We start from the raw sequence: 144,179 nt of genomic DNA on the forward strand, positions 1-144,179 counted from the left end.
GTCTTTGCTTCTATTAATGTGTTGTATGACATTTACTGATTTGCATATGTTGAACCACCCTCACATTCCTGGGATTTAGCCAAGTTGGTCATGGTGAATGATCTTTTTGATGTATTGTTGAATTTGGTTTGCCATTATTTTATTGACTATTTTTGCATTGATGTTCATTAAGGATATTGGCCTGTAGTTCTTTTTGGAGGTGTCTTTGTCTGGCTTTGGGATGAGAGTAATGTTGGCTTCATAAAATGAGTTACACAGTTTTCTTTCCCTTTCTATTTCATGGAACAGTTTAAGGAAAGTTGGTATTAGTTGTTCTTTAAATGTCTGATAGAATTTAGCAGAGATTCCATCAGGTCCCGGACTTTTCTTTTTTGGGAGATTCTTTATTGCTGCTTCAATTTCACTTTGTGTTACAGATCTATTCAGGTGATTAATGTCCTCTTGTTTCAGTTTTGGATGATCATAAGAATCTAGAAATCTGTACAGTTCTTCAAGATTTTCAAATTTTTTAGATTATAGGTTTGCAAAGTAGTCTCTGATGATTTCCTGGATTTCCATGGTGTTTGTTGTTACCTCCCCTTTTGCATTCCTGATTTTACTGATTTGGGTTTTTTCTCTCCTCTTTTTAGTCAGGTGTGCCAGAGGTCTATTGATCTTGTTTATTTTTTCAAAGAACCAGCTTTTTGTTTCATTAATTCTTTGTATTTTTTGTTTGTTTGTTTCTACTTCATTGATTTCAGATTTTATTTTTATTATTTCTCTCCTTCTGTTTGTTCTGGTATTTACTTGTTCTTGTTTTTCTAGGAGTTTGAGACGTAGCATTAGGTCATTGATTTGAAATCTTACTCTCTTTTTAATATATGCACTCATGGCTATAAACTTTCCTCTCAGGACTATCTTTTCTGTATCCCATAGGTTCTGGTAGGTAGTGTATTCATTTTCATTAACTTCCAGGAAACTTTTAATTTCCACTTTAATTTCATCAATGACCCATTGATCATTGAGAAATGTGTTGTTCACTTTCCAACTGTCTCCATGTTTTTTGCTATTATTTTTGTTGTTGAATTCTAGTTTTAATGCATTGTGATCAGACAGAATGCATGGTATTATTTCTATTTTCTTATATTTGCTGAGGCTTGTTTTGTGCCCTACGTTATGATCAATTTTGGAGAAGGTTCCATAGCCTGCTGAGAAGAATGTATATGGTGTATAAGTTGGATGAAATGTTCTGTAGACATCAGCTAGGTCCATTTACTCTATGGTATGATTTAGATCTAGGATTTCTTTATTGATTTTTTGTTTGGATGACCTATCTGTTGATGATAGGGGGGTATTAAAGTGTGCCAGTACTACTGTGTTGGAGTTTATATATGTTTTTAGGTCCTTCAGAGTATGTTTGATGAAATTGGGTGCATATAGGTTGATAATTGTTATTTCCTTTTGGTGTATTTACCCTTTTATTAGTATGGAATGTCCTTCTTTATCAAGGTTGATCAATGTAGGTTTGAAGTCTACTTTGTCTGAGATAAGTATTGCTGCTCCTGCCTGTTTTCAGGGATCATTGGGTTGGTAAATCTTTCAGCCTTTCACCCTAGGCCTATGCTTGTTTCTATCAATGAGATGGGCCTCCTGTAAGCAATAAATTGTTGCATCTTCGTTTTTAATCCAGTTTACCAAACAGAGTCTTTTGATTGAGGAATTAAGTCCATTGACATTCAGTGTTAGTATTGCTAGGTATGTAGTGATTACTGTCATTTAGTTGTCTTAGTTGTTTAAGGGTTTGATTTGTGCATCTAAATTGATATTACTCTCTACTTTCTTGCTTTTTCTTCTCCTGCGGTTTGGTACTGCCTGTCCTTTCATGGTTTTTGGCTTTCACTCTCTATGTTTAGAATTCCTTGAAGAATCTTTTGTAGTGTTGGCTTTGTTGTCATATATTGTTTTAGTTTTTGCTTATCTTGGAAGACTTTTATTGCTTCATCTATATTGAATGACAGTTTTGATGGGTAGAATATCCTAGAGTTGAAGTTATTTTCGTTCAGAGCCTGGATAACCTCAGTTCATGCTCTTCTTGCTTTTAATATTTCCATTGAGAAATCTGCTGTGATTTTTATGGGTTTACCTTTGTATGTTATTTATTTTTTCTCTTTTATAAACTTCAATATTCTTTTTCTATTCCTTGTTCCTGTTATTTTAATGATAATATGTTGTGGTGTAGTTTTATTTTGGTCAAGTCTGTTTGGTGTACTGGAGGCTTCCTGTACCTTAATGGGCATAGTTTTCTCTTCATTTGGGAATTTTTCTGTTTATTGTTTTGTTCACATATGATGCATTCCTTTTGCTTGCACCTCTTCACCTTCTTTAATGCCCATGATTCTCAGGTTTGGTTTTTTGATGGAGTTAGTGAATTCTTCCATATTCCTTTCATAGGTCCTGAGTTGTTTGACTCATAGCTGTTTAGTTTTCCTTTAATTTCCATTTCTTCTTCAAGTTCTGAGATTCTGTCTTCTGCTTGTTGTAGTCTGCTGGAATGGACTTCCATTGTGTTTTTTGTTTGTTTCTTTCTTTCTTTTTTCTGAGTTTTTCCATATCATGGGTCACTTCAATTGTCAATTTTTGTCCCTACTTCATCAATCTCTCCATTTAAGGTGTTTTCTGTTTCACTTTGGTGTTAATTTAGGGCTCCTATGAGTTCATTTATGTGTTTTTGTGTCTTCTCATATTCTTTACTTTTGTTGTCTTGGAATTTGTTGAGAGCCTCTTGTACCTTTTGTTTGACCATGTCTAGTAACATCTCCATGAAATTCTCAGTGTTTACTTGCAGGATTTCTTCTTTCAAGTGTTCTTGTGGGTTTCACTGGGTTCCTTAGCACAGCTTATCTTTGTTTTGTTGGAGTCTGGAACTGGGTATCTATTTTCTTCATTTTCCTCTGAATCCTGTATTAAATTATTTTTGGGAGGAGAATGGTTTCCATCTCTTTTTCATCTTCCCACCACTCCACTTGGTGCTGTCTCTGTCCCTGGTCTGTTTGTAATTTAGTGTTAACTATCTTACAATAGTAAAACTAACAAAACAAAGAAATCAAGAAGAGAAAACAAAGAAATCAACAAGGAGATGTGGTGAAAAAAGCAATCAGGGAAAAAAACAAACAAACACATAAAAATTTTTCCAGGATCAGGAACAATAGAATTTCAGTCTTAGTTGTTTTGATGTTACTCCTTCAGCAACCAGCCCTGGTGTTTGGGAGACTTGACAGTTTTTTTTTCCCATCTTTCAGTGGCAGCTGTTTTGTCCACTCCTCCCTCAGTGAGGTGTGCCTTGTCCTCAGGTTCCAGAGATCAGCTCTGTGGTCCACCATCAGTGCTGCATTGGAGGTGGGTTTTTTCTGTTTTTGTTTACTGGGGGCTTGTTTCTTTGCTTCACCCCCTTTCTCATGGGCAAGGTCAGAGATCTGTTAGCTGGCTCCCACCTGCCAATGTGTTATGCTGGTTTGCTGATTGTTTATCAATTTGGCAATGTTGTTTGACTTTGGATGTTGCTCACTGGCAACAGTATTTCTTCTTTCAGGGTGTTCTTATGGGCTTCCTTGTGTTGTATGGTATAGTTTATCTTTGTTTTGTTGGAGTCTGTCTCTGGGTAAATGTTTTCTTCATTTCTTTCTGGTTCCTGTACTTATTTGTTATTGGCGGGGGGGGGGGGATTGTTTCCATCCTTTTTCCATCTTCCCATCATTCCACTTGGTGCTGTTACTGTACTTGTATTGTGTGTGATTTAGTATTATCTAACTTGTAATACTAAAAATAATGATATCTAAAATGGAAGGGTAAGAAGAGAAAGAAAGCAAAGAAAGAATAAAAAAAAAAGAAAAAAATAGAGAGCCAAAGAAACAAACAAGGTGAGATAGTGTACTAATCCACAGAACTGCCCTTCCCCCACTCTCTGGTGGAGCTTCCCGCATGTCAGCCACTGTTGCAAGTCTTATCCACCCAAATCTCTCTGGGGGGAACTGCCAATCCCACCTTCTCCATCAGGCTTCTTTATTTAAAGTTTGTGCTGCTGCTTTCCCCTCCCCCTTTCTCCAGAGCTCAAGGCTCCCCACCCTCTTTGCTATGTGTCCTTTTCACTTCCTTGTTTTTTATTTAGTTTTTTTTTTCCCAGGGCGGGGGTCAGACTGTCCAGGGGGATATGCTGGTTTATCCCAGGGGTGCCTGTGGGGATACTGAGTGCCACTTATTTGCTCACTTGTTGGTCTGTGTCTCCCAAGCAGGTTAGGAGCCAGCATCTGGCAGGAGACCTCCTGGTTTCTCCATATATCATAAAGTAGGGAATCTATGTGTGGGCTGGGGGTTTGGGGTGTCAGAGTTTTGCCTCTTCCTGGTGGTTTTTCTTGCCAGGCATGTCTCCAGACTCTCAGTAAGAGTTTTGCTTTACAGATTTCATGCTATCTGCTTCCTCCCTCTAGTCACCATCTTGAACCTCTCTATTTTAAGTTTTCAATCAAAATGACCTTTCTAAGTTTTAGTTTTACCATTCACTTATGAAGTAGTTGTCTGGGCATACCCAGATAACATTTGTTCTCTATGTCAGGATAAACTAGAAGGAAGTTTTAATCAAAAGGACAGGGAGAAAGAAGAAGCAAGATGTGTACAAGTACAGAAATTATAGGGTAGCTCGGAGAGAGGAAGCAGGAGTAGTTCAATACATATTATTCATATATGAATGAGGGCATATTAGAATGAAAGTATAGCTTGAGCAAACACTCCATTACATAGGTTTTTGGTAAGTATTGTCTTAGTCTGTTTGGACTGACTTAACAAACTGCAAGGTGATGGTCAGCTCATCAACAATAATTATTTCTTCCCCTCAGTTATAGAGACAAGAACATCCAAGGTCAAGGCTCCAGTTGAGTTTGTGTTTACTGAAGGTTCTCCTGTGGCAGGATGACCTAGCTTGATTTCTGCAATCTCTTTTATAACAGCACTAACTCCAATCATGCAGTTATGCATAATCCCAATTATGCAGTTACTTGAGTGTTCTTTGAGTAATGTCTGAGAATTAGTTGAGGTTGACAGAACCCACTCAACTGAGAATTCTCAGCCATTGTTAATTCTTTGGATAAATCCTCTTGAAAAAATTTGTAATAGATCAATATTTTTTTTTTTTTAATTTGGGTTGCTCTATTTGCAGTTACCTATAACAGTGGATTTTTGGTTTGTACATAGTTTGCATACACTTTAAAATTTAAAATATTACTTTTTTATTTATCAAACATTAAAAAAGGCAAGGTCATAAACTCATCCTAATTCAAATGCAAACACTTCTATCTCTTTTATGTGACTTCTATTAAAATATATTAATACTTTAGAATATAAAATGCATGCATCATTAACCAGATGAAGAATAATGATAAAATAGGAATATTTATTTATTTTAATGCCTTTCATTAATATGTGCATGTATAAAGTAACTGTTCATATCCGTGAAGAAAGATGAAGCATATTCTAGTTAATATGCTGTCTTTAAAGATGAAAATATGTTTTTAAAGATTCAATAAATGATTTGTTCTTTCTGAGGTTATATTTCTTTCTTTTGAAGGGTTTTACTAATTTCCATAACATATTTTCATGTGTCCATTCTTGAACCTTTAAAAATGATGAAAATATACAACTCTTTCTCAGCTATAAAAGTATGCTTCTTTGTTCTGGGATGTTGTGCTGGAAATTGTATCCTGCAGAGTACATCTCTCCTCTCACAGGGTTTGATGACAGGTACTGCACAGGGAGAATTAGTTGGAAATTAAATATAACAGTAGGCAAAAGGATTTATCTTTGTCTTCATGCACTCTTTCTATCAGTTGTGTTCTAACAATATCTTTCATTTTAACAGCAACCAAACAGCATTTGGTTTTATTACCGTGTATTTTATGTGTTCAAGAATAACTTAAGCCAGGTGTGGTGAATTGTGTCTGTATTCCTAGCTATTTGAGAGGCTGAAATGGGGAGGATCCTGGTTCCTGGCCAACTTGGACTCTCAATAGTAAAAGCTGGGCATGATGTCATGCACGTATCATCTCAGCTACATGGGAGGCATAACTGAGAGGATCACAATTAGGGCAAAAAAGTAAGACCCTACCTCAAAAATGACCAAATAAAAAGGGCTGAAAAAAAATCTAATCCTGTCTTCTGCAACATAGTGACAGTAGCCAGGCACAACCATCTCTTTAAAATAATAGTGTGAATCTATGGGCTCCTTTGACAATTTTAGGTTCTGATATATTCAAATTCTTTGTCTATGTTAACCTAGACCTTGTAACTGTTGACACTTTATTTATTTGGTGTATTTCTGACTTCAATTTCCCTTTTCCTTTTCAAACATACAAAACTCTATGTGGCAATCTCTTCTGTTAAATTAACTCATAGTTTTTGTTTTCTTTGAAAACATGCACATGTCATTCATTTCACTGAGTAATATAAAAGTAGTTCCCTAAATGCTTATGACATTCTCCATAAGACTTCAAGCAATGACAGTAACTTTTCTAATGTTAAATGTTAATGTACAAAGCCTGACTTCTGCATTGGACTACATGTTATAAACTATTAAGTAATATTATAAACTTTAGATAACATGCAATAGCTAGCCAAGGTAGACACTGAAAGGAGAGAAAAAGGTACAATAAGTAGCTACTCTCAGGCTGAGGTGACAATATGTGTCAGACATCTTACTCACTCACCAGAATAAATGAACCCAAGTCTAATGTTTGTTGACATCAAATTTAGCAGTGTAAGGTCACCTGTGTAGCTCTTGTCCTACCCCACATCAGAGGACATTATGCTGCAGTGACGTGTACAACAACAACATAAATGGATTTCTTTCTTTTTTTTGGGAAGTATTGGGGTTTGAACTCAAGGCCTCATGCTCGCTAGGCAGTCACTGTACCACTTGAGACATTCTACCAGTACATCCCCATGGAATGGAAGCTCATTTTTCCTCCCAGTGTTACCTGTAGAAACTTCTCCTTCAGATATCACCAGAGAGGATTCATGAGTCCTAAGAGTATAAGAAAAGCCAAGCAGACTAAACTAACAACTATAGTCAACATTAATATAAGACCTGAGAGCTAAACCTAAGGTAACTGCCTGTCAAATAAAATATATAAATAGGACTCAGATTTTCCTACTAAAATAATAGGCAAAATTTTGAATGTATAATAATCACCTATCATGCCAGAAAAGAAAAAAAACACAATGAGATTTCAAAATGAAAATTAGCTGATATACAACTAATTTCAATTCCACTGAAATGGAAGTGGGTGATGGAATTATCTGACAAGGAAATAAATAAAAATAAACCAAAATAAATTTAAATTTCTTTTTATTGTTAGTATATAAAATTGTGGAAAGGAGTCACTTTGAATTCACCCCTCTTTTGCTCTTTATTGCCCCCCATTTTAATCCAATTTAAGTGAGTTTCATTATTTTATTTTCATATACGCATATTTAGTACTTTGAACAACATCACCCCTTCTTACCCTCTTTCACTCTCCCCCTTTCACTGATTGCCACTGCTCCATAGTCCCCAGTTTACATTCATATCATGCTTTTTAATTCAGATCTAGACTGCATATGAGAGAGAACATGCAATATTTATCTTTTTGGCTTATTTCACTTAATTTGATGATCTCCACTTCCATCCATTTTCAACTTAAGCAAAAGAAAAGAAGTCAAACACCCAGAAATAATTGTGAGTTAAAGCCAAATTATACCAAGAATATTCTCTAATAATTTCTTTATTTTAATCCTTTAAATTACAAATTTATTTGTATTTTTTCTTTTATTATACAACCACACCTTACCATCATCACTATTTTTGTGCAGTATTTTTTTATTGCTAGAGTTCTTTGTCTGTGATGTTATTTCCCTGTCAAGAGGATCCCCATCTCTGCCTCAGTGGGAAAAGAGCTGTGTTTTATTCTGTATTCTGTATTCTGTTTCTTTATTCTGTACTCTGTGTTTCATTCTGTATCTTTACTCTAACAAAATCAGTTTCATGTTTACTATTTCTAAGATGGAGTTTTGTGTGTAATTTAAACACAGTTTTCTAAAACTTGGCACCTCTCAAATTATCTGTAGTGAAGAATATTTTTTATCATTCTGTCCCAATCTAAAAGTCAATGTAACAAAAATGAATTACTATTAAAGTGAAGAAACAGAAAAAGAGAAAAAAATGCAAAGTCAAACTTTTAATTATTAGATTTACTAGACATGAAATTAATCTTCCTAATGGCTTTAACATATTCTAAATACTTAGTTTCAATTTCTGTACTTGACTTTTACTGGCAGATATCATTCTTAGAAACTGCAGAAAGAACTGAACCACACCACAGATCTTAGAGCACTAGCACATCATTCTATTGACAATAAACTCAAAGGGGAATGAAATCATTGTCTAGCCAGCTTCCATAAATTGCCCTTTTAAAACTTTTAGTTATCTAAATGCCATAAATATACATGTTTACAATTTCTAAACTTGAAAATAAATGTCCTACAGGTGATTTTCTGCATGAGAGTCAAGAAAAAGAGCACAGTTTTGCATTGAGGAAATCCCAAACATGAAGAGAACTTCGTGGCAACTGCTATTTACATGGATGATAGTATTTGATGTCCTCAATGCAAAGGAACCATGCAGAAACTTTAAAGTGACAGAGGCCAATAGGAGAAGGTGATCAGGAACTAGAGAAAAGATCAGTTCCAGAAGAATCAACTTGGGATGTAACACATATGTACATGGAAGCAATGTTAGGAATCCCCCTGTATAGCTATCTTTATCTCAACTAGCAAAAACACTTTGTCCTTCTTATTATTCTTTATACTCTCTCTTCAACAAAATTAGAGAAAAGGGCAGAACAGTTTCTGCCTTGAAGTGAGGCGGTAGGAGGTGGGGGTGGGGAGAAATGACCCAAACATTGTATGCACATATGATTAAATAAGAAAAAAAAAAGGAAAGACATTCTTCATATCTATTATGTCCAAGGGACTGAATTATTTAAAAAGAGATAATAAAAATCTGAAGGACGTGTGTACTTGACTGCAAGAAATTCACGTTAGTGGAAAAAATGAGAGGAATTTGAGAAGAATTAGAAAAGTATATAATTAGTTGTATAATACATTAACATTGAAAAATATAATATTTATATATACAATATTGTGAAACCCAGATATGACAAAAGATGAGTTCTTAGTTTGATATCAGAATAGATAGGGTGACCATAGTGAATTACAAATAAAATAATATTAAGCAAAAAGTTCAGTTCTGCCTGAGAAACAGAAAAAAATGTAGGTACAGAAAATCTGAAGTAAAAAGTGGGGTTTCATCATTACGTTTGACATATTGGAAAAACTACATGCTGTATTTTCATAGGTCATAATGTACCACAGGTATCATATTGTTCATAAGTCATCTAATGATGACAAATTGGTCAGGTCGTAAAATAGATGCATTAGAGTAAACATGAGGTTGCTTATTCAGCTGGCATTATCATTCAAGGCTCTACCTCTCCTTTTAAAAACCCAGAGATAGAGACCATTTATCCTGGATTGATGAGCTACCATCAGCTAATCATTAAATTCTTCATTAATTGGCTCATTTAAAATGCTTTAAAATATGTACATTGGCGGTGATAAGATTCATATATGTTTTACTCTTGTAAAATCTCATCATTTTCAATTAAAAATGAGAACTGTTGACAGAATTTCTAAAACACTGATTAGAAGTTCAAACATTTTTGCTGTTGTGGTTTTAATTTGTACTTAGCCATCTTCAGATATATTAGAAAAACTTACAAATTAGAGTTTCAGGATATCTAAAAGTCCTCATTAGTTGCTTTAATATTTAATAAGCTACTTACTATTCAAATATAAATTTAGAATCTCAAATTTCACACATATTCAACAACATTTTCATGATTCAGCTTGTTTCTGTATTGTAAATTTAAATTTTAGCACTTGTTAATGAAAACTAATTGTTGCAACTATTAACATAAGTTCATTTTTAAATGGGATTTTTGGTCTAATAAAGACAGGGACTAGTGAGTTTCCCAAAGTGAAAACTTTAATTACAGCAATACTTATTGAATTTAAAATGTAAGGAAAAAGAAGACAAACAGGGAAACCTTAAAGTTTTAAATTAAGCAACAACATAAATGGGAGATACTGAAAACACATAATGGTATAATAATTACCTGAAGGAAAATGAAATTGTAGGTAAATAAAACAAGGCTGGTGGGAAACAAATTTATGGTTCTTGGGTAATGTCTAGGAAGAAAGATTGAAATACATTATGATATTTGTTAAATCAATGTTATTGAAGGAGTGGAAGAGAAACAGAAACAGTGAGAGAACGAAGGATGAATGAAAAGTAAGTGAATACACTCATTTATTAGGAAAAAGTTTTGAATCAGAAACATTGAGACTACGATTGTAACTCTGTGAAGAGGTCATCTGGGAAGATGATGAGGAAGAATTAATGGAGAACAACCTGGAAAACAGTGAAAGGTAAGAACTATGCCTGAGGATGAATAGTCACAAAGGAAGGAGCATCAATCCAAACAGATTTTTCGTAGTCTTTGAAGGTCAAGAAAAGAAAAGATTTCCAAAATCACATAAGTTTAAGATGCCAAAGAAAGTCATTGATATAGATTGTTATGAGACATAAAAGTCAGCCTTGATTTGCAGGTGCAAATAATATGAATTTCTTTTAAGGCATTAGCAAGAAGATAAAGGTAAAAACATGCTAAATAACTGCCAATAGAATTGAGGCATCACTTTTCCATTCCTTTCTCTATTTGTCTTCCTGTTCAAATCTGACATACACAATCACTCTAACTACAATGGAGTTAGTAACTTAAAAAATTTGTGTTAATTGTTTGTAGATTGAAACAAGCAGAAATTGTCTTCAAACTACATAGGACCAATATTCATGACCTCTTAAGCAGGTAAGAGTCCTGACAGACTAGATAGGTTACATAATTTTAAGTTTGCAAATTATCATCTAAAGTACAAACACACAATTGTGTTCACACATGTTGACTCACACACTGAACACAGGAAAGCAATAGCTAATAACAATTATGGTCTTTGACTATTTCTAGGGTTTCAGATTGAAGAATTGCCAGAAAGACTTGAATGAAATATTTGAAACCCCCAAAACAAGTAGAGAAAAGCTTACTAGTTAAATAACCTGATGAGATAATAGCAAACAGTGTTTTCAAGGTCTCAACACACTTTAATAAATAATTTATCATTTTTTAGCCTAAATCATCTCATGTATAAGTTAGGGACAATAATATATGACATGTATGTCTCTTCAAAATATACATCTTATAATAATATTAATAAGTTCAGCAAGTTTGAGAACTCATTTAAAAATATTTTATTAGCATATAACAAAATACAATGAGTGTATCCACCTTGCTTTACCCTCTCTATTCCCCCCTCTCTCCCTCCTAGTGGTACCCTCTTCTTTACAGGACCTGTTTTACATTCCTGTTTTGCCATGGTATTTTACCTGTGAGTGACTTTATTATTCTTTAATTAGTCTAACCCCATCTGTTACTTTTCCTTACCTTTTTCCCACTACTACGTATTGCTCAACAGCTTTCAGTGCATTTCATTGTGTCTTCTTCCTATGCAGATACGATGTGTTTTACCATTATTCAATCTCTATAATTCTATTTTCCTCTTCTTCCTCCTCCTAGTCTCCTCAAGTAGTCCTACTATTGGAAACATATTGTATGTATGTATATATGATCATGCTTCTATTCATGTATATGTTTATATTTTGGATCTATCTTCCACATCTGAGAGAAAACATGCAACCTTTGTCTTTCTTAACCTGACGTACTTCATTTAATATGATCTCCATATCCATTGATTTACCTGCAAATGACAAAATTTAACTTTTTTCTTTGGCTAAATAATATACCATTGTATATATAAATAACATATTTCCTTAATCCATTCATCAATTGTAGTACATATGAGCTATTTGCAAAGCTTGGCTATTGTGGATAGTGCTGCAATAAACAGGGTTGTGCAAATGTGTTTATTGTATCTTAAGTCACATTCCTTCAGCTATATGCCTCGGAGTGCTGTCCCTGGATAATATGGTAGTTCTGTTTTTAGTTTTTTGAGGAAGCTCCATACTGCTTTCCATAGTAGTTATGCTAATTTACATTTCCATCAACAGTGTATGAGGGTTCTTTTCCCCCCATGTCCTTGTTAACATTTATTTGTTTTCTTGATGATAGCCATTCTGATTGGAGTGAGGTGAAATCTTAATGTGGCTTGATTTGCATTTCCTTTATGGCCAGGGATGTTGAACATGTCTACATATATTTATTAGCCATTTGAACTTCTTCATTTGAAATAATTTCTTTTCCTTTTACTTGCCCATTTCTTCATTGAGCAATTTATTCTTTGGGAGTGTAGTTTTCTGAGCTCCTTGTAAATTCCGGTTATTAATCCCTTGTCACATGTATAGCTAACAAAGTTTTTTCTCCTGTTCTGAGGGCCATCTCTTCAGTTAGGTCACTGTTTCCATTTCTGTGCAGAAGGTCTTTAGCTTCATGTAGTCGACAAGTCCTTTCTATCAATAGCTGAACCATGTGAGTTCTATTCAGATAGTTATTGCCTATGCCTATATTTTTCAGTGTTTACCCTATTATTATCTGTGGTGCTTTCAAAGTTTTAGGACTTCCATTAAGATATTTTGTTTACTTTTAGTTGATATTAGTATAGAATGAAAAACATGGATCTAGTTTGTCTTCTAAATGCAAATATCCACTTTTCCCAACATCATTTATTGAGTAGGCTGACTTCTCTCTAAATTATGTTTTAGGCTTCTTTGTCAAAAATCAGAAAGCAATAGCTGTGTGAATTTATGTGTGGGTCTTCTACACTGTTCCACTGGTCTTCATTTCTATTTTTGTGTCAGTACCATACTGTTTTTATTGCTGTGGCTCTGTAGTATACTTTTAGGTCAGATATTGTGATACTTACAGTGTTGCTCTTTTTGCTCAATATTGCCTTGACCATTTGAGCTCTTTTGTGTTTCCATATTAATTTTAGGCTTAATTTTTCTATCTCTGTGAGGAATATCATTTTAATTTTGATGGGTATTGCAATGAACATATTGCTTTTGAGAGTATAGTCATTTTCATAATACTAATTTTGCCAGTTTATGGTCATGAGAGATTGTTCCATATTTTAAAGTCTTTTCTTCAATTTGTTTCTTCATTGGCTTATAGTTTTTATTGAAGATGTCTTTCACTTCCTTTGTTAAGTTTTTTCCTAGGTATTTTACTTTTGTTTGAGACTATTGTGAAAAAAGATGTTTTCTAAAATTGTTTCTTAGTCTGCTCATTGTTAGTATATAGAAAAGCAAATCAGGCTATAACACATATATACATGGAAATGCCACAAGGAAATTCCCTGTGTAGGTATCTTAAACAAGCAAAAATGTCACTTCTTTTTCCTTTCTTTTGCAAAATTGGAAAATAGTTGGGTGGAATAGGCCCTAACCGGGGTGTTGAAACCAGCTGGGGGAGAAGAAGGTGGGGAAAGGGTTTAAGAGGGTGACTATGGTGAAAATACTGTAAACACATGAATATAAATGGAAAAAAGATATCTGCTGAAATTATTTCTCAAATAGGGGGAGGAGTGGATAAAGGAGACTAGTGGAGGGACTTAATTCAAACATGATATATTGTAAGAACCTTTGTAAGTGCCACAATGTTCCCCTACACAACAAAACAATTAAAAAAAAGAAAATCTACTGATTTGTGTATATTGATTTTGCATTCTACAACTTTGCTGAAAGTGTTTATGATGTCTAAGAGTTTGGGGGGAATTTTTAGATTCTTTTAGGTGTAATATCAAATAATCTGCAAATATGGATAATTTGACTTCCTCTTTCCCTATTTGAATGTTTTTCTCCTGTCTTATTGCTCTGGTTTGAAATTACAAAACTGTATTAAATAAGACTGGGAAGAGTGGACACCCATATCTTATTCTGGACTTTAGAGGAAATGGTTTCAGATTTTCCCTAAGAACTTTTATCAAGAATGGATATTGAATTTAGTCAAAGGCTTTTCCTGCATCTATTGAGATGATGTTGTAATTTTTGTCCTTGCTTCTATTTATACACTATATTACTTTTATTGATTTGCATGTATTGAATCATCCCTGCAATTCTATAAGGATGCTGGCTTGATTGTGGTAAATGACCTTTATGAAGTGTTGTTGAATTCTGTGTGCCAGTATTTTATTGAGAATTTTTGTATCTATGTTCATTAATGAGATTGGCGTGTAATTCTTTTTTGTTATTTTCCCATACAGTTTTGAGATGAGTGTAAAACTTCCGTCTTAGAATAAGTTTAGTAGTGTTCTTCCCCTGGCTATTTCATGGAAGAGTTTAAGGAGAATTGGTGTTCATTTCTTTCAAAGGTGTTGTAGAATTCAGCAATGAATCCATATTGGGTCCTGGGGTCTTTTTTTGCAGTGGTGAAGACTCTTACTGCTTTGATTTCATTGCTCATCATAGATCTATCTAGGTGATTTATACTGTCTTGGTTCAATTTTGGTTAATCAAATGTATCTAGAAATTTTTTCCATTTCTTCTAAATTTTCCAGTTTATTTGAAAACATTTTTATTTGAACATTGTTCCCTATGTTCTTCTGAATCTCATTGGTATTTGTTGTGATATCTTCCCTTAGATCTTTAATTTTATTAATTTGGATCTTTTCTCTTCCTTGCTGGAAGATTGTCAAAGAGTTAATCGACCTGATTTATTTTCTCAAAGAACCAAATTTTTGTTTCATCAATCCTCAGCATTATGTCATTTATTTGAGATTTCTCTATGTTTTTAATGTAAGCAGTCACAGTTATAAACGTTCTTTTTTTTTCCAGTCTCAATATTTTTTTTTGATTTATCTATTTTTTTTCTTTTATTATTCATATGTGCATACAAGGCTTGGGTCATTTCTCCCCCCTGCCCCCACCCCCTCCCTTACCACCCACTCTGCCCCCTCCCTCTCCCCCCGCCCCCTCCCTCTCCCCCCACCCCCTCAATAGCCAGCAGAAACTATTTTGCCCTTATTTCTAATTTTGTTGTAGAGAGAGTATAAGCAATAATAGGAAGGAACAAAGGTTTTTGCTGGTTGAGATAAGGATAGCTATACAGGGCATTGACTCACATTGATTTCCTGTGCGTGTGTGTTGCCTTCTTGGTTAATTCTTTTCGATCTCACCTTTTCTCTAGCTCCTGGTCCCCTTTTCCTATTGGGCTCAGTTGCTTTTAAGGTATCTGCTTTAGTTTCTCTGCATTAAGGGCAACAAATGTTAGCTAGTTTTGTAGGTGTCTTACCTATCCTCATATCTCCCTTGTGTGCTCTCGCTTTTATCATGTGCTCAAAGTCCAATACCCTGTTGTGTTTGCCCTTGATCTAATGTCCACATATGAGGGAGAACATATGATTTTTGGTCTTTTGGGCCAGGCTAACCTCACTCAGAATGATGTTCTCCAATTCCATCCATTTACCAGCGAATGATAACATTTCGTTCTTCTTCATGGCTTCATAAAATTCAATTGTGTATAGATACTACATTTTCTTAATCCATTCATCAGTGGTGGGGCATCTTGGCTGTTTCCGTAACTTGGCTGTTGTGAATAGTGCCACAATGAACATGGGTGTTCAGGTGCCTCTGGAGTAACCTGTGTCACAGTCTTTTGGGTATATCCCCAAGAGTGCTATTGCTGGATCAAATGGTAGATCAATGTCTAGATTTTTAAGTAGCCTCCAAATTTTTTCCCAGAGTGGTTGTACTAGTTTACATTCCCACCAACAGTGTAAGAGGGTTCCTTTTTCCCCACATCCTCGCCAACACCTGTTGTTGGTGATGTTGCTGATGATGGCTATTCTAACAGGGGTGAGGTGGAATCTTAGTGTGGTTTTAATTTGCATTTCCTTTATTGCTAGAGATGGTGAGCATTTTTTCATTTGTTTTTTGGCCATTTGAATTACTTCTTTTGAGAAAGTTCTGTTTAGTTCACTTGGCCATTTCTTTATTGGTTCATTAGTTTTGGGAGAATTTAGTTTTTTAAGTTCCCTATATATTCTGGTTATCAGTCCTTTGTCTGATGTATAGCTGGCAAATATTTTCTCCCAGTCTGTGGGTGTTCTCTTCAGTTTAGAGACCATTTCTTTTGATGAACAGAAGCTTTTTAGTTTTATGAGGTTCCTTTTATCTATGCTATCTCTTAGCTGCTGTGCTGCTGGGGTTTCATTGAGAAAGTTCTTACCTATACCTATTAACTCCAGAGTATTTCCTACTCTTTCCTGTATGAACTTTAGAGTTTGTGGTCTGATATTAAGATCCTTGATCCATTTTGAGTTAATCTTGGTATAGGGTGATATACATGGATCTAGTTTCAGTTTTTTGCAGACTGCTAACCAGTTTTCCCAGCAGTTTTTGTTGAAGAGGCTGCTATTTCTCCATCATACATTTTTAGCTCCTTTGTCAAAGACAAGTTGGTTATAGTTTTGTGGCTTCGTATCTGGGTCCTCTATTCTGTTCTACTAGTCTTCATGTCTGTTTTTGTGCTGGTACCATGCTGTTTTTATCATTATTGCTTTGTAATATAGTTTGAAGTCAGGTATTGTGATATCTCCTGCATTGTTCTTTTGACTGAGTATTGCCTTGGTTATTCGTGGCTTCCTGTGTTTCCATATAAATTTCATGGTAGATTTTTCAATCTCTTTAATGAATGTCATTGGAATTTTGATGGGAATTGCATTAAACATGTAGATTACTTTTGGGAGTATCAACATTTTTACTATGTTGATTCTACCAATCCATGAGCATGGGTCTTGAGTTGTTCAATTAATAGTTCTTTGGTTTTTCCTTTAATTACCATTTTATCTTCAAGTTCTGAGATTCTGTCTTCTGTTTGTTCTATTCTGCTGGATTGGCTTTCCGTTTTGTTTGGCAGTTCTGTTTCATTCTTTTTTCTGAGGTTTTCCATATCCTGGCTAGTTTCCTCTTTAATGTTGTCTATTTTTGTCCTGAGTTCATTTATCTGTTTATTGATCGTGTTCTCTCTTTCACTTTGGTGTTTATACAGTGCTTCTATGGTTTCCTTTATTTCTTCTTTTGCTTTTTAAAATTCTCTATTTTTGTTGTCTTGGAATTTCTTGAGTGTCTCCTGTACAGTTTGGTTGACCCTATCCAGTATCATCTCTATAAAATTCTCGTTGAGTACCTGTAGTATGTCTTCTTTTAAATTATTGTTGTGGGCTTCATTGGGTCCTTTGGCATAGTTTATCTTCATTTTGTTGGAGTCTGGATCTGAGTACTTGTTTTCTTCATTCCCCTCTGGTTCCTGTGCTAATTTTTTGCTGTGGGGAAACTGGTTTCCCTGTTTTTTCTGTCTTCCCGTCATTGTCTTTGGTGTTGTTACTGTCCCTGAACTGTGTGCAGTTAAGTATTTTCTAGCTTGTAATAATAACAATGGTAATATTTAGAATGGAAGGGTGAGCTGAGATGGAAAGCAAGAAGTTAAAGAAATGGGAAAAACAAATACATAGACTGGAGGGAGAAAACAGAACAAGGTATCAGACAAGAAGATTTCAAAGGTATAAACAGGGAGCTTTAGTGTACTAATTGACAGTAAGCTGAACAGACATTAGTGAGACAGAGAGAGGATTGAAAATCAAAAATAAAAAACATAAAGGTAAGAATAAAAATAAAAAATAAGTAAATGAAGGAAAATTCTATTTATAAAAATGTATTAAAATAAAATGAAAAAATAGAAAATTTTAAAAAACCAAAAAACCTCCAAGTTCAAATGCAGTGAAGTCTCAGTGTCCAATCCTGGAGATGGTGCCTCAGATGTTGTTCTGTAGTTGTCTCATCAAAGGGGATGCATAGAGAATAACAAAACTACCCACACACACACACAAAAAAAACCCCACCAAGTGTCCCAAGGTCAAATGCAATACAGTTTCAGTAAGCTTTTCAGCTTGCAGGTGTAATTCGGTTGTTCTCTCATCAAAGGTAAGGAGACAAAGAAAGAAAAAAAAAAGAGTCTGGAGATAGTTCTGAGAATGGTATCTGCAACTGTGGCTTGCCTGCCTGCTGCTGTCACCCTGCTGTTGCTGGAGGCGTTATTTATGCAGATCTCTGGGGTGAGCTTAGCATTCACCTGGCTCTGCAGGCTTTGTTTGCTCAGATTTCTCCTGTGCGTGAGCCTCTGCTACAAGCTTTCCCCTTTCCAAGCACTGGGAAAAGTGACACTGCACCCGTGTTCTCAGTCCTGTGTGTTTATTTACAGTTCATGTGGGAGGTGGGTCTTCCCCCCACTCCTGTGCAGTTTTCCTCCCACCTCCTCTTTCACAAGCTTTCCTGCTCCTGATTACTGGGCAGTGCTGCTGCTCCTGCCAGCCACCATGTTTGTTTACAGCTAACATGGGAAGTGGGTCTTCCCTCCTCTCCTGTGGAGTTTTCCAACCTCCACCACTCTCACAAGCTTTCCTGTTCCTTGTTGCTGGGCTTGTGCCCCCACTCCTGCCAGAGACTCTCTGGCCTGCCTGGCTTGTTTATTTACAGTCCCAGGAAGGATTCCCTTCCCCCAATCTTCAGCACTCAGTGCGCCCCACCCTCTTTCCTGCTTGCCTTATTTGTTCTTATTGCTTATTATTCAGTTTCTCTTTTTTTTCCCTGGGTGGAGGTCAGACTGTCCAGGGGGCTATGCTGCTCTGGCCCAGGCTTGTCTGTGGGAGTACTGTGGTACCTCAAAGCTCACCTGGTCTGTGTCTTCCCAAGCCATCTGGTCGCCGGTGACTGGCAGCCCAGGGGCCCTCCTGGTTTCTCCTTTTAATGTGAAGTGGAGATTCTCTGTGCCAGTTGGAGGTGTGGAGGGGTCAAAGTTATGCCTCTTCTCAGTGATTATGCCTGAAAAATGTGTGTCCAATGTCTCTCCAAGATTTCACTGTAGGAGGCTCGCTTTCTGCTTCCTCCCTCTAGCCGCCATCTTGGAATCCCCCTATAAATGTTCTTCTTAATGCCTTTGCTGTATCCCATAGGTTCTGGTAGGTTGTGTTTTCATTTTCATTCAATTTCAGGACTTTCTTTATTTCCTCCCTTACTTCTTCAGTGACCCACTGGTCATTCAACAATGGGTTGTTAGTATCCATGTGTTTTTCTGTACTTTTTTTTTTTTTATGTTTTTGAGCTCTAGTTTTATCCTGTTGTTGTCTGACAGGATAAATGGGGTCATTTCAGTTTTTAAATATTTGTTAAGAATTGCTTTTTGTCCTAAAATATGCTCAATTTTGGATAGAATTTCATGGGCTTCTGAGAAAAATATGTACTGTGCTTCTCCTGGGTGAAATACTCTGTAGATGTCTATTAAGTTCATTCGTTCTGTGGTATCATTTACTTTTGAGGTTTCTTTGTTGATTTTTTTTTTCTGGATGACCTATTGGTGCAGTAGAGTACTGAAGTCTTCCAGAGAGGTCATTTTAAAGGTTTTCTTTGATAAAATTTTGGTTTCATTTACAGACTTTGCCAATTAAAGAAGTCATCAAAAACCGAAACATAAAAAAGTACAGGTATGTTTAGAAGATAATTTAGTTTTAGCTTTATAACTTTAGTCGGAGCATGCTATATTAAAATGGTGTGATTTCAGATAAATCTAAAACAATATGCATAACAAATAAATAAATACTTTCTTAGGGAAGAATGATTTTAAAAAAGAATAAAGATTAACATATTATTCATAATCACCAAAGAGGAGAATGTCTACATATATGTAACTTTTTCCATCTTTTTATTTATCTATCTGTCTAACTCTCTCTCTCTCTCTCTAGAGCTATCTCTATCTATCTATCTATGTATTATCTTCAAGTAAAAATCCTTGAATACATTAGTGAAAAACTTGATATGTGATGCTAAAAATCATTAGAAATAATAGATCCAGAAATTATGCAAATGCATTAGTATTACATTGTTACTGTAGCACATATCATGAATTATATAGTAATGTGTAAGTGGGAAGAAAGTGAAATTTTTTTCATCATAATAGAACATGTAATCAGCATGTTTTATGGGAAATTGAGATTGCAGGGAGTGATTTTTGTATCCTGGGAATACTCATCAAGTCCTTAATGAATACTATCAAGTTCTAAGGTAATGTGACTGAAATAGCTATCCCTTTCTAGGAAAGAAGCAGATATGTCAGATCAGAGACACCTGTTTATATCATGAATACCTTATTCAGCAAGCCCAGTAACAAGGACAGTCAGTTCAACTTTTACTAAATTTTCATAATCAGAACATAGTATTGTTTTAATGAAGAACAAAACAAAAAAAGCCAACACATCCTAAAGATGTCATGAAATATAGCACAAAAAGTAATGATTTTGAGAATAATATATTTGTCTTATACTCTAATTCAAATTAAGAATAAACACTAGCGATCAAAGGAAAGATGCTTTAGGTTCTCAGCAGAAAAAAGTTTAGAGACAAATGATGATATTTTATAAATATTATCTTAATGTAAATATGTTAAATATTGGAACTTGACTATATAAAATTTCTTAATAAAATTTAAAATATCTTTCTTTGAGTTTTGACATGAAAGGACCCTAGGTTGCTAAGATCAGAGATATTTTTCTCAGAATAATTTAATACATATCCATATGTCAAACAATATATCTACATATAACAAATATTCTATATAGCTGCCTATATAGAATAGACTACAATTTAACTTGAAACTATTAGACATGGAATGGCACCTATAGCAAGTTTGTCATTAAAGTCATTTAGTTAGTTTCTATTTAACATTTCCTCTCCTTTCTGTTGTGATTTCATCTTTGAGAATTAATAAATCTGCCTTAATAGCTGCTAAAACATACATCGGACATAGACAGCTTTTTCAGTGAAAAATAAGAAATATGAAAAATACATTTATTGAGAGTAGTGCAAGTGCTTTTATTCCCATTCTTATAAGTTTGTGACCATGCTTTTTTGTTAAGATGAATTGAAAATATTGAAATTCAAAATTTTCAATTTAGCCAATGGAATAAGTGGGGTAGATAAGATTTAATTAACATCATTGTGCTCACAACTTATAGTCTCTTGTTTTCATTATTAAAATATACTAATGTGGAGATATGGTACTATTAATATCTGTAAGTACTTTGATACTGGAAATCAGTCATTTAATAATCCCTGGAACTCTGGTATTTAAATTTCAGATCTATTCTCTCAATTCATTTTCATTTGTTAGGTTAGTTTTTTTGTAAGTGATAATTATTAAAGAAATTGAAGATTTTTATGTAAACTAACAGAAGTTTTGAATTACTTCTTTAGAGTAACTCCAAATTTTAGCATTTAGACTAAAGTTGCAGATGGTACAGAAAAGGAATATTTAATGGAATACTTGACAGCATGTTTAAATGTCAGCTGATGTTTCCTATGTATCTTGGTCTTTAAAACACACAAACACTACTTTGTAATTAGTACAGATGCTATTTTATTTACAGGAAACCCAAACGTGATCCCTCCAGGTATACTTTCTTTATAGACTTTTATGGTGCTTTTGATCAATTATAAAATGAAAATTCTACTTATCTTCTTGCTCTTTATCTCTTTAAAATCTTTTAGTACAAAGATGGCATGCTGCAAGTCTGCTTATCCTAATTTCAAATCATTTGACACATAAGAGTCATAGAAATATTCATTGAGCAGTTGAATAAATACATTTTTAATTTCAACTTTTAGGGTTTGCTTATAAGCAACATACCTAATTTGTTGTAAATGATACAGAAAAGAATATCTAATGGAATATTAGACAGAATGAACAACCATTAAACAACACAGAGCTGCAGATTTAAAGCTTAGATTTGAGGAAAACATGCAAAAATGCCAAAAGCATGTCTTAACACTGCCACTGCTGCCATGCAACAGTTACGTGACGGTCTTCATGTACTGGAACTACAATCACCACTAATACGTTTAGCCTTGTAGGAACTGCCAGTCTCTAACATGTCAGACTCATACCAACCTTTGCCATGCTCTGCCCCAGTGAAAGCTATCTCTACAGTTTTCTGTCTAATATATTTCAAGTAAAAGTCTCACTCAGAAGTTGCTCATGCGCCTGAAATCCAGCTGCAAGGTAGCCTGGACATTTGAGGTCCTTAAGTTAGAAGGCAGAACTGATCGTGTACACTTTATCCACTAAGTGGTTAAACAGACTTTCTGTGTCCAAGACTTTCAGCAGGCTCTGGAGGTAGAGAGCCTTCACACTCAGAAAGCTCAGGTTCCATTCAGTTCAACAATTACAGTAATTTTATGTTACTTACATGCTGCTGAAGTTCTTGAATATCTCTGTGATGGAGAATTGGCACATTTGGATATCCATAATATCCAAATGTGCCAATAATTTTTAAAATTTTGATTAACTTAAGGAGATAAATGTAAGGAGGAAGCTGTCTATAAAGTTAAAGGTCTTTTTTGTCCTATGATAGAAATTTTAAAAGGTGAAAATAAAAACTAGGGATGACTGACAATGAAATTTTATGACTGGAATGAAGTTATGGGTATGAAAAGAAAGTCAAAGGAAAGTTATTTAAAATGAGTTCAAGTATAATTCTCGATCTTAATAAGGACATAAAAATGCTATAAAGTCAAAGAGTAAGGTGAAAATATTCACAGTGTCTTTCTAAATATAACTCAAAAGGCAACCATAAAATATGTACTTCCGTGCGTTTTATTTCCATTTTCAGTTCATATGTAAGCGTATTATACATGTTATGCTCCTGAATATCTATAGCAGTGTTCCTGGGTTCACTAAGGTAAGAATTTCACAGATTATGTTAGAATTGAATATTTTTCACATATTTTCTGGTGTCTTTTTCCTAGAAATAAAGAATACGACTATAAGAAAGGACATGTGTCTGTTTATTTCTGAAGTCTCACAATAATTCATCTTCTCGCACATTCATTCTGTCTCTAGGATCTTTTCAATGTTTGGCAAAGTCTCTCTCTCTTTCTTCATATGCTATATGTGTTCATATTTCTATGTATGAATATATATATATATATAAATTTTCCATTCATTTTGCCCTATATAATTTTCCTCTACTTGGAGATCATTAGATTATGTAATTTGTCTGCTTAAATTCTTTTAGATGCCTCAGGAGATAAACTTGTTTTATATTGGTATATGAGATCTCTAACTCTCCCTCACTATACTGTGCTTCCTCACCTACTCCAGGCATATTAATGTTTATTCAGCAACTCAGGTGTCTAAACCTCCTTCCCTACAAGAGCGTTTGCTCATGCACCTCAGTTTGCTGCTGTGCTTGTTTCTCCACCCCGCCTATGGTCTTTGTTTTTTTTTTTTTTTTTTGTCTGTGTGTGTTTGTTGTTGTTGTTTCTTTCCATCTTTGTTGATGTTCCTGCATGGTCTGACATACATTCCACTTTGGAATTCTAACATTCTAGCCCAGCCTACCAGCAGTTGTGAAGAAACTAAAAATCAGTTATCTGATTATAATTTGATTCAATTCATGTCAATTCACTGGCTTTGTCAATAAATTAACATGGAGCTACCACACATCAGATACATTTATGGTGCATAGGGATTGTGTGCACTATCTTATTTACTTTGGTATCTCATCTTATTCTAAGAGAAGAAGTGCTTTTTGTACACTACTGAATCAACAGTCCCACTCCTTTGTTTCCTCCCAGAATTATTGGTTCTTTTCCACCATATCATTTATCACTATACTTACTTGATAATCATCTTTTTCTTCCCACTAGCTTCTATGATCCATTTAGGCAAGGAACATTTGAGTTTGTCTTGTGTTCTATTATATTTGATGCATCACATGATACCTGGCAAGTAGCAGGTGCTTAGAAGTATCAATTAAATAAATGGATGAAATAATTATGTTGTTTTAAAAAGTGAAAAGTGAAAAAAGCCCTTTTTTATTAAGAAGAAGTCAATACTAGAAGGAAACAAAAAAGAGAGAAAGAAAATAATTCAACTAAAAATTTCAAAAACTTTTAATCTAAAAGAGTATGTAGGTATTTCTGCTGAAATAGTTTGTGTTTTCCAATGGAAAAATACATAGACTCTGACAACCTCTTTCAGGAATTTAGGAAGCTAATTATTATTTTACTGTTGCAGTCAGTATAAAATGGGGTGGAAGGTAAATAAGCTCCAAGGCAAAATTTTTTATAGAATTTCTATTTGTTAGGAAAAGATTAATGATATTGAGTGGGGGACATAATTTCTCTGTACCCCAGTAACTTTCTATCCTACTATACATACATACATGGAAATGTCATAATGAAACTCCCTGTATAGCTATTTTAAACAAGCAAAAATATCTTTCTTCAATCACAAAAGACAGAAAGGTAAAACAGTTGGTACCAGTAAGGATATAAGGAAAAGGCGAGGGAGGGTGAATATGGTGGACATACTATGTACACACACATGAAAATGGAAAAAATGAGATCTGTTCAAACTATTCTAAGAAGGGGAGGAGGTAGTCATAAAGGAGAATGATAGAGGCAAGAAATTAACTAAGATTAACTGCAAATGTCACAACATACCTTTAGTACAACAATAATCTAATAAAAAATTTTAAATAAAAATTTGAGAAAATAAAATGGGGAAAATAATTCATGCTCTGCGTCTCTCACTGCATATGACATCATTTATGCTACCTTTCATTTTATATCTTTAATGTATTTTTACATTTTATTTTATAGGTATTTTATAATTATGTTGGTGTGAATATGGCTACATGCTGACTTTTTAAAAGTAACATAATTTGTATAAAATATAGTTAAATAATAATTGTTCTGAAATTAATGTTTATAAAAAATAACTATTTGTAAAAGAATGATTTTATAGTCCCAGAAACTACAAAATAATGGAATCTTATAGATCTTTAAATACTTATTACCAAAAACCTACAGAAAAATAAACAAATTTATTGACTTTGTTATTCAGATAGCTGCTGAGAGTTTTGCCTGTATTCCATTTGGTGTGCTTTATTTCACAGTCTGTTTCTGTTTTTCATTTCTACAAGTTGTGTGTGCACTTGGTCATTAAACCATTTCATGTTTTGATGTCCTGCTTTCATTTTTCCAGAGAGAGTTTATCTTTGAGACCAGTCATTTGTGCTATATAACCCCTGGGAAGTACATAATTAAGTGAAACAAAAATATTTGAGTAGCAAATGTCATTGAATCTCTCAGGTTGTTCCAAGCATGTGCAATTAGGTAAAACACAAGAGGTCATCATTGCATTTTTTTTGATGAGTTCAGGAAAGAAGAAAAATCTGAAATTGTGTCTATGTGTATCTAATCTGAGAAATTTAACTGAATTTAGAATTTAATAATATCTATGAGTACCTATCATGTACTAATTATTAAACATTCTTAGAATGCAAAGATGAGCAAATCATATGACTATCCCTGTGTAATATATGATGTACATATGAAGACACTTCATATGTACACATTTTTTGTCACAATCTGATCTCTTGATTCTTTATAATAATCACCTGTTAAGATTTTCTTACAAAATTCTAGTATTTCTCTAGTTTGTGTCACCAAATTTTCTCTAATTCTTCCAAAATCTGATTTAAAAGATTTCTGAATCACACAATCAGGTATGATGGCTATTGAATCAGTGATTCTGTAACTCCAAGAAGACCATTACCTCATAGAACAGTTGCTGTTAACTTCTATATGCATAAGAATCACAGAGTCTTAAAGCACAAATCACTTGGGTATAGTTCAAATGTTTCTAAACAAGATCATCTGTGTTGGTTCATAATCTAAAGGCAATGCATATCCTATGCAAGGAAGGAAAAGCCCTTAGTAACACCATGGAACTTTAGTAACCTCTGGTGGTTATATCCAAGCTTTGTTTTGCTTGCTGAAGAGATATTTTGGCTTTGTTATTGAATTATTTAATAATTTTAATTTTTAGTAATTTTCTGTGGAGTCCTGTAGGACCACTCAGTTTTCCAATTGACCTCATGTAATTTCTATAATCATATGTTATTAGACAAAAAATTAAATTATGCTAAAATTTGATGTGTTTAAATTATAAGCTTTCTATAACTACACTGGTTCTTTGGCTGAGAAATCTGGCAAAAGTTTTACTATGATTAGCTGGAGTCAAACTTGATGAAAGTCTTGAATCGGCTTCTGTCAGGGTAGCCCATTCTTATGTTTAGAAGTTAGTGAGAGGCCATTCTTCTTTCCCATTGGACTTTTCCATCTGTCTCTATGTGTTCTCACAGAATGGCAACTGTCATCTCATGGACCAAGTGTTTCAAAGTTATATGACAGAAACTGCAATGTTCTGTGCTATTCTCAGAAACAAGTCTTAGTTCTCATGCAGGGTTACTTCTACTGCATTCTACTGGTCATATGACTTATCCTTATTTCATGTGGCAGTACATGAAAATTGGAATTATCACTGAGCACATCATGGATACTGACTACCAAAATATCACAGATTCAGATTGTATTAAGCACAGACTGAATTTCATGGCTGCCCAAAATTTGTATGTTGAAATCCTAACCCAAAAGATAGTTGTATTAGAATGTGAGATCTTTGACAAATTATTAGGTCATAGGGTGGCATTCTCATGAATAGAATTAGCTATATAAATTAGTCCAAGGGGGCTACATGACCATCATGTGAAATTGCACTGAGAAAGTATCCATCTCTCAAGGAATTAGGTTGTCACTAGACATATAATCAGATAGAGCCTTGAGGCCTTAAGGGACACCCCTTAATCCTATTGTTTAAAAGCTACCAAGTTTAGGATATTATTTTTATAGCAGATCAACCAAACTGGGATTATTTCAGACAAGAATTCACAAATTTCTTCGAGGAACTGTGTTTCTTTTTTATGATAAAATGGTATTAGCAACTAAGATTCAGATGGTAGAATATACTATTGGGAATAACTGCTTTGGGGCTGCCTCAAAATTAAGAGTTAGAGAAATATCTATTCTGAATACAATTTAAAGACATTAATCCACATTGATATCTAAGATACAGTTTTATTTTCTTTTTTATTACAATGGGAGGATGATAGAGTATTTTTAACTTTTTTATTTAAACTAATATTTTATGTAAATAAAAGTTACAAAATAGGTGCAGACATTTTTATGTGACTTTTACTCAGCTGATCTTAGCATCAACATTTTGCATAGCCATAGCTCAGTTTATCTAATTTAGGAAATTAAAAGTAGCTCAATATAATTTTCTTTTAAACATTCATCTTAAAAGAATTAAAAAACATGGAAACTAGCAAGAACAGAAAAAAGTCACACATATTTCTTTACCTGTATTTAACACTAATATTTAGCTTATTAACTTTATCTTGTGGCTTTATTTTTGTTTGTCTAGATATGCCCATAAATTATTAAGTTATCCATATGTGAATGAAGAAATACATTGTGTGTACATGCTTGTTTGTATCTATGTATCTACCTACACACATGTATGTAGTTAATGTTTTCCAAAACCATTTGATATGTATTTTTCATTTTCCTTTTTAAGTTTTTTTCTTTCCTCTTTATCTCTTTACTACTAATAAAAAACAAAAAGCCTCTTAAGCAACATTAATTCTTTATATATTATAACAGGGTACAAAAGGGTTTAATAACTGTAAAACTCCAAAGGAGAATGAGAACCAAATGCAAGTGAGAGAGTCTGTGGGTGTCTTCAGTCTCCAGGTTTAGATGCCTGCATGAGGTAATACCATTGGAGGACTTCTCTTCTCCTTGCCCTCTCAAGACTTCTGTCTCTCTAGCTTTCATGGGAAAATAGAGAAATATCTTTTCACAAGTGTCTAAGTGAGGATTATTTTTCCAAGTCATTAAAATGTCTCTTGATATTCTGAATACAACCATCAGAAAATTATTCGTGGTTCTGATTATTTATTAATCTAAAAAATCAAAGTTGCTTTCATAGACGCAATTAAAAGAAAAAATTGTAAGACATTGGACCCAAGTATGAGTTTGCTATGATGAGTGGTAATTTCTTCTTCCATTGGAAACTTCTCTAGTGTGTCCTCCCTGTATTCATTAGTGGGATTTGAAGTCAGAGTTTCATTTTTGCTAATGCGTTTTTGCCTGGAGCTGACCTCAAACCATGATCCTCCTACCTATTGCCTCTGATATAGCTGGCTTACAGACATAAACCACTACATCCTGCCTATTGATTGAGGTGGGTCTCACTAACATTTTGCAGTTGGCTTTGAACCACATTTCTCCTACTCTCTGACTACTCCAATTATATGAGATTATATGAATGAACTACCATACTCAGTCAATTTTCTTGCTTTAAATGGTTTCCTATTAGTCAAATTAGTGGCATCTTCTCAAAGATACAAATTTTCTAGGAATGAAATCCTGTTTTGGGAAGAGAAAACTGATATTTAACTTCTCCTTCACTAAGTACACCTATAAATTTAGAAATTACACAGAAATGAAATAAAAATATGGTCCATAAATGAATGACAATGCTGAAATTTTAAGAACATCTATTTTCACATGTCAGAGATTCAGATCTAGGTTCTCAGAGATGCTTATTTTAGTTTCATTCACTGTCACCAGAATGTGATAATTAAGAGAAAGATGATTAAGGCATATTTGCTTATTTCATGAAATTATCTAACAAGTTCTAAAGTCGATGAGTATGGCAATTGTAAAGCTAATGTTAACTGTGCTAAGGAATACTAAATAAATAAGACATGAGAAAAGTATAAGCTGCCCCAGGTCAGGAAGCACCAATGACAAATACTTAAGTGAAGTATGTGACTCTTGTACTAAAGATTAAACAGAGTTAGGTTAAACAAAACGTCAGAATTGGGGCAAGTATAAGACAACAGGAAGAGCAAGTCTGGACACATTGAGGAGATAGCAAGTAATTTAGTGGTGTTGAAGCATCAAATATAAGAGAGCAAGTGATCAAAAAGGAGAGGGGGAAACTCCATGCTGTAGGTAAGATGAAGGGTTTCATGATGTGAATCTCTGTATGATAATACTTAAGAATATAGAGGCTAGAAGGCAGGCAGCCAGAGAAAGATTTAAAGCAAAGACAATGTATGATTAAGTTTAATTTTCATGTAGGTTTTTCTGGTGGTCATTATACAAATAAATCTGAGTCAAGGAACTAGTGGAAGATTTTTCTAATATACCATGACAGAAATGAATGAGACTTAGCAGAGACAGAGAGAATGAACTCATAGCACAAGACAGTTTAATATTTGCCATATGTAATTTCTAGGGAACTTAAGGAGTTCTGTCATTTAATGAGACATTGGGAATGAGAGTAAACAACTGGGATCAGACTGATAGTCAAAGTATAAGATTTTATATATCTATTTAATGGTTAAAAATCTTGTATATTTAAATCAGGGAACATAAATTGACCAGTTTTCCTTACTTACGTATATTCCCTGCATTGCTTGATTTAAATAGTATATCCTTTCCCAACTCAGTTACCTATATTTCCCACTCTGAAATAAGTATTAAAATGGAATTAAATTTTGACAGGGTTATGTTCCTTTCCACATAGACTGGGCACACAGGTTAATGCTCTGTTTTAAATTTGACATTATTTGACTGTGAAAAGGCTATGTTTTTCCTTTATAACCTTACTCATCATTTAAATGTAGTGACTTGACAGTTTCTGGAAGCAGAGAGAAATCCCAAGACTTCCTTGTTTAACTAAGGAGTGATTTTTTTCCTCTGGAAACTGACCATACATGTTTGTAATATAATATTGAGCTAAAACTCAGGCCTTAAACATTGCCAATGTCTATTATAAAGAGCACAATATTCACTCTATTATGCAGTTGCTGATTTCTTCCTTGGGTTGCTGTCAATAAACTTAGTTTTAGATAAGCTACTTCCATATTAAAATCTGACAAGCCTTCAAAAGAAAAAAATACATACTTCTTCAGATTGCATGTATTTCATGATCAATTTTAACAATGACTTAAACAAAAATGCATTCAAGTGATTTCAAGGAGTGGCATGAAAAGTATAGCAATACTAGAAGTTCTTGCAAACAGCATAGAATGCCAGTGAATCTAGTTAAAGACTGTTTTTTATATTTCATGATTTTTTTTAAAGTTTATAATTAGGAGTCCTCAGAGACATGACATGCCCAAAGAAACATACACTCACAAAAATTATCAAACTGTCCTCTAGGATGCTAATTTTTATGTGTACCTCAGATGAAGAGAACTGAGTACTCAATTTTAAAAAAGAAAACTATATCATATTAAAGTTACATTTGATAGTTGCTATAAATGCAGATCCCTCCCTCTACTTGGGGAAATACACAACTTCAGCACAGATCATTTCTTTACAAAATAGTTATAAACTTTATTTGAACAGAAGGACTATGAAATCTGTGTTAAACATCTGAAGACAGGCTGACACCGATCAAAAGATTTCTATCTGCACAGACAGACAGTGCTGGTGAGAAACTTGGATCTATAAAGGTGCAGTAAAATACTGAAATGGCAACCTTCTGCATTGTGCTTTGCTTGTTCTTTTTCTTCACTCATCCTTAATACTGTACATGTGTTAACGATTTAAGAAAGTGGTTGAAATTATTTAAGAACAATGTAGTCAGTATTGGAACTTGAAACACATATATCCAAACTAAGACTGAAAATGTTCTATTTTGCCCAAATACCATAAATAAGAAAAGAACAGTAACACTGAAAGGGGAACAAAATAATATGTGTATATCCACTTGTGGCATGTTAGTTATATCCATATATGGCATCAAATTCGATTCTCCATTTAAAACAAAAATGTTCAAATTTCACAGCATTACCTTCAAAATATTGGCACTAAAAGTCTCCCTGACCTCCACTGTGTATAAATTATTCATAACATTGATCAGGTGGTAGTTTCTTCACAAATTAAAATGATATTTTAATGTTTTATCTTTTTAACATATCTATATCAAAAATAAATGCAAACCAATGAGCTGTAAATTCATTGGGGAACATTAATCATGCAACCCTGCCATATTGAATACTGTACTGAAGAATCTTTTAGATAGGTAAATAAAAACTCTACAGGATTTTCTGATTTAGAAAAAGCAAAAAACAAGTAATGTCTATAAAAATGGATAAAGAAAACCCACACAGCCTATAAAATAAGAATGCATACTTCAAAAGTTACTGGGACCTGCTGCAATGTGCCCACCAACTATAAATATATTTCCAATCTAATATTTATTTTAGCATTCATTATACAGATTTAATTCAATTTTTTTCTCCCAAATAATAGCCCACACTGCCCCTAGTTTCACTGCGTAGTTTTATTTTAACAGATGTTTTGATATTATCAAGTTTCTCAATAGTAAGTTAAATTTAAAAGGAAATATTTATCCTATTAGACAATAGGTTGAACTTTTGTTTTTAAAATCTTGCATACATCTCTGTTAATTCTAAGGAAAGGCAAAATATAATACTCTGACATGAGTTAAAGGTAACTTAAAAAGCAGCAGTTGCAAGAGGACATTCTAATATTGTTTTCTTCCTGAATGTAGAAGATAAAAACTCCTTTAGAAAAGATTTTCTCGATTTTCCCTTTCAAACAATAGCATTGAAGTGGAAGATCAAGATGGTGGATAGCCGGAGGACCCTGGGACCTTGTGAGCTCCAGAAGCACACTTCAGACTCATGGTAGGAAGGATTGAGTAATCCAAGTTTTTTGACACCTAAGATATTGCCAAATACATGAGGTACACAAAAAATACAATGGTTGACCCATAAATTAGCTTTTCATAGCACATAGCACCAGAAGCTCCAGCATGGTGAACCAGCAGTTGTCAGCCCATCCGCTAGAAAGCTTTTTTTTTTTCTTATTTTTTAATTAGTAATTTTTTTGTCGTCTTTTCTCCTCTTTCGCAAAATTGCACAGAATGAGATCTGCAAGCATCTGGGAAGTCCCGGATACACCATAATTGCTGGATGTGGAACCTGCTTGCCCTGCCTGCCTCTGCCATCCCAGAGCCGAGTGAGATTGCAACCCCACTAGGTGAGCACGACATGTCATCTGCTCTGGAGGGATCAACACCGTCCAGCACTGCTGTTGGGAGGATTATACCACCTCCCAGATGAAATTGGTGACAAATAGGCAGAAGGACAATTTCAAGTCCTCCTGGTGGGGTGGGGCAGAACACTGACCTGATCCAGCCTTTGTAGGGACAGGGCTGTCCAGTCTCTGTCTGGTGAAAACAAAATATTCCACCACCCTTGTGGAGAAACTGGTAGTGAGCTGAAACTAACAGACTTCCAAGAGAAAACCAGTAGACAAAAAGCTCATAGCTCCCAGGCTTGCCTTGTGGGCAGTATGGGCTGGCAACTGCTTACATACCAGCTTCTAGTTGGACTACCTTTAAGATTTCACCTACACAATGGCCCATCCCACCATGAAGAGCCTGGGCTCAAACACCCTGAGCAATGCTCCACCACCCAAAGCTGTCAGATAGGGAAGGACAACGTCCATTGCCACACAGCCCAGCATACCAACCTTAAGAAGGGCTAAAACACAGAAAACTCCTGATAAAAGTGTCATCAGCTGGATTATAACACAGAGGAAAGAACCCAGAACATTTATTGAACTGAGAGGAACCCATCCCTCTCCATAACATGGAAGAAGTTTGGACGGTAAATTCTATTTAGTATTTTTTCAATTTATTTTTATTTAATATTTTTGTTGTTACCTATCTTCCTCTTCCATTCTGTCCAACTGTCAGTTTGCTTTGCCCTCTCTATTAATACCACTTCCCTTTATCTCTCCCATTTCATTTTTCTCTTTTCCTTTCTTCTCCATACTTTCCTCTCCTTGCCCTCTCTATCCCTTCATTGTCCCTCTCTTCCACACTCACCACTCACTGAATAGTCTATTACACCAACTTGATATGTTGCCCCCATCCTTCCTATACCTCTGTAATCCCTGACAATAAAGTCCTCTCCCACAGTGACTGGACTACACCTTTACAAACATTAGAGTCATATTATCCTGTATGCCCCACACCTCATAGCTCATCTCCCCCTTGACCCATCACCCTCCCTGGCCCTTTTCTAGTGCTATCTTTTTAATTACCCAGCTATCTATCTCTATGCAAACAACTATTATCTCCTCCAATACCCACAGTTTAAAGTTAACACCCCTAAAGAATTTTTTTAATCATTGTGCTGAGCAGGGTACATTGTGGCATTTACAAATGTTCTTACAACATATCAAATATATCTACTTGATTCCACCCCCTTCATCATGCTCCATCATTGAAGAAATAAGGAAGCAAGTCAAAAAGGTCCTGGAATTTAATGAAAATGAAAACAACCTATGGGACTCTTAGGTTTTCCCATCCTAAGGGGAAAGTTTATAGCCATGAGTGCTTATAGTAAAAGCACAGAAAGATCTCAAATAAATGACCTAATGCTACATTTCAAACTGCTAGAAAAACAAGAACAAGCTAAACCCAAAACTAGCAGAAAGAGAGAAATAATAAAAATAAAGTCTAAAATCAAGAAAATAGAGACCAAACGAACCATACAAAGAATAAACACAACAAAAACCTGTTTTTTTTTTTTAAAGCCACAAACAATATTGACAAACACCTGGCAAATCTGAATTAAATGAGGAAAAAGATCCAAGTTAACAAAATGTGAAATAAAAAAATGGAAGATAACAACAAACACCAAGGAAACGCTGTGAATCATTAGGGGCTACTTTGAAAACCTATTTTCAAATAAATTGGAAAGTCTAGAAGAAATGGATAAATTTCTTGATGCATATGACCATTCAAAATTGAGCCAAGAGGATATTAATCACCTAAGCAGATCTATAACAAGTAATGAAATTAAAGTAGCAAAAAAAGTCTCTTAAAAAAGAAAAGTTCAGCACCTGAAAGTTTCACTGCTGAATTCTACCAGATCTTTAAAGAACTAATATCAACACTCATCAAACATTTCCATTAAATAGGAAGGGAAACAATGCTTCCAAACTCATGCTATAAACACAATATTACACTCTTCCCAAAACTGGACAAGGACACAACAAAAAAAGAAAATTACATGCTTATCTCTTTAATGATTCAATGCTAAGATCCTCAATAAAATATTGGCAAACCAAGTTCAGCAGCATAGCAAAAAGATCATATACCATGATCAAGTCAGCTTCAACACAGGGATGGTTCAACATATGCAAATCATGAATGTAATACAGAATATTAACAGAAGCAAAGACAAAAAACACTTTATATGCAGAAAAAGGTTTTGAGAAAAGTCAACATCCTTTCATGATAAAAGCTCTGATGAAACTAGGAGTAGAAACAATGTAAATCAATATAATATATGACAAGCCTATAGTCAACATCATACTAAATGGGGAAACACTGAAACCATTTCCTTTAAAGTCAGGAACAATACAAGAGTGTCCATTGTCTCCATTCTTATTCAACATAGTCTTGAAATTTCTGGCCAGAGCCATAAGACAGGAAGAAGAAATAAAAGCAATACAAATTGAAAAGGAAGTAGTAAAACTATTCCTATTTGCAGATAACAGGATCTTACTCCTAAAATACCTGAGAAACTCCAACAAAAGACTCCTAGACACCATGAATAGTGTTAGAAAAGTTAATTTTTAAAAATTAATAGCCTTTCTATATGCCAGTAATAAACAGACTGAGAAAGAATATAGGAAAATAATTCCATTTACATTAGCCTCAAACAAATACCTAAGAATAATCTAAACAAAGGATATGAAATACCTCTACAAGGAAAACTAAACCATTGAAGAAAGAAACCATTGAGGAAAGAAATGACTAATCAGTGTAGTCATTTATGACTATAGAAAATGGAAAGATCTCCCATGTTCATGGATTATTATAATCAATATTGTGAAAATTACTCTCTTGCCAAAAGCAACCTACATGTTCAATGCAATTCTCATCAAAATTCCAATGACAATCATCACAGAGATTGAAAAAATAAGCCCTAAAGTTCATTTGGAAACACAAAAGACTGTGCATACCCAAGGCAATACTGAGAAAAAAGAGCAATGTTGGAGGTATCACAATATATTACAGAGACATAGCAAAACTAAAAACAGATATGAAGACTGGTGGAACAGCATTGAAGACCTAGATATGAATCCATGCAGCTATGCCCATCTGACTTTTGACAAAGGCACCAAAAACATAAGAAGGAGAAAAGACAGCAACAAATGGTGCTGGGAAAACTCGATATCTGCCTACAGAAAACTAAACAAGATGCATATCTTTCACCCTGTATAAGTATCAACTCAAGGTGGTTTAAGGACCTTAATATAAGCCCTGACATTTTGAAGCTAGTACAGGCAAGGGCAGGGAATATACTGGAAGCCACAGGCATAGGCAATGACTTCCTCAATAGAACTCAACTGCTTCAGCAACTAAGAGACAGGACTGGCAAATGAGATCACATGAAATTAAAAAGCTTCTGTCCAACAAAAGAAATGGTTTCTAAATTGAAGAGCCCACCCACAGAATTGGAGAGAATCTTTGTCTGCTATACATCTGACAATGGATTGATAACCAGAATATACAGGGAGCTCAAAATCTAAACTCCCAAAAATAAAAGATTCAATGATGAAATGGGCAAATGAACTGAACAGAGGAAGAAGTCCAAATGGTTAAAAAAAAATGAAAGAAATTCTCAATATCCCTGATCATAAAGGAAATTGCAAATCAAAACCTTGTTAAGATTCTTCCTTACTCCTGCTAGAATGGCTACCACCAAGAACATAAACAGCAAAAAATGTAGGAGATGATATGGGGAAAAAGAAATCCTCATAGACTGCTGGTGGGAAAGTAAATAAGTACAACCCCTGTGGAAAAGAGTATGGAGGCTCCTCAAAAAGCTAAAACCTAGGTCTGCCATATGATCCAGCAATCCCACTCCTAGGGATATACCCGAAGGAATGTATGTCAGTTTACAACAAAAGCACCTGCACACTCATGTTTATTGCACCATTATTCACAATAACATCTATGGAAGTAGCCAAGATGTCCCACTATTGAAGAATTGATTAAAAAAATGTGGCATTTTTATACAATGGAATTTTATTCAGCTGCAAAGAAGAATGAAATCTTTTTGTGAAGTTAGCTGGGTTCAGAAGACCAAAAACCACATGTTCTCTCTCATATGTGGAATACAGACCTAGTACAAGTATAGCAATATTATGAAAACCAGGTCATGCTAAGGGGAGATCACATATGAAATTCAGAGAATAAAAGAAGGAAGTTATGAAGGTGAATACTGTTCATGTACTCTCTATAAAAGAATGAGTATAGAATTTTTAAACCTGTTGAAACCACCATAAGAAGGGGACTAAGATAGAAAGAAAGAAAAGAGGAGATGAACAAATTTGGGTTATAACATATATTCATGAAAATGTTACAAGGAAACTCCCTGTGTAGTTATCTTAAATAAGCAAAAATGTCATTTTTTTCATTTACAAAATAAAGAACAGGAGGGCAGAACAGTTTCTGCCTGGGGGGAGATGGCACCAGTGAGAGCAGGGAGAAGGTGGGGAAAGGGTGTGGGAGTATGAATATTGTACAAATACTGTGTACACATGTATGCAATAGAAAAATAACTGTTAAGACTGTTCCAGGAATGAGGGGAGGAGAGAGAATGGTAGAGGAGGTGAATTCAAATATGATATGTTTGAAACATTGTAATAACTTTTGTAAATGCACAATCCCCCACTCTGTTCAACAATAAAAAAATAGAAAAAGAAAAGATGTTCTCTTATGCAGGAGAAATGAACTTTCATTGATGGGAAGTGAGAGTTGAGAGAATTCTGTAAAATAGATCTTTTAAAAGAATCCTTACCTTTTTTCACATTCCCTATATGGTATGGTTACTTTTCTACAATTGCCTTTGTTCAACCTAATACAATATATGCAGGTTGTTTCACTTCATTGGATCCTCACTTGTGAGGCCTTTTGTGTCCTGTAAATCTTGTATTCATTTTGTGTATTGCTATTGTTAATGTTTATGTCAATTTAATTCTTTGGCTCAGCTGGGACCTTAAGAGGAGAAAGATAATTTTGAATCTCCTATAATTTGTTTACCAAGTGAGCATAACATGAATGAATAGTTAAAAATGCTTTATATCAATAAATATTCTCAAAAGACTTTTCCCATTCTAGTTCCCCTTTTCCCTAAATGATCTTCTCTTCCTATTCTAAATGATTTGTAAACACAATACCAAGTAAAATTGAAACTTGAAAATTTCTAGTAAATATATTTAAACATGTAGCCATGAGAGATGACTTTTTATCAAAAAAAATTATTAATTTTTTTTTCAAAAAGAAAGAACTAAGGTCTCCCACCTTCTGGACTATATAACTTAATCAAGTCATGTAAAATACCTCATTCATTCTTTTTTTATTATTATTCATTTATTCACATGTGCATATATTGTTTGGACCATTTCATTCATTCTTCACAATAACTTTCTAATGTCAGCTTTACTCCCTCAAGTTTTAAGAAGAGGAAACTAGAATATGGGGAGTCTGAAGGATGTATTGAATAATGTTCACACAGCTGAGGTGCTGTGTGACAGAACCTGCATGTGTTCACTATACTGTACTGTCTTCTCTTTCCTAAGATGTGAAGAAATTTCTAAGCTTTCCAGGAAGGAAGATTGAAACCACAGTGCTAAATCTGTTTTATTATCATCACTTTTGGTAGGAGACAGAATCTAGTGGAAGTTCCTGTTATACTCCCACTACACTCATGCATATACAAATTGAGATACAGTTAATGTATAACAGAGGTGGCCTAGATTACTGAATTACAATAAGGATAAATCACCCTGGACAACTACCAACTAACTTTAAAGTCTGAATTAATGAGAATTTTTGCTGGCTTAAACTTCAGGGTACATTTCTAACACTGCGGTTTAGTCTTTCCAAAATAAGATATACAATGGGAAAAATGAACACTTTTTAATTTTATACAAGGTTACAAATGGGTGTATAATTTGTAAAAGGACAGAGTATAGAGTGAGATATTTTAAATGGGTTTATTCTTTCCTTCTGGGTCAAAGATATTGACATTAAAATTAGCATTAAATGGACATTGAATATGATTGCTTCAGAAGTCTTTTAGAGTTTTAGTCATCTGAGAAGAAAATAGCATAGCATCTTTAGGATTAAAGATTTAAAAAGGAGCATGATAAATTTACACTTCAATACCTCATTTAACTTTTTTAAAACTTTGCCTCTGCAGACATTTTGAATATACCTTTCTAAAAGGTATTTCTAAAAGGTACATTCAAAGGTGTATATTTGTAAAAGGTCTAATTTGGGGAGATTTCCAAGTAGCAAAATATGCCCACTTGAAATTTTTTCTCTTTCTGCCTAAATGCATATATATGTATGAATATGTTTGCCTACACATGCAAGCACACAAAAAGACACAATCACACATGTACAAATCTGTCCATTGGAATTAATTATGGAAGATTTTCTAGAACTAGATTTTCAATAGTAGGAAAAACTCTCAATATTGGTATTTCTGGAGAAGAGTACCTGACATGGACTGAAGCCAGGATTGACTAACGCAGAGGTAGACATGTGCCATCTCCTCACCCTGAAGAGTTCATCACAATGAAGACTCAGCCTAGTTTTTATATTTTGTTTATTAGCTTTTGGCCTATTTGATTTTGGATGGGGTTTGAACTTATCACCTTATGCTTGCTAGGCAGGTGTTCTACCACTTGAATTACTCTGTCAACCTTTTTTTGTGTTGGGTGTTTTTGATATAGGGTCTCATTTTTTGCTAGGGCTGGCCTCAAACCACAGTCCTGATCTTCATCTTCTGAGTAGCTGGGATTGCAAATGTAAGCCAGTTCCTGATCAGCCTATATTTTAGCATAACTTACCACTTCCCACAGTGACACAATCAGAAATTTGCTTTTAACACTTTATGAAAGACTTTGTACAATCTCCACAACATTGTTTTTTTGTCCCAACTGCCGTCTATTCATTAACTATCATGAAGACCCAGGAATCTTGCCATCAACATATGTCAAAAGCGAAAATAAGGAAAAGAGAAAAATAAAAAAATGTTGACTGGAATGATCACTGACTTTCATTCTTCATGTTACTATGCAGTCCCACCACTGACTCACACATTACACTTCACTGATGACAGTAACCTATGTGGTATATGTTTCCCAGTCCACATGAATAAGTAAAATATTGATTTCTCATGTAGAAGTTTTATACTTTAAGACAATCCAGACATTGCCTATTGTCAGAATAACTCTCTTCTTTCTTAAGTTAGACATTTTGCAATAGCCTCTTTGTTTTTAAAAATAATTCTTAATTTATTCTCAAATTCCCCATGAAATAAAAGCATTTATCTTTATATCCAATACTTTCTTTGTAATTTGATTTCTATCTTTGAATTACCTAAATAAGATTCAGAGTAAATTTTAAAAAACCTGCAAGTAAATGAAATAATTAATTTTAATATAACATTTCCAATTAATTCAAAATGAATGAATTTTGTTGCCATAATAATAAGAGTGAGATGAGGGGTAAATGAAACTAAAACAAAACTAAAATCTTTGCAATAAGAAAATTTAGCCATAGTCTATTTAAGAAACACTGGAATTGAAAAGCATGGCTCTAAAACAGACAGGAGCAGTCATAGGGAGAAAAAAATCCCTACACTATTTTGTGCCAAAATATGCAATAACATTTACAAAACATGGCATTTTATTCAACTTTTTATTGATTATACATAAAAATGGGCTAAAAAACAATACAATAAGCAAGATATAGTGATAAGTAATGTCTTTTCCAGCTCTAGTATATCCTGCCAAATTCAGTATCTTAGCTCATGTTACAGTATTTTTAAGATAGCCTTATAATGTGAGTTAAAGGATTATAACATTTTATATTAATTGAAAGACATTAACACAAACAGCATCATGTTGCATTCCTTAGAAATTCAAACAGTGAGGACAGCAATTAGCTCGAAAAAATGTAAAATATAGAGAATAATTATTGCAGGTTTTTGATAAGCATTTTCTGTCCAATGTACATTCCTAGGTTTCATGCTTTCCTGCTTTACACTTTTCCTATTTATGGTATAAATATAAAGTATCTTACTGTGAAAATTGCTGTTCTTATTTTCCCTAGCTTACATTAAGTCATGTTTCTTGGGAAACAGTTTTTAGGCAGAGTGGACTGATGGATATTTAATCAAGAATGCGCTGGAGAATAAGACATGTAGAAAGCATGATATAAGTAGGAGGTGGGAGAAGTTGCACTGCAACTTCTTGTTATAGAAATTCCAACTTATCCCATGGAGCTCAAATAGCACATGAGATTTGTCTCAAATTGAGAGAAGTTCATGAAGTATGTGTACACTGTAATTTAGAAGTTATTGGATGCCAAGATAGGTACATAAATAGATTGACAGTTAGGTAGGGAAGTAGGTAGGAAGGAAGGTAGGTAAGTAGGTAGGTAGACTGATGGATAGGTTGATTTCTAGATCAATAAATATGTAGAAAAATTTTGCAAATAATGTTAAATTGTGTTTACAATGTAAAGTATTTATCAAGCTGCATTATTTTCTGTAAAGATAATCACTTTTCCTGGACCATTTGTTGAAATGACTATCAACTATAATTGAACTGCCCAAAATTAATTGAGTGTATTTGTGTGGGCGTATTTACAGACTTTAGATTTTAACCTTAAGAGGTGGTCTTTCCAAATTTCAGATGGCTACTTTATAACAATGAGTTAGAATTATGTACATGTTAAGAAAGAAAAAGTGTTTGAACATATAATTGATATCAGGAGAAACTGAAGTATATTTATATTACACAGATTTTGAATAAGAGAATTTAATTTAAAATCTGCCTTGCTATGTACATGAAATATTGTAGGTTTTTAGTTTACTTGAGCCTTGATTTCTACAGTTATAAAATGAACTTGATAAATGCTGAGTTTCTAAGGCTGTATTAAGTTATCTAATTTATATAAATTCTAGGTATTTCACAGGGTTTCTAATTTGATGTAATCCTTCTGCTTATACACTGAGCAATTAGAATGCTATTTAAAGAGTGATTGCCTATGCCTTTATTTTCAGATTCTTTCCTATGATTTTCTACTTTGGATTCAAAATTTCAGGTCTAACATTTAGATATTTGATCATTTTGAATATTTTATAGAGTAATAAATAGGGATCTAGTTTCAGTTTTCTACATGAGGATATCCACTTTTCCCATTTTTTTAAGAGTCTATCTCTTGTCCAACATATGGTTTTGGCTTCTTTGTCAAAAAATCAGATGGTGGTAGCTAGCTGTGTGTGTTTATTTCTAGATTTTCAAGGTTATTCTCTTGGTCTATGTGCCTGTTTTTGTGCAAGTATCACACTGTTTTTGTTAAACTTTATTGCATAATTTGAAGTTGGAAATTGTGATACCTCCAGCATTGCACTTTTTGTCCAGGACTGCTTTGTCTACTCAGTGTCTTCTATGCTTCCATAAGAATTTTTGGATTGATTTTTTTATGAAAAGAAATGGCATTGGGAAGGGGATTGCATTGATGAGTAGAGTAGATTGCTTTCAGTAGTCTAGCCATTTTCATAATATTCATTCTGCCAAACTATGAACATGGAAGGACAATTACATCTTCTAATGTCTTCTTTAGTTTCCTTCTTTGAGGCATTATATTTTTCCTTGTGGAGGTATTTCATGTCCTTAGTTAAATTTATTCCTAAGTACTTTTTGAGGTCATTGTGAAAGGCAGAGTTTTTCTGATTTTCTTTCTCTGCTTGTTTATGTTGCCAGGTACGAAAGCGACTGATATTTTGTGTTGATTTTGTACCCCTCTATTTTGCCAAAAATGTTTATCAGATCAAAAATTTTTTGCTCAAGTCTTCAGGATCTTTTAAGTATTATCCATCTGTAAATATGGATAATTTGAATTCTTCCTTTTCTCTCTGTATCCATCTTACTTCTTTCTCTTGCATTATTGCTCTGGCTAGGAATTCCAGCACTACACTGGATAAAATTGAAGAGCATGGATATCCTTGCCTCATTTCTGATTTTAGAGAAAATGGTTTCAGTTTTTCTCCATTGAGTACAATACTGGCTACATGTTTGTCATATATAGCATTTATTATACTCAGATATATTCCTTCTGTTCCTATTTTCTTAGGATTTTTATCATAAATGGTTATTAAACCTTGTCAAAGGCTTTTCTGTATCTTTTGGAATGATCATGTGATATTTGTCTTTTATTCTCTTAATGTGTTGTTACATTTATTGATTTAATATATTTTGAGAATTCCATGTATCACTGGAATAAAAACAAAGTAATCATTTTTGTGATCTTTTTAATGCTGTTGGATTCAGTTTCTAAATCTTTTATTGAGAATTATTATATCAATATCAATGTTCACTGAGGTAATTGTCTATAATTTCTTTTCTTGTTCTGCCCTTGTCTAGTATCATTGTAACAATGGCTTAATAGAATAAGCTTGTTAGAGTTCCTTCCTTTCATATTCTATAAAATAAGTTGAGGAACACTGGTGTTAATTCTTTAAAAATCTCATTAAATTAATCAGTGAATCCACCCTGGTCTGGTCCCTTATTTGTTGGGAGACTATTACAGCTTCAATCTCATTGCTTGCTGTGAATTTGTTTAAGTGGTTGATATCTTCTTGGGTAAATTTAGGCAGATCATATAAGTATAGAAATGTATACATTTCCTCTAAATTTCCCAGTTTAGTATAAGTTTTCAAAATATTCCTTAATGAGCCTCTGAATTTTATTGGTACTTATTGTAATATCTCCTTTTTACATTTCTAATTTTATTAATTTGGGTCTTCTCCCTCCTTTTTTGGTTAGTATGGTAACCAAAAGAATATTTTTATCTTTTCAAAGAACCAACTTTATGTTTCAATGATTCTTTGTACTTTTATTAGTGTACATTGGATTGATTTCTGCCACTGACTTGATTATTTCTTTCCACCTACTAATTTGAGATTTGACTTGTTCTTGCTCTGCTAAGAGCATGAGATGCATCATTAAGCTATTTATTTGAGATCTTTCTGATATTTCAATGTAAGCACTCATAGATATAGACTTTAAAAAAAAATTGCAGTCTTTCTCTTCTCTTCTCTACAAATAAAATCTTTTTGACCTCTGCAAAAAAAAAAAAAGAAAGAAAGAAAATGTCACAACAAAACCCCCTGTACAACTATTATATACTAATGAAAATGTTAAAAATAAATAAAATAAAAAGGAAAAAAATTGTTGCCTTGGCTGTGTCCTAAAAGTTCTGGGAAGTTGTACTTTCATTTTCATTTAATTCTAGGTCTTTTAAAAATTTTTCTCTCTTCTTTCTTCCATGACCTACTGATCATTCATCAGTGTATTATTCAGTTTCTATGTTTTTGAATATTTTCTATGATTTTTTTTCTTGTTGATTTCTAGTTTTATTCAGTTTTGGTTTAATAAAACACCGGAGGCTTTTCCTATTTTCTTACATTCATTAAGACTTGCTTTATGTCTGAAAATACCATGGGCTCCTGAGTAAAATATATATTCTGCAGCTGTTCAGTGAAATATTCTGTAGTTGTCTGTTAAGTCCATTTGATCTATAGTATTATATTTAGTTCTGGAGTTTTCTTGTTGAGTTTTTTGTCTGGTTAACTTGCCTATTTGTGAGATTGGGGCATCAAAATCTCCTATTATTATTGTATTGGGTTTTTTTCATGCTTTTATGTCCAGTTGCACTTATTGTAGGAAAGCACATGCACCAATGTTCATTGCATAAATATTTAAAATTGTTATCTCTGTTAATGAATTGTTCCACTATCAACATGGACTGACCCTTTTGTCTCTTCTGACTAATTTTGTTTTAAAATTTGCTTTGTATGATATAAATATGGCTGCTTCTGTTTGCTTTTATGTTCCATTTATTGAAAAATATTTTTTCATTCTTTCACTTTAAACTTGTGTTTGTCTTTGACAGGGAAGTGTGTTTCTTGTAGAAAACAAGTGGTTGGGTATTGTTTTTTAATCCATCCCATCACTCTGTGTGTTTTGATGACAGAATTGAGCACATTGCCATGTAGGGTTATTATTGAAAGGCATGGAGTAATTCCTGTCATTTGTTGGTTTTGATTCATCTAAACAGACTTACTCTTACCCATAGTGTCCTGGTTTCATTTTCCTTCCTCTTCTGTGTATAAGATCCCTTTATAACCTTCTGCAGGGCAGGCTAATGGCCATGAATTACTTTAGTTTTTGTTTATCATGGAAAGTTAAAACTTGTCTTTTCTGTTTTTCAGTTGAGTGAGAGACTCAAGATACTTTAAAAATAATTTGACTGAATATGTTTTTTGATTTGTACAGCTTTATCCTAGTTTCTGCCCTTTTCCTGTTATTCAGAACATGGTTGGAATTTGTCTATATTAAGTGTGTCAGTCAACTTTTTAACACTGTAACAAAATTCCTGAGTAAATCAACTCAAAAGAGGAAAAATTTATTTTGAGTCGTGGCTTCAGAGGTATTATTCCGCAGTTGGTGCACTCCACTGTTTTTAGGCCTATGGCATGTAGGCATAGCTGAGCAAAGGTACTCCCTTCATGACAGCCAGGAAGAAGAGAGAAAAAGAGAAGAAGAGAGAGATTGAAGAGAGAGTGAGATTGGAGAGAGAGAGAGAGAGATTGAAGGAAACAGTTGGGGATATCCCCATGTATGTGGTTTTCTTATGGAGAAAAATAGCAATATCAATAATTCTTCTTTTCCTTTTACACTTATATTTCATCACTTGAGGTAATTAATTTTTTTACTACCTGCATGCATTCCTTTGTATTCTTCACAACTGTCTCTTGATATAACACAAGTCTATAGGATAGGGTAAATAAATGTCTCAGGTTGGGGTCAGTTCCACTGCATATATCTATGGACAAAAATGTATATCATGCAGGGTATAAAAAACATTAACTGTTCAGACAATCATTTACAGGCCCAGTTTTATCACTCTGCAATGTTAAATCCCTATAAGTCATTAGCTATTTGAAAGAAATCCAGAGGTTAGCCTAAGATCATATCTTTATTAAAAATACCTGGTTTATGTACCTGTGTACAAAATATTTAGTTGCTAACCCTAACAAGTTTTGAATCAAACAGACCTAAATTTAAGAATCAAATCTTTTCATTCTACTGAGATGTAGAATGAAATGTAACTTCATTTATAAAATAAAGATAATGGACTGACAAATGAAGTAATGAGTGAAGGAATAAATAAATAAATAAAAATAGAAGCTTACATTTATGATCTCTAACCATGATGGATGTGATTGATTATTAGAAAAAATACATGAAGAATCATTGCAGATTTTATGGTACTCTATACATGTTTTATGGTACTTTACTAATTATTATCTTGAGACTTAAATCATGACAAAGAAAATAAAACAGAATCAGAATCCACATTGTTCTTTCCCTCAAAACTTACTGAATCTTAGTTATTAAAATGTTGTCTAGGGATGAATAGAGTAAGGAACTTTAATCAGTTAATTAGAAGTGCAGAGTATGAAGGTCCAGACCATAGCAACTGATAAGAAATTTATAATTTAATGAAATAGTCAAGTACTTTTTGTGTATCTTCAGTTGAAGCACTGGTACACAAGTCACCAACAGAGTTCATCAGTGTAGAGACAGCTTTCATAGGATTTAGGGTGAAAACTCATGATTCTCAGCATTACTTAAATAAAATACTTAAGGTTCTCACAATTATATCCTAATAACCATTAATTCTGTAAGTTGTTACTCATAACCTTTATTATGCTCAATTTATATTGATTTTGCCTATAGATATTGAAATGCGAGGTATCATCTATACATCTATGCATGACCTATAAAAGCCTGAAGTGACCAGTAGTACAAGAATATTTCATACAATATAGGTCTGGGCATTTATAAACGGCTCAAGATTGGAGTCTATGTTGAAGTAATTATTTCTGATATTACTGCCATTTCTCATTCACAATTATTTTAAGGCTTAAATTAGAAAAAAGCAATTTAATCTATACCATTAGGGCAATCTTGAAGGAATAGAATCATCAAGGAAAATCACCAACTCTGACATAGTCATTGTTGACTTTCACTGCCTGATTCAATTAGTTTGGGGTTTTTATCATTTGTGTATGTTTAAAAATAATTGAAAGTTCATGTACTATTTCTTGTTAAGAATGCAATAAACATTTATGAGTTTTAGAAAACTCAAAATGCATAAAATAGTTGAAGTTGATTTAGTCTCTGCTTTTAAATCTTTCAATAGGGACACATTTTCGCAAATATCCCCAGAAGGGATTGGTAGCCACACACCTGCATGTTACTCTAAAGTTACTTTTTATTTTCTATGACGATGCATTGAAATGTATTCAAAAAGAAAATCTGATCACAAAATTAAAATTAATCACAATTGATTAGAAAAAGTTATTCTATGCAAATTAAAATAACATAAATAGTAAAAGGAGGTTTTGGTTTACTAAATAATCCTTGGCCCATGTTGATACAGATTTTGATTACAATCAAAGCATACTTTACATAAAAATAAAGGGAATTAATTTAATGAAATCCATATTTTTCTTATATTTTCTGAAATTTGCTTCATAATTGAATTATCTTAATTAGTATTACTAAAGAGCAAAGATTAGATTTTAAATATTTCAAAAAATGAAAAATATTAATATTAAATTGTTAACAGTTATTCCTGGATGTACCAGATTTTAAGTGAATATCTTAAAAATTAGTCTATTAAATGAATTAATTTAGAGTTTTAATAAAGTAAATTTTCTTAGACACATAAGAGTATGCAGATTGTCTTTAAAAGCGACTTTTAACATCATGTCCAGATATCATACACTTACAAAGAGGAAAGAAAATTCTTTTTTTATTATAAATTTTTTGTTAGGATATAGTCATTATATAAGGGGATTCACAGTGATAATTCTGATCAGTCTTATGCTGCATATTATTTACATTGCCTCCATTGTTTCCCCCCCTCAACCACTTCCCCACCCCACTTAAAGCAATTGCAAGAGGTTTTTTAGTTCTATTTCATATAAATATGTGAAGTCCATCAACCAAATTCCATCACATTATGGATGTGATACTTCCTTCACCCTCTTCCCTCCTAGTACCCTTCCCCACACACTGTGCTTATTTTATAGCACAGGTTTCATTATTAATATTTGAGTTAACATTCAAAGTCCTGTATTGTGCCTGACTTCAAGGGGAATGGTTTCAGTTGTTTTGCATTTAGACTGATGTTGGCTTTAGGTTTGTGATATATAGCTTTTATTATGTTGAGAAACATTCCTTGCATTCCAGTTTCTTCAGAGCTTCTACCATGACAGGGTGTTGGATTTTGCCAAAGGCTTTTTTTATCTGTTGAGAGAATCATGTGGTTTTTGTCTTTGCTTCTGTTTATGTGCTGTATTATGTTTATGGATTCATGTATGTTGAACCATCCTTACATCTCTGGAATGAAACCAACTTGGTCATGGTGTATGACTGCTTTCCAGTATTTTGTTGAGAATCTTTGCATCTATATTCATTAAACATATTGGTCTATAATTCTCCTTTCTGGTTACATCTTGATTGGGTTTTAGAATGAGTGTAATGCTGGCTTCATAGGAAGTTGGTAGTGTCCCATCCCTTTCTATTTCCTGGAAAAGTTTGAAGAGTATTGGTGTTAGTTCTTTAAAGGTTTGGTAAAATTCATCCATGAATCCATCAGGTCCTGGGCTCTTCTTTGTAGGGAGACTTTTAAGTACTGCTTCAATTTCATTGAATGAAATAGGGCTACATAGGTGGTTAATATCTTCTTGATTTAATTTTGTTTGGTCATATTATCCATTTCATCTGGATTTTCCAATTTACTTGAATATAAGTTTTGAAGTACTCTCTATTGATTCTCTGAATTTTGTTGGCATTTGTAGTTATGTCCCCTTTTTCATCTCTAATTTTACTAATTTGGGTCTTCTCCCTCCTCCATTATGCCATGTTGGCTAAGGGTTTGTCAATCTTGTTAATTTTTTCAAAGAACCAACATTTTGTTTCATTGATTCTTTGTATAGTTTGGTTTCTATTTCATTGATCTCTGCCCTAATCTTTATTGTTTCTCTTTGCCTGCTGGTTTTGTGTTTGCTTTGTTCTTGTTTTTCTAGGGCTTAAGATGCATCATTAGGTGGGTTATTTGAGAAATCTCTGATTTTCTTTTAATGTTGGCAGTTATAGCTATAAACTTTCTCATTAGTATGGACTTTGCTTGTCCCACATATTCTGGTAGGTTGTATTTTCATTTTCATTGGATTCTCTGAACTTTTTGATTTCTTATCTTAGTACTTTGGTCACCCATTGTTTTTTCAGCTGTGTCTTGTTCAATCTCCATGTGTTTGAATATTTTCTGGGGTTTATTTTGTTGAAGTTTAGCTTCATTCCATTGTGATCTGATATGCTGCTGAGGGTTAATTTGATTTTCCTGAATTTGTTGATACTTGCTTTGTGTCCAAAAATATGATCTATTTTGGAGAAAGTTCCATGAGCTACAGAAAAGAATGTGTGTTGCCTAGCTATTGGGTGAAATACTCTGTAGATATTAACCATGTCTATTTGTTCTAATGTGTGGTTCGGCTCTGAAGTTTCTTTGTTGAACTTTTGTCTGGATGACCTATCCATTGGTGACAGTGACATAGTCAGCTCTCCCACTATCACTGTGTTAACGTCTATCTGTGCTTAGGACCATTAGAGTTTTTTGTTGTTGGTTTTGTTTTTTAATGTAGATGGATGCCCCTATGTTTGGTGCATATATGTTAAGAACTGATATTTCCTCTTGATGAATGATTCCTTTCATTAATATGATGTGACCTTCATTGTCTTTTCTAACTGATTTTAGCCTGAAGTCTATTTTATCAGATGAGTATAACTACTGCAGCTTGTTTCTATTCACTTGGAAAACTTTTTTCCACCTTTTGACTCTAAGCCTGTGTTTATTTTTTTAACTTAGATGAATCTCTTTTAAGCAACATATGGTTGGGTCTTGTTTTTAATTCAATTTGCTATTCTATGTCTCTGGATTGGGGCATTGAGGCCATTTATACTCAGTTTTAATATTGAGAGATTCCTGTTGCTTCCAGTCATTTTTATTTCCCTGTTGTTTAGTTTTCCCTATTCCTTCTTTACTGGTCTACATGCTAAATAGGGTTTATTCTTCATTGAGTCTACTTGTCTTACTCTAATTTCCTCTTCTGTATGTAAAAGTCCTTTAAGTATCTTCTGTAGTTCTGGCTTAGTTGCTGCAAATTCCTTTAGTTTTTCCTTATTGTCCTGATGGTTTGATGTTCTGTGTGCTTCCTGAACTGGATAATTCTCTCGTTCTTGAGGTTAGGGAAATTGTCTGATATTATTCTATTGAATAGGTTGTCAATGATTTTAGTTTGTATCTCCTCTCCTTCTTCTTCACCCATAAATTGTACGTTAGGTTTCCTAGATATCCTGCATGTTTGTATTTTCTTAGCATTCTTTTATGATGTTTTACTTTTTGGTCTAATTCCTCTACTTTGTCTTCTGTTCCTAATACTGTATTTTCAACTTCCTCCACTGTCATCAAGATTTTAACTGTGATATTTATTTGAGATATTGAGTTGTTTATTTCAGATTGATTTTTTTCAGGGTTTTCATATCTTTATTGATTTCATCTTTCATATCATGTACAGTCTTCTTAATTTCACTCATCTGTTTGTATTTTCTTTGAGCTCATTTAATTGTTTATTCACATTCTCTTTGAGGTCTAATACTAACTTTAATGTGTTTTTTTGAGGTCATTAGTCATTTTTACCATTGCTTTTTTTGAATTTATTTTTTGGTACCTCCTCCTCTATGCAAGTGTCTGGATCCTTAGTGGTGGAATTGCCTTTTGATGGAGAGATGTTGTCTTGCTGTTTCATTCCATGTTGAAATTTATGCATTTGGAGTTGTTGTGAGTTAGGGATCTAATCTATTGTGCCCTAGTTGTTGGTATTTTGAGGTTTTTTTTTTTTTTTCTCCTGGTGGTTCAGCAGTGTTCCTCAGAGAAGGGTATGCTGGATATGTTACCCTTTGCAGGGTTCTTATTGTGGTGCTAATTACCTCCTTTCTCCCCTTAGTGAGGGTCTGGAGTTTCCATTCTTTGATGAATGTGCAGGGGTTCTCCTGCAGTTGCACTGGGAAGCACTGGGTCTCTCCACACTGTGGGGGATTGGCCTTCTAGCATCAGCAGAGTAGCAGATTACCACTCAGTGAAGGAGCTGGGATTCCATCTCTTGCACAGGAGAGACATGACTCCTCTCCAGGGAGGTACAGTGTGAAGTACTGGCCTTCTGTGTACCCTGCATGAACAGGGCTTCTGGTGCCAACTAGTATAGCAGTTTATAGCTTTCCACCTCTCAGAGGGGAATCTGGCATTCTTGTTCTTTGACAGGGGAGTGAAGACTCTCTTGTTGTCAGGGACAATGGAGAGTGCTGGGCCTCCATGTTCTGTGGGGAGAGATGTCTCCTGGTGTCAGTCTCTTGGTACTGTGTTGCAAGTGGAGGGTACCTGTGGAGCAGCAAGGCCAGTAGGCTTGAATCGTCTTGTACCCACAAGGCATCGGAAGCCCTGGAGTCTACTTGCATTTGGATGTGTGCTTCTAGGAGCCAGGACAGCTGTTGCAGGCACAGGAGAACAAAGCCTGTAGGCAGCAGGAGTTTCAGGGCCTAATTTCAGACCCACGCTTCAGAAAGCACAGTTCTGTGGCTTTGCTGACTGCTCAGGAGAGCAAAGCCTGTTGGAAGTGGAAGTTCTGGGACTTGATTTCCCACACTGACTTCAGGGAGCACAGTCCCTTGGTTCTGCTGCTTGCTCATGAAAATAAATTCTTTATTAGTCACTGATTCAATGCTAGTTATTTACTGCACATGTATTCTGCACAATCACAGCAGCTCTGTACCTTGAGCCAATACTGTGTTCAAGAGACTGACATATGACAAACAGAGTTGACCAATAAAAACTGCTTTCTGAGCATGGATACAAAGTGTAGAATTTATCAGTACAGGGTTTTGTAAATTGAGGAATCTGTAATTAATATAAGATGAATAACTTATTATATCTCTATACTTCTATATAAAATATAAATATGTACATATATGCACATATGCTTTTTATTTTAAGTAATAGATAAAAGTGCACATACTAGTGAAGTACCATATAATGTTTGATGCACATATACCTATTGTGTAATGTTTAAGTTACATTAGACACATTTATCTGTATAAGTATTTGCCATTCCCTTATGGTAAAACTTTCAAAATCTTCCTTATAGGTTTTTGAAATATACAGTACATTATTGCTATCTATATCTAACCTACTGTACAATAGCATACCAGAATTTCTTATATTACCTTACTGAAACTTACTACCCACTCATCAACATTTTCCTATCTCTCTCCCTGACATAATCCTCCAGGCCTCTTCTAATCACCGTTCTGTTCTCAACCTATATGAGAGCATAACTTTTAGATTACAGATTTTAGTGTGATCTTGTATTTAGTTGTCTTTCTATGCCTGGTTTATTTCATTTAACACATTGTTCTTTAGCTGCAAGTCTTTGGTGTTGCAAACAACAGACTTTTATTCTCTTTATGTCTGAAAGTATTGCATTGTGAAATGAACCATATTTTCATAGCCAATTAGGATGTTTCTACATTAAGTTAACCACTTTTGTCATGGTGACAAAACAAAGGTAAAGGGATTGGCTCATGGTTCCAGAGGTTTTAGACCATGGCCAGCTGGATCCATTGCTTGTAGGGCTGTGGTAATGCAGAAAAATTATGGCAGAGGGACATGGTCAAAAAAAGCCTCTCACCTCATGGTAGCCTGGAAAGAGAAAACCAGAGATGAATAAGAGACCAGGGACAAGATCTATTCTTCTAAAACATGTCCCTAGTGATTTACTTATTCCAAACAGGCCACATAGCACAGTTTCTGTCATTTACTGCTAATGCCATCACATCAAAGTATGAATCCATCAATAGACTAATCTATTGATGATGTCAGTGTCCTCACTATTCAATAACTTTCTAAAACCCACATTGGCTCAGAACTAATTCTATAATGCATGGACATTTAGAAAATATTTTGGATTCAGATGAGAACATTTTGCCTCTGGCCTACAAAAGTTCTTGTCCATATCACAATGAAAATTGTATTTAGTCCATCTCCAAGAGTCTGCAAAGTATAAACAGTCCTAACACTGTTTAAAAGTTTCAGTACAAAGTTTCCTCTACGATCCTGTAAAATAAAAAGGAAAATTACTTCCAACATCAAATGGTAGGACAGAGAACACGTTCCCTTTCCTAAAGCAATGGTTAGGAGATTACCAAGGAAGGACCAGACCAGAACAAGGCCAAAACCCAGCAAGGCCAATATTAAACCCTGAATTCCATGTCAGGCACCTGGGGCATGTGTTGGCATGATGTGAGCTCTATGACCCTGCAATTCTTGCATTCTACATGCCTGCCAAACTGGCATCATGTGTTTGACACCAAGGCCTGCTGACAGAGCAATATCTGAGTCCCCTCGGATCATGGCTGCAGTAGTCTCTGAATGATTTGGTGGCTAAGCACAATGAAATGTACCCTGGTGAAACAACTTATTTGGTGGCCTACATGGGCAGGATTCCCCAACATCATTCTCTTTTTTTTCAAATGAGTTTACCTTTTCATCACTTATGATGTGTGGGGTCTGGTCAATTCCTGACATGCCCTCAAACCATCTTTTCTATTCCCCAATGATAGCACTTCACTTCTTTCTAATGACAGTAGTTTGTTTGCAACCACACTACCTCAGCCTGAACTTTACCTCAGTTTATTTTTTGCCAAATATCAAGCTTTTCAAATGTATTCCCCTAAAATTTTATCCAAATGTTTAAAATGTATAACTCACTATGCACAGAAGATGGATATATGAAATTATATGTGGTTGCAGAGCAGATAGGAAATGATAAAAAAAACTTTTTTGTTAGATTATTTTTAATTCCTCAAGCTTAAGCATCAAGAAAAATGCTACTATGAGTATTTAGCAAGCAGTCATACTGAAAATGGAAAAGTGAAGTACATGTTAAGTCTTATCTTTGACATTATTAGAAATTTTTGTCAGTGTTTTTTGCTTGGAGGGGAAGAGAAGAAAATCTAAGGAGTAATCAATATTAATGAGTTGAGGCAAAGGGAAGAGTATCAGGTAGTATGGAAAAGAAAAAAAGCAGTGGTAACTATATTGAATTGGAAGCCCAGGAGCTGGGCAGTTGAGGAAAGATCATATATAGTTTAGAGGTGGGTCTAGTGTTGAGAGAACAGTTAGTATTTACTAATGGCCACAGCAAAATAGAGTTGAAACTAAAGTCAGTCTCTCTGAGATCAATGGCAGTGTGAGAACATGGCCCTTCCTTTTTGTTGCTGTTAAGAAAAAATAATTCTCCAAAGGATAGTAGTGTAGTTTTTCTTTGGGGCACTGTTAAAATCAGTGGGTACTGAGGTTATTTTATACACATATTATCCTTGTCTCTAATCCTAAAATAGCCCAACTATATTTCTACTTCTTTAGATATGCAAACTAAACGTTTAATATGCAATCAATCCAAGAGAGGTAATGCTAACTCATTTTTGCATATATCATGATAAAGTATTTCCATTATGACATTGTTTCACATAAACCTAGCATAAGTGAAATGTATTATTTTATGATCAATTCTAAATGAGATATTCTTGTAGGTGTACCTATTCAAAGCATTGACCGGTGTGCTGTCAATTCCAATATACAAACTTAACAAAATGGTTATCAATGTGGGTGGTATCACCTTAGAGAACATGTGAGAGAATTATGGTAGTCACAACAGATATGATCTGTTAGAATAGAGTGAGCCGGAATCAGGTATGTTAATCAGTCAATAGTGGGTGGGAAGATTTTCACAGCTCCAATTTTCCCATTCCCAGTGTTAATATATCTCTGATTGAATAATGATAGATTTATGATAGATAACCTTTAAGTTAATATAAACAATTAGAAAATGTCAGACACCATTAACTCTCTGTACTCATCTCTTCCCGCAACCTCATTCTCCCTAAGCACATTCCATTTAGGAGAGGTGTGTATGGATGTCTCCTATTAATGAGAGATGATTGTAAGTCAGCTTTGTGAGGCTTTTGGCAATGATTCTTTTTCTATAAAAAAGAAAACAAAGAGGAATTTTGTGGGGTGTTGATTCTTTTATCTCCCTTAACATTTTCATATCCTGAACATGGGTGTGTTATTCACCTTAAAAAAGTAAACTGAGAAACATAAAGAAAATAAAACATGCCATGGATGGTAAAAGATGAAGATCAAGGTTTGATAACTTTAATGGCATTGCTAATTCCTTCTCAGCCATGAGTGGGGTAACTCCATCCAAATTTTTCTGCTAAGAAGAGAAAGTGAAACATATACATATTTCAGCCTCTCTATCCATGCTTTCTACACTTCAGTACTGTTTGTATGTGTGCTAAATTTAGACTAATTTGTGGGAATAAATTTGTTTAAAAAATGCTAACAATTTCCTGGGAACACTACAATATTTTTTCTAAACCTACTTAATACTGTTACCCTTTGAATTTTGCTTTGAGAAAAACTGGTATGAATTATGATACGACTGCTTATGTTCCTGTTAGTTGCTAAAATCTACTTCTAGAATATTAGAATTATAAGCACAACTGTAAAATAAAGGGCACATTTTCTTATACTCTTTTTACTATTAAATTTCACTGGTAATTTTACTGACAAATGAAAAAAGTGATATGATGACAAAATCAAGGTTTTGTAATTATTTAAACCAATAATGACTGCTCACCCAAACATGCCATTTTTGTTAGATTAAGTATCCACTTCTTAAACTATGTAAAGAAATGCCTTATTCATGCAATTATGGTTTTGTAGAGAATAATCTAGAAATAAGAATAATTCATCATATTTTTGTGGATATTTTTCTACCATTTTTGGGAAAATATCTATTTAGTTCCTTTGCCATTTTTAATTGGAATCTTTGATTTTCCACTCTTTAGTTGTATGAATTCTTTATAAATGTTGTATACTAACCACTGAAGAAATATGTAGTTTGAAGATATTTGCTTTTGGGATCCATAGACTACAATTTGATTTTGTTAATTGTTTCCTTTATTGTGCAGCAGTTTTAAATTTGATGTACTCTCATTTACTTGTTTTGCTTTTATGACTTGAGCTTTTAGTATAGTATCCAAAAATTCATCATCAAGGCCAAAATCAGGGAAATTTTTCCCTATGTTCTCTTTAAGGAGTTTTGTAACTTCTGGTCCTATATATAGTTTTTATTAATTTTAAGTTTATTTTTTGTATGGTGACGTATGAGTTAAATTTTACTCCTTTATATGTGGAAATTCAGTCTTCCCCAAATGATTGATCATATACTCTTGGTGCTCTTATCAAAACTTACTTGAATACATACATAAAGCTATTTACTAGTTCTTTAAATTGTTCCATTGGTCTGTCTGTTTTTATGCCCACATGATATTTTTTTGATGAATATTGATTTGTAACACAATTTTAAATCATTAATTTTGATGCCTCTTACTTTTTCTTTCTGAGAATTGTTTTGGTATTTGTGTTTCTTATGTTCTCATATGAATTTTAAGGTTATATTCATTGGGGTTTTGACAGGGATTGGCTTGAATCTGTGTATTTGTTTAGGTAGTTTGGGCATTTTGACAAATTTATTTCTAATCTGCAAGTGCAGGATATCTTTCCAAATTCTATTCATCCAAATTTCTAAGTAAGTTTAACTGATACATAAAACCTAAAAATTGCACATTATTCTGCCACCTTATGTGTGGATATAGCCATTCTTACTGGGTAGACATCATATTTCATTGTGGTTTTGTATTTCTCTGATGATTAGTGATACTCAGCATTTTTTTACATATCTTTTGGCCTCCTAAATGTTTCCTAGTTTTCAGGAAACAGATTTTTCACATTCTTGGTTATTTATTGTTGAGTATTTTGTTTTTTGATTATGAGGTAAATAGGCTTGTATTCTTTATTTCTTTTTCAGTTAAATCATTATTTGCTTGTAAAATGTTACTGGTTTTATGTGTTGATTTTATATCTTTCAACTTTACCAAATTTACTTATAGTTCTAACAGTTTTTTTGTAAAATCTTTGGGTTAATTACCTATAGGACCATATCATCTGAAAGTAAAGATATTTTCTTCTTTTCTTTGCGATTTTGGATCCTTTTATTTATTTCCTTTTCTGATTGCTCTTACCTGTATTTCTAGCAGTGTATTTCATAAAAGTTATGGGTAGGTATTCTTGCTTTATACCACTTTCAGTTTTTTTTTTACCTTTTATTATAATGTTGGCTAGTTTTTTCAAAAAAATTAATTGCCTTTATTTTGAAGAAATTTTTTTATGCCTATGCTGTTGGAAGTTTTTAAACCATTTTAGAAAAGAGTACTGAAATTCTTTTTTGACTAATCCCTAAAGAAGATCAATTATTGTTACTATTCCAGTATTTTTAGATTTCTATTAGAGCAAAGATGAATCTTTGTGTTCCTAGAAGTCTGAAGGTTATAAGGGTAGCAATGTGAGGGAGATAGAGTAGAAAACCAGTGAATAATACAAGATAAATAGTATTATGTGTCATAAAGTAGTGATGGACAAGCTAATAGAAGGTGTTAATGAAAAAGCAGACTGGGATGGGTAGAAGAGATCTAGTTGAGATTAAGACAGGAGAGAGGGAAGAAAAATGAAAAATATTTGAAGAGATAGACAAACATAAGCACAACAAAACTCAGATATTATCCAGTACTCTATTTATCCTCCAAAAGTATTGGTACCAATGTAAGATTATGAGTGGCTAATTAGAAAAAGTAGAAAATATAAAGCACAAAGTAGTTCTAGTTGTAGAAAGGAAGAAAGTATAAATTGGGCATGGTGATAGAAAAGGGGAGGAGAAGAAATGGTTTAAGTTTGAATACTGAGGAGAAGATTTTACTTATGACTACAGAGAAGGAAAGGGGGGGAAGGCATAACTAAAGAGAAAATGGGGGAAAGAGATAACACAAAGTTGTTCACTTTGAGTATACAGAAAAATAATACATAAAGAAAAAACTCTACATATCCTAAATTTAACAGCAACAAAACAACTTAATATGAAAATTCAAAGTTTTCTAAAGCTCTTCTGAGCAGGTATTTTTCCCCTATTGTCTATGTCTTTCCTTCCACTTCCTCGCAGTCTATTGGATACCTGTCTCTGGAATAGTGTCTTTCACTGCCTTGTGTTCCTTCTCCAATGAGGGCAGAGAAACGATAGTATGTAGAGATCTAAACAGGAATTCTGATGAAGACTTTTCGAGATTGGGCCCTCAATCTGTCAGTCTCACATCATCCCCTCTTGTAGCTTTCTCCTTTCTCAAGCTCCTCACTACCTACTATCATTGTTATGCTGGGGATACAGATTTTTGTCAGATGTCCTCTCTGGCAGTATTCTCTGCAGTTGGATCGGAAATGCCGCATGGCAGCTTCTACATGTTTTCAGTCATATATGGAATATCGACCTAATACAAATACAAGCAATATTATGAAAAACAGATCATGCTAAGGGGAGATCATATATGAAAGAGTGAGGGTAAATGAAGGAGGTTAAGAAGGCGAATATTGTTGATGTAATTCATATACAAGAATGAATATAGAATTTTTAAATCTATTGAAATCATCAAAAAAAAAAGGACTAGAGTAGAAAGGAAAAAAATAGAGTGGATATTCTTTTAAAAATTAAAAATAGAACTATCATATAAATCATCAGTTCCTTTTCTGGGCATATGTCCAAAAGAAGTGAAATCACCCTTCACAAAGACATCTTCATTTCCATATCCATTGCAGTATTACTCACAATAGCCAAGAGAAGGAAGTAATCTAAGCATCTTTTGATTGATGAATGGATGAAGAAACTGATTATATGCATAATAGAATATTATTTAGTCCTACAAAAAGACTGAGATTTTGTCATTTGCCACAACTTGGAAAAGTCCAGAGGACATTGTATTAAGTGAAATAATCCAGACACAAAAAGAAAAAAAATTACATGATATCACATATACATAGAAGTTAAAAAAACATTTAAAAAAGAAGATATAGAATAAAAGTTGATATTGGGGCAGGGTGTTGGGGAAGAAATTTTAAGTTATAAATCAGAGAACACAAAGAAGTAGATATATAGAATGAATAAGTCTAGAGATGTAGTATATATCATGAAGAATATAAGTAATAAAAATGTACTATATATGGAATTTGCCTAAATGAGCATTTTTAGCTGGTCATCCCATAAAACAACCAAAAAAAAAAAAAAGAAAAAAGAAAAGTTACCTACGTATCATGATTAATATGCATATTTGCTTTACTGTGGAAACTTTTTCATTATATAAATCCTGTAACATCATTTTTATCTCTTAAATATACTCAGGAAAAATTTATTTAAAAAGAGAGGACTGTTCTTTTTGGGAAAAACATTACCCAGGTGGTAAAACAACCTGTAACCTCTTAGTCTACATACAGAAGTGTTGCACATGTAGTCAGATGTCCTTTATCAGAGTAGAGCACAAGATCCTATGTGATTACTTCACCTTTAGTGCTGAGGAAGGAAGCAAGAAGCTCGGCCACAGACTATATGAGAAATAACCAGAAAGCTAGTGGAAAGATGTAGAGAAATCCTGGCTGAAGACAGGCAAAGATAGAGTGTTTATGTTGGAGAGTTGAAAGGTATAAATTAAGTACATCTGTCCTTTTCCTACATAGCTGATTATAGGGACTGATGTACTAATGTGTAGTAAGAATGAATATTAATATATGTTAATATATATACACTGGTATTCATTGTTTGTTTTTTATAAGATGTACTAAAGGAAATGCAAATTCAATTTAAGTATATTGTAATATTCTCTAGTAAATACAATTTGATACACAGCATATCAACAAGGGATATGACAAGTTTAAAGCTACAGAGGTAATTTTTCTGGAGTCACTATTTTAGCGGATTTCCTTTTTTATTCTGTTTTCTTATACTTTGTGGCTGCCTAATTTATTGGATTAGAACAATAGTCATGACAAATCAGAGTAATAGGATGTTGAACCTGTTACTTAGGCAACTTTCCATTAGCACATATAATCAAGTGTCAGCCTTACAATCCAGTTAGCCAGGTTATGAATAGGTAGGACTTCTTTTCTTATTGGAAAAAGTTCTTGGGGTAAATTTTTCTTCAAGTATTTCAGTAGACTTTTTTCCTTAATTCATAGAAAAATTACTTCTTGTAGTCTGCAATGTCATGGCTATCCTCAATCATTTCAAAATAGATAAAAGTCACTATTTAAAACAATGAATGCCTACTGAAAATTAAAAATCCCCCACCATTAAAAATGTAAGTGAACAGCAAAGCACAGAAATGAGATTTGGATTTTTCATTATTAGTGTAATATGCCATGAAAATTGACCCAATGTTAAAAATTCCTAATATTTCTTTTAAGTTCACCGTATTGCCCTTTTCTATGTTTAGCCACAAGTCTGAATTCTTAGGTTTAGTTCATTCTAGATGCTCATAAAATCCATGCTACAATACATATATACATATATGTAAATGCACATATAAAGGGTTTTATTAATAAAAACAAAACAATATCAAGCAAAGGTAATTCTGAGAAAAGTAATTTAGCCAGAAAACTTTCAGAAATTGACATATGCAGAAGAAAGTGAACAGACTGTTTTTCACAACATCTCCATGTAAGAAAAAATTAAAATGTTTATTTTCATCTTTGTAGTTTTAAGAAACTATCAATGACAATAAATACATTCTGGTAGAAAGGAGAAAAATAGATAGAATGAATCAATTTGTGTTATAACACATGTATACATAAAAATGTCACAATGAAACTCATTGTATAGCTATCTTAAAAAAATCTTTAAAAAAAACAGAACAGGAAGGCAAAACAGGTCCTGTCTGGGGGGTTGGTACCAGTGGGAGGGGGAAGGGTATAAGGAAAGGGTGTAGGAGGATGAATATGGTGTAAATATTATATACTCACATATGAAATTGGAAAAATGAGACATTGAAACTTTCAAGGAAGGTGGGAGGGAGGGTAAAGGAGAATGATGGTGTGGATGATTTCAACTATGATAAGTTGTAAGAACTTTGGTAAATGTCACAATGTACACCAGTACAACAATAACACGGTGATTAAAAAAAAAAAAACACATGCTGGGATAGACAGTCTAAAAGCAATCTTTCCATTTCTGCTCTACCACGTAGGAAAGGAGCCTTGGTGCTGGGGCATTTCCTTACCACTTTACAAAATTCCCCAGAGCCTGTGCCTGGATTTTCACTTTGTAAGACTTTCCCTGATTCAGACTCATTGAAAATACAAAAGTTGTTCTACCCACTAAGCATGTGTGTCAATGGCCTCAGATGGCCCTCAGTTTTGAGTACAGCCATTCAGATTCCAGGGGGTGGAGAGAGGGTCCTTCTCCAATAACAAGAGGGGAAGCACATGTTGGTGAATTTTCAGGAGTTTGGGTGGGATTAGAATGGAAATAGGAACACTAGCTGTAGGGGACCTACGCATAGTGCTAGAAATGACATTGCTTTGTTTGCGTTTTATTTGAATAAATGTATTCTTGCATCTAATCCTTGACTGTTGTGTTTTCCTTTGAAACTCTGACAGGTGCATCAGGTGGAAATATGTGAACTTAAGATTTTGGAGGCTGACACAGTGATGATCTTTGCTAACTTCCCTTTAGTTGGAGTTTTACTTTGGTATTGGTAATCAGTGAGTGATGTTCTATTTGCTAAAACTCTGTCCTCATTTATGTTCTGATTATTCTTGGTATATTTTCTCCATAGAATTTAATGGAGTGATGACTTTAAAAATCTAACATGTTCCAGAATAAAACATGTGTCAGCCACATCAAAGAAGTGCACCAAAGATGCACCTGCAGACTTAGTAGGCTATTTATGCAATAATTGGAAAATATTTGAAATTAATTTTAATTTTTGTATGGTTAACTGATTTGGATTTAACAAGGAATAAATATTATTGGTATCAGAAAAGGATATTTTCAGGGTAATGTAGGATATAAAAGTTATTACAAAAATCTTCACAAGAGCCTTGTCAATTCTTTGCATTAGTTTGAAAGCATGCACTCCAAAAACCATATTATGTGAAGAAAAAATGTAGGTCACTTGAGCAATTTAAATTTTTCTTGTAAAAAAATTAAAAACAAATAATTTAAATAACAAATATACTCAAAATATAATTTCCACATGCTATCAATAAAAACATACTAATAGTCTACTTTAAAGTTTTTTTTTCATATGACGTTTCTGAACTCTATGGTGTATTTTATCCTTATAGCAACATTCAATTTGCACTAACTACATTTCAAATGCTCTTTCTGTACATGTGATTAGTGTTGACCATTCTGGACAGTGGTGGTAGTCTAGTGCAAGTCTTATTTTAATTTTATTTCATCTTGCCCCTAACTCATAAAATCATCTAAATCCTGATGTTTCTTAGGTCCTGTGTACTTTGCTAAGCTAAACAAAATTTCTGTGCTGAACTAACTATAGAAATTCATCTGGTATTCATCAAATAATCACTTTTACAGAGTCATTTTAAATTAGAAGTAGAAGGATACAAAATGGCAGTTAAGGAATGGAATCAGAATTCTTGAGCTCCGTGACTTCAGAAACCACCTTGAGACTTGGAAGCAAAATGAAAAGCATAAACAGCAAATTGTAATCTAATACTGACAGTGGGGGTGTTACACTGAATCTGCCTCAGAGAATGGGGGCTTTGGGACAAATAACAAAGGTTGAGAGTGGGAGTGGGGTGACAAATCAACCTCCCAACATGGGGCCATGTTGGATCCCTGAGCTAGTCTTGTGGGGATGCCACCTGCCAAAAACAACAGATTTGACCAACTTGCACAAACTAGCAGTGAGTTACCTCAGGTTCCAATTGTAACCTGCCCAGTAGACAGAAGGAATCAAATACTGCTCACAAGCCAGTCACCTGATGAAACCACTTCAGAGCTTCCACTTGTAACAGACATCCCATAAGATGAAGGACAGCAGGAAAAAAAAAGAAACCCTCTAGTCATCTCCCACCAAGATGTCCCACAAGAAGGGCAACACACTTCCCCACAAAGCCCAGAATATCTAACGCCAATACCAAAGGAATAAGTCCAAAAGTTTTGCCAAGCAGACTGAACTTTCTGTTGTTGCTGTAGTACCTGGTTTTTTTGTTTTTATTATTAACTTTATCATCACTATTTTATTTCCCTATTCTTATCCCCAACTTTCCCCTCTTTTCTTGTGCTACAGTCCATCATTCTCCCTACTCTTTTGGCTCCCTTCTCATCCGTTCTCTCCCCCTGTCTTCACCTCCCTCTCCTACCCTTCCACAACCTGTCACAACACTGCTCCTCCTTCCTACACACTCACTACCTACTGACAAGCCTATTGTACCAATTGTACACAACATACCCCCTACAATCCCTGACACAAATACTTTCCATTAAAACATCAGAAATGCACTAAAACACACACAAGGGCCACAAAACCCAGCAGTGCCCATATCTCTTTCCCCACCCATTCCACATTCCCCTTTTCCCTTCTTTTAGCACCACTTTTACTAATTACCCAAGTATCTTCCTCTAGCCAAACAACAATAAGATGCCTGACTCTCACTGTTTATAGATATTATCACTAAGGAATTTTCTATATACTACATAAATATTGATCTGGCATTGAACCTGTGAATTTGTTATTGTTAATTTATACCTACAGGCCAAGGACAGAAACAGCTTATCAACCTAGCTAACAACCTAGTCAGTCACAACACAAAAATTAAATCAAGGGGAAAAAAACCAGGCAATTAAAACCACCAATTAGCCAATCAAGAACACAGTTGCACAATATCAATTGGAGCAATCAGGAAAAGAGGAAGGGATGGAAAGTACACTCTCCTAAAAACCAATTCAATAGAGGATTCAGTGGCAATTGAAGAAAATGGATACTCAGTTCCTGATGCCAACAAAACAAGAATAAATGTCACTAATGAGCCCAGTGATGCCCACAAAATATTCCTCAAAGAGGAACTCATGGAAGATATCATTAAGAACCTCACAGAGAAACTATAAGACACAGTTAACCAGAAAGTAAAAGAGGCACTGAAGAAATTTCAAGACACCACAAATAAAAAACTTGAGAAGATACAGAAACAACTAAATGGACTCAGAGAAGTCTTCAACAAATATCAATGTGAAACAAAGGACACAATAAAAAAATAGATATATTTAATGAGACAACACAAAATACAAAGAGGAGTTGAACAAAGATATGGAAAATCTCAGAAAAAAGCATCAAACAGAAGTCCTGGAAATAAAAATTCCTTTGGTCAATTATAAAACACAGTGAAAGGCCACTCCAGCAGAATAGGACAAATAGAAGACAAAATATCAGAGGTCAAAAATAAAACAGAAATTAAAGAAAAAAACCAGAAGAACACTTAGTCAAACAACTCAAGAGTTGTTAAAGGAATTAGCAAGAATTCAGCTAATCCATCAAAAGACCAAATCTGAGAATCATGGGCATTGAAGAAGGAGAAGAGTTGCAAGTCAAAGGGATATGTCATATATTCAATAAAATAATAACAGAATATTTTCCAAATCTTGAGAAAGATTTATCCATTCAGGTACAGGAAGCCTCCAGAACAACAAATATACTTGATCAAAATAGAACTTCCCCATGGCATATTATCATTAAAACAACTAGCACAGAGAACAGGGAAAGAATATTGAAGGCTGTAAGAGAGAAAAAACAAATATCTTATAAACTCATGAAAGTAACAGCAGATTTCTCAACGTGAAACCTTAAAAGCCAGAAGAGCATGGACTGAGGTTTTTTTGGGTACTGAATGAAAATAATTTCAGCCCTAGGATACAATAATATCAATATTAACACTGAATGCTAATGGACTCAACTCCCCCATCAAAGACACCATTTGGCAAATTGGATTAAAAAAGAAATCTGGTATTCTGTTGTTTACCAGAGACCCATCTTATTGACAGAAATAAACACTGGCTTAGGGTTAAAGGCTAGAAGAAGAAGATTTACCAAGCCAATGGGCCCCCAAAACAGACAAGGGTAGCAGTACTTATATCAGACAAAGTAGACTTCAAACATACATTGGTCAAATGATTTAAAAAGGGAACTTCATACTAATAAAAGATACAGTATATCAAAAGGAAATAACAATTATCAACCTATATGCACCCAATGTCACTGCACCCAATTTTATCAAACATACACTAAAGGACTTAAAAGCACATATAGACACCAATTCAGCAGTATTGGGAGACTTTAATACCCTCTATCATCAATAGATATGTCACCCAGACAAAAATAAACAAAGAAATTATAGGACTAAGTGACATCATACATCAAATGGACCTAATTGAGGGCTGTATAATATTTGATTTGGCAACAGCATAACATACATTCTTCTCAGCAGCCCATGGTACTTTTTCCAAAATAGGCCCTATGTTAGGGAGCAAAGCAATTCTCAACAAATATAAGAAAGTTGAAATAACCGAACAACACATTGCTCAAGGATCAGTGGGTTATAGAAGAAATAAGAGAGGAAATCAAAAGTTTCCTTTAAGAGAAAGAAAGTAAAAACACTGCCTAGCAGAACCTATGGGACACAGAAAATTTATGGCCATGAGTGCATATATTAAAAGGACAGAAAGATCTGAAATAAAAAAATCTAATTCTACATCTCAAACTCATAGAAAAACAAGAGCAAGATTGACAAAACTCTGGCAAATCTGATCAAAATGAGGAGGGGAAAGATCCAAATTAGTAAAATCAGGAATGAAAAAGTAGAGATAACATCAAACACCAAGTAAATCCAGGAAATCATCAGGGACTACTTTGAGAACTTATAGTCAAATAAATTTGGAAATCTTGAAAAAACAGAAAATTTTCTAGGTGCTTATGACCATCCAATACTGAACCAAGAGGATATTGATAACCTAAACAGATCTTTAACACATAATGAAATTGAAGCAGCTACAGAGTCTCCAAAAAAACAACAGTCCAAGAACTGAAGGATTCTCTGATAAATTCTTAAGACCTTTAAAGAAGAGCTAATACAAACACTCCTTAAACTTTACCATGAAACAGAAAGGGAAAGAACACTGCCTAACTCATTTTATGGAGCCAGTATAACACTCATCCCAAAACTGGAAAAGGACACATCTGTAAAGAAGAACTACAGGCCAATTCCCAATGAACATTGATGCAAAAATCATCAATAAAGCAATGACAAACTGAACCCAACAGTACGTTAGAAAGATCATTCACCATGACCAAATAGGCTTCATCCCAGTAAAGCAGGGATGGTTCAACATGTGGAAATCATTAAAGTTAATATAGCACATTAATAGAAGCAAAGTAAAAAACCACTTGATCTCCTCAACAGATGTGGAAAAAGTCTTTAATAACATTCAACACCTTTTCCTGATAAAAGCTCTGAGAAATCTAGGAATAGAAGGAATGTACTTCAACACTATAAAGGCTACATATAAGTTTATTAAGGAACTTAATATCAGAACCAAAACATTGAAGATATTAGAAGAAAAAGCAGGAAATACACTGGAAACAATAGACATTGGCAAGGACTTCCTCTGTAGAACTTAAGCAGCTCGGCAACTAAAAGAAAGGATGGGCAAATGGGACTAAATGAAATTAGAAAGCTTTTGCACAGCAAGAGATGGTCACTAAATTGAAAAGGGCTCCTACAGAATGGGAGAAAATCTTTGCTAGCTATACATTAGACAAAGTAATGATAACCAGGATATACAGTGTGCTCAAAAAACTAAACTCCCCCCAAATGAATGACCCAATAAAGAAACAGACCACTGAACTAAACAGAACATTTTCTAAGGGAGAAGTCCAAATGACTAAAAAACATGAAAAAATGCTCACCATCCCTGGCCATAAAGGAAATGCAAACCAAAATCAACTAAGATTCCACCTTACTCTTGTTAGAATTGTTAGCATCAAGATCACCACCATCAATAAATCTTGGTGAAGATGCAGGATAAAGGAAGTCTCATACCCTGCTGGTGGGAATGTAAGCTAGTACAACCACTATGGAAAACAATATGGAGGCTTCTTAAACAACTTAAAATAGACCTGCCATATGATCCAGCAATACTCCTTCAAGGGATATACCTGAAGGAATGTGACTCAGGTTAGTACACAATAGCCAAACTATGGAAACAGACAAGTTACCTCACTACCAATGAATGGATTAAAAAAATGTGGTATTTATATGCAATAGAATTTTACTCAACCACAAAGAAGAATGAAAATTTGTCACTTGTAACTAAATGGATGGAACTGGAGAACATCATCTTAAGCAAAGTTAACCAGGCTCACAAGGCCAAAGATCACATATTCTCCCTCATATGTGGATTATAGACCCAAAACAAATGCAGTAATATTATTGGACACGGGTCACACACTAAGGGGAGAACATGCATGGGAGGAATAGGGAAAGGGAAGGAAACCTAAGACCTGAATGTGGTTGATATGCTCAATGTAGAATAGTAAATGTAGCAATCTTAAACTGGCAGAGGCCACTATGGGAAGAGGACTAGGAAGTATTGAAGAGGACTGGTAGAGATGAAACAATTTGTGATGTAATACCTATATACTACATCACAAAAAAAGTATTGTGTAAACAACACAATACTTTGTGTTGTTTGGAAACAACACAAAGAATAGCCCTGTATAATCTATCCTTGTCTCAAACTTGCAAAAATGCCAAGTTTTTCTTATTATCCTTTATGTTTTTTCTTTAACAAAATTGGATAACAAGATGGTGGAACAGGTTCTACCTGTAATTCTGAAGGGTGGGAGGATGATGTCCCAAATAATATATACACATGTAAATAAATGTAAAAATAATAAAATATAATAAATGTAATTCTGAAGTTCTTCTGAAAAAAATTAAAAGTTGTAGTCACACTATACATATTTATAATAAAATTAACAACTTCATTAAATAGTATTTATGGATCTAATGTGCTTCATAAACAACAAATTATATAGAATTTATTTAGTATTTAAAATTTATTTCTGTTAAAACATTTTGTAATGACTGATGGTATGCTATTTTTCATCCTACGCCATATAAACTTGCTTAATGAATTCATTTTTATTTTTTCTTTTGTGATACTTTTTTCCAATATTTATACTTCTGATATTTAGCATGTAATGTTATAATTACTCAAAATTTATAAAATAATAAAAACACAAATATATTGTAAAATTATTGTCTTTAGAGTTGGAATTCACAAGAGCTAAAATAATTAATATTGAGTAAATATTGATAGTAATAAAATTTATACTTAAATTTTTAAATATAAAATCTATGTGCTGGCTGTATCATCCAGATTCAATTCACTACAGTTGCTTTAAAAATGTCAAGAAGGAGAAAATTCTACTTGCAAATTTCCTCCTTAGAGTCTCAGTTTTATTCTTTACTTTGTAAAAAGCCTGAACTATAAGAGTCTGTTGCCTAGCCAAGGCCTCAACTTACAACAAACGGTGTCAGAGCAAAGGGAAAGCAAACAGGAAAAGAAAAAGGGAAAAACTGATATGAAGCCCAAAGCATAGATTGGAAAACTAAAACTTAAATCCAGGGATTTCTGTTCAGCAACAAATGGGAGGTATTTTGGGAAAGACTAGGACAAGTGGCTGGTCAAGTGGTTGGTCTGGAATCAATAAATATGTAACATTATCCCAACATAATCACAGATTTTAGCATATAACTTAAAAATTACATAGATAATCTATGCAATGGATATTATGCTGGATACTTGACTTTGCAACATATATTGATAGCATTAAATGTTATTTTTATATATGCATACATTAGTTGTATTGATGTGAATGACTTGAGATTGCTGTTACAGGTTTTAATTTCCTTATTTAAACTAGGAGAATGTATATTCAGTAGGGTATTTAGTGCCATTTTTATCCACTTGTTTGCTTGACGAAGTTCAAAATGACAACAAATACTATTTAAAATAGAACCTTTTGGACTATTGTAGATATTAGGTTACATAAAATTATTCATGAGTCAGATGTCAGAAAGATCACCATTAAAGAACACCCTTCTAATATTTTAGTCAAAAATGATCAAATTTATCTTAGAAAAATCAAGAGGCATATTTATAGGATAAAATATAAAATTATAAACACAGAAATTACTATTAAAACTGAAGATAACTAAAGATAAAATGCAAATAATAACACATTTATCTAAACAATCTAAAGATTTCAAGTATAAGCCTTGTTTTCTTCCTTTCAATGTATATTTAATAAAAATTTCAAACATGACTCTCAGGATTTATCAGTTTCCCTCTCTCTCTGCCAAGAGGAAAGTACTTCATTTGCTTTGATCTGTTCTTTGGGGTAAGAATGTTTCTTCATATTTTTCATTCCTGAAACTTAAGACTTTTTTATCCATAAAATAGTTTCATCATGAATTTGTGGAGGAAAAGACCAAAAGTCATATTGCTTTACTATAAAAACTTCTTTAATGTGGTGTGAAATACTGAGGATTGATGTGAAAAGTTTTTTGTTTGTTTGTTTTTAGCAAGCTCATCACTTTAGCCTTCAATGATTTTTGCTATTCACTATCACTTTAAATTCTCTTTTCTTTCCTAAATGCAGAATGCTGTACAATGCAAAAAAATGCCTGGTGACCAAAATTTTAACAAATCAGGATTTTATGTGAAAATACATAATTATCCCTCCAAATATGTGTCCTTACTTTGAAAAGAATTCATTATGTGAAATACACATTTAATATGACAAGAGTAGTCATCGTTGCTCAAACAAAATTACTTGCTCCATTAATAATGCACTATATTGCATTTCAAATTAAAATCCCTTAATGTATGTGAACTATTATTGGAATGGCAGCACTTTAACTAGTTTTCTTTTTCAGAAAGGTATGTATTAAGTAAGGCACAATGAATATGTATTTCTCAAATTTTCTGTACAAAAATACAATTTCTTAAGGCATACTCATGAAACCTGCTGTTGATTAAAATGACTAGTACTTTGTCACTCATATTACTGACTTTCCAAAAATTTTTAAAGGAGAATATATGTGTAAATACTTCTTTTTCCAAAAGCTCTTTCTTATTTGAGGTTTGGAAATTCAATGACTCCTATCATCCTTAGAAACCTTAAACATTATTTTACCTTTATTAAACCCCAGTGACTAGCAGTCATCACACTACAGGTAGTTATTGATCATGAGCCAACTTTTGTCATTTAAATGTGCGCTTTTTTTAGACACTTTGAATTTTACATAAGTATAAATTAGGTGCCTAATCTGTTCACAAGTTTCTTTCCAAGAAGAGACATATCAAATGTATCATTTTCTGCAGTCCAAGAAACCAATTCATTTCAAATGCAAACTATCACCCACTAAAAAGCTGATGAAATATTATTTTAAAAAAGCTGATGAAACACTAGAATACTACTTTTACAAAACATGGTAGGCATGGAATCCTAGTACATATTCATCCTGTCTTTATCACTTGTTTGCTCTATAGTTTTGTTACTGAATATTTAAAGCACATATATTTCTCTAAATTAATAATTTTTCAATTTCTTGGGAAAACATCAATTATTAATATCAGACACAAGGCAATTTATTTATTTTCATAGACTAATCTTGAGAGATTGCATTTGCTATCTTTTATACCAGGTATTAAGATTTGGCAATACTAATAAAGAACAACACTTCTGGTCAAATCTTTAACTCAGATATGTTTTTTTTTTTGACAAAGCCTTTCTGTCAATCTCTATACAAGCTATAAAATCATATCACCATGGATCTACTTCTAAGACATGAAATATGCAAAATGAAATGAATTAAATATATATTTTGTTTTCTATAGGTTATGAAAAATAGAAAAATGTTATATTTAATTTTATATCAAATAACAATTTTACAACAAAATGCAATGTTATATCTGCTTCTTAAATTTACTAATAAACTATAAAGGGATGCAGTAACTTTGTGGAATATTTTTAAATCATATCATGCTTCTAGGCTTTTCAGAAACAACATGAAAAATGCATGTTTATCACCTTTGTACATTTCTAGCTATGAGATGATTTCTAGTCACAGACTCCCTATTTCCCAAATGTAAATGATCAAAAAAAATTTGTCAGAGATTCAAAGCAAAATAAGGCTCTCTGATAACACTTTGATTTATATGTCTTTCCTAGGAGTTCCCTCTAGACTACAGACACTGAAGAACACTGGAGAATTATCCTATATTCCATTAGAGATAAGATGAATTGTCACTGAATGTCAAAAGTCAAAAGGATTTTTGAAATTTTCTACCATTAAGAAATGATAAATATTAGAGGAGATAAATGTGTCTTCCTGATTTGAACATTACACAATATCTCTATGTATCAAAATATAACATGGCACTGTATTCATACATACAAATTTATGTTTTTAGGTGTCAGTTATAATTAAGTTTAAAAATTTTAAAACAAAAGCAAAAAATAACTTATTTCATGTACCCCACTCTAGATTACCAACCACTTTTGCAAATAATGGGGAACAAACATATTCTTCCTTTTCATGTGTCAACTTTATTCCACAAAACCTAAACTACAGAGAGTACCTGGAAATTTATCTAACAGATTTCACAGGAGTCTAATACTGTTCCTAGTTTCATGAGGGATGATGCTAATATCCATGGAAATCTTAGAATGCACTACCTATAGCCTGGTAAAAAACATATCCTTGGAAGGCATTTTTTTCTTCCCTAAAATCTTAGAAAAGAAAACTTTCTCTTATTGCACATTTGAGACTCTTTTCTTATATAATTTGTTTGCCTTTACTGTATAACAATTTGTACCATTTTCACTTATCTTTAAATACCTACAATGAATAATCAAATTTATGTCAATAAATCCTTTCAAAATATTCATTTTTAAAAGTATTATGCAAGCAAAAGATACAAGCAAATTATTTCTTTTATTCATTTATTCACATGTGCATACATTGTTTGGGTCATTTCTCCCCCCTGATCCCTACCCCCACATATTCCCCCCACCCACCCTCACTTCCAGGCAGAACCTGCTCTGCCCTTAACTCTAATTTTGTGGAAGAGAAGAAATAAGCATAATAGAAAGACAAAGCTTTTTTGCTACTTGAATTAAGGATAGCTATACAGAGAGATTCCTAGCACTGCTTTCATGTACAAATATGTTACAACCCAAGTTGATTCATCTCTAACTGGTCTTTACGCTGGTTCCTGATCTTCTTCTCATGTTGACCTCTGCTGCCTTAAGGGTTCTGTATTAGTTCCTCTGTAGTGGGGACATAAAACACTTGCACATTTTCAGTTTTCTACCTATCCCCATACCTCCCCTATGAGCTCTCTGCTTGTCATATGACCCAAGTCCAACCACATAGCTGTATTTGCCCTATATCTAAAGTCCGCATATGAGGCAGAACATAGGATTTTTGGTCTTTTGAGCTTGGCTAACCTCGCTCAGAATGATGTTCTCCAGTTCCATCCATTTACTTGCAAATGATAAGATTTTATTCTTCTTCATGGCTGAGTAAAATTTCATTGTGTATATATACCACATTTTCTCGATTCATTAATCAGTAGTGAGATATCTTGGTTGTTTCTATAACTTGGCTAGTGTGAATAGCACTACAATACACATGGGTGTGCAGGTGCCTTTGGAGTAACCTGTGTCTCATTCCTTTGGGTAGGTCCCCAGGAGTGGGATTTCTGGATCATATGACAGATCTATGTTTAGATTTTTAAGAAGCCTCCAAATTTTTTTCCAGAGTGGTTGCACTAGCTTGCATTTCCACCAGCAGTGTACGAGGGTTCGTTTTTTCCCCACATCTTTGCCAACATCTGCTGGTGGTGGTGTTTTTGATGATGGCTATTTTAACAGGGGTAAGGTGGAGTCTTAAGGTGGTTATGATTTGGATTTCTTTTATGGTTAGAGATAGTGAACATTTTTTCAAGTTTTTATTTATTTATTTATTTATTTAGCCATTTGAATTTCCTCTTTTGAGAGAGTTCTGTTTAATTCAGTTGCCCTTTTCTATATTGGTTCATTGATTTCGGGAGAGTTTAGTTTTTTAAGTTCCCTATATATTCTGGTTATCAGTCCTTTGTTTGGTGTATAGCTGACAAATATTTTCTCCCACTCTGTGGGTGGTCTTTTCAGTTTAGAGACCATTTCTTTTGTGGTGCAGAAGCTTTTTAATTTTATGAATTCCCATTTGTCCATTCTTTCTCTTAGTTGCTGAGCTGCTGGGGTTCTATTGAGGAAGTTCTTGCTTATACGTATTACGTGCAGAGTGTGTCCTGCTCCTTCCTGTACTAATTTCAGAGTATTGGGTTTGATATTAAGGTCCTTGATCCATTTTGAGTTGATACTAGTACAGAGTGGTAAACATGGATCTAGTTTCAGTTTCTTGGAGATGGATAACCACTTTTCTCAGCAACATTTGTTGAAGAGGCTGTCTTTTCTCTGTCGTATGTTTTTGGCACCTTTGTAAAAAATAAGGTGGGTATAGTGTGTAGATTCATATCTGGGTCCTCTGTTCTGTTCCACTGGTCTCCATGTCTGTTTTTGTGCCAGTAGCATGCTGTTTTTATTGCTATTGCTTTGTCAGGTATTATGATACCTGCAACATTGCTCTTTTTGCTGAGTACTGCCTTAGCTATTCATGGTCTCTTGTGTTTCCAAATCAACTTTAGGGTAGATTTTTCAGTCTCTGTGATGAAAGTTATTGGGATTTTGATGGGAATTTCATTAAACATGTAGATTGCTTTTGGTAGTATAGCCATTTTTAATACGCTGATTCTACCAATCCATGAACATGGGAGATCTTTCCAACTTCTGTAGACTTCCTTGATCTCTTTCTTCAGCGGTTTGTAGTTCTCCTTATAGAGTTCATTCACATCCTTTGTTAAGTTTACTCCTAGGTATTTGATTTTTTTTGAGGCTAATTTAAATGGAATTTTTTCCATATATTCCTTCTCAGTTTGTTGGTTGTTGGTGTAGAGAAAAGCTAATGATTTTTGTAAGTTGATTTTGCATCCTGCCACCTTGCTGTAACTGTTTATGGTATCTAAGAGTTTTTGGATGGAGTTTTGGGGGTTTTTATGGTATAGGATCATATTGTCTGCAAATAAGGATATTTTAACAGTTTCTTTACCTATTTGTATTCCTTTTATTTCTTCTTGCCTTATTGCTCTGCCTAGGAATTCCAGTACTATGTTGAATAGGAGTGGGGATAGTGGCCACCCTTGTCTCATTCCTGATTTTAGGGAAATGGCTTCAGTTTTTCACCATTGTGAATGATGTTGGCTGTAGGTTTGTCATAAATAGCCTTCACAATTTAAGGTACATTCCTCTATTCCTAGTTTTCTTAGATCTTTTATCATGAAGTGGTGTTAGATCTTGTTGAAGGCTTTTTCTGGATCTATTGAGATGATCAAGTAGTTTTTATCCTTGCTTTTATTAATGTGCTGTATTACACTAATAGATTTGCATATGTTGAACCACCCCTGTTTCCCTGGAATGAAGCCAACTTGGTCATGGTGGATGATCTTTCTGATGTGCTTTTGGATTCAGTTTGCCATTATTTTATTGAGGATTTTTCCATTCATGTTCATTAAGGATATTGACCTATATTTCTCCTTTTTGGAGCTATCTTTGTCTGGTTTTGGGATGAGAGTAATATTAGATTCATAAAATGAGTTAGGCAGTGTTCCTTCCCTTACTATTTCATGGAGCAGTTTAAGGAGGGTTGATATTAGTTCTTCTTTAAACATATGATATATTTCAGCAGAGAATCCATCATGTCTTAGACTTTTATTGTTTGGGAGAGTCTTTATTGCTGCTTCAATTTCATTTTGTATTATAGATCTATTCAGGTGATTAATATCCTCTTTGTTCAGTTTTGGATGGTCATAAGTATCTAGAAATCTGTCCATTCCTTAAAGATATTCAAATTTATTAGAATTTAGGTTCTCAAAGTAGTCTCTGATGATTTCGTGAATTTCCATGGTGCTTGCTGTCATCTCCCCTTTTGTATTTCTGATTTTACTGATCAATTTTGGAGAAAGTTCCATGGGATGCTGAGAAGAATATATATTGTGTGAATATTGGATGAAATGGCCTATAGACTTCAAGTAGTAGGCCTATTTGACTTATGGTGTGACTTTGTTCTAGAATTTTTTATTGATTTTGTTTGGATGACCTACCTATTTGTGATAGGGGAGTATTAAAATCTCCCACTACCACTGTGTTGGAGTCTATATGTGCTTTTAAAGCCTTTAAAATATGTTTGATGAAATTGGATGCATTGACATTGGTTGCATAAAGGTTGATAATTGTTATTTCCTTTTTGTGTATTTCCTCTTTTATTAGTGTGGAATGTCCTTCTTTATCTCTTTTGATCAATTTAAGTTTGAAGTCTACTTTGTCTGAGATAAGTATTGCTACTTCTGCTTGTTTTGGGGACCACTGGCTTGGTAAATCTTATTCCATCCTTTCACCCTCACCCAGTGTTTGTTTCTGTCGATGAGGTGGATCTCCTGTAGGTAGCAGATTGTAGGATCTTCCTTTATAATCCAGATTGCCAAATGGTGTCTTCACATTCAGTGTTAGTATTGATAGGTATGTGTTGATTCCTGTCATTTAGTTGTTTTTGTTGTTTTAGGGTTGGATTGTATGCAGCTGAATCAATTTTACTCTCTACTTTCTTGCCTTTTCTTCTCCTGTGGTTTGGTACTGCCTGTCCTTCCATGGATTTGTTTGCTTCATTTTCTGTGTGCAGAATTCCTTGAAGAATATTTTGTAGTGGTGGCTTGTGGTCATAATTTATTTTTGACTCTGCTTATCATGGAAGACTTTTTTGCTCTATCTATTTTGAATAATAGTTTTGCTAGATAGAGTATCCTAAGGTTGAAGTTATTTTCATTCAGTGTCTGGAAGACCTCACTCCATGCTCTTCTTGTTTTTAAGGTTTCCATTGAGAAATCTGCTGTAATTTTGATGGGTTAACTTTGTATGTTATTTGGTTTTTCTCTCTTACAGCCTTCAATGTTCCTTCTCCATTCTCTGTGCTTGTTGTTTCAATGATAATATTTCATGGGGAAGCTCTATTTTGATCATGTCTTTTTGGTGTCCTGGAGGCTTCCTGTACCTAAATGGGCATAGTTTTCTCTTGATTTGGGAAATTGTCTGTTATTATTTTGTTGAATATATTACAAGTTCCTTTTGCTTGCCCCTCTTCTCCTTCTTCAATGCCCATGATTCTCAGGTTTGGTCTTTTGATGGAGTTGGTGAGTTCTTGCATATTTCTTTCACAGGTCTTGAGTTGTCTGACTAATAGGTCTTCAGTTTTTCCTTTTATTTCCATTTCATCTTCAAGTTCTGAGATTCTGTCTTCTGTTTGTTCTAGTCTTCTAGAGTGGCTTTTTATTTTGTTTTATTTTTCTGCTTCATTCATTTTTCTGAGGTTTTCTATATCATGAGCCACCGCCTCTTTAATGTTGTCAATTTTTTTCCTGAATTCATTAATCTCTCTATTTATGGTGCTCTCAGTTTCAGTTTGGTGTTTATTTAGGGCTCCTATGAATTCATTTATTTGTGTTTGTGTTTTCTCAAATTCTTTATTTTTGTTGTCTTGGAATTTCTTGAGTGTCTCCAGTACATTTTGGTGGAACGTCTAGTAATATCTCTATGATATTCTCATTGATTACTTATAAGATTTCTTCTTTCAGAGTGTTCTTGTGGGCTTCATTGCATTCCTTGATATAGTTTATCTTTATTTTATTGGAGTCTGAGTCTGAGTATCCATTTTCTTCATTTCCCTCTTAATCCTGTACTAATTTATTTTTGGTGGGAGAATTGTTACCATCCCTTTTTCATTTTCCCATTATTCCCCTTCATACTGTTTCTGTCCGTAGTCTATGTGTATTCTAGCATTAGCCATCTTACAGTAGAAAAACTCACAAAACCAAGAAAGAAAGAGAAAAAAGAAAAAGAAAAAGAAAGAAAAAAATGGAGAACCAAACAAATCAACAGGGAGAGATGGTGGACAATCAAACAACAAACAAGACAAACACTTAAAGAAAAGAAAAAAAAATTCAGGTTCAGGTAGAATTTCAGTCTTCATAGTTCTGGTGTTATTCCTTTAGCATTCAGTCCTGTTTGTCTGCATCTCCTAGGTAGGTTTGGAGCCAGCATCTTGCAGTGCTGGTGCCCTCCTGCTTTCTCAGTGTAACATGGCTTGTAGATGCTTTCTATGGCCTGGTGGTTCAGGGTTTTGGAGTTTTGTTTCTTCTTTTTTTTTTTTTGCCAAGTGTGGCTACAGCAGGAAAGTATTCTGTTTGGTCTGTTGAAGGTCTCTTAGGCACATTTGGAGTTGGTGGCCAGCAAGCTGATGCGCTGGTGGCAGAGGCCAGTGTGTTGGCCGGTGTGTGAGCATTAGCCTGGCAGGCTGGCTTGTGGCAGCCTGGAAGACCTGTAGGGCAGAGTTCCTGCAGGCCACTGGGACAATGGGTGAGTGGTAGCAGCATGGAGGTGGCAGTCCGCATTTTCTTTCAGTGTATCATGGCATGGAGAAAACTTCCACAGGCTAGGGGCTCAGGGTGCTGAAGTTTCAGCTCTCCCTTGTACTTTACCTTGGACAAATGTGTCTCCAGTATTTCTGCAAGGTCCCTGATCCACGGAGTTCACTCTGTCTGCTTCTGTGTCCCAGTCACCATTTTGGATACTCTAGCAAGTGATTTTTTTAACAATACCCTTTTGTAGAAAGTATCCATTATGATGCTCTTTTTTTTTATTGTTGTGCTGGGTATGGGAATATTGTGGCATTTACAAAGGTTTTTACACTATGTCAAATATATCATATTGAATTCATCCCTGCCACCATTCTCCTTTATCCCCTCCCCTTCCTGGAATATGATTACTTTGAACATTTTCTCATTTTTTTGACAGAAATCATGTTGTAAATACAAAGTTTTAATAATGAAAAACAACTTGCCAAATGCATTTGAAAGCATTTATGTTCTTTATATTTTTTCTTTAAATATGTAAGATATTTGACTGAAAATCCTCCCTAGAGTCCATCTTAAAATTAAAAGGCTCATAATCTTTAAAAAAAATTAACACATAATAATCATACATGCTTATAGATTTCAGTGTGTTATTTCAATCCATGCATACAAGGCATACTGATGAAATCAGAGTGTTTAGTATTTCCCTTTACTAATCATTTCCTTATGTTTGAAGACTGCTAGTTCCTCTCAAAATTCTTTGTCAAATATATAGTAGATTATTGTGAACTTTAATTCTCTCATTGTGCTGTGGAAAAATAGTACTTATTAGAATAATATTACATTGTACATTTATACATTTCCTTTATCCATTCATCCATCTGTGGACTCCTAATTTGATTCAATACCTTGAATTTCAAGACCCTTAAAACAGAATCACTCTAAAATCAAGTGTCTATTTATTTGTTTATTTTTGGTGGTACTAGGGTTTGAGTTAAGGACCTTGTGCTTGCTAGGCAAGCTCTTCACCATTTGAGGCAGACCTCCAGCACCTAAACTCAAGTTTTAAGAGATGTCAATAATTATAGATTGGAAACAAGAAGAATGAAATGAGTGCATTCTGTGCCGTTTTCTCTTTCCTTTTCTTTTTTTTCTTTCTTTTATTATTTCTTGAGAGAAGGTCTCAGAAATAATGCATCTGAGACTGATTTTTTGGTTCTCCTACTTCTGCCCACAGAATACTAGGATTACAGGCATGTGTCACAATTGCCTTGAATTGGGACTCTATGTTTAATTTTCAAAATTCAATGATAATTTAAAAATTTTACATTTACATTTAAAAAAAGGGAGAGAACTGGAGTAGTATACATGCTTAAAAAAATTGATAAAATATATGATACAATTTATCAGAAGTGCTAAGCTATACATTTAATTCTTTTCCTTAAAATTAATTTGGATTCAGTACAGCTAAACAAAATGTCAAGAGTAAATTACTGTTCCTAATTGCTCTTTCCTTTATTATTTATAATACCTGCTTGTATCTGGAGAAAGAAAATATGTATTAATGCCCTGAAAATGCAGAGTGGTGCTATCTTTCTGCCTAATAAAAGCCAGCATGGCTCATTTCTATAATCCTTTTCCATTGAGTTGGGAATTTATGGGTTCATTATCCACAAAGCTGTTTTTGTTCTTTTGTTTGTTTGTTTGTTTTTTTCTCCATGAAGCTCTGGAATTTAAGATGCTTAATCTGAGCCAATTGAATGTGTTGCCATGTCTATTATGCAAATTTGGAAGCTGTCTAGAATAATTTCCTAGCATAATACCACAAAAGTTTTGCTTTATTTTTGATTGCCAGGTTTTGAGTCAGGGACATACTGTGAAGTAAAAAATCATTTACTGTTTCAGAATGTATTACATGTTCTATTGAGTTCTATTTTTAATGTATGATCAGTGAGATTGATGCTCATTATTTCAATTTGCTGATTAACTAAGAGGGTGGTAATATCTTGAAGACCCATGTTATGTAAGCTCACCAAATGAATAAATAAAAATTTCCAGGGAATTTAGTAATACAAAATATATAATTCCTGTGGGAATGGACTTTGCTGTTGTTCCTCACTGTTTCCCTTGCTTTTAGAACAGTTTGGAGCACAGCGAACACTTAATAATTATGGAAGGAAAACTCTAATGCCATCTCATAATGCAGCTGACAATTTTAACAAGACTAAATTGCAATTTCTTAAAGTACATTTGTGGGCTGTGAATACAAATGTTAAGTATTTGGAAAAGAGGAGATGACCCAAATTTTAAAAAGCAAATTCAATTGCTGCCCCACCCCAGCAATTGCTTTTATGATGTTCTAGGTAAGAAAAATCTTTGTTGCACTAATATAACCCTTTTAATTGTATTAAGACAATCCCAAAGGATAATGAGTGATGATTCCTTTTTGTAGAAGAATGAAAATTATGCTATAAATGAAAGCAAAAGCAAACAGACAAAATTGAATAAATAAGCACAAAACATTTCCTCTTTGTAAAATGAAAGTATAGCAGAGAATGTAAACTAGTAGGTAAAAAGGAAAACAAAAGCTTTAAAATATTCAAGTAAAACATAGCCTTAAATAAGGAGGATCAATGCACTGAAAAAGTCTTTTCTAACTATAAGCTTAGAATAAAAGGTACCAAGCTTAAATTCCATCAAATGAATTCTTTGTTTAATGTGAGAAAGGGGGACTTTCCCTTGTTATACAGACTTCCTTCAGCAACCACAACAGGAAAATAACTATAAATTAAATCCAATGTTGCTTTGATAATACCATTTATGAGCCTTTCTCTCATCATATTTAGGCAAAGTTCAAATTCTTCCTGTGGTGGATAAGTCCCTCTGTGATTTTCACCTTAATTACTTCTCTTGTCTTGTGTGTCCATTTTCTGAGTATACATCTGTGTGTATGCCCCTCCATAAGTTATAACTTCTTGCTAAACTCTGTCTGGAGTATATATCCCCAATTTGTGGGCTTGATTACTTCATTCAAATCTCTACTCAACTGCCACTTTATCAGAAAGTTTATCTGATAAACCCTTTCTAAAAGTGCCTCATTCTCTCTCAGTTCTAATTTTCTTTTAACTTGTCAGTTCTAATTACTACTTGATACATACACACACACAAACACACCCATACACAGAAGAGGTCAAGGGTCTCTCCCATTTAAAAAAAAGTATAGAATTAAGTAAATGATATGAGTTATTTGAAAACAATTGGCTGTAATTTGTATCAGTGTATAGACATACAGACTTACATGCATAAAGTTCAGCTCTGTAATTCAGAGAATGACTTCCCAAATACAGCAGTCAAGATGAGAAGGAATCACCACACTATACTATTCTATGATCTTAGCAAAGGAATGTTTAATAATATTGGTGACAGTCCATGAAACCATTTGTGGTAAAGCACTATGTAAGCATAAGATTAGTATTAAAAGAGCATATTAAAACATCCCACATACAGTAGTTTGTAGACCTTGAAAATATCAAAATATGACATGTCCCCATCCTTTGTGTTTGTGCAGTATTTCCATTGCAATAGCAAAAATAAATAATGTTCATATGATTTTAATAATCTTGAAAAGTTATATTTTCTTTTGAATTGAATGAAATACATTCACTATGACTTCAAATTATTTTCATGAATATGTCTTCAGAAATTTGTTCCCTGGAAATTCCTCTTGGCAACTCAGTACTTTCTGTTGGCTACATTATAATACATATTATATTTATATCGAGACCTGAAAAGTGTGGACATGGATAGATTTGCATAGTGAGATGATACCATTACCTATTTTTAAACTTCTCAATGTATTATTTATTCATCTTTAAAAGTTGGAATTTTAATTGCTGTGGGGTTTAAATCTCTAAAATTTCATGAAATATTCATAAATGGGTGTTTATAATTTCTAAAAGTGACTATATAAATAAATTGTCTCTGCACACTTACTTGCATGAATATATTCCAAGTTTAATATCTGCTTATTTAACATAAAGAATTAAAATATTGTATTCAATAAATAAAATTTCTATTTAGTGGAATGATGTTACTTTTAAAATTCATTCGTGGTCTCCCATTGTCATTACTAATACTACTTTGAAATAATTGATCCATTTTGCCAAGAGTTATGGCTTTGGTATAAGGTGTCCCTCCAAAAAGCTCATGCATTTAATACTTGGTTACTTGTTGGTGGCACTCATGAGAGGTCATTACCAAATCAGTGTATTAACCTACTTCTGAAATAACAATTTCACAGTATTATATGGTGGTGACAGAGTCCTTTTGAGGTGAGGCCCACTTGGAAGAAGTAGGCCACTCTTGCTATGTTCTGTGAGGATCAGGCTCAGTCTTGTCTTGGGCCTCTGCCTCTGTCTCTCTCTTTCTGCTTTGTAGTCATTGAGATGGACAACCTCCTCTGTCACATGTTCCCACTACCATGATCTGTCATATCTCGTGTCCACAGTGATGGAGCCAATTGACCATAGACTGAAAACAGAGTTACCATGAGCCAAGATGAATCTTTCATCATTTTAAATTGTTTCAGGTATTTATCTAGTGAGGATGAAAAATTGATTGGCACAGATAATTGGTACCAGAGAATTGAGGTGATTACTGGGACTACCTGCAATTTAAAAACTTTTCTTTCTTTTGTTTTTCCAGTTACAGGGGTTTGAACTCAAGCTCTTGAGCTTTGTAAGACAAGTGCTCTAAGACTGAAAGCAAAAGATCTTAAAATTGACTTGTGGAGGAGTTTGGATAAGTTTGGAGAACCAGGTTAGAGAAAGGCTAGAATTCTATAAGCACAGCACAATGGATGATTTTATGAGAGCGCAAAAGACTGAAATGCCAACAGGAATGTTTATACTAAAGACCATTTTCTTGAGGTTGCTGATAGGTATAAAAGTCTACTGTGAATTGGATAAGAGGACTTCCATATTACACTCTGACAAAGAATTTTCATTTTGCCAATGCCATAAAACTTTGTTGGAGGTTGTATTTAAAAGTAAAAGACAAATATAGTAGAAGAAATTTCATGACAGTTCACCATTTCAGCTGTGGCTGTTTTTAGCCAGGTTCATAGAGAGAATTCAGAGCAATAAGCACAGTAGAAAGATTTGAAAGACATACAATTTCTTTAGAAAAGGCGAGAATGACCATGGGAGGTATGGTTGCTAAAGGAGAGTTGTTCCATTAAAATGAAATTCTGTGCTTTGCACTGGGACAATAAAAAAAGATGCCTTCAAGATATCTCAGGAATTGTCCAGACTCTGTCCATCACAGGCTACAGGGTATAAAGTATAAACTCACTGGAAAGAGTTTCCCTTGAGAAGAGAGTACCATACAGACACATTATTCACACAGGGTCTCATAAAAAGTTGTTTCCTCATTTTTATTTTATCATGAACATCCACCCCAGCACTTACTGTCCACTGCAGCTATAGTCCAAGGAATCTTGATCCTGCTCTTTTTTATTCTTTATTCATTTATTCATATGTGCATACAATGTTTGGGCCATTTCTCCCCCCTGCTCTCTCCCACCCCCTTCCTACCTCCCACCCCCCTCCCTTCCAGGCAGAACCTGTTCTGCCCTTTTCTCCAATTTTGTTGAAGAGTAGACATAAGCAATAATAAGAAAAATGTAGCATTTTTGCTGGTTGAGCTAAGGATAGTTATGCAGAGAGATTCCTAGCCTTTCTTCCATGCACAAGTATATTACAACCTGAATTGATTCATCTCTCTCAGGTTTCTTCACTACTTCCCGATCACCTTCCCATAATGACCTCTGTCATTTTAAGGTTATTATATTTACTCCTCAGCAGAGAGGACATCAAACACTTTCAAGTTTTGGGTTTCCTACATGTCCCTATTCCTCCTATATGTTTTCTTCCCTTAGCATGTGACCCAAGTCTAATAATATATTGCATTTGTCTTAGATCTAAAGTACTCATATGATGGAAAACATATGATTTTTGGTTTTCTGAGCTTGGATAACTTCATTTAAGATGATGTTCTCCAGTTCCATCCATTTACTTGTGAATGATAATATTTCATTCTTCTTCATGGCTGAGTAAAATTCCATAGTGTATAAATACCACATTTTCTTAATCCATTCGACAGTAATGGGGCAATTTGGCTGTTTCCATAACTTGGCTATTGTGAATAGTGCTGCAATAAACATGGGTGTGCAGTTGCCTCTGGAGTAACCTGAGTCACATTCCTTTGGGTATATCCCTAGGACTGGGATTGCTGGTTGATCCTGCTTTTTCTGATAACAGACATTCATGTAATGCTAGATTTGTAGACATGCAGAATCCAAGAGCTGTGGGTCATGGAGACTTCCACTCAAATTTCAAAGTATAGCATTGGATACCAGTAATAAATAACAAGGTCAGGTTTCCTGAAGGCAACCTCTAAGAGAGTGATTCATGAATTTATGACAGTGAAGACTAAAATGCAATGGAGGCCCCCAGAATTTAGAGATGCCAGGAATATGGAACATCTGCTGAAGGAGTCATCAGGCACTCAGAGTAAACCTTTGACAGAGGCCATGTGAGCTGTAGCTGGCAAGACCAAGGCCACTGAGGAAGGGCTGCCCAAGCCCTTTGAAACTCACATAATGCTAACGTGCTCAGAATGATGGTCAACAGGATTTAATGTTTGCCTTGCTGTGTTTGAATCCTACTCTGCTCTTTTTACTCCTTTCTGTTTCTCCATCTTTCCATTTTAAGTGGAGTAACACTGTATGCTATATGTATCTTTTTCTTATTTTTACTGGGGCTTATAGCTAAGAGTTTGTTTTGAGTCTGAAAAGAGGATTTGAAGTTTAACTTTTGAGAAATGCTAGAACTGTTGAGACTTTGGGGATTCTTGGAAATGGATCAAATGGATTTTGCATTGTGAGATAGAAATTAGATTTCTAGAGTCAGTGGCAGAAGATTAGATATCAAGTGTCCCCCTAAAATGACCATATTTTGAATACTTTGTTCATAATTAGTGAGAATATTGAGGGGTGATTGAATCAGGAGGACTCATTCTTTTCAATGGATTAATCCATTGATGGATTCATAATTTGATAGTATTGTTGAGAGCTGGTGGAAACCTTTGCAGGTAGGCTCTAGTCAGAGAAAGTGAGTTACTGGGGTGGTAGGTTGGAGTAATGATTTTAGGGGATACAGCCTATCCCAAGACCATTCCTCTCTCTATTTCTTTCCTCTGTTTCTCCTCTCTCTCTTTTTCTCTCTGTCTTTGTTTGTTTTATAGCCATCATGAAGTGAGAAACCTCTTTTGTCTCATACTCCCAGTGCTATCATGTTCTCCCTCACTACATACTCACAATGATGGATTAAGTGAACTTGGAATGAAACCTCAAAAACCATGTTCTAAATGAATCTATCATTCTTTTAAAATGTTTCTCTCAGATATTTGTCCCAGAGATAAAAAGTGACTAAAGCACTTATTGAGACAGCATATGAGTGGTCAAGTATTTAAAATAATAATGACTTCTAATGTCCTTATTTTGTCAATATATTAAATGATATAAGTTCATTCATTGTTTGATATTGACAATGAACATAACTGATATTACTGTTATTACCCTGTACTTACAGATGCAAAAAATGAGGCTTACTATTCACAAAGGGAAATGTGCATCTAGAGTTGTAACATCAAGCAGCAGAGTAATTGTGAAACTAAAACTTAAATCAGTCAGGCAGCATAATCCCACAGTCAATGCTATTAACAATTATGCAACTTTCTTCCACTGGTCAGCTTTGTGTGGAAAGATTAAAGATTGTTTCTTTCTTTTTTTAAAAATTCACCCCAGCCATCATTTTTCTCTTTTTTCCCTCTTTTTATTTTATCATTTTTACATTTATTTACATGTGTGTACATTGTTTGTGCCACCTTGTCTCCCACCGCCCACTTCCAGGCAGAACCTGTTGAAGAGAAAACATAACAAATAATAAGAAAGACATATCATTTTTGTTAGTGTACAATAAAGGTACAGAGAGATTCCTAGCATTGCTTCCATGCACTAGTATATTGCAAACCACATTGGTTCATTTCTATCAGAACTCTTCACTATTTCCTGGTCCCATTCCCATAGTGGCCTCTGCAAGTTTCAGATTACTGTATTCTCTCCTCTACACTGAGCATATCAACCACATTCAAATTTTAGGTTTCCTTCCCTTTCCCTATTCCTCCTGTGTGCATTCTCCCCTTAGAGTGTGACCCTTGACCAATAATATTACTGCATTTGTGTTAGGTCTATAATCTGCATCTGAGGGAGAACATGCAATTTTTGGCCTTCTGAGCCTGGCTAACTTCACTTAAGTTGCTGTTCTCCAGTTCTGTCCATTTACTTGTGAATGACAAAATTTCACTCTTCTTTGTGGCTGAGTAAAATTCCATTGTGTATATAAACCATAGTTTATTTATCAGTTTGTCTATTGTAGGGCATATTGGCTGGTTCCATAGCTTGGCTATTGTAAATAGTGCTGCAGTAAACATGGGTGTGAGGTGATTTTGTAATAACTTTAGTTGCATTCCTTTGGTATATTCCTTTGGTATTGCCAGATTATAAATTTAGCTTTTAAGGTACCTTCATATTGTTTTCCAAAGTGGTTGTAATAGCTTACATTCCCACCAGTAGTTTATGAGGGTTCCTTTTCCCTGCATCCTTGCCAGCATTTGTTGTTGGTAGTGTTTTTGATGATACTTATTCTAACAGGAGTGTGGTGGAATCTTAGTGTGGTTTTGATTTGCATTTCCTTTATGGCCATGGATGGTGATAATTTTTTCATGTGTTTTTTGGCCATTTGGATTTCTTCCTTAGAAATTTCTTTCCTTAGAAAAACTTTAGCTCTGTTGCCCACTTATTTATTGGTTCATTGATTGAGCGCTCTATATATTCTGGTTATCTGTCCTTTGGTTATCAGTCCTTTGTCTGATATATAAATAGCAAATATTTTCATCCACTCTTTGGGTGGTCTTTTCAATTTTGAGACCATCTCTTTTGTTATGCATAAACTTTTAATTTCATGTTGTCCCATTTGTCTTTCCTTTCTCTTAGTTGTTGGGCTGATGGAGCTCTACAGAGGAAGTCCTTACCTATTACTATTGTTTCCAGGGAATTCCCTGCTCTTTCATATACTAACTGCAAGGTTTCGAGTCTGGTAGTAAGGTCCTTAATCCACTTTTAGTTGAAACTATTACAGAGTGACAAGTATGTATCTAGTTTCAGTTTTCTGCAGGCAGATAGCCACATTACCCAGCACCATTTGCTGAAGAGCCTGTCTTTTCTCCATCATATGTTTTTGGCGCCTTTGTCAAAAATAAGGTAGGTGTATCTGTCATGTCTGGGTCTTCTATTCTGTTCCACTTATCTTCATGTCTGTTTTTCTGCTAGTACCATGCTGTTTTTATTGTTATGGCTTGTGGTATACCTTGAAGTTGGGTATTATAATAACTCCAGCATTACTCTTTCTGCTCAGTATTCCCTTGGCTATTTGTGGTCTTTTTTTGTTTCCAAATGAACTTTAGGGTAGGTTTTTCAATCTCTGTGATGAATGTCATTGGAATTTTAATGGGTGTTACATTAAACACGTAGATTGCTTTTGGTAGCATAACCATTTTTACTATATTGATTTTGCTAATACAGGAGCATGGGAGATCTTTCCATCTTCTGTAGTCTTCCTCGATCTCTTACTGCAGTAGTTTGTAGTTCTCCTTGAACAGGTCATTTATGTCCTTTATGTTTACTCCTAGGTATTTAATTTTTTTTTGAGGCTATTGTAAACACAATTTTTTTTTACAGTATTCTTTCTCAATTTGTTCATTGTTGGTGTATAGAAAGGCTACTTATTTTTGAAAGTTGATTTTGTATCCTGCTACGTTGCTGAAGCTGATTATGGTGTCTAGAAATTTTTGGGTGGAGTTTTTTGGGTCTTTGAGGTATAGGATCATATCATCTGTGAATAAAGATATTTTGACTATTTCTTTACCTATTTGTATTCCTTTTATTTCTCTTTCCTGCCATATTGCTCTGGCTAGGAATTCCAGGACTATGTTGAACAGGAGTGGGTAGAGTGGGCACCCTTATGTCATTTTTAAGTTTAGCGGGAATGGTTTCAGTTTTTCCCCACTAAGTATGATGTTGTCTATAGGTTTGTCACATACACCCTTTATTATGTTGAGGTAGTTCTTTCTAGTCCTAGTTTTTTTAGAGCTTTTATCATAAAGTGGTATTGAATCTTATTGAAGGCTTTTTCTGCATCTATTGAGATGATCATGTGGTTTTTGTCTTTGCTTCTATTGATATGCTGTATTACATTTATTGATTTGTGTAAGTTGAACCATTACTGAATCCCTAGGATGAAACTGACTTGGTCAAGGCGAATAATCTTTCTGGTATATTTTTGGGTTTGGTTTGCCATTATTTTATTGAGGATTTTTGCATTGGTGTTCATTAAGGAGATTGGCCTATTGTTCTCCTTTTTGTACATGTCCCTTACTGGTTTTGGGAGTAGTACAATACTGTCTTCATAGAATGAGTTAGGAACTGTGTAGAAAGGGCAGTTTTTTCCCTTTCTATTATGTGGAAAAGTTTAAGGAGTGTTGGTATTAGATCTTCTTTGAAAGTCTCTTAGAATTCAGCTTGAGAATCCATAAAGTCTTGGACATTTTTTAGGGGGGGATATTCTTTATTTTTCTTCAATTTCATTACATGTTATAGAGCTGTTTAAGTGGTTAATGTCTTCTTGTTTTGGTTTTAGATGGTGATAACTATCTAGAAATTTGTTCAATTTTTCAAGATTTTCCAATTTATTAGAATATAGGTTCTCAAAGTAGTCTCTGATGATTCCCTGGATTTCCATGGTGTCTGTTGTTATCTCCCCTTTTTTGTTTCTGACTTTCTAATTTTGGTCTTTTTCCTCTGCATTTTAGTCAGATTTCCAAGGGCTTATCAATCTTGCTTAGTTTTTCAAAGAAGCAGCTTTTTGTTCCATTGATTCTTCATATTTTTTGGGGTTTCTATTTCATTAAATTTAGCCCTTATTCATATTATTTTTCTCCCTCTGCTTGCTTTGGGTTTTGCTTGGTCTTGTTTTTCAAGGAGTGTAAGATGTAGCATCAGGTCATTTATTTGAGATCTTTCTATCCTTTTAATATATTCACTCATAGTGATAAACTTTCTTCTTAGGACTGCCTTTGCTATGTCTCATAGTTTCTCATAGGTTGTGGTTTGATTTTTCATTATCTCCTAGGAATTTTTTTATTTCATCTCTTATTTCTGCTATGTCCCACTGATCATTGAGCAATGTACTATTCTGTTTCCAGTTATCTGCATGTTTTCTGCTGTTGTTTTTGTTGCTGAGTTCTAGTTTTAATGAATTGTGATTGAATAGAATGGAGGGAGCTATTTCTATTTTCTCATATTTGCTTAGGGATTCTTTGCGTCCTAAAATATGATCTATTTTGGAGAAAGTTCCATGGGCTGCTGAGAAGAATGTATATTGTGTTTTTGTTGGATGAAATATTCTGTAGACAGCAATCAAGTCCATTTTTATGGTGTCATATAGTTCTAGGATTTCTTTGTTGATTTTTTGCTTGGATGACCTATCTATTGGTGATAGAGGGGTATTAAAGTCTCCCACTATCACTATTTGGGAGTCTTTATGTGCTTTTATGTCCTTTAGTGTATGTTTGAGGAAATTTGGTGCACTGACATTGGGTTTATATAGGTTGGTAATTGTTGTTACCTTTTGATGTATTGTACTTTTTATTAGTATGAAGTTTTCTTCTTTATCTCATTGGACAAATGTATGTTTGAAGACTACTTTGTCTGATATAAATACTGCTACTCCTGCCTGTTTTCAGGGGTTACTGGCTTGGTAAATCTTCTTCCAGACTTTCACCCTTAGGTAGTGTTTCTTTCTGTTAATAAGATTGGTCTCTTGTAAACAGCATATTGTTGGATCTTCATTTTTAATCCAGTTTGTCAAATGGTGTCTTTTGATGGGAGTTGAGTCCATTAACATTCAGTGTGAATATTGATAAGTATGTGGCCATTTGTACCATTTAGTTGCTTTTGTTGTTAAGGGTTTGATTGTGTGCAGATGAATTAATCCTACTCTCTGATTGCTTGTTTTTTCTTGTCCTGTGGTTTGATGCTTCCAATTCTCTAGAAGTTTTGTTTACATTTATCTTCTGTGTGCAGAATTCTTTATAGAGTTTTCTCTAATGGTGACTTGGTGGTCATATACTGTTTTAGTTACTATTTATCATGAAAGATTTTTATTGGTCTGCCAATTTTGAATGATAGTTTTACTGGGTAGAGTATCCTAAGGTTGAAGTTATTTTCTTTCAGAGCCTGTAATACCTCATTCTGTGCCCTTCTTGCTTTTAAAGTTTCCATTGAGAGATCTTCTGTTATTTTGATGGGTTTACATTTGTATGTTATTTTCATTTTCTCTTTTACAGAATTCAATATTCTTTCTCTCTTCTCCGTGCTTGTTTTGATGATAATATGCCATGGCGAGGTTCTATTTTGGTCAAATTTCTTTGGTGTCCTGGAGGATTCCTGTACCTGAATGGGAAAAACTTTATTGAGATTTGGGAAATTTTCGGTTATGATTGTGTTGAATATGTTATGTATCCCTTTGGTTCAATGCCCATGACTCTCAGGTTTGGTCTTTTGGTGGCGTTGCTGAGTTCTTACATATTCTTTTCACAGGTCTTGAGTTGTTTGACTAAGATTTCTTTTTTTTCTTCAAGCCTGGCATTCTGTATTCCACTTGTTCTGGTCTGCTGGAGTGGCCTTCCACTGTGTATCTTGATTGACTATGGGGAATTTTTTATTTCCAGGATTTCTGCTTAATTATTTTTTCTAAGGTTTTCCAAATCTTTGTTCAAATTTTTTTTATAATCTGTGTTGTCATTTTCAATTCATATATTTCTCAATTCATGTATCTCTCTTTTTATACTGTCCTTTGTTTCACTTTGGTGTTTTTTGAGGTCTTCTCTGAGTTCCTTTATTTGTCTTTGTGTTATGTCATCTTCTTTGTTTTTGGTGTCATGAAATTTTGGGGAAGGTTAATGGTTATTAGACTAGTTATAGATTATCTGGAATTGGTAAATGTGGCACTAAAAAAAGGGGGATGGGAAAAGGGGTGGATTTGTGGGTTAAAAGTTATGGGGATTGCTGGATTTTGTGGACCTTGTGTGTGCTTGGGTATATTTCTGTTGTTGCAGTGGAGGGTGTTTGTGTCAGTGATTTCAGGGGCCTGTGGTTGTGTGCAGTTGATAGAGTAGGCTAGTCAGCAGGTAATGTGTAAGAGGGAGGGGTAGTGTGGTGCCAGGTTTGAAAGGATGGGAGGGGGAGGTGAAGTCAGGGGAAAGAGTGCATGAGAAGGTGCAGGAAAAGTACTTGGGAGGGAGAACAATGGATTATAGTATAGGAGAAGGAGGGAGAGTGAAGAAGATGAGAATAGGGATAAGAGAATAGTGATGATGGGGTTAATAATACTGGAATAAAAAAAGAAAAAGAAAGAAAAAAAAAAGAAACAGAATAAAAAAAAAAACCCCAGGTTCAGGAATGTAGTTCAGTTCAGTCTATTAGTAAAAGTTCTGGAGTTATTCCTTAGGTATCCAATCCTGGTATTGCTGTTCAAGGAAATGCTCTGATAAGGTTAGATGACTGGCTTGTGTGTGGTATTTGAACCTTAGTTAGAGTTGTGAGTTAAGATAAGATTGCCAGATCATGCAGGATGGTCACAGCTATTTTCAGCAGGTGGCAGCTGTGTTGCTCTTTAGCTGCAGCTATGTTTGGACAGCTCCTCCCCCAGCAAGGTGGAGCAATTCCGTTTTGAATGCTGCCCTGTCTGCTGGAGATTGGCTCTGGGATCCACCTCTTGCCTGCTTTTCCTTGCCCCCTCAGTTTGTTGTTCTGCTCCCTTTCTTAGCTTTTATGCCTCTCTCTATCTTTGCTGGATGTGAGAGGCTCCTCTAGGTGGTTGTCTTGTTGGCCCACCTCCATTCTCAGCTGTTGCTGCTTTATGAGAGTTTGGCATTGAGAACTCAGTTTGTTGCCACCCCCCCGGAGAGTTCATTAGTGAGAGACAGGCTCTTTGCCCCTCTCCCCTTCTCCAGGGCAGGTTCAGAGTTCCACACACCATTCCAATGTTTGTGCTAAATTAGTTTGCTATTTATGGCTTTCAGTTTTGCTGGAGGAGCGGTTCAGTCTGACCAGGGGATGCACTGGGTTATTTTCCCATGGTGAGGGAGTGGATAGGGATGCCGCAGGTTGTGTGTGATGCTCACCTGTATCTTCTGCAGTTTTGCACAGACAGCTTTGGAGCCAGCTGTCAGGGAGAAATGGCATATTTCACATGGCAGAGGGTGGCTCTCCACAGGCTTGTTGGTAAAAAAAGAAAAGAGAAGTGGCGGGGCTATTTTCCCAGGGCTTGTGTTGGGAAAAATGTCAGTCATAAAGAAAGCTCATGTCCAAGAGCAAGGTTTAATGGCAGGCTCAAACTGCCAGGCTGGTTGGGGAAAGACCGTGCAGCACTGACTCTGGGCTAGGCGTGGCTTTTATAGAAGAGGGAGCTTGAGGAAGTTAGTGTGTGTGCTGGAGTCTCCGGTCATGGTGGCTCAAGCTGGCAATCAACCAGGCAAAGAAGTGAGACCTGAGGATAAAATGTCCAATGATTCACAAAATGGCGACATTATTAATCTATCAGCTAGAGCCGTACATGCTTTGCTGGCTGTGCTGCGGGTGTTTTTAATGGCCGTAAGGTGCAATTAAAGGCTGATTTAAGGGTCAATATTTGAATTTTATTTGCATCTAATGTGAAGGTGGTTATTATTTTGGTTAGGAGCAATCAGAATTACCCAAGACTGGCTCCAGCATTTCAAGGATGTTTCTGAAGTCATAGAATTTAGGAAATCTGATTCCTTACCTTAGCTGCCATTTTTTTTCCCTAAAGATTGTTTCTTACATTTTCCAGTACTGAGGATTGAATCCAGGGCCTTGCATATGCTAGGCAAGTGCTCTACCACTGGAGTTATGACCTTAAATCACAAAGGCATTTTTTTTTGAAGAAAGTATGTGTGTGAGTGCTAATTACAAAATGTGCTCAGCAATTAGAGGAAGTTGTTTTATAGAGAATTAATATATCATTTGCCATATTGAAGAGTATGAAAAACTAGAAGTGAAAGAATCACTGTTCTGTTCTAGTTTCTTTTAAAAAGGAAACTTTAAAAAATAGATTTTGTGAGGAAAGAGGGAATGAGGGTGAATTTATTTTGTATCTGTATATGAAAATAGAAGAAAGAAATCAGTTAAAATTGTTCTGAACAGGGAAGAAGAGGGAAGAAGGAGAATGATGGAGTGGGCAAATCTAACTAAGATATATTGTAAGCATATGTAATTATCACAATATATCCTCTGTACAGCTCCTGTATGCTAATAAAAATTAAAAATATGTTTTGTAATGTCAAAAAGCATTGGTGATAACAAAAACTAATCCCTTGATATCCTGTCCACATCACAAAGAAAATTAGTAAGGTTTACAGAGAGTTGGTTTCTTCTAGAAGCCAGAATTCTTATTTGAGTTAGTAGAAGTTCAGGTGCTTGTGTGCTACTTGAAAATAATATGAAAACCATGTACACAAGTAGTCTCGACATGTGTGATATAATGAATGATAGCCTCAATAAAATCGGTTCAAATGCTGTTTTTTTTTTAAGTTCTAAGGTTTGAACTCAAGGCCTTACACTTGTTAGTAAGTGCTCTATTATTTGCACCATGCCCCCTTCCTCCAGCTCTCTTTTTTATTTTTAAGCTATTTTTCAGGTATGGTCTTGCATTTTTACCTGGCACTGGCCTTAGACTGCAATTTTCCTACCTATTGCCTCCTACACATATGGAAGTACAGGTATGGAAGCACCATGCCTGGCTTGTTTATTCAAATAGGGTCTTGTAAACTTATTGACTAGGCTGGCCTCTAACTGTAAGGCTGCCACAGTGGATTACAGGCATTAGCCACCACATTTTGCCCCTCAAATTTTTTCATTGACTTTTTTATTTTAAGATATATTCATTGTACAGGGGAATTCATTCCAAATAGGGTTACATTGTACATTGGTTTGATCACCTCTACTGTCTCTCCCCCTTTACCTCTTCCTGGCACCCCCTTAAAACTGTTGCAAAAGGTTTCTTTATTCTATTTCGTATAAATATATGAAATCCATCAACCATATTCCCTCCCCTTAACCTTCTTCTTTCACCCTTTTAAGAAACTGTGTAGTATATATACAGGCAAACTTAAAAGCATGAACTCAATACTCAGCACCCTAAAGTAGCTCAATTTGCAGATAAAGAGTACACAGCTGAAGGGAACAGGTGTTATAACTATAGAATCTAAAGATTTGTGCAACTTTTCTGCATGTATATATATTCTTCATTGCAGCGATCCATAGCTTTCATGAGAATCTCTTAAGCACGCATATAACATCTGCCAGGTAGTAGTTGTTTTCCCTCAAAATATTGAAAACTACATATCCTAGCTTCCATTTTTCCATTTTTAAGTTTGTGAAATATGTTATCAATTTCATTTTTATTCCTCTATAGGTTATCAATGTTTTCTCTTTGCTGAATTTAATGTTTACTCTTTGTCTATTTTTTTATTTTTTCTTTTGCTGAATTTATAGCTTCATGCTTGCTATCCAGAGCCTAAATGTTTCTTGAGATTTTCCGTGACATCCTTTTAAAGTTTATTTCCACTTGAATTTACTGTGGTATTGGCTTCTAAGGTCCTATGATTTTTACCAATTCTGGAAAATTTTCTAACTTTCTCTTTTTTGAAATTACTTCTCCCTCACACTTCCTATTCTCTTCCTCTGATGTATGTGAGAGCTAATCACAACAGTGACATACTAGAATCATTACCCTTTTTTTCACTTTGATCTCTGAATTTTTGTTTATCTTGTCTTTAGAATCTTTTTTCTTCTACTTTATCCTCCAATTAATTTTTTTTACCTGAGTATAACATGCTAATTTGAACACACAAGTCTTAAAATATTCACCAATTACAGCTTTTACCTCAAGATGTTTAAAAAACATAGTGCCTAATTCAATGTTCATTCTTCAAATTGTTTCTTAATTCTTTGAATGTTTTAAACATGTCAATACATGTTATTTCTGGTAATTCTAGTGCCTGAGTGCTTGATTCTCTAATTCTTTTGCTATTGATTTGTCTGTTTTGGGGTCTCCGGTCTCCAACTTCTGTCCTCTGTTTCCTAAAGTCATGCTGACAACTCCCCATTAACATTGTAATGTCTCTGTGGTCAAGTATTAATGACATCGAAGATTAAAGATGGACAACCAGATTGAAAATGAAAGTTATAGGCTGTGTATTGTTCTGCAGTTTTTTCACCTCTGGTGACTTTTATTTATATTCAAAATCTTAATAAAAACTTTATATCTTCTCTTCTCCCTGGAGAGGATTTTTGTATTTCATTCCAGAGAAATTTTTTTCTCTATCTTTAAAGGATGGGCCTGCTGCACTACAGACCCTCAAAATTTCATCACATCAATATTTCTCAATTGTATTGTAACCCAGAACTGACATTGGACTCTCATTCTTTCATCCCATGAGAAAATCAGGGCACTGGACCTGGTGCCAAGCTTTCACTGACAGTAATAGTTTGTCCTCTAGTTACAAAGTCTTATTTTTAGTGTTGGGGAAAATAAATAAATATGAATATAGAAGGAACACTTGTTTGTAACCATGTAATACACATTATATACTACATACCATATAATGTCATATTATATACACTATATATTATAATGTATGATATAGAGTATAGAACATAATTTTTTTATTGTTTTATAATTGGGTAAACTTAAATGGTGACAATCTTTAATGCCCAGGTAGAAAGTTTTCCTTCCAAAGAGAGTATGTTTTTATTTCAACTGAGTGTATTGGGGACAGTATTGAGCAATTTCTGAACCCTAGAGTAGTTTGCATAGCAACAAGGTTTTATTTTCATTGTTGTTTCTTTTTCCTTTGTAAAATTCTGTCCAAGATTGGCAAGGTTCCTGTGTTAATAGTGCACAATTACTTGTGCAGCCTACTCTTAAGTGAAGAGGTTACACTCTTAGCATCCTGTTCTATGCAGACTAGGCTTGTGCTATAGATTTAGGACTCTAATTAGTCCCAGTGATATAATCTTAGTTAATATTCACTTACTTTTTATTGTAAAGTACCAAAAATTCCTTTTATGGGGAACAGGTACTAGAGAAAAGGTTAGATCAAAATGAATTAACCTAGAAGGTAACACCCACGCACAGGAAATCAATGTGAGTCAATGCCCTGTATAGCTATCAGCAAAAACCCTTGTTCCTTCCTATTATTGCTTCTACTCTCTCTACAACAAAATTAGAAATAAGGGCAAAATAGTTTCTGCTAGGTATTGCGGGGGGGGGGAGCAGGAGGGGGTGGAGTGGGTGGTAAGGGAGGGGGTGGGGGCAGGGGGGAGAAATGAACCAAGCCTTGTATGCACATAGGAATAATAAAAGAAAAATGAAAAAAAAATTCCTTTTATGTTATTTATATATTTTCTAAAGGCTGTGACTGATGGACTCGCTTCTCCCCCAAGATACTTCAGCTATAATTTGATTAGAATGATGCAGGCTAAATGCAACACACAAAAATTAAACTAATGAAATGATTTTCTTTACCAAAAGAAAAACTTGTTAGATAATTGATGAACTCATTCATTTTATTACTCTGCCATGGGTCACATATGTAGTCTATATTATCAAGGTTCAGCAGAAGCCTTTACAAGTTTGTTTGTTTTTTTTTTTACACTAAATGGTATGAAACTAATTTTTAACAAAATGTGAGTTTTGAATAATCCTAAAGCAAAAACTTCATCTCAGTATAAAAAGTGAAGCATATAGGGCTGGTAGAATGACTCAATGGTAGAAAACCCGCTCAGCAAGCACAAGGCCCTGAGTTCAAACCTCAATACCACCAAATAAAAAGTGAAGCATTGCAATACTTTTTAAGTATATTATTGTAGACAAACCATGTTTTTCTGGGTTGTAGGTACATTGCTAAATCTTCGCTGTCATCTTATGTTTTAGAAACATGCAACTCTCTATACTTTCAATGAAGAAAAATAATAATATTATTATTCAGTTTTTATTGTAAAAATAAAATTTTAATATTTTCCACATGTGAATTTCATTTTACTGGACATATAATTCTATCACTCAGGATTTTTTGCACTTGAATTGGAAATATTAGGTCAGTTAGAATCTGTACTAAATATTTCTCTTAAGCTCTTCATTTTGTGCTTTGGTTTACTAAAAGCTAATGTTATATTTAGAACAGAATTGTTAATTTAATTCTGAAATTATAAAGAAAATAATTAATTATAAAGCAATAACGTAGTATAAATGAGATATGCATTATAAAATAAAATTGTAATGTATTTCACCTCTACTAATCAAAGTATAAAGAATGTAGTTTGGAAAGGGCTAACCAATTATATCTACCTAATTTGCTCACAGGATATAATAGCAATTGTGTATGTTTTAATCCATAGACAATAATTTAAGTATTATTTTATTTAGTTTGTAGATTTTATAATTCAGATAATATGCAAGCTCAATGATTACTTGTATTTTTAAATTGTTTTCAAGTTCAAATCTCAAAAATAGTTTTTATTTCAATTGAAGTTTTTAACAAAGATATCTATTTTTATATTATAAGGAGTAATTTTCAGTGTGATGAAATTTTTTTTCTCAGTTATTTTTCTAATGAACTTAGTTGCTGTAGTTTACATTGTTTTAAGAGAGTTTTTAAAGGAACAACATATATTAACCTAATATTTTAGCTACTAAATTTTTAACGTATGTGTGGTGAAAAAAGTATTAGATATATGTAGGTAAAGTGAAGCATTTAGATGCTTATTCTTTATATTAAAATGTTAGACACAATCCATAAACATGTCAAGTATTGAAGGTAAATGAACTTTTCACAACTTTATCAAATTAATGTATTTGTACAAGCACAGAGCCTGAGTTGTAGTGGTTATTCTAGAAGCTTGAGTACATAATCCTGTGGAGAAAGATCACCAACACAACCTCAGGGAAAAGTCATAACTTACTGAAAGAATGATGCTTAAGTCAGAAGCTTCATCTCAAAACTCGTGTGCTTACATGTTCAAACAATCAAGTTATTGCTATAAGAAACACACCACACTGTTCACACACACATACATCACTCATACTGTAGTGACATACATCCACATTTACATGTGTGTACACATGTGTGTTTGTGTTTGTCACATCAATAACTTGATTGATTCTCTACCATCCAAAAACTGGGTGGATACAGTTAAGTGAAATTTGTTTTTGGTGTAATAAGAATCAAGTGGAATTGAAATGATCTTTGTCACAACTTTTCATGAATAAGTTTCTGAAGCATACTTTATCAGATTCCATCCCAATCAAGCAGTCTTTTAGATCTATGTCAGAGTTATGATTTGAATGAAGTGAGTAGTACATTTGTGAATATAAGAAGTATGTGACAGTATAAAATGTTCCCGTGGACTCCTATGAAGCTATAAAACCTGAGCATGCTATCCCACCCACTCCCCAAAAAAATGAAACAACTTATTCAAATCTCAAAAATAGTTTTTATTTCAATTGAAGTTTTCAATTAAAAAATTGAAGTTTTTAATTAAATTCACTCACAATCCAGAGGCATGAAGCAATAAAACATTTACTATATTTCATGATTATATACATCAGGAATTCAGGTAGGGTTTGGCTAGGATATTTTCCTATCCCAAATGGTGACAATGGAGGTCACTTTCATATTCACTTCGCAGATGAGCCAGTCTGGAGTTTTCAAGACAAAGTCATTAAGATGTGAAAGTGGTGTGATGACTGGTGAGCTACACCCAGTTACACTCTCACATCAATTGGAATTCATACATCACAGCTCAGGACTTCTGGAGAAGGTGTTTCAAGTGGAGCAGGCCTAAGTCTCAAGGTCTCTACAGGCCCAGCCTTGCAGTTCCTCAAAGGTCACTGTATTTTTTTTTTTTGGTTATTTTTTTGGTTAAATAACTTTCTGACGCTGTCCACATCAAAAGAAGGAAAGTATGTCTCTCAATTGAAGGAGTAGGAAAGCATTTGTAGACCCCTGGCATCCACCACAGTGCTGAACACTTAAAAATCTTTTCTTGAAATAGTCTTTTAATACATTATTCTTCACATTTTTTAAGATGAATCAAGTATGATTAAATATTCTCTCTAACCTTGTTTTAAGATTAAAATTGAAATACTTTCTGGGCTTAGGATTAAATATATAACAGAACAATTCTTTTTATTTGCGTTTCAACAATTTAAATTTATTATGAGAAGAATAATATTAATGACATAACTTGTCAAATCACAAATAAATTATTTCCATATACAAATAAGACACTATTCTATTTTGAAAGTATTTCTTAGCTAAATATTTGTAATAATACATACATATAAGTCAATGATTTGCAATATTGTCACTATTGAAATACCAGAGTTCAATTATGACATATTTGATATATTGTAAGAACTTCTGTAAATACCACAATGTACTCCATCCAGCACAACAATGAAAAAAGAAATATCATAGATACATATTATATCTACCTATATCTCTGGACACACAGCATGTATTTGGCATTACAAACTATACTTTTGTTTTTCCCTAGGAAAACAACACAGTAAAAATTTAGCTATTATTTCTCAGTAGAAGAAAACAGGTGCAGAGAACTCAATAGGGATAAGTGTAAATAAAAGAATTTGATGTCTTTTATTATGAATTGCTACCATGGACCTATTAAATTAATCTCCTATAATGAGAAATTATAGCTAGTACATAAAATAGGATGATTACTTTATTACAAATTTAATGACAGTTTGATTTTAATTAAATTTGCCGCATATTTGGTTTTTAGCTTGTTAAACAAGCTGCTATATGTTATAGTCTTTGTTGTATAAATAGAAATTAGAAAGCATGTTATGTTTAAAATTTTGGAAAATAAATTGGCATCTTTCTACTTAAACTCGAGCACAGTACTGTTTCTGAACACTGAATGGGGAAGCTGAGCTGGTTTCTCAGATTTCTTAAGCTTGATCCTATCATATTAACAAGAATGGCATCAAGTGATGAATGGTTGCACTCTGCTCTACACTTTCACAATAACGCTAAAGTTTCTGTGTAAGATTCAAAGGTTAACTAGTGAGAAATAAGCGTATTAGATGATTAGACCTTACTTATCATCATCATTATGTGCAATTTTCAACCAGAATTTTCTCTAATTCTCATACTAAAAACAGATAAGAAATTTCCATGTCTCAACTCCTAAAGCATAATCATGCTAATTTGCAAGAAAGATAACATAATCAGAGGATGAAGCTAAACTTTCAATGCGTGTCTAAAAGTTATGATTACACTTTCATGTTCTCAAAGTGTTTTCAGTTCAGTATTCCCCAATGATTCTAAGCATCAAGCATCCTGATGCTAAAAAATGCAAATATTTTCTCTAATTTTCTCCCAGCAGACAAAAATCTACACTTTATATCTGAAGAAATTATGATTAGTAAATACATTCCTTTTCTATTTCAATATAAACCTATTTTAACAAGTATTTTGATATAACTAATCAGAAGTCTTTCCTTTCTCAAATTCCTTGAAGATGTTAAGTAATATTGAGGATATTTACTTCAAATTTTAAAAAGTCACACAAAAAGAAAAAAGAGTGGTTAAGGAGATTGTTTGATCCAATGAAAAAAAATAGCAGGAAAATAATTCTATTATTTAAGAACTAGATTGGTTCTTAAATAAAAATGGGATAAATTCTCAGGGTTGAGCTCAATCATCCATTTAATGATGAAAATTGGGATGGGGTCCAGAAAACAATATACAAAAAAATTCTTAAGGAGGCTGGATTAGTCAAAGATGAAACGGCAAAAGATTTACCAATAACATTCAAAGGCACTGTAATAAAATTCAATATGTAGGAGAGACAAAGAGGATTCTGTTCAAAGGAGGCATTGCATATAGGTTGGACCAGAAGGACAATTTTATGGATTAGGAAAAGAAACAAAAACAATGTACAAGGCTATATTAAAGAGGTATCTGGGCAGGTTTGAAAATTTAATTTCTATTCACCAAAAAAATAAAAATAAAAAAGAGAAAATAAGTTTATTTTGATTCGCTGATTAAATACTAAAAAGTCTGTTTTTATTAGAAAAACTATTTTGTTTCTCCACTTCACTATTCAAAGACTAAAAATCTCTGAAACTTAATTCTAAGACTTAGATAAGTCTTAAACACCTCTCACTGAAAATTATTTTCCTAACAGAAAATGTCCCAAGACTTGGCAAGTGTCTGACACTTTTCAGAAATATTAATTATTTAATAACTCATAGAGAACAGTCTCCACATGTTAGTTCCTAATAAAATAAATCCAACTGACTATTAAAAATGATTGATAGGCACAGGGTAGAGATATTTAAAGGCAGAAATATTAAAAAATAAATTGAAAAAAATCCCTACAAGAAAATAAATGAAAATTTATGCTGATAATTCAAAGTGATATCAAACATCAAACTGGAGTTATTCATTATTTGTCAGAGGATGTGTGTTAAGTTTCATGGTTTATTTCTATTTTCTTATTATATGTGCTGTGTGAGTTGTCTAGGTTAATTTCAGCATCATAACAAAGGCAATGGTCTTTCTGCTAAAAAGTAGAAAAGCAGGGCTTTTTTGGTTGTTTTGTTTTTAAGTCGATGAATAAATAGTAGAAAATACAGGCTTAATAGTTTTCCATGTGCACATTTTCTACACACTTATCATCTGGTAAATCTGAAACAATAAAATGCTCAGGAAGAACTGAGTAAGATTCACAAAGGTATATTTTGTGCAACAAAATCTTTAAACATGTATACAGGAGAGATCTTATGCAATTTGTTGGTGTGTTTTGGTTTAAATATTTATTTCAGGAAAATCAAACAAATTAAATGAGTCGATATTTAAAACTCTAAAGCAAAAGATAAGTGCATGTGATTAACACAACTTTTTTAACGAAACGAAGACATTATCCTAAGTAAAAATTTTCAGTATCATATTTTAAAGTCTCTTCAGTGTATAGCATTATTCTCTAACCTGACTAAAGTCAGCATTGAATAAAGCTATGACATAATTACATGCATGTATACTTTTATACTTAAATGCATGTTGACTATGTACTTATATCATTTCAACTGTGTGAACAAATAAAGTAGGAATTGTCTGTTAAATATTTTTTGGCTCCTAATCACTCAGCCTAGAACCCCAAATCCCCAGAGTGAAGACGTAATTCTGATCTAGCCCACCATTTCAATACTTTTCAATCTGATTTCTAAACCTAAACATCCAAAAAGTTATTTAGTAATAAAACATTTGTATGTAGTCATGAATAAAATAATTTTCCAGTAAGATACTGCACATTGCCTTGATTGTTTTGAAACTCAAAGTGTGTTGGAAAGCTTGAGAATAAAGAGGCTGCTCCTCATAAAACTCTCTGATTTTACATTGAGGAAATTCAGAAGACATCACTCAAAATTGACCTCTTTGACATAAGAATCATTTTAAAGTTAACACACTAGAAAAAAAGGCAAGTTGCAGGAAGCTCACTTTGATTTTCATTCAATTTCTTTAAAACAGGGGAAGGAATTTCTATGTGAAAGATACCCTCCCTATAAAACCAGAAGGAAAGTTCCATCTTTATCATTAAGGCTGAGAGCTGAGGTGTAGAGAAATTTGTGTAAATTACTTTTATTTTCCTGGCCACATCTCTATCTTAGCCCAGGACCCTTTGCCTTGTAACATTTTCACAATTTACTGCTCTTTGTTTAATTCATGATAAAAACAGTTGGCTCTGTTTTTGAAGTGCTCATTTCCTTATAAAGGGTCTTGCATCATTTAAAAGTTATATTAAATGTGCGTATTCATTTACCTCCACTTGATTTACCTTATATAAATTCAGTTATATAACTGATCTTATTGCATGATTATATATTGAACTTCAATTACAGTAGTTCTATTCTTAGACCCAAAGCATTCTGCATGAATATAGATAAAATTTGCCTCTTCTACAATATATAGGGAAATAGATCACAGAGAAGGAAGATGGCTTACAGTGACATGACTAATTAGATTAATACCAGAGGCAGAACTAGAATCCAAGCTTACAGTGTGGGAGAAAGAACTACCTATGCATTTTATAATAGGACATAGTTTGAAATTCAAAGTTCATGGTTATAGTGAGAAAAAGAATATTTTTGAGTTAATTATGTTATCATTTAAACTTCTTTTCATACAGTGTAACTTCTTACCACCTGAACCAAGGACAGATGAGTTCCAAAACCACTTCTTCCCTGACTGCTGGACTCTGGTTCTTACTCAGTTCTTATAAAAGGGGCAATATCAATTGTTTCTCATGTCCTGTGTTTTTCTGAACTTTTAACTTTTTGCATTATATATCAAAGCACTTCAAAAATATTTCCAAAGTATTTAGAAGAAAAATAAAGTATATGTGGTAAATTCTGTAAGATGCAGAGACTTCACAACAGATGGTTTAAAGGACTCATAAGGCCTCCAGACATTACTCACATGAAAGTTTAATGAAGGTAAAGAACACTCTGTAGCAGAAGAAAGAAAGCACACACTCCCAAGTGGAGGAAGTCCAATGTTTCTTAAAGAGGCACTTTAGGCATTTATATCTCTCCTCCCCAAACATAGTTAAAACTAGGCTGTGTAGCCATATTCATAAATCTGGTATAGATCACTGATTGATGCATTTTTTAATGAACCATGTAGGCAAACATAGACAAAATGCTTTCAGAGAAGTTTTTGGACATTATCAGCTTTAACAAATCATCAACAGAAAAAATGTTTCTTCCCTCATTTTAAAATTTTTTTGAGTTACTAGGATTAAACTCAGAACATCCACATGCTTGCTAAGTGAGTGTTCTACTACTTGCTTGTGTCACAAACCCACACCTTTTTTTTGGCTTCAGTTCATTTCTTTAGATCTGATGTTAAACTTTTGCTATCCTTAGATGGCAATCCTTAAAAATCTGCCTTCTGAATAGATAGGAATACAGACATGTGCTACCATGCCTAGCTTATTGTTGAGATAGGGTCTCACCAACTTTTGCCCAGGCTGACCTGAGATATCCACCTTCTAGCTCTACCTTCTCAATTATAGTCCTGAGCCACCAGGACTTAAAGTCAATGTCATGGTTCCAGCCATCATTGGTGATAAACATCAGACAATCTTAGACAAACTTTAGACTCTGTCTGGTCTTAACCAGTCCATTTCGTACCATTGGTTAAGCTATCTTAGCTATAAATGCTTCATCATTATGGTAATTCTGCATGTGTTTTTATTTAAACATTTACAAAACAAACAAAAAACCTGCAGAAGTACAAGGACTAAAACATTAATCATTTGTATCATATAATGAAAATTTAGTTATCTATGTTTAGATAGTTGCTTTAAGTTCACCAAGTATGCCAATATAAATTTGTATGTTTTGTATAAATCTGACAACTCTTCAACCTCTTTCAGACTGATAAGTGCAATTTGAAATTCACAAAGGTTATCAGCAGATGTAATTAATGTACAATGAATTGATGTTAGCAAAATCTACTTTTTATCTGATTATCAATATCAGCATTCTCATATGTGCTCTTAAATCAAAGCACCAAGTTTCATATGTTCTTTTCATATTGCAAATTTACACTGACATCTATTCCCAAAGGATCTTTTACTTTAATAATTTCCATCTACTGCTTCTGACAAAGATGCTAGACTAATTTGAATAGGTTTTTTAAAATGTGTGTGTATGAATAGATGTATATGTATGTATTTTTATGAATATATATTTATGGTGCCTTGATAGTTTAAATAAAATTTATGCAAGGTATAGTCTCCATAATGTATTATTACAGGCATATGGAACCAAAAGTTTTCTGCAGTTTCATTCATTTTGCCATGGCCCTAGACTATTTTCCTCTAGCTTCCACCACTTTCATCTGGAGTACTAGATACAAGAGCCTTTCTTGAGTTATACAAGCTCTTTCTCGATGGTTTGCCCCAATCTAGCATGATGAATATCAATCTGTTGAGCTTCTTTTATCTTTTTCCTCTAAAAATCATATCATCTACACAGACAATTTGTCATTTTTTAACTTCTTTCTAAAATAATATTTGTTTTAAATGCCAATACAGACCCACATTTTGGCCTATCTCCTCTTCATTACAGAAAATTTGGTTTATCCAATGCATCTTAGATCTGAGCCAATTTTGCACAACAGTCTTTCATAGTATTTCAGACATTTGTGTCTTATCCAGAAAATGTATCATTACCATTGAGTTTATTTACTGTTAACAATTTAAGTATGTATCTTCCCCCAAATATGGTCACATCCTCAGAATATCATGCTGTAGGTGATTATTTCAATATACTTTATGTGTTTATGAAATAAAATATAAACTTTATCACATAAAAGCTACATAGTAGAGCATATGAAGACACATAAATGTTAGGGCATGCAGGAGAGCCATCTGAGGACATGTGAGAAGGAAGCCACCTACAAACCAAGGAGTATAAACCAAGCAACCATGCTGAAGCCTTGATTTTTGTTTTATAACCTCCAAAACTGAGGAAATCAGTTTCTGTGGCTAAACAAATTATTCAGTATTTGCTACAGTAGCCTGCCAAACTATTGCATTCATCTAGTCTCACTAAAATCTTTAAGATCCACTATCACATACAGAATACAGATAATACTTGCAGAATCCACCAGAACCCATCCTAGACATTCAGTTTCAAACAAAGCAGAGCATTTTGAAGGAAATAGCTTCACCCCTTAAGACCTTCTGTGAACCAAGACAAGTGGTAATATATTTATCCTGCTCTTCAGGTTCTTACAAGGCCAACTGTTGTGACCAGTGCCCATAATCTCAGCACTCAGGAGGCAACGTTGGAGGATTAAATCTTCAAGCCCAGCCTGGTCAACAAAGAGACCATCCCTCCGAAAAAATTAATGAAATGAATAAATAAAATAAACAAGATTCTTGCATGGCATTAAGTAATGTTATCTTTTCCAATTTGCATTAGTTATTTATCATCCATGATCCATCAGGAATTATTTATATACCTCTCCCTTCATCATTAAATATCATGCCCCACCACCCAGCCTAGATAAAGCTGTCATGTTTGGCATGGAAACTAATACATAGAGCTGGCAACAAAGAGTCTGATAAAATTATTTCCCTTTGTCTATTCCTGAACATACGGGTTAGGGTTGAGAAAGCACATACAGTGAGAATATTCTTTATCTTCTTGGTAATAAAGAGGCAGAACTGTTAGTATACTAAGTCCTAAGAGGGAATGAAACTATCATCTTAAAGACTTTAAGAAAAAATTTAAACACCTGATATATACAGTTGTAATAGTGTCATGTTTAAGAATGGACCCTTTCTCCTGAAATTATAAATACAATGTAGATCCCAACAATGCAGAATCAGGAAGGGAAAAAGAAAAAAACTAGTAATAGAAAATAAATTAATTGAAATTATAATATCAGCATCACTCGTAAGCCCCCTTCTGTAAATTCTTCACACTGTGTCATCAAAGTTTCTAATTGTGAATTCTTTTATTTTCACTCAATATATGTTTTAATACCCAGATAATTACATCTTGCAAGTTATCTTGCATCCACTAATCACTCTAAATTGAGTACACAGATGTTTCAATAGCTACTCCAAATTTCATATTGCATTATTTTGTGGATTGCAAGATTTATGAAAATCTATGCTATGTTATGAATCTCTGCTTATTGTTGTGTTCTTCTTGCTATAAAATGGGTTTCTGGTTCTGATAATATAAGTGGTTACGCATTAAAAAATACTTATTATCTATCATAGGCACCTGACACTGTTGGAATCATTTGCTTCAGTTTGAATACTGAGTAAACAATTGCAGATCCAGAATGAGTATTCACCTATTCAAGACCACTCAGTATCCACTTGTCATTTGCAGGTCACCACAGATCCCTTAAGAGTGCTTATATGTACTCTCATGTTCCTGTTGAACAAATAGATAATCGTCAGTCACATTTTTGAGTTTTAGAGGACAACAGGATACATCTACTTTACTTCTATGGCTGAATGACTTCCTAACAACTGACCTCATATACCCAACGATAACAGCCTATTTAAATATGTACACACTCAAGACACACACATCCATACCTAAATATCATTATATCAAATGATATACAAACACTATACATATGTATGTCTGTTCATAACATAGTGCTGTACGTTAGAATTACTTTTGTCTTATAATTACCCAAAGCTAATTTCTAAATCAAATTACCAATCCATTCATTATTTTACCTAAGAATTGATATAAATCTCTACAGTAGGCCACACATGGAACATCTGTTTAGAAAGTACAAACTTTGAATTCAAATCCCATACTACCAAAAATAAAACTCTACTGTTTATTATTGTCATGTAGTTCTGATAATTTTGCTACTCGAGTAGACTTATTGTTATTTATTATTGCAAATTCCAGCTGTGATAAGACACCACATAGCTGCATTTTAGATTGAGTGTCCTGATTGGTAGTGTGTGTGTGTGTGTGTGTGTGTGTGTGTGTGTATGTAAACTTTGCTTCCTGATCAGAATTCTCTGTTAGCAGGTCTTAGATTCTTATTCAACTTGGGCAATACAACTCCTTAGATGAATCTGTTTTAGGTCCCACAAGGCGTGAAAGTCGCTTGTTCATAATAGTGCACTGATGTAGCACATCTTTTAATATACCATACTTAATCCCTCGGCATATTTGCCTATCTGCTGGAAAGTTTTTCTGACATTCAACATATCTCAACTCTCACAATAATTTTATGTCATTCAATAACAACAATAGTTTTAGTTAAAGCCCTATCACAAATAAAAATTATCTTTCAAAAGGAGCTGACATGGAAAGCACTTCTGGCAATTTTCTACACCAAAATCCTAGCATTTATTGCCTGGTGGTATACAGGAACTATTACCAATACCTCTAGACAGCATAAGTGCAATGGCCAAAATGCCTAATATCATTTGAGCACAAAGAATGTACTATTCCAAAGGAATAGAGTGGGTAAGCAAATAACATGAGCTATCTTAAACTCCAGAATTATGTTCTGTACATGACAATAATAAAATTCATATTTTCCCTGGTACTTTTGTAAATGGGCATTAGTGAGAATTAAGCTATAGTGTGATTTCTCAATCTTATGCTTCTTATTTTCCTTGTAGAGTTTGCAACAAAAATAAGTCATTTAAAAAAAGCAGAGGTACATATTTAGTGTTTTCCATTCAATTTTGTTTATTTAATAAAATTATTTATGTATTTTATTGGGATCAGAGCACATAATAAGAGATTTACATTTACCAAATTTAAATCCATGATACAATATTTTGTTCTTTTTTTATTGTTGTGTTGTGTGGGGGTACATTGTGGCATTTACAAATGTTCTTATAATATATCAAATATATCATACATGAATGTAATTATAGGCACAAGATCTCTAGAACATATTTACTTTGTGCCATTGAAAATATATACCCATTCAACAACAAGTTGAATGATGTATGATTCTTCATACATTTCAAATATTACTCCTTAATGAATGCAGGATTTACAAATAGTTTATCCCATTTCTTAGATTGCCATTTCACTCTGTTGCTTATTTACTTTGCTTTGTTAGTTAATGCATTTATCTATTTTTGCTTTTTAGCCTTCTGATTTTGGTGTCATATCCAAAAAGCATTGTTCTGTTTAATTGATATGTATGATAGTTGCATGTATCATTACCATATTACATGTATTACCGTAGCTTTGTGATATGTTTTGAAATCAAGAATTGATGAGGGTGATATATTTGTTCCTGCTCAAAATTACCATGACTATTCTGAATGTTTGTGGTTTCTTTTGAAATTTAGGATTATTTTTCTATTTCAAGTTAGCTATTTGGACACTCCCACTTCCTTAATTGTGTTGAAGTGATTCATAGTTTAGCGTTGTTTGGTCTTTTCTAAATTTTAAAATATTTCCCATTATTAAACTGCATTTGATGAAGTGGAGATAACATGCCAACAATATCTGACTTACTTTGTCCTTCTTTCCTGATTGTCAGTTCACAAATATTCCAAGCAGTTGCAGATCATGATTAATATCATTAAAGATGTTAACATTACAGTACATCTTACTGTCATGATAAGATAAATCCCAATTTGGTAGCATTCTCAACACTTGTCCACAATTGTAGATGAATTCTAGTTGGCATATTTCTTATTCCCTGTTATATCCACGATTCTGTATTTTATAAAGGGGTCACTGGAAGTATTGAAATTAAGTATATATATCTCTATCTATCTATCTATCTATCTATCTATCTATCTATATATATATATCATTAAAACAGAATCTAAAAGCCAAAACAGAGAATTATAGATTTCCTTCCCTTCCTTAATTATTTAAACCAATTTAGATATTTCCTCAGATTTACATTTAGCAGTTCCTCTGATACAACCTCATCAACTTATGTGATTTAATCAAACCAGGCAAGATCTAGGAGCCTAACTTGAATCAACACATAATTTTTTTCCCCTCTCACAATGCCAACTTTGTCCTAGGTATTGCATAGAAATGGATGTTGAAAGGAATCAGGAAGCAACAAACAAAATCAAAGTAGAATTTTGCACAAGTCTCACCAAGCTATGTGTGAGATTCTGTGGACACAAGTTTTTACAGGGATTTTTTCATACTTCTCTTGTCATTCAGCTGAAATCACACTATGTAAACTGACAAAACAAATATACAATGTCAATTCATATGTTTTTTTAACAATAATGAACATAAGCTAATACAGGATGCCTTCTGAGAAGATTTAAAAGATTCTGTGAAGCTCATAGTAAGTTGTACTATTTTGTATGCTTGACTGCTGTCTTGGCCAACATATACTACTGTGGCTTCAGACTTTCCTGGAAATCAAGCAGCCAGAAGCAAGATAAACGCTAACTTCAACTTAACACAAACGACCTTATGCTGTATATTATTATTTGAAAACCATGGATAAAATTCAGAAATATGATGAATAGTTTCATTCCAAATTGTGTGGTTTTGGAATAAACAATTTCTTGAAATTCTTAATTTTAGGTTTCTTTAGATACAGGATAAAAAGTAATGACTATCATTGATTGTGCTTTGAATACAAAATACCACATTTACGAATACAAAGTATGAATGACTCATTGACAAAACATGGAAAATTAGAACATTAATTTATTATATATGTATATACATAATAAAATTATTCATTTGCTTGTCTTATTATTCATATGTGAGAAGTAAGTAAATTGTCCATATTGGAGTTTGCTCAACCATCCTATGAGTTAAACAAATGATCTTAATAATATACAGAAGATTTAGAATTCTCTTAAATATTAAATTTCTTTTCTAGCTTCTTCCTTTGGAAAATTTAAAACAGAATTTACAAATATGTAAGCAAGCATGGGTAGAATATGTTTCTTTAAATTAAATTTTATTGTTGTGCTGGGTAGGGGTACATTGTGGCATTTACAAAAGTTCTTACAATATATAAAATATATCATACTTAAATTCATCCCCTCTTACCATTCTCCTTCCCCCCATTTGAGAAATACTTCAGTAGACCCCTTTTTTTTTCCATTTACATTCATGTGTACACAGTATTAGCACCATATTCACTGTCTTACACCCTTTCCCCACCTCTTTCCCCCTCCCACTGATATAAAACCCCCTGTTCTCCGTTCTGTTCTCCAATTTTGCAATAGAAAGGAAAAAGAAGTGACATTTTTGATTATTTAAGATAGCTTACACAGGAAATTTCCTTATTGCACTTCCATGTATATATGTATTATAGCCCAATTTGGTTAATTTCCTCTGCATTTCTTTTTTCTACTTTAGTCCCTTTCTTATGGTCACTTCAATCAGTTTAAAAATTCTATATTCATTCTTGTATAGAGAGTACATCAACCATATTCACCTTCTCAATTTCTTTCTTTTACCCTTCCCCTCTCATATGTGACCTCCCCTTTGTGTGACTTGTTTTTCATAATATTGCTGTATTTGTATTAGTTCTATATTCCACATATGAGAGAATACATACAGCTTTTGACCTTCTGAACTTGGCTAACTTCACTTAAGATGATATTCTTCAGCTCCATCCATTTACCTGCAAATGACAAAATTTCATTTTTCTTTGGGGCTGTATAGAATTCCATTGTATATAAATATCACATTTTCTTAATCCATTCATCAGTAGTGGGGCATCTTGGCTGTTTCCATAGTTTAGCTATTGTGAATAATTCTGCAATAAACATGGGTGTGCAGGTGCCTTTGTTGTAACCTAACTTACATTCCTTCAGATATATCCCTAAGAATAGAATTGTTAGATTATATGGGAGCTCTTAGTTTTCATTTTTGAGGCTCCTCCATACTGTTTTCCACAGTGGTTATACTAATTTACTTTCCAACTAGCAGTGCATGAGGATTTTTTTCTTCACATCTTCACCAGCAATTTGTTGTTGTTTGTGTTCTTTATGATGGGCATCCTAAAAAGAAAGAGGTGGAATCACAATATGGTTTTGATTTACATTTCCTTTACAGCCAGGAATGTTGAGCATTTCTTCATGTGTTTTTTGGACATCTGAATATTTTCTTTTAATAAAGTTCTGTTCAGTTCATTTGCCCATTTCTTCATTGGGTCATTAATTTTTGGGAATTTAGTTTTTTGAGCTCCTTGTATATTCTGACTGTTAATCTCTTGTGAAATGTATAGCTGGTGAAAATTTGCTCCCATTCTATGGGCAGACTCTTCAATTTAGAAACCATTTTTTTGTTGTTGTGCAGAAGCTTTTTAATTTGATGTATTCCATTTGTTCAATCTTTTCTTTTAGTTTCTGAGCCAATTGAGTTCTATTGAGGAAGTCATTGTCTATGCCTGTTAATTCCAGTGTATTCTCTGCTCTTTCCTGAACTAGCTTCACAGTTTCAGGTCTTTTGTATCAGGGTCTTTAATCAACTTTCAGTTGATATATGTACAGGGTGACATGCGTGGATCTAGTTTCAGTTTTATGCATTCAGATATCCAGTTTTCCCAGCAACATTTGCTGGGAAAGCAAAAGGCTGTCTTCTCCATCATATGTTTTTGGCACCTTTGTCAAAAAACAGGTGAGTGTTGCTGCATGGATTAATATCTGTTCTTCTATTCTGTCCTATGGAACTTCATGTCTGTTTTTGTGCCAGTACGATCCTCTTTTTGTTGCTCTGGCTCTGTAGTATAGATTGAAGTTGGGTATTGTGATACATCCACCACACAGAGATTGAAAAATTAACCCTAAAGTTCATTTGGAAGGCCAAAAGACTGGAAATAGCCAAGTCAATACTGAATAAATAAAGCATAGCTGGAGGTATCACAGTGCCTGACTTCCAAGTATACTAGAACATGTTTTTAAGAAAATATTTGTTTTCTTAAGATATTTCTAAATAAGTAAATATATTATGTCTCATATTTATAATTACTTTTCTATCATTCCAACAGTGCCAGAAAATTTTAAAACATTTTCATTAGTATATAATGGTTGTGCCAAGAGTTTTGTTTGACATTTCCATGCTTGCTTTGTATTCTGACTTCCATTCCTTTGGATACATACTCAGGAGTATTAGTGTTGAATCATAATGGTAGATCAGTTTTCAATTTTTGAGGTGTCTGCATACTAGTTTACTTGTATTAATTTATATTCCCACCAAAAGTGTAAAAGGGTTCCTTTTTCAAATAGGAAAGCTTTGTCAATACAGTATTTTTTTTGTCCCCACTGTGAGGAGTTTGTCCTCCTCACAGGAGTTTGCCCTTCACACAGTGTACTAGTCAGTGTTCTCCAGAGAAACAGAACTAATTGGATTTGTAGATTCATGAGAGAGAATGCTGTGTGGGAATTGCTTCATGTGTTGTGAAGACTTAGAAGTCCCAGTCATGTGCAGTCTGCAAACAGAACAGTAAGGAAAGCTGGTGATATCATTCAGTCAGAACCCTGAGTCACAAGAACCAGGTGCTTTGATCTCAAAGATGAGCTCTTGCCCAAGAACCAGGAGAAGGTAGACGTCTGAATTCAAAAAGAAAGAACAAATTTCTTCTTCCTTTACCTTTTTACTCTCCTCAGGCCTTCAGATGTTAGGTGATGCCCACCAATAAGAGTGGGGGGGTAGACCCTCTATTTAGTCAATAGGTTGAAATGTTAATCTCTTTTAGAAACATCCTCACTGATACCCAGTCAATGTTTTGCCAGAGCTCTGGGCAAACCTTTTGCTCAGTCTAATTGACACATTGACTGTCAGAAAGGCCATGAAGGCTTACTGCTAGTCAGTGAAACTACTTAGATCAAGGCCTGTCCACAAGCTGTATTTTACTGCTCAGTGATAAGAGAATATTTTCAATGAAATTCAAAGTCTCAGAACCTTACAGCTTGTATTTAGCCCTCTGATTAATTTTCAGTTTTACTAGACACATGGGAAATAGTGAAATTAAAGAAAGATCTCAACAGCTTTTCTTTGGAACCGATCAATACAAATAAATCATTTAGTATTTGGATGACATAAAAAAAATCCTATGTAATTGCTACTTGAATTGGCTACCGTGGGATTAATGATGCAAACAATTTTACAATTAGCATCTTATTTAAGGTAGACATTCTGCTTTGCTCTCTTCTCTCCTTTCCTGCTTCCTTTGTTTTTCAAAATCTTAAGGAAGATTTCAATTTTACTGTAAGTTTTAAATATGTATATTGCAGAAATGATTTTTTGATAGAGAGTTAAACCTTTGAAAGTACTGTGTAGCCTAGCCTACCATATTTACCCTAGATGTAATTAAATTTCTTAAATTAGTTTAGGATAAATGTGTCTCTGAGTCCAGTCACTGAATACTTTGCTTTACCCAATGACAGTTCCTAAGTCACAGAAGGTTTTTTGTTAAAGCTGACAATCATCCGCTTATATTCTAAGGACACTTATCAATTCTTATGAGTACTTACTATTACTGAACAAAAGGTGCTGAGAAATTGCTAATTTACATTGCCTGGATTTTGTGAACTCTGGATATTTTTCCTCAGTGGAGGTCTGCAAAACTGAAACATTATTTCTCACTGCAGTGAGTATCTTTTTGCAGGAAAACATTTCAATGAACAGAATGGACAACAGGACACTCACAATATTGTCTCAGGTGCTATTCTGGTTATACCAGTGAATGGAGATAAGGACATAAATGACTGATATGTGGACAATGCACATTGTGATCTGTGTGCTGTGTAAGGGGAACATCAATTCAATATCTTTATTAGTAGATGTATTGCATATTGGAACACTTACAAAAAGCAAAGAGAAGATGTGATCTTCTCATCTTCTCAAGACAAGATAAGCTCTTATCAAGAGGCTTATAATACAAAGTTCCACTCTCTTTCATCTTTTGAAATATTAAAAATTTCCAGGGAACTTGAATATTTTTAGTGACAAGAAGCAGAATGGATACATTAGAATTTATACTAGAGTTAAACTAGTAAATGGGAAGTAATTAAGTTTCTTTAAAAAAAAATTTACTAATATTATTTTAACTAACAAATATTACTTGCATACCTTCATACATTTATGGAGTACAGTATGATGTGTGACATATGTATACAATGTGGAACAATTAAATCAAGGTAACAAATAAGTCTACTTCCTACCTTACCTTCAAATATCTTGAAATATACATTATTATTGACTATAGTCATTTTGCTGTGTATTAAATCTAGAAAAAAATCCTTCCAATATGTAGGAAATTTTGTAATTTTTGATTAACATCTTAACCTTCTCTCCCTCTGTAGTTTCACTGCTTATCCTCTGGTAAACATCATTCAGCTCTCTACTCCTACGAGTTTAACTTTATGAGATTTCAAATGCAAATAACATCATTCAGTATTTATTTTTCTGTGCTTAATTCAATTAGCAAACTGTCTTCCAGATTCACACATGTTCTTACAATTCAGAGGATTTCTCTCTGGCTTAAGGTTGTAAAATATTCTGTTGTGTTTACATTGCATATTTCAAGCCATTATCTGTAGATGGACTCCAGGGTTGATTCTATACATTGGCTATTCAAATAATACTGAAATGAGCATGGGAGTACAGATATCCTTTTAAGTTATTGATTTCAAGGGTCTGAAGGTATTTTTAGGTTACTATTGAGGATAGCATTAATCCCTCAATTTACAACAAATGTTTTCAGAGAGGATATTAGTAACTAATGAAAGGTTTAATATATGAGATGACTAGTGTAGGTTTTTGATTCCCATATTCTGAGCAAGATTCGACCACTTGAACACATCAAGTTATTTTAAGTCAACCTATCAATCTTATTAACATAAGATTGGGGTAAATTGTTCACATATATGGAAATACCACAACAAAATACCCTGTACACCTATTATATGCTACTGTAAACATTGAAAAATGAAAATGCATATTAACAGCAGATTATAGAATAAATAAAAATGAAAACATGTAATTTATTATTATCCATAATAAATTACAGAAGGTTAACAAGTTTATAATTTTTTTTAAATGAACTAAATGACTAGCAGAAAGTTAAAATGCTTTGATGTGTCTTTGTGACAGATAAACTTTGGATAGAAAAATGTAGAAGTTAAGTTAGGATTCCATAAAGTTAGGCTTGAGGCGGGTTCTTGGAGGATCTTTAATTCAATGATAGTTTCAATATTACCATTTATTGGAAACCGCAAAGTAGTCTTACAAAGAGGAGTTGGTTAAACTTTGTCAATGAAATTGAACAAGAAAAAACATAAAAGATGCAATGAATTGAAGATTGCTGAGGACATATTGTTAAGCTAAAGCTCTTTTATGGTTGTTAAGGCCTTGACAAAAGTGTGGTTTTCAGAACTCTTTCTCTAGACATGACAAAAGGTTGGAGCTGAAGCGAATGACATTAAAATGAAAAATAAACAAATATAAACAATGAAGGGAATTATTTAGTCTGGAATGAAGAGATTTTATGCTATGCTCCCTGTTTGACAAAGGAATATTCTGAAAGATCTGAAGAAAATGACAATAACAAATCTATTTATAAGACTTAAGAGTTTTCTTTGTGATACAGAAATAGCAAAATTCTATTCCTTAAATTTGTAACAGAAAAGTAACCTGGCTCTTATAAGAGCAATAAGAATCATTTGTAATGACCTTTGGAGCCCTGATAAATAGTATTCAGCTTCTGCATTAGCTTGGGGGATCACAGCCTTGTTCATAGTTTGTCTTTCCATCATCTCCGTCTTGAGAGGGAGAAGAAAGATGGAGAGAGAGAGAGAGACAGAGAGAGAGAGAGAGAGAGAGAGAGAGAGAGATCTTATCAATCAGCCCATATAGCATGGCAGCCTGTGTGGGTACCACTGGTATCTAGTTTCAAGAAAGAACTTTCCTTCAGATGCAGACACACAAACACACACACACACACACACACACACACACAGTAGCTATAACTCATCTGTGAGATTCAGCTCAGTTTTCAAGCCAAGAAACGTAGTATAAGTCTAGAATGTGTATTGTGGAAATAGTGAGGTTTGCATACTTTTATCAATAATGTCCTCCTCTGAAGGTCCATCTTTGCTCTAGTGATCCTAACTGGGTCAAGGATGCTTTGTCAGATCTGCACCTCAGTGTGAGTCTAGTCCTGCAAAATTATGTTTTTTTTACTTTTCCGTTCACAGATAACTGTTCTGAATTGTAGTCTTATGCTTTTATCTGGCCAGTTCTACTTTCCTTCTCCTTTAGCTTTCAGGAGTGCTACTTTTATGTGAATTTCATGATTTGATTCATGGAAGACCCAAGTGATACATCAAATGGAAGAGCTTTTAGGGAAGGATAAGTAAAGATGATAGTTTATCAGGGTATGAAGAACACTTTATAATGGACTTCGTGCTTTGACCTGGTTGATTTGAACATAGCCTTATGAAGAATAACCTGAGGGATGCTGTAAAGACCCATGGGCATGTTTGAGGTAACACATCAGTGATTGCCAGGTGGTACAGATACAACACAAACAATTAAAAATAATATAAATTGATAGGACCATGTTTGAAACAAGAAAGAGTCCCACAAGGTGCTCTAGATCAGTCAGGTAAATTGCTGTAAGGGTTCCATTAAAACTATGCATGAAGATCAGAATCTTATTCATGAATAAGATATAAAAATAATAATTATTGTTCAAAAGTTTAGGGTCAGTTCACTCCTCAATATGTGTTTCTTTTTCAAAGACAAAGTAAAATGGATTTAAATTATTTTCTATTCTAATATAGAATATTTTTTGGCATAAATGCAAAGATAATTTATATTAAGTATTCTGTTAATACCAAATATGCTCTATTAAAGAAAAATGCCATAATGGACAAAATGAGCAAATGGAAATTAATTTTTCTAATACTATTTCCAGGAATAGGAGAAAGAGCACAGACCATCTCTATTGGGAAAAAGGAGGTGGAGGGAATCTTTCTGTTTGCTAATGGACATTACTTTCCAAAGGAAAATAAACTTTGTCATGTTGTTGCTGGTAGTGAAGGCTGAGACTATCTCAAATCCCAGGAACACCGGACTTCAACCTATTCTCAGCGTTTCCAAGTTTTTGTCACTATCAGTAATAAAATTCAGACACCAGACAAACTAAGGAATTGGGAAGAGGTTTTTTTTTTATTGTGCTGAGTGAGGGTACACTGTGACATCCACAAAAGTTCTTACAATATATCAAATACATCATACTTGAATTCACCCCCTTCATCATTCTCCTTTATCCCGCCTCTCACAGGCATTATTTTTCCATTTACATTCATTGTGTACAGATTATTTTCACTTACATTCATCCTCCCACATGCTTTCTACACCTTCTCCCCTCTCCTACTGGTACCAAACTCCCTTCCTCCAGAGAGGACCTGTCCACCCCCTGTTCTTCAATTTTCCAAAAACAAAACAAAACAAAAGATTATATTTTTGTTTAAGATAGCTATACAGGGAGTTTCTTTGTGACATATCCATGTATATACGTATTATAACCCAAATTGGTTCATCTCCTCTATTTTTCTTCTTTCTATCTTAGTCCCTTTTCTTATGGTGATTTCAACAGGTTTAAAAATTCAATATTCTTTCTTATATAGAGAGACTACATCAACCTTATTCACTTTCTTAATCCTCTTCTTTTACCCTGGGAGGAAGTTTTATTACGGAGTGAAAGTACACACTAAAGGTCTCAAGAGTGGGGTCTCAAAAGAATCATATCGCCTGGGATTTCAGATAGCTTGTTCACCAGTAAACTTTACTGTATCAGAGGTTTATTTGTGAGTTAAGGAGAGAAAGTATGAGAAATTATAGGTCAGGACATTCCTGGAATAGGGTTCACTCACCTTTTTTTGTTCTCATGGGGGTTTTTGAATGTGCTGTGCATGAGAAATAGGGTGGGAACAACCAACTCTGCAAGGTTAATGATATGGAGATATCATTTGAGAAACAGTAAGTCAGCTAGACCTGAGGAGTCCTGCAGAACTGTATGCTAAGTCATCAGTGAAGTATGGGAAAGTGAGCGGATCATAAAAGACATTGCAGGTTTTATAAGACCTTTAGGACTTAAAAAGTAAAATCATTAAAGGTTTTGAATACAGTAGTCACTTGATTTGACTTTCCCTTTAAAATAGTAACTCTGGATACTACACTGAAAATAGCTTCTAGAGAAGCAGGAAAGCTAGATATTCGAAGGCTATTGAAGTGAGAAGATTATAAAGGAAATTTGAATAGATGGAAAAAATGTTGAGAGAGGAGGTTTGGAAGGAAAGATTAAGAGTTTGTTTTAATTATTAATGATTTTATGTATGAGCCATAGGTTACTACAGGATGGGGGAGAAGTAATAGAGACAGAGAGAACAGGCTCGTTTTTAGAGGAATTTTGCTGGCAAAAAGTGAAGAGAAAGTTTTTACTGGCTGAAAAAAATAAACCATGAGAGAGACTTTAAAACTGAATCAACAAGGAAGAAACACTAATGGTACAGGATGAGAGGAAGGAATTTTTGGATGTGTATATGTGTGTAAACTGTTAACTGTTTGTACATTATTTTAAGTATAAAGAAAAATAAATGGAATGAGAAAATTACCTAGATTCATACATTGGTATCATTTGGCCACATTTTTTTTTCATTAGTGCTTCGTCTTTCTCACTCACTTTGTTAATGAGTCCTGAGCTATTTGAAAGTAACCTGAATTTTGTATCTATTTACTTAATTTATTCATTTTTTCCTGAGTAGGTTAGGTTTAAGCAATTGACACCTTATGTTATAAAATGCACAAAGAAGTTCCTTCAAACTACTCCCTGAAAAACAAACATACAAAAGTTGGCAGGAATGCCAAGTAGATGTACCATGTAGCCAAGTTTCTATTTTCATCTCCCCCATTTCTCATCTGATGTTATCTTTATGGTTAATATTTTTTGTGTGAAATATATGATTCAAGTCACATAAAGGAAGTTGGTAACACAGAAAAGCAAATCATTTTTAAAATACACAGCAAAGAACAATACCTAGAGAATCATAATATTAAGCTAGTCAAAATCAACATCATTAAATGTATCTTATGCTTTACTTTGAAGAAAAATGTATTTACAGAGTATGACTAAACATCAGGAGCATAGAAACTATAATAGAGTATGAGAATAAAATTTTCTAAATGTTACAATTGTAAGTCGTGGGTTTAAGAGCTATAAATATATAATCACTAAGGAAAATTGTATTTCAGTGTTAAAAAGATGAAAACTTTATTGGAAATTTTACATGGAGAAATTTTCAATATCAGTACATTGCAGTTAAAGGTACGAGAACTGTTAATAAGCATTTGAGTCCAAGCTCCAGTTTTCACTTGGTGAATCATGTTCTAGTTCTGAATTTCAGCAAACCATTCACATAGAGTTTGCTATAAATGACATCACAAGAAAACACTACAGGTATAAGACGGGAACAAATCCTTCCTGACATTCAGTTTTTCTAATACTACTGACAGCTGTTTCTCTGCAAGACAGAATGCTGTGCTCACTGTTTTGAAACATCTCTCCCCTTTCTGTTATAAAACTTGATGCTTTTTGTAGCTCATTTTTACCCTTATGTTTCTAATTATGCACTAGTCTATTAGCCGTATGTGATAATTTATACCCTATGGTGTTAATCAATGTATCATAAGAAAAAAGAGAATAGAGAACGTGTTCAACAGCAGGCAACTATGTCCTCTTTATCCTTGAATGCAATTTATTAAAGAGCTGACAAAGTCACAGCACAGTCTGCAACTCTGCAGAAAATGAAGACACAGACGTTAAATTATGCCTTCCAAGTGGGGTTCAAGGAGAATATCTGATGAGACCATTTATAGTGGACAATGCCTAGCACAAAGATGCTATAAGGATATTATGTAACTGTTATATGCTTAATTTGATCCTTCTCCAAATTCATTCCTTGGAGTCTTGGCTCCCTGTTTCTCACAATGTAACCATATTATGAGATGGTTCTTTAAAAGAAGCAATTAAGGTACAATGAGTACATGTGGGTTGTTCCTAGTGCATATGTCCTTGTAAGAAGAGTTTGAAACTCAGACAAAACACAGACTAAGGAGTGACCATGTACAAAATCAGCCACTGCAAGACAAGCAGAAAAGCTTCAGAAGAAACCAAATTTGCTAAGACATTGATCTGGGACTCCTAGCCTCCAGCAGCATAGAAAAAATAAATTTCTGAGGTTTATGCCAAGTTTGTTGTATTTACTATGGTAATGTTAGCAAACTAATATGACAACCAAACATATAACTATATAAATATCTTTGGTGTAAGGGTCTTGTTAGGGAAAAAATAAAGAGGCAACATATACCATGCTCTGAAAAGAAATAAATTATATGAATAAAAGTGAGAGGACAAAGAGGAGGAAAAATTAAAATACTGAAAAGAATATTTGAAGAAGTGTCTGCAAAAATTAAATGACAGTGACCCTTATTTATAAATACGAACTAATTATTTATACATTTTATAAGAAGTGACTATGATTTTACACATAAGAATCCATGAGAATTCTACACACAATTTAATAGATTAATAAATCAATTTGTTTCAGTAACTTGATAGAGTTGAAAATTTTAGTGCTCTTTAAACCATTTAGTGAACTAGTTGCCCTATACTCAATCATCTTTTAAACATAGAAATTCATGGAGGATAATGAGAGTATAAACATTGTCAAGAAATAACAGCTTGCTTTTAAAGTTGTTGCTTGTATTTTACAAGAATAATGTTTTTTTTCTTGTATTTAAGAAACTTTTAGCAAGTATTAACAATACTTGAAAAATCATTTTAGATTTTCTACTTCTCATTCCACAACTAGGTGCAGCTGTGCTTGGGTAGAGCCTATAGTATTCCAATATTGTGCACTAGGGTACACAACCTAGAAGCACCATATCCCTGGAACATGCAAGAGAAGGGGAACTAAGGATCAGGTAGGTATGAGTGTGACAGAGGTAGTGAGAGGGGAGTTGGTAAAGAGGAAACAGAGATCAGGATGATTTGAGAGGACCAGCAACTAGATGTCAAGTTCTTGAACAACACAGAAAATCCAGTGAAGATGCCAAGAATCAATCATCATCTAATCTGTCTACGCATAGAGCTTCAAATATGTAGATCAGAAAATGTTTGAATTTCAGGTGGATCCTGGATATTAATAATTTTATAATAATCAAAAATAAGCAAGGGCAAACAAAACAGAAGAAATTTTAGAGGTAAGAAATTAGAATTATTGGAAGTAAGGCTATATATATAACAAAATATTTCTCCCTTTTCTGAAGAATTTAATGTAAGTCAACATCATTATGATGACATGTTTTGTTTCTCTATCCAGAGCCCTGCACCAGCAAGCAACCCCATCTGAAGATTTATGTACTGCCTTTTCTGTTGGCAAGTTGTCCTGCACAGAATTTCCTTGGTTTCTGGGACCATTCTTCCACAGCAAAGTTTTTACCACTTATTTCACTACCCAGAAGCAGATGGTCATCAGCAAGGAAGAGTGGCCTTTTGCAGAAATATCTCTAGTTTAAGTGCCTTTTCAGGGAAAGCACTTTGTAGTACTGGGAACTTTTTTACAATAAGGATAATAAGCTAAATCAACTGCCAATGCCAGAGAACATACAAGATATAGATGAATGATTGCTCTTTTTCACAATCAGATATGTGTGAAATGTGTCATCACACCTTCAGGTCTTTCCACATTAGTTTCTACAGGGGAGACTAAATAGTCCATCGAACTTGAAGCTATGACTTGGTTATTTGGCCTATTTATCACAGTAGACCAGCAGAAGGTAAAGAAAATAGCTAATATATCTGAGGGTATAATTAACCCTGATAACAGTAAGACTGTAGCATCACTGCTACCTATTAGGAACAGTGAAAAATTAATTAGAGCAAACATAGTGAAGAGATAACAGGAAAACCAATAACTTGACTAGTACTTCTTTAATGACCTATCTTTCCTTAAAAGGTAAGTTTACAAAACTAAATGGTTGTAGGCAAAGGGTGAGAAAAGTCCAGAATGGAGGGCAGAGGAATAAGATGTTAATATCAACTATTACCTTAGACTAACCTCAACAGAGAAGACTCTAGTTTATTGTGATAATATTTTTATTTTAACTTGTGTAGACTGAAGCTCACTGCCATCTTCAAGGGGATGCAGTGTTGGACTGGTTGGAGTATAAGTGAAAAGTAATACAATCACCAAACACTTTCACAAGGTTAGCCCTATATAATTTTTGTGTCACATGAAATACTTTCTTCCATTCCCCAGTTGCTCCTTAACTTGTATCAAATACTACAATACATACTTCATGAGCCTGAGCAACTATAAACAGCATTGTACTTCTTGTCTCCTTTCTAAGGGATTCTTTAAGTCATGTGTTTGAGATATCAGTGGGTACATAAACTCATACTTATATAAACCAAAATTACATTGAAATTAATTTCAGTTGTGTTGTTATTGACCAAAGTGAGATACTTGTTATTTAAATACTGTTCTCTATCTGTACTCAGTTGACAGTTTTGAAGTATGGGTTATAAATCTGCTCAGAAAATCTTTCAGGATCAAACACCAATGTCAAATTCAATAACACATCTTTTTATTGGAGTTCCCTTTTTATTTACTTTCTTCTATCCACCTTTTCTGCTCCTAGGGATAATTAAACAATTAATTTACCTGCCCACATAATTTATTTCATATTTCAATTTCTATGAAACAAAAACTGGATATGCTTCAGCATATAAATACATTTTTATGAGAATAGGAACGGTTCAATTAAAAGAATATGAAAATATTGACATTTTAAGATGGCTTGGAATAATGGTAATTTGTTTTTCACTACCCACTCTTACACTGGGTTGAATAGTGGCCTTCAAATTTATTTATTTATCCATCTATCTATCCATCCATCATCTATCTATCTATCTATCTATCTATCTATCTACCTACCTATCTATCTATCTATCACGTATCTCATCTATTCCCCTTCATAGCTTATCTGATCACTTATAAGTGCATGTAGTCTTATTTAAAGATAGGATCTTTTCAGAGGTCATTAAGTTAGGAATTTCAAAGTAAGCTTACCTAGATTAACATCTGGCTCTGTATCTGATGCTTGGCATCTTTATAAGTAAATTAAAAGTGAGAAAGAAGAGAGGGAGGGAGACAGGGAGAGAGAGAAAGAAAGAGAGAGAGAGAGAAACTGAAAACAAAGAACATGTCTGTCCCTGGGTTAATCATATAGATGTTGAAATGAGTTTCAGAAAAGCAGTCTTTCAGCTTCCTAAAAGAATTTAAACGAACTAACTCTATGTTACAGTACAAAAGGACAATTCATCTTTCTAGTTTCAAAAATTCCTTTCCAATAAGTGAAATATTAAGAGGATCAAAAACATCTTCACCACTGTAGGCCCAGGAGCAGTGTCAATACAGTAGAAAAATGTGCCTCCTTTTCTACAAATATTAGCATGAGCTGATTCACACAGCATTTTCCAGTCTGTTGAGTTTCTTCTTGATCAATGTGCACTTTGTCTCCTATTTCAGTTCAGTTTGCCTGGAATATCCAGCAATCTTATGAGGCTAATTTTATAACCTCATACAAAAAAATCACATATAAATATAGTTCAATGATGGAGTTAATAGGAATTCAAGCTGAGAAAAATAAATTGGTTGACTAGATGATTTATATAAGTAACCTGCTACACAAGGGCAAACAATTAAACAAGATCTCTCCACCTTTACAAGAAGGCCACATACACAATCATTCATGCCATCATGACTTACTATAGTGAAAATGTTCAGTTTTCATAATCTGAAAAACAGAAAAGTGAATATGTTTTAGGCTTTTTAAAATAAGTTAAATTTGAGACAATTTTATTTGTAGAACTGGTTACTTGGAGAGTATTGAAACTTTACTTAGAAAAACTACTATTATATACTAAGTTAAGTATGACTGGATATAACAACACAGCTGGGATTTTCACAGCCTAAAATCTTTTTTATGCAAAAGTGTTCAGAATTCATTCAGAGTATTTTGACCCAAGTGAGTTAAACCAACTGAGTACTAAAAAATACCTGACTCAGGCAATAGCTCCATGACACTGTTCATATATAACTGTTGTCAGAACTGTTTGGCTTAACCAAGGCAGTTGTGATCATCTGAAAAATCAATCCCCTAAATTACAGAGTGGTAATAACATAAGAATGCCTTTGTTGAGAGTAAGGCTTCAGAAGATATTTTTTAATCAAATTATACAAAAAGATAAAAAGCTTGAGTGATGCTGGAAAACTCATCTGGCCCTATGTATTACCTTGTTTATTTACTTATTTATGCATTTCTTTACCCTGCTGTTAGTAGACTCTAAAATCTTGGGAAGATTTCATGGTAGGTTGTACTGTGCAGTTCACTAACTATATGACTTTGGATAACTTATATTACCTTTTTGAACTTCAGTTTTTCACATCTTTAAATTGAACATTAAAGTCTAGCCAAAGTGAGTGCAGTTAAGATTAAATCATGTGTGTGGAATTATTTATAAATAGAAAAGTTTCTGCTATCTCTAATTCATAGTATATTTTCTACTTCTGGAAGGCTTGGGGTTTGGCCTGGTCTGGAGTACATGATGCAGATTGGAAAAGTCACCTTCTCTGTGCCCTTTTGTCTGCATTATTCATCTGTCTCATATTTGGATGACACAATGCCATCCAACTGTTCATGGTTCTACACCTCAATAAAAACTGCAGAAAATGAACTTAATGTATGCTATAACATGTGCTTGGAAATAAATGGAATGTGACAAGGAAAATGCTGCTTTTGCCTGGCTTCCAGCAAAATCAAGATGAGACAGTGATGCCAGTAAATGAGGCCAACTGAAGGGTTAACAGGGAAGACAGCCCTGGTAATGGGGAACTTCAGTGGGACTACTTGCTCTGGAGATTCATGAAAGTATTGAAGAAGATGGGAAGGATATTCAAAAGCCAAGATAAATAGAGGAATTACTTTTTTTTAATAAGTAAAGCAGTGTTGGCTCTAAAGACTGAGAAACTCTGCTGTAAATTGAATGCCTTACACAAGAGTATATTAGTCAAGGTTCTCCAGAAATATACAAGGAATAGGAGACATACAGATATATGTTGAAAAGCTGTTATAGGAATTAGCTCAAATGATTATGAAGGTTGAAAAGTCCTACAAGCTGTTGCTCCTCATACTGAGAAACTAAGAGAGCTGGTGGTATGATGCAGTCAAAGATTGAAGGCTTGTGGATAACCGGTAACAGAATGTAGACATTACAGTGCAATATGTCAGAAGCTCTTGTGTGCTTCTTATTAGAAACTCCATCAGGGCTGTGCCCTCTACATCTTGCCCTCCATGCCTGCTCTGTGCTGTGATACCGATATCAGGGCATCTTGTTCCCTGGTGGAGCTCACATATCCAGTTCTGCACAAGAAATCTATATCAGGATGAATTAAATCATCTCTTTATCTTGATTCAGATACTGAAACTACAGACATTAAAATAGGTCTTTACTTACTGAAAACTTTGTACCTTGTAGGAGTCAGAGCTAATTATGTACCACTGGGTGTACTTACCCTGATGTTACCCTTAGTAGCAAATTTGAATAAGTTAAATCAATGATAGAGTAAAATTTTTTATGCTATAGGTTTCCAAATTTTATATTTGAATGGCATACTGACACTCTAAAGGAAAAAACAAAATTTTTGAAACAGATTGGATAATGCCAAAGAAATGATTTCACTAGATCAACAAAGAAAAACAAAACTTTCTCTTAAAGTATCTATTATCTATTAAAATTAACTTTGTGAAAAAGTTCTTTAGTACTGTATTTTGAACATGTGTGGTATTAGCTAAATTCTCTCCTTTTTGCATACTGGAAGTTTTGCAAGATATGTGAGCAACAGGATCACTGAGGCTATGAGTGAACACCTAGAGACCTTCCTTGTATCAGAAGTTACCTTCTGTGCTAAGTATTCTCAGGGGATATCTAGCTGGCCACAAAACACCTCTATCCGCTCCCAGGAATGGGAGTTTCTTTTCATACCTTTTGCTTATCCGTTTTTGTTTCCATCTGCATTTTTTTCCCAACAGAAACTGTAAGAATATTATAATGCATCATGGGCAATGAAAGTTACCAGGGTTGACTCTGTGGTACTTCTGAAGGATGTAAGGAAAATAAATAATGGGTTTCATTATGACATTTTCCCACCGGTATATAAAGTACACAAATCCCATATTACCTTGTCTTGTCACCACTCCCTCTCACCCACCATCCTCCTCTTCTTCCTAAATACTATTTTCATGTCTTTAAAAAAATCTAGATTCCACACATGAGAAAAAACATGCAATATTTGTCTTTCTGAGTCTGGCATATTTTGCTTAACATGATGATCTCCATTTCTGTCCATTTTCCTACAAATGATATGATTTCATTCTTCTTTATGGCTGAATATCTCTCCATTGTGTATACATACAACATTTTACATGTACACTCATCCATTGATGGGTAACTAGGTCAATCTCATGACTTGGCTACTGTAAGTAGCACCATGGTAAACATGGATATGTGGAGGTCTCAACTGAATGCTGCCTCTGAGTCCTTTGGGTATACACCCAGGAGTGGTTTAACTGGATGGTATTATAGTTGTATTTTTATGAGAAACCTCCATATTAGTTTTCATAGTGGATGAACTAATTTACATTCTCACTATCAGGAAATAAGGGTTCCTTTTATCTAGCATCCTTGCCAACATTTGTTGTGTCTTGTTTTCTTGGGGATAACCATTCTGATTGTGGTTAGAGAATCTCAGTGTGGTTTTGGTTTGCATTACTTTTATGGCTAACAATGATAAATATTGTTTTGCATTTGCTAGCCATTTGTACTTCTTTTGTAAAATGTTTTTCCTGGTCATTTGTCCATTTACTGGTTGACTTATTTTTTCTTTTGGTATTTAAATTTTGTGTTATTAACATACGTTGGATATTAATGTCTTGTTAGAAGAATAGCTGATAAAGATTTTCTTCCATTTTGTAAGCTATCTCTTCACTTTAGCAATTTATTCCTTTGCTGTGCAGAAGCTTTTCTTATGCTATCCCATTTTCCAATTCTTGCTATTACTTCTTGAGCTATTATGGGAGTCATCTTCAGAAAATCATTGTCTATGCCTGTGACTTGAGGTGGGAAACCATATTTTATCCACGAAACACCAAATTCACCACAGTACTTTGATAAGGAATAAGAAAGCCAGGTGCAGTGTTGTTCACCTGGAATCCCAGGCAATTGGGAGGTAGAGATAATAGAGTTATAGTTTAATGTCAGTCTGGGCAAAAATGTTAGTGAGACCCTATCACAAAGAACAAGTTATGCAAGATGGTGCAGGCTTCAATCTCAGCTATGTTGGGAGGCTTAGGTAGGAAGATACCAGTCTGCCTGAGCAAAAGAACATGATTCCTTATCTGAAAAATAACTAAAAGCAAAAACAAGCAAAAAAACAAAATAAAGGGTTGGAGATGTGATTCAAGTGGTAAAGCACATGAGTAGTAAGTGGAAGACCATGAGTTCAATACCTATTATCATACAAAAAAAGTAGAATAAAGAAAAACTTTGTGATGGAAATGGAGTTTCAATCTTGAATCAAGTATTTGTAGACCATTATAGCTTGGAAAAAGGATTAATCTTTAGGATTTTCCCTCATTTTCATGAATTCTGTGTTAGCAGATATACCTTCCTTTTGTTAGTTCAATGCTGACCTTGGACTCAAGATGTATCTGCCTTACCTTCCTGAATGTTATACAGGTATTGCAAGAAAGTGCCACCTCACCAAGCTCTCTTATTTTCCCTTTATCATCTGCCTTGAGGGAGGGGTATAGACTCTTTAACTTCTTAAGTTACTTATGCTGTTCTCTCCTCCAACATATTCTTGCTCCCCTCATAGTTAGATTAGACCAATCCCTCCAAAAATACATTGAGAAGGGCTAGTTATTTCTGTTTTAAAATTTATCTATCCATAGTGGGCTAATATCTTTATAAAAGAATAATAATAAACAATCAATGAACAATCAGAGTGATAAGAATTTTCTGGAACAAATTATTAAGTTTTTGGTTATCATTGCAATGTTACATGGTTATAGAAGTTTCTTAGTTTTCAAACTCAATATTGATATTAATTTTATAGGGAGACTCAAGGTTTGCAGCAGACCTTACCTGAGGAGTGTGCTAGATTAGGAGACCTGCCTCTTTAGTGTTACATGTCAACCATTACCTTCTTAGGCTGAAGAAGAGAGACATCTTTTCCTCTTTTCTGTAAATATCTTGAGAACAGGTTACATTTCTTTTCTTCCCATCACAACTGGTTCACCACAGATTGAATCATACAGCAACTAATTATGTAAACATTTTCCTGGAAGCATGAGTCTATAAAATATGAATAGAAATGTATAATCAGAGTTTGTGCTTATATGGACTGAAGGAGATATTTGTAATGTTTCTGGCCCACAATATAAACTCAATAAATATTAACTTCCCACACCCCTGTGTTGCTGTCAGACAGAAGTCCACTGATATTCTTCTCTTCTGCTCCTTCCATCAGTTTTATGACAGTTTTATCTGGTGTTTCTCTGACCTTCACATCAGTTTTATTTCTACAACTTCAATCAGATGCAATTATGCCACTTGAGAGTTTAAGGCTCATTTGGCTAATTCTTTCTAGAGATGCTGCATGTTTACTGTATTCTCAGTTGATGAAGATTTCTTATGAGATACAGTATGGCCTCTGTCACTCAGAAGGGTGAACATCCAGGTAAGTCTTTGAGCTTCCTTCATAGTAAACCTAAACCTACTTGCCATTCAGGAGCAAAAAATGATAGTGTTCTCTATTTCTGAGTGTGTTGCTTCCATACTTGTTTCTCAATCACATTCAATGGGGTAGCCCTCATGCATAAATTTTAATTGACCCCTTCAGTCTGAATATTCATAATGCAAGAAGAAAGAACAACTATACATAGCAGGTTGTAAAATCACCAGGTATCCCTCGTGTTCATTCTGAATGGAGGAGACTGGTACATTTTCTATGCAGACTACATTTATAGACAAAAAGATGACACAGACAGAACTATTTGTCAGTGTTATTAAAAATGTACCCCAAATTGCAAACTGTGGAAGTCTTTAATATGATACATAATTTGGGTGAGATATTTCTCTCTAAATCTATAAGACAGGAGCATATAATTGAACCTCAAACCATATTACTATCTGAACTGGGTTCATAGTCAGGGCTAAGTGGCAGGAAGGGCATTCTGGAAGATTTTCCTGATTAGTAGAAGCATCAGGTTCATGAATCTTTGTCAATCGTAACATGGACATCAGAAATACGTGCAATATTTTGGCCTATAGTCTATTGTCTGGTTAATAGAAAATTTCCACATGTAATTAAAAACAAAGAATTGTTAAATTACATGGTTAAATGAATTGGTAAAGAGTACAGTAAAATTCACACATTAAAAAATTTATATTGATGGTTTATTTTATAAGATCAAGGATTTTGTAGCACTGTTGCTACAAAAAAAAAAAAAAAGTGTATTTCCCTGCTTCAGATCATGTAGATCAAGGTCTGTGCTTAACTCCAGAATAGATGAAAGATTTATGAAAAATCAGTGCAATATCTGAATACAAAGTATGGGTTTTTGCCAAAAAAAACAACGAAAATGAGTCCCCTTTATATGGGACCAAATTTCACAACATCTGTCTTGTGAGTAAGTACCTGGAAATGAAACACCTACCATGGTTTTCTCTGGCCTGGATCTGTGATGTTAGGAAGTGGAATTGACCTGTGCATGAGAGATTCAACTCAGGTTGGGTTTCAGCCTTTACTGTAGTGAAAACAGAGGGGTTAGAGATGAAGCCCTCCCTTGATTTGTGGGAGTGGCCTCACCACTATCATGGGTCTCACTTTTCACAGGTCAGTTTTTCAGGCTATCCAATTTATCTCTTTTTTTAGTAGAGGGTTTGTACCAACAGTATAATTTGACTCAGTATTAAAAATTATTTTCTATAAGGGCAGAAAATCATTTTAATAAGCTGTAAGAGAATACTTGGTCATGTTTTACATCATGGGTTATTTTTAGAAAAAATATAAGCTAAGAGCAATGTAAAACAGATTTTCTCATATTTATCAGAATAATATGCAAGACACTTATTCTTTTTTATTACAAGTTCTTGGCTAAAATTAAGTCAAAGAAATGTATTGAAATTCAATTTACTTTTACAAATGAACATTGGTTAATTCTAATTTTATAGCTTTAAAAATAGATACTGATTTTTATTAACCAAATATGTTATAAATAAATTTGGTATTTTATTTTACTGTGTTTTAAAATTACTGATTTTTGTCTTTTCAGAAGAAGCCATTACCATTCTAACTCAAATAAATAAATTCATATAACTCCAGGATTATACACACATGTACACATACACACACATAGACACACACATGTCCTTAACTTGTAATTTTGGATGAAATAACATATGAATTTTTGATAGTTGTATATTTATAACAGAGTTTGAAAGAGTTTTTATTAATCTTGTAAAATTTTACATACACAGATTGAGATATCTCTGAATATAGATGTTGAGGTTTAGAGTAAAAATATTTTAAAGTTTAGCAGTAAAAATTTTTAATATACTACTTTTGCAATTGTAGAGGTGATATATTATAAAACAAAATATGTAACATTGTACTGTCTAATAGCAGTACACTTACAATCAAAATATACAGTATTGTCCTAATATCATCACCCTTGCTTTGTACAGTTCTAACCATTACAGAAGAACATCTCAAAGTCATGATTGATGGGATTATTGTGTCAGCTTCATCATCACAACAGAATTCAGGTTTCCTTATTTAAATGTCAGAGAAAATAACTTATACAGAAACCACAGTATCATTTTCTGTTCCTTTTCCCCAAAACCAGCAAAATCACAACAGCTTGTCACCTATCATTGCTTTAATTTTGACATCCTTTACAATATTCAATAAGAAATATACTCACCCTGTAAAGCACAAAAACTTATTTCATGTCATATCTGTTAATAACATTATTTCTTACATTCTGCTCTAAAAAGGTGCAATGTTAAATTTAGTGCAAAAAATTCAACTTTGGCCATTTGAGACATGGCTAAAGTAGTTACTGATTTTTATTAACTGCTGTGTGATTGGTTACTGATTTTTCTTCTGCTATGCGACTGGTTGGAATTAGCTTTTGTCTTAATTTAATGAGAATATTAGACTAGTTAATGAAAGAAAGAAACACTTACTGGTCACCACCAAAATAGCAAATTATTAACACAGCCACTCACTATAACCATCCTAAAATTAAAGTAAGATAGTGTCCCAAAAAAGAAAAATGGTATAGGATATGTTGTCAACTAAAAACAAGAAAATATCAGACTTCTCAAGAGGAAACCAGCAATGAGAAGACACCAATGGATTTTAAACATTTGTGACATAATTCTATCATTCTACCTACAATATGGAAAAAAACAGACACAATAGGGAGCAAAATGGACGTAGCCAAAGTAGGGAAAGGGCCACTGGGAGTTTCAGGTAAGATTATTTTCGCTAGGACAAGAGAAGCTATTGTTGGAAGTTTTAAAACATAGAGTGATCAGAGAAACATTTAACTGATAAAATCAAAAGAACATGATGTCTGATTTCAGGAGATAGAAATATAAAGTTTGGCATTAAGATTTCTGGTGTGTGTAACTAAATAGATGTAGTTGATAGTGAACACTAGATAAGCAGCATAGTTTGGGAGGTCACTGAGAGGTGGATAAATATGAGAGAATGTGGAGATCAGGAGTTTATTTTAGACAAAATGTGTTTGAATAGATGTACCTTGATGACAAGGTTGAGGAACTCCAAAGTACAACTTCATGTTGCTAATGATTTTTAATAACAGAGTTTTCATTGAGCAATAGTGTTGAAAACCATGGCTGCAGTTGGTTCAAGAGAAATGACTAAGACATTCATTAGAAACCATGAGATGTAAGAACAGAGAGGTCATTGCTTGGGATTAAATATATTTAGGATGTTGAAGTCTCCAAATATGATGAATTTCTCATAGTTGATGAGAAAACTTTGATTCAGATATCAGTGGAGGGGGAGTGGAATTCTGTAGGGTAATAGAAAACAAGAGTTAGGAAAGAAAAAGAATTGCTTTGTAACAAAATCCCCCTCAGATCCATGATTTAACAAAACAAGTGCAAGAATATATGTGTAAGATAAATGATGTAAGATGGGATAAATGTAAAAAAGTACATAAAATAATATCAAGAGGAATAAAGCTTAATAAATTACGTGTCGAAAATGACATTATCTCCTTCCCTGACTCTTTTACCAGCTTAATTCTTCTTGTGGTATAAAGAATAAGAAAAGTTTTCATGAATCTTTGTTATTTCTTAGTTTTCAAAATTGAGAGCATCCAATTGAATTATTTGATTGCAAAGACAGTATTTTGGTGCATGATTTCATGAATCAGTAGTGAATCAGCAGTAAAGACCTAGCTAGTATATGAATCAGCCAACGTTAGAAATCTTATACTGGTTGAAAGAATGTCAACATAATACTTTTGTACAATACCAAATAATTCATTTCATTACATCATGGCAATGATCAAATGCCATATACTGAGATGCTTCCAAATTCTCATTCTTTCCTCTGCAAATTCCAACCTTCCTGTTATTGACATCATGACTAAATATTTGTGAAAGTAAATATTCTCCTGATAAAATGGAGCTAATGTTATTTACATAATACGGTATCCAGAATAATTGCTTAAACCATGTAGCAGAGTGTCCAAACATATTATGTGTTCAATAATGAGTCTTTCATTTCTCAGGAAGCTATAATAAACTAGCAATTTCAAAGTCTTACTTTTGACATCACAGTAAAAAGAGGAAATAACAGTGGATTTAAAAAAATAACTATGATAAGAAAGAGAGGAATTGATTACGTTTAGCTTTTGCCCTATTAGCAATTTACCAATAGGAAAGTTTGAGGACTGTTATATTGGCTGAGGAAGTATAAGTAGGCTTTTCTTTTTTAAGGAACATTGAAGACTATTACATTCTAAAAGAGTTTTGATTGTTTCAAAAAGTAATTATTTCATTGTAGAAAACAGGACTTGTGTAGCTCTCTCTCTCTCTCTCTCTCTCTGTCTCTATCATCTATCCACAAAATTTCTTACCTCATATCTCAGGATATCCTCCAAAAAGTTTCTTTAAAATTGCATTAGTGAGTTTGTTCAAGGGGACTTTGGGGACAGAAGAGAGAGAAAGAAATTATTAGATAATGAAAAATATTGACACAACCCAACTTTATGAATATAATATAATGAACTTCAGAGTAAGCTGTTGAATATTAGGGGAGCATGGTGATATTCTGAGAAAGAGTAAGTAATGGCAGCAATTAATTTGATTAAAGCACAAAATATACACGACTGAAGTACCAAAACAAATCCCCCCTGAACTATAAACATGCACTTAAAGTGAAGAGCAAGAGGGTAAAATGGGTCTTTTCCAGAGATGGGTACCAGTAGGAGGGATGTGGGTATAAGGAAATGTGAATAAGTGTGAATATGGTGGATGTATTTTTGTATGCATATATGAAAATAGAGGAATGAAACCTGTTGAAATTGTTCTAAGAAGCAGGGGAGGGTGGAAGAGGGAGAATGATGAAGGTGGTAAATCTATCCAAGATATGTTGTAAGCACATATGTGAATATCTCAGTGTATCACCCTGTACAACTATTATATGCTGATAAAACTTAAAAATGACATGCTTATTTAGCCCTTTTACCAAAATGGGTTTGCTATTTTTTCTCCCAAAGAGTAAAATACCATTTTAAGACTTTATGAAAATACAGTGAAATGAGTGAATACTTATATTTCAAATGTTCATATGTAATGAAATTTCGAATCCTGATTTTTGTAGTGCAAGGAGGACATCAAAAGTTTCCATGCATTGAGACATCTTAATGCACATAAGCTGTCTTTCTGTTTGTTTAATTTTCCAGTCAAGCACACACTTTTATAATAAAATTGCCTGTTTAATGGTTTTCATTTTTTTTCTAGAAAATAGTAAATGTTTCTCTGGCAAGGTTAGCTACTTTTTCAAGTAAACATTATAAATCCAGAGTTCAAGTATCCATGAACTTTTATGATGTATATCAAAACAAACTTACCTTGATTTCATGGATTTTTCTATCCTATGAAATACTTCAGAGTTAGTAACAGTTTTCCTTTATTTATCATATTGTGTGATCCATATTCTTGCTAGCATAAGATATCTGAGGGATTTTTGAGGTAGTTAAAACTACTGGCTACTGAAAAAAAAGGAGACATACTGAACTATATGAAAGAGATCATAGTGATATAGAAAAGAAACTATTGAACTGAGAGCTACTTTTGTGATGAGCTGTTGATTGAGATGTTCGAGATGTGCTGATGACCACCTAGGATTTCTTTAAAATTAGAATTTTTCCAAGTTGCTTTCAGTTTTCATTCTTCTTTCAAAATAGTGCCAAGACTGCATTTTATTTTTTACATATTAAATTTAGAGTTTCCAGTTTCATCTGATTTATGATTCCACAAATTAATATTAATCTTAAAAATAACCTTGTCACACAGAAATTATAGATAGAAGACAACACTAAAATGAAAGACATGTCCACTCTCTCCACCTGACTGCCCCTCCTCGCCTTCCCCTACCTCTCACCCCGTTACCCCTCCCTCCACCATGCTTACCAAATGCTGGTTAGTCTACTGTACTAACCCTACATACCCCTATACTTCTGACACAATCCCTGATATAAACAACTTCCACTACAAAAACTGAACTAAATCCTAACACACACAAAGGCCCTGAAATCCACTAGCTCCCACAATTCTACCTTCCTCAACCCATCCCCCTTTCTGCACCCACTTCTATAGCCACTTTTTAAATTACCCAAGTATCTACCTCTATCCAAACAACCATTACTTCTCCCCCAATTCCCACTGCTTGCAGATATCACCAAGGAGTTCTCTATATAATATGTAAAAAAATTGTCCTGGCATTGAACCTGTAAATTTGTTACTGCTTATTTACCCTTCCAGGTCAGGGACAGAAATAGTACATCAACCTAGCTAACTATGAAGCCAGCCAACACAGTAATTAAGTCTAGTGAAAAATAACAGAAGGTTAAAACACCCAACTAGCTAATCAATAACAGGAGAGTACAGCACAAAATAGAAGCATGGGGAGAAGAAGGAGAAGAAGAAGACAATGGAATTCCACTCATGAAAAGACCAACAATTCAATAGAGGATTTAGTGGAAATGAGGAAAATGAATACCCAGCTCCTGACCCCAACAGAACAATGATACCTATGACTCCACTGAATTTTATCAGACCTTTAAAAAGACCTAATAAAAACACTCCTTAAACTTTTGCACAAAATAAAAAGGGAATGAACACTGACTAATTTCTTTTATTAAGCCAGTATTATACTTATCCCCAAAATGGACAGGGACACAACCAAAAAAGAGATCTACAGGCCAATCTCCTTAATGAACATTGTTGCAAAAATACTCAGTAAAATAAAGGCAAACTGAATCCAACAACATATCAGAAAGATCATACACTATGAACAAGACAGCATCATCCCATGGATGCAAAAATGGCTCAACATACTCATATCATTATATGCAATTCAGCATAAAAGATGAAAAGACAAAAACACTTGATCATATCAATAGATTCAGAAAAATCCTTCAATAAAATTCCACACCATTTCATGATAAAAGCTCTGATGAAACTAGGAGTAGAAGGAAAATACCACAACATAATAAAGACTATCTAGACAAACCTACAGTCAACATCATATTAAATGGGGAAAAGCTGTAACCATTTCCCCTAAAGTCAGGAATGAGACAACAGAGACCACTCTCTCCACTATTCAATATAGTCTTGGAATTCCTAGCCAGAGCAATAAAAAAGGAAGAAGAAACAAAAGGAATACAAATAGGTAAAAAAATAAGTCAAATTATCCTTATTTACGGAAGACATGACCTTATTATATATAAAAGACACAAAAATCTCCACCAAAAAAATCCTAGGCACCATAAACAGCTTCAACAAAGTAACAAGATATAAAATCAATTTACAAAAATCAGTATACTTTCTATACACTAAAAATGAACAGATTGAGAAAGAATATAAGAAAACAATTCCATTTATAATAGAAAAAGAGCTCAAATACTTGGAAATAAACTTACCAAGAGATGGAAATGACATCTATAATGAAAAAAAAACACTACAAAAGATGGAAAAATCTCCCATGCTCATGGATTGGTAGAAAAAACATTGCAAAAATGGCTATACAACCAAAAATAATATATAAATTCAACACAATTCCCATCAAAATCACAATGACATTCATCACAGAGATTGAAAAAATCAATCCTAAAGTTCATATGGAAGCACAAAAGACCATTTAGAGCCAAGGCCGTACTGAGCAAAAAGAGCAATGATGGAAGTATCATAAAAACTTAACTTCAAACTATACTACAGAGCCATAGCAATAAAAATAGAATGATACTGACACAAAAACCGATATGAAGACCATTGGACAAAATATAAGTCCCGGATATAAATCCACACAGATTTACCCACCTAATTTTTGACAAAGTCTCCAAAAACACACAGTGGAGAAAAGCCAGCCTCTTCAATAAATTTTGCTGGGAAAATTGGATATCTGCATGCATAAAACTGAAACTAGATGCATGTTTATTACTCTGTACAACTCAAATGTATTAGGGACCTTAAACTAAGAAACTAATACAAGAAAGAGCAGGGAATACACTGGAAGGCATAGGCATAGGCAATGACTTACTCAGTAGAACTCAAGTGACAAATGGGACTACGTGGAATTACAAAGCTTCTGCACAACAAAAGAAATGGTCTCTCAATTGAAGAGGCCGTCCACAGAATGGGAAAAAATCTTTGCCAGCTATATACCTGACAAGGGGTTGATAAGCAGAATAATCAGGGAGCTCAAAAAACTAAACTACCAGAAAATTCAGAAAATCAATGACCCAATAAAGAAATGGGTAAATGCACTGAGTGGTCTTTTCAAAAGAAGTCCAAATGGCCAAAAAAACACTTGAAAAAATATTCACCATTCCTGGCCATAAAGGAATGCAAATCAAAACTACATTATGATTCCACCTTACTTTTGTTAGAATGGCTACCATCAAAAAGACAAATGACAACAAATGTTGGAGAGGATGTGGGGGGTAAAAGGAACCCTCATACACTGGTGGTGGTGTACACCACTAGGAAAAATAGTTTGACACTTATTGTACTACATATTCACATACACATATGTACATTACTTGTCTATCTTTTTTTTTTTTTTTTTGGTGAAACTAAGTTTGAACTCAGAAATTCATGCTTGCAAAGCAAGCTCTCTACGACTTGAACCACACCAGCAGTTCATTTTGCTTTGGTCATTTTGGAGATGGGGCACTTGCACAGTATTTGCCCAATCTGGCCTCTAACCTGGACCTCTCAATATCAGCCTCCTAAGTAGCTAGGATTACAGGCATGTGCCGTAAGTGCCCAACTTTGTCTGTCTGTCTTGCTCTCTGTCTTTCTACATACATATGCATATAAATATGTATATTACAAAGTTGCCATGTTTTAACTGATAGAGCTGCAGCAATAATGTGAAAATGTTGCTGCAATTCTAGGATTAAAATTTTAAAATTTCGTTTTTCTCCAATAACCTAAAAAAAATACAACATTAAGTAAAAAACAATTTTTTAGTCTTTCTTTAATAATTCTTCAAAATATGTATTTTGGAGACTGTCCACAAGTCAAATATCTACTGAAAGTATTATGTAAAACTTCGAACTATTGAAAAAGATATACCATACGCAATTAATTTCCTTCAGAATTTTCATGTAGGATAAGTTAATAATTAAATATCTAATATGAGAATTTATTTCCTCTGTAACATTAGGTTTATACACCTTACTTTGTTTTAATTTCGACATATCAAATTATGTGGGAGCTATGTCGATTTAGTGTGTTTTATTCCACTTATCATAAGAGAAATCTGGGGTTCAAAAAAGATGCCATTAACTCCAGTGAACAGCTAAGTACAGAAACTTGAAGGAGTGAATTTTCTTCCCCTATTTCTCTATTAAATCTTTTAGTTCATGAATTCACATTGATACTGTATGTCAATGATATTTTCCAAGTTACAGTCAGTTCTCTTTTCATTCATAGCTTCTACATTGACAAAATCATATCCAAATGACTGATAGGTATTTTTTAACTTTGTTTTTTAGGGAGAGGGTGGAAAGGTTAAAAATCGATTTATGTTACCCTAAACTTCATATGTCTGTCTCAACATCCAGTATCTCAAAATGAAACTCTACTTGTGATAAGGCCTTTTAAAGGGTAATTAAGTTAAAATGAAGCCATTAGGATAGCATCCTAATCCATTTATTACCAAAGTTCATATAAATAAGGAAAAATAGAGGATAATTGCATAAAGGACAATTACGCGAAGAGGCAACAAAAAAAGTCACCATAAGAAACTACTACAGGGATCATAATTATTTTATTTCATATTGGTGGACTAATTTCTTCTGAGAGTTACTTTTTCATTATGAGTTTGTTGGTGTGTTTGATGTAGATGATTGGTTGTCAAACAAAATCATTTCTTCCTTCCTTCCTGAAAGCAGATGACTAATTTTCCAGTGTCCCATGCAGTCAGTGTGGTCTTTTGACTGATTTCTGTGTAAAGTAATGGAAGCAGAAAGACTTGTGTGCTGTTTCCATGCAAGAGCTTTGAATCAAGTGAGTATGTGTGTTTCATGGCTTTGTAGTGCTGGATCCTTTTCCTTGATATTTGAAAACAATTTTTACCCAAGGGGTCATGAATTTTATAGGAGGGACAGGTTTTTTATTTTCAAGTCAATGAAAAGTCAAATGAAACAAAGATAGTTTCTCAGTTACCACTTCATTGCAAGACATGAAAAAACAGAATAAGGAAAATATGCAAAAGGAATGTACAAAGATGTAGGCAAAATAAAGTACAGAGTCCTGATAATGAAGCAAACATCTACCATGTGATCATGGATACTGTCCAAGTGCTCTGGGAGGATAGCCTCTTCAAGGTGTCACCAAAATTGGTCTGAAACCCTGACATGCTATACCCTTAATTCAATTACAGCTTGTGTTACAACACAAAATGGAGTTAGTGCTATCAAAACATAGTCACGTTGATATAATTAAAATGAGAATTTACTTAGAACAATGAGGATAATAGCATGGCAGAACATGGGCCATAGCAGTTTTCTTACTCTTTTTGCCACCAAGTCCTAAACAGGATAATCCAGTGCTCTTGGACACCTACAAGACCTCTGAGCTCAGCAAAATGAAAAATAGAAGCTTGGAGATTTGTGTCCTTGTGTGGAGGGCAGTGAGCAGAAGTTCCTTCATGGACTTTAAGGGACAGCATTTTATCCCATGCCTAACAGCATGTTTTATTACAGTATTTTTCTTTTATTTTTAAAACAAGTGTTTTTGCATTTACAACTTGCATGGCATTGTCAGACTTTTTTTCTGTACATCTTCACTCTTATTCTTACCTTTAGATCAAATCAATAGTTAAGTCTTATTTCTCACTGTATTTAAGAGCAAAGTTTCTTGTAGGTTTTCTATTTACCTCTAAAACTGTCTGATAGGCTTGCTTAATATGCTGATTGATACAGTGAGATTGCAGTTTAGTTCATATTTTAAATCCAAACATTTATATTCTGAAGAACGTAGCAGACATTGAGAAAAAGCACTATCATGAACAAAACCTGTCAATTCTCCATGTCCTTGTGTTGTAAAATCTCTGTTATGATCTCAAAATGGCAGAATGCAGATGATGTTCATGAAAAGTTCTCTTCCTAAATATCACACACAATGCATTCAATGCCTTTGCCTGAAGAAATTACATGCTGTACAGAAGTCATTTTAGAAAACAGTTACATATACCCTGCCATAGAGTCCCCTGTTATTAAGGAATTTCATAAGTGACTGCAGTCTTTGGAAACTGGAAGACTAGTTCATTCCAAGGACATTGTGTTATAGACTTTTTTGCTATCAAGTAAACAATCCAGACTCATTTCCTGAGGATTACAGACTTTTCCCTTAAGTCAGAGAATAATTAGGTAGGGAATTTGTTGGTTGACAATCTCATATTAATTACTGCTTTTACACAGACCAGAAAAATAAAAGTCTACTCAATTCATTTCTCACAGTCCTATGGTGGATCATCCTTTTTAGGAATGGCAAACAACACTCAAGTGGATGCTACAAATATAATGGATTCTATGCAACCAAGTTTCTGCTCACTTATCCATCCTTCAATTTACATTCTTTTGAATTTCATAATAAATTGCTATGCAGTTTAGTACAACTGTAAGTACAAACACAGTTTTATTACAAGGACAGGCAAAAAAGTTTTGTATGCATGTTAATAGGCACACTACCAACCATGCATATGAAACAAAAATTATTTTTAAATCCCACAAAGTACAAGTGTTTCCCAACATCACTTCAAAATTGGACATGCTTAACATTCTCTTATTATTTCCCTTCTCATCTCTTTGTTCCTATTGTACCAAAAATGTCAACATTTTCTTAAATATTCCTACATTTATATTAAGTACATTAATGATATTATCTATGGTGATATTGGGAAAATACAAACAGGAATTATCCAGGATGTTTCAATGCATATAGAAGTCAGTGATGGGGCAAACATCTGTAATCCCAGCCCCTGGCAGCCTGAGTTAGGAGAATGGTGAGTTTGAGGCAAGCCTGATCTACATACTGAGTAAGAAGCCAACATGAGCTACATAGTGCTACTTATATCAAAAACAAACAAAACAAAACAAAACAAATCAAAAAGTCAGGAACATAGTTGCATTGTTAAAAACAAAATATATATAAGAAAAAAAAAACTCAATGGTCTAGTTAATTTTATCCCCTTGGAATCAGGGGAGAAAATCAGTGCCTCACTGATTATATACTAATGTGTATATATCTGTGAGTGTGTGTGGTGTGTGTTTGTAGGATGTGTTCCTGATATTAAATTTCAAATGAGAGTTAAAAATATCACTTGGAGTATGATTATGTTCCCTTAGTTTTAACTCAGGTAAATATCATGTTAGAATTTGGGGCTGACAGTTATATAGACGTTTAAGGACATAAGCCAGAAGAGGTCATCTATCTTGTACCTTTTTTTAGTTGGAAATATTAACAGAATTTTTGGAATGTTTAGGGAATTTTGTTGCACTTGGTTATTATGACTGAGAGCCAGAAAAGTTATGTAGTTCTCTTAGGAATCCATGAAGGGAAAAAGCTGGGCTAATTTTAAATTTTCCTCTTCCTAGCCCAGTCTCCCATCTTCCATGGTATATGCAGTTTCCTCTCTTCTTATAAACATTATTTTACCCCCATGTCCTCCTTGATTAATTTCTACTAGTAACACAACATAGTGAAGGAAGTTTCTATTAGGAATATTTTTGTAGTGGAACTGTTCAGGGCCTTTAAAGACCAATTCTGTTTTGAACTAGAGGTGACTGGAATGCCACAATAAGTGCACTAAAATTATTAAGAGTCTTGTAATGTGGGTCTGATGAGTAAGTGTTTGGGTGGAGGGGTGTATCTAGAAAGCCAGGTTGTGTGAAAACAATGTCCTGGGAGAAAATCAAGCAAGCAAGCAAGCAAAAAAAGCCTTATGGTATCTTCCCAGTATCCTCTTATTTCTGTCATTCTTGATACAGTGATAACCAGAACAATGGTATCATATTTAACCTTCAAATAATAACAATGCAAAGGTAAAGCATATTGAGCAATATCTTACAACTCTCAAGTTTTTTTTCATATTTTAGTGCAAACTGATGCTAACGTGATTTTACTTCAGAACAGGACTTTTCAAAAAGTTATATTTAGCCTAGTATACTTAATTATATTTCTCTCTTAGCAAATTAATTTACATATTAGTTATATTTTTCACTCAGTAAGTTAATCCATTTGTTTTAATTTAGTCATATTTACCTTTTATCTCTTAGTTGTATTTACTTTTGGTCTTGCTATTTTTAATTTTTATTTTTTTATTGTCATGCTGGGTGGGGGTTACATTGTGGCATATACAAAAGTTCTTGCAATATATCAAATAAATCATACTTGAATTCACCCCCCCCATCATTCTTTATTCTCTCTTCCCTCATTCCTGTGTTAGTTTCAACAGATATCATTTTTCTATTTAAATATACATGTATACAATATTTGTACCATATTCACTCTCCTACACCCTTTCCCCACCTCCTCCCCCCTCCCACTGGTACCAACTCCTCCATGCAGGATCTTTTCTGTCCTCCTGTTCTCTGATTTTGTAGAAGAAGGTAGTTTCCTTGTGGCATTTCCATGTATATATGTATTATAACATAACACCAGTTAGTTCATCTCCTCTATTTTCCTTCTTTCTACCTTTGTTCCCTTCTTGTAGTAATTTCATCAGGTCTTTAATCTTATATTCATTCTTGTAAAGAAAGTACATTAACCATATTAACCTTCTTAACTGCCTTTAATGAGCACATTTCTAAAGATTCTTTGGCAGGTATATTTCTAAGATCCTTGGAAACCAGAAATGTCTTGGCAGAATTCCCAGAATAACATTGTGGGAATTTTTATTAATCAAGAAAAACCTTGGAACCTGAATAAATATTAAAGAATTGTTCAGGATATTCAGTATTGTCCTAAAACAATGATGTTTGTTAGGGTTGATGAACTAGTCTCCCTTAATTTTTATTTCCTCTTGAGTACCTTGCAGAGTTCTAGACCCTGGATGGATTTTTAATAAAAATTTGTTAAATAAGCTATGAGATTAAATAATATCATGAAAGTCAGCAGTTATTTTAGGATTTTTCTTAGTTATTATTGTATAAATACCTGTTTCTTACAGATTTAATGGTATAATCATCTTATTCTTTCTCACGAGACAGGATTCTTGGAAAATTATGCAGACCTAAGACACAGTTGACTGATGTTAGTGTTTTTAGGGGATGTATCTGGTGTGTTGTCTGGTCTAAGATAGCCTTAACTAGCATGCATCAGCTCTGTTCATTACAGTCTCTAAACCTAGAGTGCTGCTAGAGAGGATGGTTCCCAAGGCAGAAGGGCAGATTTCTAAGATGGTGGCAGTGTGCAGTCCCTCTAAAGGTTAAATTCAGAATGCCAAACCATAAGTGCCCTGCACACTTTGACCACATGGCCAGCTCAGATTCAGGGGTTAGGGAATGTCATGCTAGCTCTACATAGGAGACTTTGCAATGCCACATTAAAAAATCAGACATATAGGGAGTGGTGGTCAATAGAGGGCATTTTTGCATTCAACATCTGTGACTTTCAAGTCAAAAAGAGTACTCATTCACACAAGTTAGAAGTGAATTTTTTCAAAGCCTTAACTCTATTGAAACAGGCATTGCTACTGATAGCGCGATGCTTCTGCTGGGAGAGACTTTTCATTACTCAGTTTTCTTTTTTTCAAGCTTTCTGCAATTTCCTAACAGCTATTCATATATAAAGAATTACTGGTTTAGTAACTCTAGTGATACATCTTTGTCTCTGAAAGGATGTACAAAATGGAAATATTCTTTGATAAATTATGGAGCATTAATAGATATTTTAAATGATGCCATTATATTCTTCAGCTTTTTAAAGCTTTTGATTTATAATTACAGGATAGATAACTTAAAAGTCAATTCTTCTCTTATAATTTACTTAAGCTTTTAAGAATATGCATTTGTATATCTAGCACCAATTATTGAATTAAAATTTGAATTATCCTTTTTTCCAGAGTCAACATTTGATATTATTATAAAGAAATCTGTCCAACATCCATTACTTTTATGGGAAACACTATGATAATACAGGAGGCAATGATTATAGATGACAAACTGATACTGTGGCTTATTGGACAGTGAAACTTCAGAGTTCAAACAAGTCTTACCAGAAAAAAGACAAGTAGCTGTGTCATCCCTTGTCCTTCTAAGATGATTAGGAACTTACACATTGGAAACTCACTCTTCAACTTACCATGGTCAAAAGTTGTTACTTAAAATCAAAGCCAAACATATCTCCTTCTTCTTCTTCTT

The sequence above is a fragment of the Castor canadensis genome, chromosome 5 (genome assembly GCF_047511655.1).
Source record: "Castor canadensis chromosome 5, mCasCan1.hap1v2, whole genome shotgun sequence".
NCBI lineage: Eukaryota > Metazoa > Chordata > Mammalia > Rodentia > Castoridae > Castor > Castor canadensis.